This window comes from Lacerta agilis, chromosome 7, assembly GCF_009819535.1.
Source record: "Lacerta agilis isolate rLacAgi1 chromosome 7, rLacAgi1.pri, whole genome shotgun sequence".
Taxonomy (NCBI): Eukaryota; Metazoa; Chordata; class Lepidosauria; order Squamata; family Lacertidae; genus Lacerta; species Lacerta agilis.
The window spans coordinates 70,622,263-70,759,572 of record NC_046318.1 but is presented as its reverse complement, the minus strand read 5'-3'; the positions used below and the strand labels follow the sequence as shown (position 1 = coordinate 70,759,572).

General features: G+C 43.4%; 4 protein-coding genes across 4 annotated transcripts; 2 read left to right on the top strand and 2 right to left on the bottom strand.

Moving 5' to 3' along the window:
- Positions 1-20,106: 20,106 nt before the first annotated feature.
- AARD (alanine and arginine rich domain containing protein) lies at positions 20,107-22,654 on the bottom strand. Its single transcript, XM_033154054.1, has 2 exons — positions 22,303-22,654; positions 20,107-20,288 (listed from the first exon to the last, which is right to left on the bottom strand). Exons 1-2 carry the CDS (start codon positions 22,549-22,551, stop codon positions 20,148-20,150), a joined length of 390 nt encoding a protein of 129 aa, XP_033009945.1. The 5' UTR covers positions 22,552-22,654; the 3' UTR covers positions 20,107-20,147.
- A 10,305-nt stretch (positions 22,655-32,959) lies between these two features.
- Positions 32,960-52,310, top strand: RAD21 (RAD21 cohesin complex component). Its single transcript, XM_033155777.1, has 14 exons — positions 32,960-33,126; positions 37,366-37,533; positions 38,661-38,790; positions 39,483-39,582; positions 40,227-40,333; positions 41,475-41,678; positions 42,629-42,754; positions 43,393-43,515; positions 44,252-44,475; positions 45,138-45,282; positions 47,151-47,302; positions 48,469-48,618; positions 49,546-49,629; positions 50,533-52,310. The coding sequence occupies exons 2-14, from the start codon at positions 37,390-37,392 to the stop codon at positions 50,722-50,724; spliced, it is 1,881 nt and encodes a 626-aa protein (XP_033011668.1). The 5' UTR covers positions 32,960-33,126; positions 37,366-37,389; the 3' UTR covers positions 50,725-52,310.
- Positions 52,311-60,601: 8,291 nt separating this feature from the next.
- Positions 60,602-65,780, bottom strand: UTP23 (UTP23 small subunit processome component). The gene is made up of 3 exons (XM_033155776.1): positions 65,539-65,780; positions 62,980-63,154; positions 60,602-61,123 (listed from the first exon to the last, which is right to left on the bottom strand). The coding sequence occupies exons 1-3, from the start codon at positions 65,724-65,726 to the stop codon at positions 60,731-60,733; spliced, it is 756 nt and encodes a 251-aa protein (XP_033011667.1). The 5' UTR covers positions 65,727-65,780; the 3' UTR covers positions 60,602-60,730.
- An 827-nt stretch (positions 65,781-66,607) lies between these two features.
- Positions 66,608-134,566, top strand: EIF3H (eukaryotic translation initiation factor 3 subunit H). The gene is made up of 8 exons (XM_033155775.1): positions 66,608-66,745; positions 79,469-79,625; positions 118,783-118,950; positions 121,593-121,692; positions 125,485-125,634; positions 128,528-128,648; positions 130,670-130,802; positions 134,364-134,566. Exons 1-8 carry the CDS (start codon positions 66,623-66,625, stop codon positions 134,459-134,461), a joined length of 1,050 nt encoding a protein of 349 aa, XP_033011666.1. The 5' UTR covers positions 66,608-66,622; the 3' UTR covers positions 134,462-134,566.
- The last annotated feature ends 2,744 nt before the right edge of the window (positions 134,567-137,310 follow it).

The following is a 137,310-nucleotide window of genomic DNA, read 5'->3' as shown; positions in this document are numbered from 1 at the left end:
ATGAAGCAGGAGCAAAATCCTCTTGTATATCTTTCTGGTGTTTGGTTTGCTTTACGGAAGGGTTCACTCCATCACACCTTGCTTCCCTGAAATCTACCTTCCTGTAACTTAAGCCCATCAGATCTAGCCCTGCCTCTGAGGCAGCGGAGAACAAGTCTTAGCCCTTCTGATATGCTCGTTCGCTTGTTACACCGAACACAGGTACAAGCAGTCTCCACGCATGTGTGAAAGAGTCATACGGCTCAACAGTTCTGTACACAGGCTCTGCACTTGTTCAGCTCTACATGTGAATAGCTGTTCAGCTCAATTATCTGTGTGCACATGTGAACACCCCTGCTGTGACAGTCCCAAAGACGTAAGAAGGGTGCCCGTAAGTCCTCTCTCGGTTTTCTTCTCCAGCTTAAACAGACCTAGTTCTTTCAACCTTTCCCTATATGGCTTGTTTTCCATGCTGCTGACCATCTTTGCTGCCCTGCTCTCAACCTCTTCCAACTTTCCCAACCTTTCTTAAAGTGTGAAACCCAGAATGAGTCGCAGGACCACTTCAAAGTTGGGTCCTCCTGATAGACTGAAAGGCTGAACACCATAAACAAGGTCTCTCTCTCTCTCTCTTTCTCTCTCTATCTTTCTTTCTTTCTCTCTCTCTCTCTTGGCTCATTGGTTCCTTTGGAACACAAGATGGCAGCACCAGCTTAGGTTTCGGGGATGAAAGCAGAACGCTGTTCAGTGAGTGTGTCCCTGCAGATTGCATTTCCTGTCATTTTATCACAATCGATAGATAGACAACGAATATAAAGGTCACCTTTCATCTTCCCTAATACACACGTTTTGTTTGTAATGGAAAACAATCAATACAGACTATAGTATAGTAATGGATGGGAACATCATTCTCAGGTCTAAAGGTCATTTGAGTCAATTGAAAAGGAATTCTGCAGATGCACAGAGGTACTTTCTTCGTTGCTATTCTGCTCGTTATTATTACTTCCCATGTGCTAAAGTTAAGGCCTTATGGTGAAACAGGTTTTGTTGCTAAGCCCTGGTGAGCTTTGGTGCAAATTACAGAGCCTAGGGCTTGCCAATCAGAAGGTTAGCGGTTCAAATCCCCACGACGGGGTGAGCTCCCGTTGCTTGGTCCCTGCTTCTGCCCACCTAGCAGTTCGAAAGCACGTCAAAGTGCAATTAGATAAATAGGTACCATTCCGGTGGGAAGGTAAACAGCATTTCCGTGCGCTGCTCTGGTTCACCAGAAGCGGCTTAGTCATGCTGGCCACATGACCCGGAAGCTGTCTGCAGACAAATGCTGGCTCCCTCGCCCAGTAAAGCAAGATGAGCGCCGCAACCCCAGAGTCGTTTGCGACTGGACCTAATGGTCAGGGGTCTCTTTGCCTTTACCTTTATCAAGGCAATAACCTCCCCTCTGGGGATTTGCACACAATTCCTTGTTTCATTGTTATCATTTATTTCTGCAGCGTACAGTCTCCCTTAAATTCCCCTCCTCTCTCATAGAGTCATAAAATCATAGGATTGTAGAGACTGAAGGGACACCAAGGGTCATCTAGTCCAATCCCTTCAATGCAGGAATCTCAAGTAATGCATCCATGACAGATGACCATCCAACCTCTGCTTAAAAACCTCCAAGAGAGTTCCCTCTTCCATGTGACAGCCCTTGGGATATTTGAGGATTGCTATCATATCTCATTCTCCTCTCTTTTAGGCTAAACATACCCAGTTCCTCATAAGGCTTGGTATCCAGACCCTTGATCATCTTGGTTGCCCTCCTCTGCACACGTTCCAGCCTGTCAATATCCTTCTTAAATTGTGGCACCCAGAACTGGACACAGTACTCCAGGTGTGGTCTGATCAGGGCAGAATTGAGTGGTACCAGGGGCGTCGTAGGGTGGGGGCGGGGGGCGGGCCGCCCCTCGTGCCGCCCCTAGGCGGGTGTAACATTTTGGCGCGTGGGGTGACTTGCGGCGGCCCCTCCCACCACTCCCACGCGCCGCCGCTCCCTCCGTCACTCCAGGAGCAGCAGCGCTGCACGGACGGGGTGCTCGCTCGGCCGAGCGAGCACCCCATTCCTGCAGCGCTGCTCCTCCCGGGGTGACCGGTGGTGCGTGGGGAGTGGTGGGAGGGGCCGCCGCAAGTCACCCCCACGCACCGCCGCTCGCTCCGTCACCGTGGGAGTAGCAGCGGCGCACAGTGTGTGCGGTGCTGCTGCTCCCGGGGCGACGGAACGAACGGTGGCACGTGGGGTGACTTGCGGCGGCCCCTCCCACCACTCGCCACGCGCCGCCGCGCCGCTCCCTGCCCGCTGGGCTCAGGGAGCGGAGCCCAGGGCGAAAGGACAGGGGCAGGCCAGCGAGGGGAATGACACCCCCCGCTGGCCGAACCCCTCTCCTTTCCCCGGGATGGCTCCGCTCACGGAGCGCAGCGGGAGAGGGGCAGGCCAACTGGCCCGCGTGGAGGCGTTGTTCCGTGCGCATGCGTCATGACGTCATGCGCACGGAGCAACGCCCCACCCCCATGGGTGCCACTGGGCTTGCCGCCCCCAGCAGCCCAGTGGCTAGCGACGCCCCTGAGTGGTACTATTACTTCCCTTGATCTGGATGCTATACTTCTGTTGATAAAGCCTAGAATAGCATTAGCTTTTTTGTTGATGTTGTTCCTGCTGCTGCTGCTGCTGCTGCTGCTGCTGCTGCTGCTGCATCATGCTGTTGACTCATGTTAAGCTGGTGGTCCACTAAGACCCCTAGATCCTTTTCACCTGTACTACTGGTAAGCCTGGTGTCCTCCATCTTATATTTGTACATCTGGTTCTTCCTGCCTAAGTGCAGAACCTGACATTTTTCCCCATTGAAATTCATTTTGTTAGCTGTTCTCCAATCTGTTCAGGTCATCTTGAAGCCCAATTCTGTCTTCTGCAGCATTAGCTACCCCTTCCAGTTTGGTGTCACCTGCAATGCAGTAGTGCAGTTGCAGTGGACCTAATATTCTCACCGGCATCATCTCTTCTGACAGCAATGTGTATTCATTTGTAAAAATGTGGTGCGCTAGCCCCGCTGTGTTTAGGGCCCCTCCTGCTTGTTCTGAGTGGGGCGCTGGACTTCCAACTCAAAGTCCTGCATTGAATTCACCACTACAGCAATGACCCTCATGGTGGAACAAGGGAGAGGGGAATAAACATCTACATTGGGATTTGCTGCCCCTGTAGATCCTTCCGCCTGAGGCAGTTACCTTACCTTGCCTTATGGGTGGGTCACCACCACTGATTTGCACTGTGCCAGTCTCCTTCCAGCAAGCAACAGCAACTCCACCTGCAAAGGATCAGGTTCCCCGAAATCCCCCAAGTTCAATGCTATATCTATATCTATATCTATATCTATATCTATATCTATATCTATAGATGGGGAACCTGTGGTCCTCCAGCTGTTTCTAGATCTCTCATTCTCCAGACCAGTGACGGTGCTGGCTCAGACAGATGTTCGCAGTCCAAAACCATCCGCAGGACTTCATCCCTGCTATAAAGTTGATAGCTTCTAAAAGAGTGGGAAGCCGAATGAAAGATATAGTTCAGATATTTATTGGCATTAGTACATTGGCTTTTATTGTCAGGTCCAAGCAGACATCCTTCATCATAAAGACAGCATAATTGTCTTTGAATGTTATAAAAGGTGAAATTCAGTCTCCTGGAAATTAAAGAGACTGCTGCAAAGCCCCACTTTGAAAGGAAGCAGGGAGGGGCTGGGCTGGTTGATACAGATTATACAAAGCAGGGGCTTTAAATTTCTGCCTTTAAACCCGGAGTAAAGCTACTGAGAATTAGTCGGCAATGAAGACTGTAATAACCTGAAATTAGTTTAGATATCCTTCCAATCTCATTTTTCATGTTGTAACGACTATTCATCATGAAATGTGTTTTCCTCCACTGGCGGTATTTCAGCAGCCTACTCTCTGAATGAAAGCAATAAAGGGACAATGAAGGCACTAAATGAAATATACATTATATCTTCCCAAAGAAGTGGCCCAGCAAAAGACGGAGAGCCGAGAGTTCATCTCAGCATTTGCTTCTAATTATGCAGAGCTCTTAAGAGCAGAGTTGCAGATTCAGCAAAATTATGAGGTAGAGAGAACCATTTGCAGACTATAGGACATAGGTCACCAACACGGTGCCCACAGGTACCCACAGAGGCCTTTCCTGGTGTCCAGAGGGCCCCTTCCCCCATTAGACTTGAAAGAAGCATTCTGTGGTCAACATCAGTAGAAACAAAAGAGGGAACCACTGCTGGCTCAACACATTTTGGAATTCAAACACCTCTCTACTCTGGCTTTTAAACAACATGGTTTCCTCCAGATACTGTTGGACTACAACTCCCATTATCCCTGACCATTGGTCATGTCGGTTGGAGCTGATGGGAGCTGGAATCCAAGAAGATCTGGAGGGAATCACATGGTCTACTCCTGCTGTATAAAACATCTCGCTGTACTATTCAGACATCAGTTATTGTCTTCATCTATTCCATGTCCCACTCCCCACCAATCTCACCCCTTTGTGCCAGCTGAAGCAGGTCACTTCACCAGCCCTCCTTACAGGTGAGATAACATTTATGTCTTGATATCATGATAAGCCATGGTTAGTTGCGATGGGAATGAGCCTAGCTGCCTGGGCTCATGCGCTCCTTCCTTTGGCATAGTCACAAGGCAGAGTTTGGAATAATCACTCTATTGGATTAAGCACAGCTTGCCATGGTGTCCGAACCTGACAAACGGTTATCTTTAGATCCAAGTCCTGAATTGTGATTAATCTTAAATATGGTTTGTTTGAAACCAGTCAAATTCAAGCCCTTATCTATGAAGATGGCCAGTGTCAGCAAACCATTGTTAAGATTAAGTGGTGTTCAAAATGCAAGATGCTTCAAGGCAGTGGCATTTGGCCCAGATGTAAAATTGTTAGGGGTGCAAAATTTCAACAGCCGGTACTACCTCAATACAGTTGCGTGGTTCCATTGCTGGGTTCCATTGAAAACAGCTTCTCCATGTGAACCAGGAAGTGACCTCTCCAGTCAACGGAACAGACTCTTCTTTTCTGATCTCTGTGGCTACAATCTCCTGGATGATGCAGACACCATTAGGCTGTTGAATGTGCATATGTGCTCCATCTGTTTCCCTCCCTTCCACCCCTCCCTCTCCACATGGCCCCAGGCACTGGCAACCCACGCTATGCCACTGTTTCAAGGTTCTCTTTTGAAAATGCAGGAAAAGCAGAAAGCAAACATTTTAAAAATGGAGAGCGTGTGATGTGCTTCATGATTTAGCTTAGGTGGCGTGGTACCATGTCTGCAAAAGTGGAGATGGGTGAAGTCTGTGCCAGCTGAATCACACAATTACCTTGCTTAGAAGTATAAACACACTGCTTCAATATTGCTTAAGTGCTACTACATTTTAAACCCCTCACCTTGGAGTTCCATGGAATCTACAGAAGCATGACGCAAGGAATAAAACAGCAAGGCTATGAATAATGGTGCCGTTTCCTATTAGACCTTCTGTCCCTGTGCCTTTAGTTCCTCCCCCATGTGGTTTCCAGGGCACCCATAATCATTTTGCAAAGCTCAGTTAGCCTTGACGAAAGCTTTATCCTTCACAGCTGACTTGAAAGTTAGACAGATGAAGCTGCTTCTGACACACAACTAAAAGGTTCCTTGATCTGCCACGTTTAACCGGAAATGTATGAAAGCATTCTATCTTTACACTTTTTACAGAGAGACTGTTTGGGAGGGTTTTGTCTGCACAACCACAGTACCAGATAAAACTGTTTAGCAAGCAGGAGTGACCTTGCTTATGGATGTTTCAGTCTGAGACTGCATTTCATATTTAATTTCCCTACCTTCTGTTAGTAGAAGCAGATTAACAAAACAGACTGAATCCAGAAAGCAGAGGGCCTGGCAAACTTTACTGAGGTCACTTCCAGATGAGCTGTTTATTCAGCATTCGCCCTGATTGGTTTGCACAAAGTTTGCAAAGTTATATGACATCCACCATTTATTGAGCATTCGTTACGATTAGTTTGCCCCTTGCAAAGCCTATGGGCTGCATGACATCCCACATAGGAACTACTACCCCACATTTTCCAGTTCATTTTCCTTACCACCCAAAGTTAGGAGGGCTCGGGTGGGGAAAGCAGGTTTGTTGCACAAGAGTGCCCAGTTCACTTTGATTGTGGATTAAAGAGGTGCGGCTAAACCCAGGCTATGGGTTTCAATGTAACAAACCATAAGCAGGTAACAAAGTCTTGGTTTGGACATAACACTAAGTCAAACCATGGCTTGTTTGGTGGCAATACAGCTGCAGCAGCAGAACCAATGAAGGAGTGAGCTGCCCACAATTTCACCAGTGTTGACCAACACTCTACATGTTCACATTAAACCATAGTTTCTTTTAACTATGGTTTAATGTCGCATGCGAATGAGGCTTATGATAGGTCAGGTTAAGATTTTACATGACAGCATCATATTTCTTTGGTGACCTATCTCTGTGTAGTCTATTTTGGAAAGAAAGCGGCTATCGATTTGTAAAATATATTTTGGCAAATGCCATTATACAGAGCTTATGGTAGGAAGAGGATGAAAAGTTCTTAATTTCTATTCCACATTGGCCTGAAAGCAATAAATAACGCTTTCTGCATGCCTTAATATTTGGAAACTTTCCACGAAAATGGGATTGCTCTTAGGACTCTTTTTAAGAAATGAAGGTACATGGAAACCATTTGCAAATCCTGATTCGTTTTTATCAGCCAAAATGAAGCATACCCAAGCAGACAGAGAAGATAAATGCTGTTATTAGTTTGAATCTCTAGCAGAACACCCAAAAATGCTGACAAGCCACTAATCTCAATAAAATATATATAAGTTAATTATAAGTGAGGCGTACAAGAGGCAGCGAACAGATTGTGATCAACAAGATTCAGTGAAGGAACACTTTGTTCTTTGCTGTTACAGAGACAAAGTTGTTCTCTCTTCCGTTCTCTCTCACTTAATTATGGGCGCACGGGCCCAAAAAAGGTAGAACCCAGAAAGAAATGAACCATTTTTCAAAACTCCATGTGTTGACAGAGTGTACTTTATACATTTATACATTCATTACATTCATCACTGCAAGCTTCAGTTGGTAGATGAATGAGCAAAAGTTTTGCAAACCCACTTTCTACCGCGGCGAAAAACTGTGGTTTAGTGCTAAATGCGATACTGGTACGAAAGTGGCATTAACCACTAGCTCCAAAACACTGGTTGAAGAGAGGAGGAGAGCAGGGGAGAAATGTGCAAGGTTTTTGTGTGTGTGTGTGTGGTGGTCTCATGAGAACCTAACCATGTTTAGATCAGACAGCACAAACTATGGCTTAGCGAAGACCATGCAAATGGGCAGGTTGAAGAATTCTGCTGGAAACGAACACTGAAAGGGAAATCGCAGGTGTCTGTGTGTTTGTCAGGAATGGAAATCCATCAAAGCAAATGACATTGTTTATTAAATTGTTTTCTTTACATTGCCACGAATGCTTTCTGCAGGATGGAACACAAGTGCAGCCAACTGAGCAGGATTTAATCCTTCATCCATCAGCTGATGGGTGGTGGGTTAAATCCTGATTTCTTCAAGGCTGAGCTGTGCAAAGGAATTCCATGCAGGGACGTTTCCTCCTCTCCTTCCCATATACATCCCCTAAATCTGTTCTGGGTTCTCCTCCAACCTTCCAGAGCAGAATTAGGAAAGGTGCAGGCAGCAGTGGAGGAAGCCGCACGGGCGCCTGGGGCGGGGTGCCCAGGTGCGGGGCGAGCCGCCCATAGGGGTTGGGGCGCACCACAGGGTCTCTGAAGTCTGCCTGCCTTCTCCCACTCAGTTGCCCTACAACTGGGGGGAGGCGGCTGGCGGACTGTTCGGGGCAGCACGGAGCCTGCAGGCGCCCAAGCCACTGTGTCACTCGCAGGAGAGATGCGTGGCTTGGGCGCACTGCAGGCCCCGCAGGGAGTGCCACCCGGCATTTTGTCACCCCCAGTGGTGACACCTGGGGTGACCCACACCCACCGCACCCCCCTTCCTCCGCCCTTGGGTGCAGGATATGCATGGGAGTGGAAGAGAAGGATGTTCCATTGCAAAGTGTAAATCCTTGTGCTCACAGATTGAGTGTATCTGATACCTCCCTGAGTTCTTTTCCGACTGCCAGTTTGCATTTCTTAGTACAGAAAGTATGGATCTGATGTACGGAGATCTTCCCTATTCTACTTAATTCAAGAGGGTTCAAGAAGCTTCTCTGTGTGAAAGAAACTTCATGATGTTCCGGTTATTCCTTCAGAGAAGCTGAGTACCAGCTGCGTTAAACTGGTTCTGTTATCTCTTCTATCAAGGTTATGCTGATAATAATAGTAGGGCCAGAAGGAGCCTGGACTTTACACTTTCTCTTTCTCTTTCTATTCTTTTCCATCTGGTGTGGTGTTCTGTATGCTTAGTGTTAAGGTTTAGTCTTATCATACGTTATATTAAGTTTTATTGTAAGTGCTGCAACTAGATTTCTTATGGACTGTGCCAATCCTGAATGTATTGGACTTGTGGCCGTTATGCTCATTTGCCTTCAGTAGCAGTCAAGCTCTGCTGGATGAAATATTACCGTAATTGCCTCTGGTCTTTTTTAAGTTTTTACTCTGCTAACTATACATTGAAATCTACTCTGGATCAATATTGAGTGTAGACTTTAAATGACACCGACAGGTGGAAACAGCCCTCCTACCTGGACAGAGGAGCTTAAAAGAGGATGTGTGGACCACTCATTCTCCGCTGTCATGTCTTCATACCAGAATCTTTTCAGCTTTGGGAGATTCCACAGCCAAAGGTCTATTCCCAAAGCTGAGAAGGAGTGCTGCTGGTTCCTTTCATAGGATGTTCAATACATGAAATAACTGCAAAATCTCCCATGCAAGCAATGCCTTTAATTCTGAGAGCTGAGCAAAAGGTGCTGTTATCTATGCAGACACATGTGGCGAGGAGAACAATGGCACACATTCTTCTTCTTTTTTTACAAATGAAAAACAATTCTGTATATCTCTAGAGAACCCCAAATGCTTTTTAAAAAAATCATTTCAATGATTACCTTCCAGCAAATTTTGCAAAAAAGACAAAGGAAAAAAAGGCCTCTTTCTGAAATATGACAGTGTGCCATATTTGGCTAGAGGACAGGAACGGAAGTGAAGCAAATGTGGCAATTAGTATAACACATGCACCCGTTTAATTGAAATTCTTCAGAAAGATAAATATGGCAGGTTGCTAAATATGCAGCTGCGTAAAACATTCAGGCAAGTGCCCGTCATACATATCATAGGCTCTTCTCTCCGGTGACTGCTGTTTCACTTCCAGTTACCAGCTGCACGTTCCAGGCAAGACGTGGCTCTTTAAGGGAATTTCCTAAGAATTTCCTCTCAATGAGAACAGTCTTCATTGAACTGCTGATAGACTAGTTGTCAGTCTGAACCAGACTCCAGGATTGGGGAATTGAGTAGTGAGAGATATAGTGATCCCCACAACATTTTTGAATCAGCCCTTTTTGGTATGCAGGAAGAAACCTATCATCCTTTTTATCAAGTTTATATATATTTATTTAATCATTTTTTACACCACTTAACACCATATGTTCTAGGTTGTGAACAATAAGGTAGGATAATTTATTATTATTATTATTATTATTATTATTATTATTATTATTATTATTTATACCCCACCCATCTGGCAGGGTTTCCCCAACCAATGCCTGTTAAGGGGGTTGTGTCACTGCAATTGGTTCAGGCTTCTTCTGAAACCATGCAAACTGACAGTCAACTGATGGTGGGCTGCAGTTGTCCAAATTGGTGCAGTTTAAGCTACCGTACTGCTGGTAGTCACCCTTACATTGGGGGAATTGGAAAAGTAAAGCAGAGTTGGGAATCTTCCATTTCAACTCCTATCAACCCTAGCCAGCATGGCCAAGAAACAGGGATGATGGGATTTGTAGTCCTGAAAGGCCCCAGCTTCCTCATCCATGATCTAGAGAGTTTAAGCTCTGCAACATCCTGTAACATAAAACAAGAAATTCTGAAGCGAAGACTTGATAAGTTTCAGCTGGGAGTAAAAGTTTATGGCTGATCTCTAAACTTTTTTTAAAAAAAAAATTAAGGGGTGTATAATGGGAAAGCTGACACAATCTGAATTCCTGTACAGAGAGCCATATTGTCAGGCAAGATTTAGAAACAAACAATTAAATGTATTTTTATTGCTTTGTTTTTAATAGCAGCAGTATTTACAATCGTTCACCAACCAAACAACGAAGTAAACATAATCTAGCATCTACACATTTCGCTGATGAAGCAATACGAGAGGAGAGGGAAAACGTTTTTAAAATAATGAGCCAGCCTTGTAAAAAATAATGGTTTTGTACCTTATCATCCAAATATACTAAATTATAGATTTGATTAGCAGAAGTGAAGTGCTTATATCCTTAACTAATAAAGGCATACAATGAAAATACCCTCAGGATCATAAAGTTATGACATTCCTAATTAATAGCTTTGACTGTTTTTTTTATTATTGTTTGCTTATTATATTCCTTATGGCCTGGGCCTAGATATGCAGCTGCTGGAAGCAAAGGACAAGATGGTGGCTCCCTCCATTCCACGTACAGTGGTCTACTGAACTGGACGTTGAATCTTATTGCAACACTGGTGTTGGACAATGAAAACAACAAAGGCAGCCCCCTTCCTTCTTCCATCAATAAATTGGGCAAGAGGGACAATTGGGAGATTTGCTGTCCATGACTGTCAGCCCTTTAATGGGCACCGAGGAGCAGGAAGGTGCCCATGAATGGCTGCCACATTGCCATGGCAATGTGGCCACACACAAGGAGAAGTGCCTCTCAGGGCCTGGCTGGCTCCACGTGAGGCCATGGGACCTGTAGGAGCATGCACAGTTTGTAGCGCCTACTTTGAAAGAAGAAGAAGAGTTTGGATTTGATATCCCGCTTTATCACTACCTGAAGGAGTCTCAAAGCGGCTAACATTCTCCTTTCCCTTCCTCCCCCACAACAAACACTCTGTGACGTGAGTGGGGCTGAGAGACTTCAGAGAAGTGTGACTAGCCCAAGGTCACCCAGCAGCTGCATGTGGAGGAGCAGGGACGCGAACCCGGTTCCCCAGATTACGAGTCTACCGCTCTTAACCACTACACCACACTGGCAAGGGATCAGCTTCGCCTGTTGAATAGCAGCATGAAGGGGAAGAAGGCAGAATGACTCCACCTGCAGCTGATCAGCACACCCAGAGGAGAAGGAACGGATGAGAAGCAGCTGGCCCTGGCCTTCTTAAACAGAGCTCTCAGCAGCAGTCAGGTCCTGGAAACAATGCCTGTGTTTCCTGGCCCCACCTTACTGTTTCCTGCTATCCATCTGGATTCCCAGACCCCTGGGCTGTCTGACTTTGTATGTGGATTCTTCTCTCAGGCAAGAGTTCCTCAGAGACTCCTGGCCCCTACTTGCTCAGCAACAGAACTTGGATGGGACAACGACCCGGTGGTTGGACTGGCGGCTGGCGGCTGGTCTTGTGGCTCTGCCTTTGGTGGTGGTGGCAGAGTATGAGACAGAGGCAGAGAACTGCAATGCTGTCAGCCCCTTAATATCTGAGGCCTGAGGAGAAACAGGACTGATATAGAACGGCACCAAGATCCTGTCAAGGCACAAAGTGTGGGTCTCAGACAGCTAGCCTTTGCACCATACATCCTGTGCCTTCTGCCACCTTCAGCAACCCAGTCAGAGTAGCCTCTGGACTGCAGTTCTGCCTGTGCCTGAAGATGGTTGGCTCACCTGATCCTACAGGTCAATAAAGACACACCAGGGCCTTATAAAAACTTCTGCACCCAAGTAGATTTCTCTCACCATGCAAGTCACCTCATTGAGTAGCCACGCAGACTCCTCTGCTGTATGTCCATGAGTTGGAGCAATTAAAGCTGCAATCCTGCACCTTCTTACTCAGATGCAAGGCCCTCTGAATTCATTTAAGACAGGCATAGGCAAACTTGGCCCTCCAGAAGTTTTGGGACTACAACTCCCATCATCCCTGACCACTGGTCCTATTAGCTAGGGGTGATGGGAGTTGTAGTCCCAAAACATCTGGAGGGCCGAGTTTGCCTATGCCTGATTTGAGACTTACTCTTGAAAATAGACAGGTATAGCATTGAGCTGAAAGGGACCTACTCTGGTTGTGTACAAACGTTGCCTTTGCCTCTCTTCCCACCTGCCTTTAGGGGGCTTCAGGCAACCCTCCTTCGCATTAAAGGCATGAGTGAGGGGAACCAAGGCTGAACAGGCAAGCCCCATCCCCTGATGGAAGCATGTTTAAGGTGCTGGTGTCCATGCATCAAGCTCCTCTGTGCTGTGGAGGATTCTGATTGGCCCATCAGCCCTCCTTGCATGGTACATGAGAAGGTTTGCAGCTTAGTGGTAGAGCATCTGCTTTGCATGCAGAAGGTATTGGGTTCGATCCCTGGCATTTCCACGTAGATCTGGTCTGAATATCAGGAGAGCCACTAGCAGTCAGTGTGGACAGTACTGAGCAATCTGGATCCATGGTCCGGCTTTCCGTAAGGCAGATTCCTAAGCTCCTATGCTAAGAGTTGCTAGGAGACTCCTAGTCCTCTCTCCCAGCTTCAATACCCTGAGTGGTTTAGCAGGCAATCACTCTCCCCAGGGGACTCTAGGGACTGTAAATCTTGGAGGGGAATAGGGCTCTCCAAACAACTCTCTGCACCCGTAACAAACTTCAGCTCCCATAATGATTTGGGAGAAGCCATGACGGTTCAAGGTGGTGTCATAGTGCTTTAAAAGTATGGTGTGAATGTGGCACTGGTAATAGCGCATTGATGGTGGTCTGCTATTGGAGTGTCCACACATCATTCTGTTTCATTAGCTTCCCCAGTGTTGTTGCATTATGGCGTCTGGCGGGGGCCCTCTTGCGCTGAATGTGCAATGAAAGCAGAACGAAGGAAACAAGCGGGAACATTTGTGGTATAAAATGTGACCGGTGCAAACCACATCAAAAGTGGGGCTGTGTTTAAACAGCTCAATATCATCATGAACACAAATCATCATGTCTAAACGATGACTTATCGTGTAAAAATGTCTAGAGGGGCCTTGGGAAGCAAGGTCATTAGAATGACTAAACAAAATAAAAAATAAAAAAATTCCTTCCAGTAGCGCCTTAGAGACCAACTAAGTTTGTTCTTGGTATGAGCTTTCGTGTGCATGCACACTTCTGCACATGAAAGCTCATACCAAGAACAAATTTAGTTGGTCTCTAAGGTGCTACTGGAAGGAATTTTTTTTATTTTTTATTTTGTTTTGACTATGGCAGACCAACACGGCTACCTACCTTTAATTAGAATGACTGTTCTGAATAGTATTTCTTTATTGCAGGAGCTTGAAAAAAAACTTATATATATTTCTGAATGAAGACAATATTATGGGAAATTATAGTTTGCTTCTTTGCAAAGTGGTATGTTGGGTTAATTAGCATTTGTGTGTGAGAGAGAAAGAAAGAGAATGTTAAAATCACATGACTGAGCTGTGCTGCTGTGTTCAAAATCAAGGTGTGCCTGTGTGGAGAATGTGTGCTTCTATAATATTTAAATTCTGTTTCTGGGTGGATATTTTTTTTAAGCAATATATTAAGAAAGAGAAGCATTTCATCTAGCTAGTTGGCTGTCTCAGTTTTGAATTCCCTCCTGTAGTATTTATGCTGAACTTTACCGACATTGCAGTTCATTGATGCAAATAATTTCATCGTGTTTTTAGCCAAATAAATCTCCAGTGAGGAATTGTTTTTAGTTAATAACCTCCACAGCAGCAGACAGAAATATTTCAGTGGTGCCATAAATTCTGGCTTGGTTTTTACAGCTCCGCTGAAGTAGAGAGATCGTTATAGCTTTCTGGTCCCTCTCCTGCCAATGCTGTCCTGCCAATCAAATTGATGGGCAGCATGCCTACTGTTCAGAAGGATGAACCTTGGAAATGTTGGCTACTTCAGAAGATTCTGAGCTGGAGCCAACTAAGTCCTATGCAGCGCAGACCCACTGAAATCAATAAACCTAAGTTAGTTGTGCCTATTAATTTCAGTGGGTCTACTAGACTTATCTGGGTGCAACCTGCTCCCTTCTTTTTCGATTTCCCCAAATCACCATCCTCACAACATTTTATTAATCCATTTCTTTATTTCATTTCTTCCATTTATATGGGGAAAGTCCCTGAGGAACTCGAATGCAACACACATACCCCACCCAAATATTAACAATTTTCCAGGAATTTGGGTGATGTTTTATACTGCAGGTATTAACCGTTGTCTTCTTATCCTGTTTCTGAGTTGATGCATTAAGTGTTCTCTGTATAGGGCGGGATTATAATTGTTAGCTGCATCAGGTTCTCGTTTGGGAGGGCATAATTTTGGGAGGGGGAAAAAATAAGAGTAAATAGAGTAAATAAGTTATGCTGGTGTGGTTCTGCATATAAGTCTGCACATACCTGCTTTGCAAACAAAAAATGCCTGGGGAGGGTGAGCTTGCTCAGGGCCAGTCCAAGACATTTTGGCCCCTGAGGTGAACCCCAAAATAGCAGCTGTAGTAATAATAGTACCGTGCCCAGTGCTTTTTTCTGGGGAGACGCAGGGGTAGCCTACGCATACCCCTAAACATTTTGTGAATCTAATAGGAGAAGAAACTAATTTTTTAATTTTAAAAAATAGTTTCTTCTCTAGCACGGTGAATTGTCAATTCCGTTGCTACCCCCGATGGCAGCCTCATTTCCTGTCACAGTTTTCCTGAGTCTCAGACAGAAGCGAGCGTTTAATGTGTGAAGCAGTGTGGAATGTGGATGTATGGTGTTTTACTAATGAAAGTTTGGCCTCATGGGGGGGGGGGCAAGGCTGCTAATTGCAAAGAATTGGAAGAGTATAACAGTGCCAAATGTGGAAGATTGGCAAGTAAAACTATTATCATACCAAATATGGCAAGAAAGATAGGAGAAATCAGGGGAATAATGAAACAGAAAATAGCGAAAGATTGGAAAGCATTTAAAGATTATATAGGGAATTCAGTGGAATGGGCCAACCTTCTGATAAACGTATGAGTGGGCCCAAGATAAACCAACAAGGAGGAATAACAAACTCAGGTATACAAAGAAACATAGTTATAGAAACCACAATAAAAGACCAGGCTGGAAGTCAGCACCAGGTGATTGGGGGGTGGTGGTGAAAGAATGTATTATGCTTATTTGTTTCATGCTTATATTTAATCTATGTATGTTAATCTATATTGTGTTCTATTTTTTCTTCTTTTCTTTCTTTTCTCTTTATGATGTTTTCTTTGTTAAATGATAAAATGTGTAATATTTTTAAAAATCTAATAAAGTTTATTTTTTAAAAAAAAAACAGGAAGGTAAATGGCGTTTCCGTGCGCTGCTCTGGTTCGCCAGAAGCGGCTTAGTCATGCTGGCAACATGACCCGGAAGCTGTCTGCAGACAAATGCTGGCTCCCTCGCCCGGTAAAGCGAGTTGAGCGCGCAACCCCAGAGTCGTCCGCGACTGGACCTAATGGTCAGGAGTACCTTTACCTTTACCTTTACCTTACAGTAATATCAGTGTACTGGAAGAAGCAAAAATCACCAGTGTTGAAGCAGTGATTCTTCAACATCAACTTCCTTGGACTGGTCATGTTGTGAGGATGCCTGATGATCGTCTTCCAAAGCAACTACTCTATTCCAAACTTAAAAATGGAAAGCGTAATGCTGGTGGTCAACAAAAGAGGTTCAAAGACTCTCTCAAGGCAAATCTTTAAAAATGTAGCATAAACACTGACAACTGGGAAACACTGGCCTGCGAGCGCTCCAGTTGGAGAACAGCCTTTACCAAAGGTGTCATAGGCTTTGAAGACACTTGAACTCAGGACACAAGGGAGAAACGTGCTAAGAGGAAGGTACGCTTGGCAAATCCACACCGTGATCAACTCCCGCCCGGAAACCAATGTCCCCACTGTGGAAGGACGTGTGGATCCAGAATTGGCCTCCACAGTCACTTACGGACTCACTGTTAAAACCTTGTTTATGGAAGACAATCTTACTTGGCTATGAGTGATCGCCATAGAAGGACCTTACAGTCCTATATGCTCCCAGGCAAGTGTCATACAGGATTGCTGCAACAGTCTCCGCCACAATTTAGTGTTGGAAGAGTTCCATGGGTTTTTGCAATTTTCTCTAGCATTTAAAAAATTGTTCTTGGTTTTATTTATTTATTTTTTAAAAGATATAAATAAATCAACATCTGAAGCAGTGTTCTGTTCTCCCATTTCTGCCTAATGTGTCTATGCATGTTAATAAGCGGTATTCCAGTGACTGATGCTACAGTTATTATCCCCTTGGCTCAGTCAGCAGAGCGTGAGACTCACATTGGGTTAAAAGATTCCTTCATTGCAGGCCCTCATGATCCCTTCCAACTCTACGATTCCTATTGAATAGTGTGGGGAACCAATAGTGGCCCTCCTCAGAGTAGACCCATCAAAAGTAATGCTCGCGACTAGCTTACCTCCATTAATTTCAGTGGGCCAACTCTGAGTAGGACTTAGTTGGATCTGACCTTTTGGATCGCCGGCACGTTGCTGAGCTACAACTCTCATCGTCCCTGACCATTGCCCATGCTTGCGGGGGCAGATGGGAGATGTAGTTCTGCAGCATCTGGATGGAGAAAGGTTCGCCCACACCTGCCCTGTGTGGAGCTGGTCCTTTCACTTGCTGGAAGCACCACACAGCTCGGAATACTTTAAATACTGGTATGCAAAGCAGCCTCGTCTCCTGTGAACTTTGCACATTGTACGAAATCTGGAGATAATGGGCTAGCTAGCAAAGCTTATTTCTGGATTACTGCCTGCATTATTTATAAGCAGTATTATTTCAAGCTCCCAGCATGTATAAGTGTATGGGTAACTGCAAGGCTTGCTGGCCTCATAATCACGGCATTTTTGAGCTTGGTGGCAGCATTCTATTTTATTTTTTAAAAGTATCATTTATGTATAATCCCTGTGTAGGTGGACCGTAAGCTCGTTCTTGCCGAGATTTAATGCTGCTTTGTAATCCGTGGCGTTTAGGACCCTAACAGCTTGTTGTTGCAAATGTTGTCATTTGTCACCCTTAGTTCTGCCACCAGCCGTAGGGTGAGAGAACTATTTTAATTAAAAAGTTTGTCTGCGCACATATTTTACCGTTTACGCACAGCAAATGGCACCACTTGCCCTGTGGGTTTTGTGTGCTGCCGTCTCTGAACTAAAAACATTTTCTTCAGGGGTTGGTGCCTTTAAGGTAAAGAGGGCACCAAATCATTGTATATATCCACTTATTGTTTTTAAAAAAAAAGGAAAAGGAAGGAAGATATCTATTTCTACCTGCTGCTTTTCATATTTTCTTCATTAAGGGCTCCATCTGCACTAGTTTTTCAACACACACCAGTCGTGAATTGAGACATATGAATCAGCCTTTCATTTTACTGGTGGCATTTGCAGGATGAGGCTGCCGCCAGGTGTGAATAGGCCTCTATCAAGGTGCCCTCTAGCTCAGTGCCTGGGGAGTGGAGTGACAACAATGAGTGGGTCACAGTGAGAAGAGAAAGGAGACTGGGAGGAGGAGGTGTTGGGAGCTGAAGAGGTAACAGGGTCTGGTGAGCAGGGAGAGTCTGTGGCAGAGAGAAGTTCAGAATCAGAATCAGGAGAGGCTGGTGAAGAAGCTAGGGTGTTTCCTGCTGTGACAATCTCCCCTTCCCCCTGTTTCCCAGAACCAGGAGAGGCATGAAAAGGGCGGAGGAGATATTGGCTGCAAGCAGGCACAGTTTTTGATTACTTGGAAAACGCCCTGGAGAGGATGGGACTTAGATGGCTGTAAAGGAGGCAGGGGCTTTCACAGGGGCGTACCCAGGATCGAAACTGGGTGGGGAGGCAAGCCATGGTCATTCAGGTTCAAAAACAAAAACAGCTTCAAAAAACAGAAACCCCCCCCCCAACAGAAAGCCCCAAATGGCTGAAAAACTCAGTTTCCCAGGATCCTCAGTCCTCACAAAGGAACTACTCACCATGCAAGGGAACTCAGTTTGCCAAGCTCCCTTGCAACGATGAATCCTGGCAACAATGAATTCGCCCCCTGACACTACCCAAGTCTCAGCCTGCATCCCCATTTGACCAAACAGGTTGCAGGCTAGGATCCGGTCTGTCGGCATGAGGGAGGGGGAAACAGCCGGTGCAACACACACACACACACACACACACACACACACACACACACACAGAGGCCAACTGTGCCTCGGCAAGAGCGGAAGAGCTCAATTGTTATTGAGATTTGGGGAGGGGGAGAAAGACCAGTCTTGAGCTTTTCTTTCCTTTTAGGCTGCCGATAACCATTTAAATTTTTTTTGCTTCTGGGGGGGGGCAGCTGCCCCCCTGCCCCCCCGGGCTTTCAGTCTTGGCAACTGATTTTCATGGGATTAGGACCCCTGGGAATGAGCTGCTCTGCTCATTAGGCCTGACACTCAACCAGTTCTGTGGAGATCATAAGCTGCGGTAGCTTAGTTGGCAGAGCATGAGACTCTTCTTAAAGAAATCTCAGGGTCATGGGTTCGAGTCCCATGCTGGGCAAAGGATTCCTGCATTGCAGGGGATTGGACCTGATGACCCTTGGGGGTACCTTCCAACTCTATGGTTATGTGATTTAAACCACTCACATCTCCCCCTGCAATTTTCTAACTGGACCATAAGCATTATACCAACCACGCCCACCTAGCTCAGTACTGTAGACAGAATGGCAGTGGTTCTGCAGGGATTCAGGCAGTCCTACCTGAAGACACTGGGGATTGAACCTGGGACCTTCCTCATCCAGGACAGGTGCTCCACCACTAAGCTACGGCCCTCGCCAGTTCAGCTGCTGTCAGATCTCAGCTGATGGGGACAGTGATGCCAGGAGCAGGCTGTGGGTAGGCCAATGGGAGTAGGAGTTTTAAACAGGCACACCACATGCATGTCCCCCTTTGCTCGTCAAATCAGGACCCCACTTTCATGTGCGCTTTTGCCAGACATGGGGTCAAAGACACACGTTTGTGTTTATTGAGAAGACATCTGAAGGCAGCCCTGTATAGAAACGTGTTTAATGTTTTATTGTGTTTTTAATATTTTGTTGGGAGCCACCCAAAGTAGGAATAGTGTACTGAAATTGAATCAAATTTGTTGAATTGTTTGAAAACTAATAAATAAAAATATGGGGGGGGGGCTTCATTAGTTTCATACTCCCCTGGCTACATTTTGCCTTTTGGAGAAAAAAAGAGACTCAGAAAGTCCTGTTTTCACAATGAGATCATTCCAGATAACCCTTTTTTAAAACTGATTTGCTTGCACAAAGTTTGCAGAGATGTTAGACAATGTCAGCTATTTATTGAACATTTGCTTTTAGGGAGCATTGCATCAAGCCAATGTGACCCCGTGCTTCCCTGAGCATTTTCTCCATCACTTTCCTTATTGCAAGGGGTTCAGTCTTTTGCAGGAGAAGTGGGCTTGTTGCACAAGAGTGCTTAACTGTCTTGGATTTGCGCAACCTGAATTTGTCGGCATGTGCCTGAATCCCACTAAAGTTAGTAGTGGCAATCTGGAACTGCCCTGAATGTTTGGTCTGGAACAGACATCGTTCATTCACTCTTTGTAATGGAGGATCCAGATAACTGCCAAACCACTGAATTTCAGAGGGGTGGGTGTGTTGGTTGCCCTCGCATCTTTTTAGTGACCTGACTGGTGGCGATTGTTCTGAACTAAGCAGATTAAACAGGCAGCAATCATTTGAAAAGTAAACCAGACATTCCATTCTTTAGAGGTGTCCCATTCTTTCCTCTACTCCAAAGGAGGCATTGAATTCTAATATAATAACTAAGGTTCCTTCTCCAGCCAAGTTAACAGGAGTTCTCATTAATATTCAAGCCATGTTCCCCGACCAATTCGGACCTAACTGTGCAACATAATCTTCCAATTTTGCCAGGATTGTATGCTGCGTCTTCTGGCTTTCTCCCTGAAACGCAGCTCCGTTATTCTGAGCTTGCAGCAAAGCTCGGGGTCTTTGATTCTAGAGCAGTTGGCCCATCAGCTTCATTTCTCAGCCTCTGTATTTCCATGCTTAAATCCAGCAAAGTTTTGGCAAGCTTGTGGTTCTGGGACTTCATCTCCAACTGCAAAGAACAAAAAGACAATAATTACTTTTTAGCAGGCAATCACCACCCAGAAGGGCTTAATTAGTGCCAACGCTTAGCCCTGGCATTGTGTCTGTGTCCAAGTCCATTCCTGGACTGCATGTAGTCGGAGTAGGTTAAAGGGGGGGGGGCTCCTGATCAGGGGCAGGGTGGATTTTCCTCATTACTGAGCAACAGAAGCCCCATGCTAACCTTTGCCAAACTGATACCCTTCAAATATTTTGGACTACAACTCCCATCAGCGCCACCCAGCTGTCGTCTGCAGATGTCCGTATGATCATCTATCTGCATGGCTTCTACATAAGGACAATGGCAAGTTCTGCCTGATTTATTTTTTTCTAAAGCAGAGCCTTGGGCGGCTATCTGTCATGGATGCTTCAGCTGAAATTCCTGCATTGCAGGGGGTTGAACTAGATGACTCTCTGGGTCCCTTCCAACTCCACAATTCTAGGATTCTATTCTATGATTGGTAACCCCACCGTTTTCTAGTTCCTGCTCACATGGAGAGAACGGGAACGGGAGCCAGGAGTAGGTCAGCAATAAAAACACCTGTGTCAGTGAAGTTAACTATTTAAAAAAACAACAACTTGCAAGTAGGATTCAAGCAGGAGAGCATTCTCTCCTCTTAACCATTTCCAGCATTAATGTCTCCAGCTGTTAACATACACACTGCCTGATCCTCATCAAGGCAAATCCCCCTACCGGTGAGTTGCAGCTCTAATCCTTCTATGATCTGCAGACTTCGCTCCTCCTCTCCCTAAACTGGTTATCTTTTATTGCATTTATATGATCCCTCCTTTCTCTCCAAAGAGCTCAAAGCGGCATACTGTATGAAAAAATATATATATGCCACAACAGCAGCCAGAGTTTTGATAGCTAAGAACTGGAAGACAGAAGAATTACCAACGATAGAAGAATGGCAGATGAAAATGATGGATTACATGGAGCTTGCAGAAATGACCGGGAGACTCCGTGACCAAGAGACGACGCGGTGGAGAAAGAATGGGGAAATTTTAAATTGTATCTAAAAGACCATTATAGAATTGAAAATTAGATATAATCTGAGGATAAGATAGGTTGTAGAGTTGAAGATAGTCGATTCAATTATAAGATGATAAGGGTTAAGATAAGATATAAAGTAATTAGGTAATGATATAATATAAGTTAAGAGATAGGAGATATTAATGGATTAGGTGTTGTTAGAAAATAGTATAGAAATATAAGATTGTGGAAGATTGTGGAAGTTACAAAAAAGGTATTCTAAAGGGACGCAGGAGGAGGAGACAGGAGGAAGTCCCAACCAAGATGTGAGGAAGTATTATTATTTTTTAAGAAAAGTAATGTTGTTGTTTTTGTTGTGTTTTTATGTTTGTTGTTTATGTAGTTATGTTGTTTTTGTGGTTTTTATGGTAAATTTTTTAAAATAAATATTACTTAAAAAACAAAAACAAAGCGTCATACTGTATGACGTGGTTCTCCTCCTCTTCATTTAATCCCCACCACAACCCTGCGAGGTAGATTAGTCTGAGAGGCAGCGACCTGCCCCTGGCCACTCAGTGAGCTTCATGGCCAAGCGTGGAATTGAACCCTGGTCCCATGGAAGGCGGAGCAAACTTGTTTTCTCCTGCGCCGAACTGATGGCTTCAAGCCACACGGAAGGAGAATCCGACTGAACATCAGGAAGAACTTTCTACAGTGAGAGCTGTTTGACTGCGGAACAGACTCCCACTTAGAGGTGATGGACTCTCCTTCCTTGGAGGTTTTCAAGCAGAGGTTGGGTGGCCATCTGTCAGATATGATCTAGTTGAGATTTCTGCATGGCAGGGGTCTTGGATTAGTTGGAAACGCGCGCCCCCCCCTTCCAAATCTCCAGTTCTATGCTTTTAGCAATTCTTTTTTTCATCTGTAAGCCGCCTGGAGGTGAGGTAAGGCGGGGTATAAGTATCTAATAACATACAGTATCTCTAGAATAACCCCCCCCCCCATCACTCACCAATTCCACCCGGAGCCAGGCAATGGCGCCCTCGACGTGCGCCCTGCGCGCTTCCTCCAGGGCCACCTCGACCCCTCTGCCTTTGCAAGGCGCAGCGGGCCTGGACGGCATCAGCAGCTGCTGGGGCGAGGCGGCTCCCCCCGGTCCCCGGAAGGCGTGCCGCAGCCTCTGCTTGATGTCGTCCAGCAGCGAGCTGCAAAAAGCTTCCTCGCAGGGAGCCTGCTCGGCGCTCGTCCTGGTGGGCTCCATCAGGCGGGCCCGGTCGTCGGGCAAGGATGCGGGGAACTGGAGAGATGGAGCGCAGATCTCCGCTGCCAGCCTTACCCCAACAACAAGCGCTCTCCTCTCCTCCTCCTCCCAGGCCTTTTGTTTCCTAGCCCCTGGCCAGCGCGGCTCCTTTTCTGCAGGAAAAAAAAAACACCATCTCCACCTCCCACCCCCAATGTCATTCCAAAGAAAGTGGGAGCGGAGAAGGAAGAGGAGAGGCGTTTTCTCACGCTTTGGGAACCGACCCCTGGCCCGGTCTGGGTTCTGCTTGAAGGAGATGCCCAGCTTAAGAAACCTAGCCCCTGCGTAGAAATAATACCACTTCGAAACGGTTTTTAGCTGCATTATTAAACAATGCAATAATAGCCTAACTGTTGTGGTGGTTGTCATATATTTATTAATACTCTGCTTTCCGGGACTTAAGGCAGCTTACAGATGAAAGTTAAGAAACGCTCAAAACAGAACTCTTCGGAGTGAAAAAGGTAGAATATAAATGCCCCAAATTAATAAATAAAATCAATTGCGCCCCCCCCCTTACTGTTTAGTCAAAATCTACTGTCCTGCAACTTCCACTCATGGTTTCCCAACCTGTCCTTGGGAGCAACAGATTCCATCAGGGCTGCATTAACCATTAGGCAAAATAAGCACGTGGTTAGGGCATCAAAGGAAGGGTGTCCCCTCACAGAAAATGTCCATTGCCAGATTTTTAACATTAATGGTCTCAAATTGCTCAGCTGAGTGTTCATTTTTTCATTTGAAGCATATTAAAAATCCCAACCAAATAACAATGCAACAAGGCAGGCTGGATGCCTTATCTCTACTACTTACAGAAGCAGATGTCAAAACAAAATATAAAATCAAAAAATCAAAAAATCCTTCCAGTAGCACCTTAGAGACCAACTAAGTTTGTTCTTGGTATGAGCTTTCGTGTGAAAACTTAGACTTAGTTGGTCTCTAAGGTGCTACTGGAAGGGTTTTTTGATTTTATATTTTGTTTTGACTAACTATGGCAGACCAACACGGCTACCTACCTGTAAACAGAAGCAGATGTGCTACGTAAAATTAGTTTGGAGGATCTGATCAAAGTATTTGCAATTAGAAAAAGCAGGATATTTCCCCCCCCCAAATATAAATAAAGTGGAAGAAACATTATTTTCCATCTTCCTGTGTGTTTTGTTTCATTTCAAAAATCGAAATGTTATTTTATTGTTTATTATTGGGGTTATATTTTGAATTAGATATATACGAGGGCACCAAAATATTTTAAGTGCTTAGGGCCTCTGGAGGTCTTAATCTGTCCCTGTGTTCCATCTTCTGTGTGATAAACCCCTTCAGAGAGGACCACAGGCTGCTGTTTGGTCGTGTGACTTGGTCTACGACTCCTCAAAAGGGGGGGGGGAGTGCAAATAACTGTGAGACTTAAGCAAATAAGTCCTCTATTAAGCAGAAATGGAGAACAGAGTAGGGTTCTCCCCTTATTTGCCATCATTTAAGCTAGGTAAACTAGGTCAGCCCCCCCCCTTTTTCTCCCAAGCCTTGCAATCTTGCAAATTGCAAGGCTACAAAAGAAATTAGAGTAACTTGTTGCACATTTGTCCTTTCCATGGGGCACCCCATGTAGTCCGGAGCTAATGGAAAGGCTGACAAGTACACAAATGCAATTATGATGCAAAACACTTACGGACAGCATGAAACAGCCACATATTTGAAGGGAAGAATTAAGCCTTTTTGTTGTGGAAATGAAGTTCCCAGACTATAAACTGAAAGTAAGGAACGGCAACAAGAAAGTTCCAAGACTATAAATTGGGAAGAAAGGAATGGCACAAGCTACAAGAGCCCTTCTCAATTTCTTTAACAATGTCAGCAGATTTTTCACCACAAAAAAAACAAGAATGAAAAACAGTTGGTGTTTTAAATTCAGTGGTTTGCAAATATTCATTATTTAAGTGGTGTTCAAAACACGTCTAAAGCACATTGCTTCCCCCCAAAATCATTCTAGGAACTGAAGTGCAGCACACACAGAGTTTTCATTCCCAGCATCTTTAACAAACTACAGTTCCCAGGATTTTTTTGGGGGGGAGGGTTCATGTATTTTCCTTTATGGTGCATGCACAGCCTTTGAGTCAGGGCTAGCACAAGGTATTTTGGTGCAAAGGATAAGATCATGCCTGAAAAAGCCAACTGGACTGGCAGGCGAGCTGAGGGAGCTGAGGGCAGGTTGTGTAGCACACACAAGTGGAATCCGCAAACATATAAAAACCGTTCTGAAAATGCTTTTTTTTTTTTTTACAAGCGTTTTAAAAAATACATTGAATTTTCCATAAGGCTCACCATCGCCATCTAGTGTCATATTGTATATTGCACTTAAAACAGGCACCCCCAAACCTGGCCCTCCAGGTGTTTTGAGACTACAATTCCCATCATCCCTGACCACTGGTCCTGTTAGCTAGGGATGATGGGAGTTGTAGTCCCAAAACATTTGGAGGGCCGAGTTTGGGGGTGCCTGACTTAAAATGTTTTATTTGCAGCTGTATAGCTGAGTCTACGGTTCTGCCCTCCAACTCTTCAATGCCCATCCTTGTTGGCCTGCTCAAACAAACCCTGCCATGCAGCAGTGGGTGTCCATTGAGCAGAGCAAATTTTGCACATATGCCAAGCCTGCTTATCTCTGCCTGCTTGCTCAGGGGCACTGTCTGTGACACTTCAGAAGGCTACTAGGCAAGACAGCTAGTCAGCTCAGGTCAGCGCTGTGCAAGCACTGCCACAGTAGGGCTGCCAACTTGGGAGGGTGGGAGCTGCCCTTGCTGCTTCCGTCTTAACTTCTGCTGCCTGAGGCGGCCGGCTGCCTCACTTTGCTTAATGATAGGGCTGTCCTTATTGCATAGGCTAGAGGTCAAGAGTACATCTCGCTCCAGCTGTGGTCAACCAAATACCTCTGTGAAGCTGAAAAGCAAAGCAGGATGGTAAACAAAACAAAACAAAACAAAACATGTGTTTGCATCCGCACCATTATTTTAAAGCACTCTTACACCCCACAGAGCTACAATTTTCAGAGTGTTTTAACAATGCATCCCTCTTTGCAAGGAGCTCTGGGGCTTGTCACCCTCTGAGGGGTCTCTCGCCCTGTGAGAGGTCTTCTAACAACTCTCAGCATCCTTAACAACTACAATTCCCAGGATCCTTTGGGGGGAGCCATGACTGCTTAAAGTGCTATATACCGCCTCAAGCTCAGAACAACAGATGCAGCCTAGGAATTGCCACTGGATAGAGAGGGAGCGGTCATGACTGACTGCATTGCACACAGGAATTTCCGTCGACTTCAACAGTTATTTGCAAAAATGCCACACGTGGAGGAGGAAGAGAGAGGAAATTTCTGAATAAACCCAGTTGAACATTTCCCCATGTATTCCCCAGGGCAGATCAATAACGTAAGCAAGTGTCAGAAAGGACACAGTAACAGAACCCTCAGGCGCTGAATGTAAGCACAGCTCCCTTGGACTTAAATGTCTCTCAAATCTGTGCAAAGTACGGCATGTTTGTTTGGCAGATATATCTTTGACCTTGTTTCTGGAAGGGGAGATAATGGATCAACATACATGGACGTCTGTCAGCCATTGAGAATTTCTAGGCAAAATAAGATCAGTCAAAGCTATGGAATAATCTGGCCGTTAACACGCGAATGAAAATATCTGAGGGAAGTTATATCCAGATTGATGAATGACTCTGCCCTGTGAAGTGTACCAGAGGCAGAGCTCTAAAGAGGCTTACGGCACAGTTCTGCTCTCCTCGGAAAGGAAAGAAAGAACCACTGGAGCCTGAAGCAGAGCCATGACTTAAGTTGGTCCAGGTCTCGGTCCTAACATGGAGAATGAACTGGCCACTAGTAGTGGCTGGTAACCGTAAGAATGGTTAGGGCAGCAGTTAGGGAGGCCAACAGTAGGTGGAGCCACAGGCAGAGCCACCTACTGGGCTGGGTGTCATTTAGAAGACAGATACCTGTAAGTGGGTGCTCTCTGAGGGCAGACTTAGTCACCCTAATGAACCAAGTCTTCACTTCAGAGGCCACCCGTACCAGGTTTCCAGGTGCAAGAGAAACAAATACCAATTCAATAATCTGAATCTGCTCGTAGCAGTACTGAAAGCAAGAGCACATATGATTGCCCAATCGTGAGCACAAATGATCATGAATGCCTAACAAAAAAAGGATGGCTGGAGGTGCCTGTATTTCTGAGAGTCTTGATTTTCTGGCTAATTGCCTTCCTTCAGCTGCACTGGATGGAGTTTTTTTTTTGGGGGGGGGGTTATTTCTTAAATAAATAAATAAAACCCCACCCATCTGGCTGGGTTTCCCCAGCCACTCTGGGCAGCTCCCAACAGCACAATAAAAACACGATAAAAGATAAAACATTTAAAAAAAAAAAAACTTCCCTAAACATATACTGTATAATGAATGGAGCAGTATACCTGTTATTTTTTGTATGTAACTTCTACAGAGATGAGTGAAACAGGTTATTTACTTCTTACCTAAATACCCAGGAAAGACTTTTGAGTGGTATTTGGCTGAATTACTGGCTGATACTGTCCTTCCAGTGCTCACTGGAAGGACAGATCCAGAAGCTGAGGCTCCAATACTTTGGCCACCTCATGAGAAGAGAAGACTCCCTGGAAAAGACCCTGATGTTGGGAAAGATGGAGGGCACAAGGAGAAGGGGACGACAGAGGATGAGATGGTTGGACAGTGTTCTCGAAGCGACTAGCATGAGTTTGGCCAAACTGCGGGAGGCAGTGAAAGATAGGCGTGCCTGGCGTGCTCTGGTCCATGGGGTCACAAAGAGTCGGACACGACTGAACGACTGAACAACAACAACCAACAAGCAATAATGGAGGCAGTTGCTAGATTTTTTTATTTTATTTTTTGCTGCAAAGCTTGTGTTAGTTTAAGTGCAGTTCAGGTTGGCTTTCTCTTCCGTGTGTGTCCCATATATTTCAATTTGTTTCTGTTTACAACTTGTATGATGTTGGTGTTTCATCTTGTATTTAAAGGCTGTGTGCAATAAAATTGATTGATTTGTTTTTTCCTGGCATTTGGACAAAACTGATACTGTATTATAAATGGTTGATACACAGCGTTTGACATTTGAGATCTATCTTTTAAGGCCCACCCTATTTTTCTGAATATTCTTCGGATCTGATTTTTCGATGTAGTTTTTTTAAACAGGTTGTAAAGCTATCAAGAATGTTCCCTATTTTCTGGTAACTGTCGTTTTTAAATTAGTCCGTTTTCTTCCTATTTGTTGCCCTTTTAAAAACATTGTTGTCTGTTCTTCATTTCCTTCCCTAATTAGAAATACATAAAAAATTCCTTCCAATAGCACCTTAGAGATCAACTAAGTTTGTTCTTGGTATGAGCTTTCGTGTGCATGCACACTTCTTCAGATACACGAAAGCTCATACCAAGAACAAACTTAGTTGGTCTCTAAGGTGCTACTGGAAGGAATTTTTTTATTTTTTATTTTGTTTCGACTACGGCAGACCAACACGGCTACCTACCTGTAACTAGAAATACATAGAAATATATTTCACTGTTGTGTCTGCTGTTAGGTGCTAGCTGTTGATGGGCAACTTACTGTTATTTTAGAGTAAGGTATCTACTTTTACATACCCTCCAACATTTCTCCAATGAAAATAGAGACATCCTATTCTATTATGATTACTACTACTACTACTACTACTACTACATCCCACCCATCTGACTGGGTTGCCCCAGTCACTCTGAGTGGCTTCCAACATATATTAAAACATAATAAAACATCAAACATTAAAAAAAAACTTCCCTATACAGGGCTGCCTTCAGATGTCTTCTAAAGGTTGTATATGGTAGTTAGTTATCCCCTTGGCTTGGGGGGGGGTGTCACATAACTCCAAACCCTTCAACATTTCTCTGATGAAAATAGGGATGTCATAAGGAAAAGCAGGACATTCTAGGATCAAACCAGAAACTGGGACAACTTCTGTAAATCTGGGACTGTCCCTGGAAAATAAGGACAATTAGAGGGTCTGTCTTTATTTTTATATTCTTTAACTGTAAAATCCATTGACCTTCAGATAGTACAAATGGCTGTCCCCCACACCTCTGTTTTATTCTCACAACAACTCCGTAAATCAGGATGAGAACTGTGGCAGGCCCAAGGTCACCCAGCAAGTTTCATGGTTGAGTGGGGATTTGAACCCTGCTCTCCCAGGGTCCAGCACTCTAACCACTACATCCAGGACCAGTGCTAGGGCTTCTGGTGTCCCATGCGAGTCCAATCTTCTGCCCCCCCACCCCCCTGCCAAAGCCTGCTTTAGCGGGAGGTGGGGGGCTGGAGAGGCAAGCAGCGGTTTCTCCGCTGTAGCGGAGAAGCCGCTGCTCGCCCGCCCCACCCCCCGCCCCCCGCCCAAGCCTGCTTTAGCGGGAGCCGGGGGTGGTGTAGGGGGCAAGCAGCACCTCTCCGCTACAGCGGAGAAGCTGCTGCTAGCCCGTCCCGCACCCCTGCCCAAGCCTGGCCAGCGCCTCCTCCATTTTGGTGCCCTAGGCGATTGCCTAGTTCGCCTAAATGGATGCGCCAGCCCTGACTACATCACACTTGCTCTCAATACTCTTGTGGTTCTTTATCTTTAAACCAACAGAGTGCTTTCCTTTGGCTAGAAGTACACATGGCCGTCTTAACTGTGGTCTCTTAGCTGGCTGCTTGCCATTTTTTTTTTTTTACAGCGGCTTTCACAGTCTATCACACTATCTTTAAATTCAGTCAAAGCTTCAAATTCCAAACAAAGTCCCCAAGGTCTTTTGTAGCCCTGATTAATCTTATCAGCGGCAACTTGGAACACCCAGAGCAAGGTCTCTTCAACAGTTACTGAAAGGCTCTATCTGATGCAGCCTCTGACTCAGGCGGAACAACAGACATTGCTGAAAGAGTAAATTTGTCAGAAAATGCCAAAATCCTGCAAGTCTTTCAGCAAACGAGAACTGTTTGTGTCCATCAGATCATTGGGGTCCTAAGCATTTTTAATAAAACATCCTGATCCATTTCCTACAATCCCCCTTTTTTCTTCTCTGTGGCTCACCCTACAGAACGTGCAAATGCAACTGATGTGCAGCTTTCAAGCGTAAATATCAGGTTTAGGGTTCCCAACAGGCATTTGGGAAACATGAAGCAAAGAGGAGGAGTTTAGCTCTTTCCCGCTGCCATGATGTGCCGCCAGTGCGGTGTAACAGCCATTGCAGCCTTTCTCAGCCTTGAGTCCCTAAATGTTGTTGTGCTACAACTCCCATCATCCTTAGCCAGCATGGCCAGTGCTCAGGAATGATGGGAGTTGGAGTTCAATAATATATGGGGACCCAAGGTTGAGAAAAGCTGGTGATAGTCGGCTCTGGGCCTGGGAGACCCGGGTTCAAATCCCTGCTCAGCCATAAAACTTGCTGGGTGACCTCGGTCCAGTCACAGTCCCTCAGCCTAAGCTATCTCACAGAGGTTTCTGCAAAATAGCATCCTCCATTCAGTCAAGAAAGGTGCACAATTAATTCAAAAGGAGGATTGTGGCTCAGGGTGGGTCCTGGGGGGCCAGATAAAGAGACCTGGAGGGCCATATAGCACTCTGGCTGCCATGTTTTAGTCCAGAGTTCTACAGACAGACAGGAGTGCAGTCACTGAATCAGTAGACATGGGCTTATTTCAGATTAATGTTCACTGCATGCATTACTATGACATATTTCCAACAAAAGACTGTTGCATGCATTACCAGCCTGAAATGCAGGTAAATTCAGGTCAATGTTGGTTGTTGGGGGAAAATGCATTCATAAGAACCGAAAGGATGGATACATTAGAGATACGGATTGTGGTTGCCAAAGTGTGTAGCCCCACTTCCCAAACCAGCAGTGGGAGCGCAATGGATACAGAGTAAACAGGAGTGTGTACTCAGCCATACACCCCACAATGTGTGTTTAGGTCTGCAATCCCATACCCAATTAACTGAGGAGGAAGACCTATTTAATCAATGGGACACCACTTCTGATAATTTAAAGGACTGGAGTGTAAGACAGAATGTTTGTGGCACATTCTTAATAGCATTTCCCCATTTATTAGGGTAGACAGATTAATGGAGCTCTCAACTCCAAGTCCATCCGTTTTAGGGATTTGTGGTCCCTAAGCAATTCATAATGTATGGCAACCAGACTGGGTAGCCTAATGGAGTCTCTGATGGTATTTATAGCTGGTGGTATACCTAAGGATAGACCTGTTTGAGGGCAGAGTTTGGGATGGGACACAGCCTTCAGCAGCCTGAAAATAATGAGCTTTCATATTTTCAAAAGGGAACTTTTAGCTCTTAACACTGTGAAAATAGCCTCAAAATATATGGACAATACCTGGAGCAATCTCAGAAGTCAGATGGGGAAGAGCAAGTTCTCTAACGATCTTGGGTTCTCCATAACTAACAGAAACAGAATACACAATGCAGAATAAGCAAACATATCAAATAAACTCATTTTACATGTCTGTTCAGTTTCTGTGGGCCAGATGTTTTTATTTGAGGGAAGTGGGGGCCTAGGCAAAATGCATGCCTACTCTATATTGGTTGAAGAGTTTTAATCCTGAAACTCTTACTCCATATTCACTGCAGAATTGCTTTGTGACCTGCTTGTAGTGGACTGCTTGGATAACCTCGGTGAATATCACGTACTTCGTTTCTTATTATCTAGCGACCTTGATGTGTTTTGTTTCTCTTTGCTTGTTCTCATAATATGCTATTTGGTTCCTGTGAGTTTGTCTTTTGGTTGCTTATACTGGGAACTCCTTTTGCTGCGTATTTTGAAAGGACAGCATCTTCCCCTGCATCTGAGGGCAAGAGGCTAGCAAGATGCAGTGCCACACACAGTTCTGTTCTTTGACATCTATCTGCTTCACTCTGCGTAAAGGAAAAGCCAGCCCTGGTCATCGAATTGTCCAGATCTCCATCTTTCCATTTTCCTATAGAATGCTCAAATAAAAAACAACAACAGGTGGTTGTTTTAAACAGCAAAAAATTCTTCTGGCACCATTATCACATTTATTTCTTAATTTATTTACTGACAGCTTTGTTTGACATTAGTGTGTCCAGATTTTTGTTTTAAGTATCTGAGCAGCAGCAGCAGCAATTTCAGCAGGTGTGCTGCAGGAGGCCAAGTCCTCTTTGTCCCCTGTCGACCCCTTGTAAAGCTGCCACTGGGTTTTACTTATCCCAGGAGCCCATTTCAACATACTGTATTTGAGGAGTGCCCATCAAGCTGCAGGTAAGGCACGGACAACAAGAGTCAACTTGTGAGCCAGTCGCTTTTTGTAGGGCAGCAAAAAGGCAAGCAAATGAGGCAGCCTACTGGAGAACGCAAGAACTGGCGGATCAGCGTGAAAAGTGAATGTCGGGTCACCGGGACGAAAGGCAGACTAAAAAGCAAGCAGAATTATGACCTGCTGTTGTTCAGGTCCTGGAAGGCTGCATATGCCTTTAAGTCACACAGAAGGTAGAATTCCCCTAGGTATCGCTGCAGCACCACAGCTGGAAAAGGCTTTGCATTTTCCTTTGCAACTTTTACACCCAAAGTCAACAGTGTAATGCAGCAGCAGCGGCAGCAGCAAAAAAAAAAAAGCTAATACTATTTTAGTAAGAGCTGTAGAATGGTCTCCCTCGCGAGGTTGTGGACACTCCTTCTTTGGTGGTTTTTACGCAGAGAGGTTGGATGGCCATCTGTCTTTTATGCTCATCTGGGTTTCCTGCATTGCCCAGGGGGGTTGGACTAGATGACCCTGGGGACCCCTTCTAATTCTACAATTCCCTAATTCCTGTCATTTCTTAATAAGAGATGTGCTTGGAGACTTTCCGAGTAAAATACCAAACAGGACTCCTACACACACACACACACATATCAAATACTCCAATATGCAATAATGTTTTGCAAAGTGCATTTCATTTTCTTTCTTTCTTTTTCGGAGAACAGTAACCAAACCAAAAAATACCATACACTAGTGCACAGTACTAGAAACTCACACAAACTACAGGTCCACCTCCCAAGTAATATGTGCGCATGCGCTACACTCCTTCCCCACTTCCCTCACACGCTGGCCTCTACGACGGCGGCCCCGCCCCACTATCGGTCTCTCTACAAGCTTCCGCACCTTATTAGCTAACGTCAACCCTGCGACTGGCGCCTGCGCAGGGCTTCGGCCTGTTAGCGCCGAGAGGCTCGTGCGCGCAGGCGCGCTGGGGCCCGCTCTCTCTCCTCAGCCCTTCATCTCTCTCTCTCCCTCTCCCCCTCCCTCCATTTTTTTTTTTTAACGGTAAACATCCTGCCGATTTTTAAACGCCTGGTTTGGGCGGCAGGAAGGGGAGCGGCCGCCATCTTGTTTGTTTGAGTGTCTCGCGGAAGGGGGGGTGAGGGGGAGACGCGAGGAAAGGGGCAGCGGCGGCGGCGGCGGGTGGCCACCCTCACCCCAGCGCTCATCCGTGGGGCCCGCTGCCCTCGGCGGCCGCGCAGGAATCGAGGTAAGGGGCTGGAGGTGGGCGGGGGAGAGCCGTCAACCCTGCTGGGAACGGGGAAGAGGCCTAGGCTCGGGCCCAGGTAGAGGTGCCCGTGTGAGGAGAAACCGCTGCCGCTGAGGGAACCGCCTGGCTTAGCCGGGAAAGAGCCGCTGAGAGCCGAGAGGAAGGAGGGAGGGAGGCGGCCTTGGCTGCCTTTCGCCCTCCGCCTGACGGAGGAACAAGTCCGCCTTCGCCTCCGACGTCGCCGCAGCAGCGTGTTCGGAGAGGCTCGGCAGGGAAGGAGGAAGCCTTTCCCCGCCTCTGCCCCTCGAGTCTCTCTCTCTCTCGCCCCGGCTCGGCGCGCGCTTCGTTTCCCCGCTTCCTCGAAGGCGGCGGGCGCCGTTGTTTCGACGAAGAAGCCCCTTGCGCGGCTCAAAGGTTGCAAAAGGAGGTCTCGAGCTGCAGAAAATTGGGTTGTGTGCTTTCTCTCTTTTTTGCTTCCCTGTGGTCTACTTAAAAAGAAAAAAAGACAACGATCCAGTCGCCCGCCCCCTTGAAGATAGGGCAAGATTCGCAACTTATGGACGGATTGCTTGCAGATTTTGCCTGGACAAGTGTAAAAATATTTTGAACGCGTTTATTACACACACACACACACACACTGTATCTATCTATATATCTCAGCTTATAAATAACCATATATGTATTTGGGTAATAACTAAGTAACACTTAGCTCTTAGACTAGCATACTGCATATGCAATTGTTGTTTGCATACATAGTGATATATTGTAATATATCCTTCCCACTTCCTTTTTCCTCTTCATGTGCTTTTTTTGTTGCCTTTTTTGTTCATTTAAGTGAAAAATCGAAAGGCTGCAATCCAGTCCACAGTAAGAGCAAGCCCCATGCAACTCCGTTGAATACGTATGAGTAAATAGGTATAGGGCTGTGCTGGAAACTTTTTGTTCATAATGGCGTTAACTGGTGTATGCTTTTAATTCCCCTCATGCGCTTTGCCCAGCATTGTAATATTATGATTCCTTTCATTGTAAAAAAAGGGGGGGGGAGAGATGGCCTCACATTGTACAGGTCCACGGGTTGAATATACTGTTGGCGCTTAAGGGGGTGAGATATTAATTGATGCCTAGGAAAAGAAGGACCGTGACAGCTGAAGGTTCTGCTATCAGGTGGCTCAGCTTCCTAAAATGTTTGGATTGTGTGGGAGCGATTGGGAGACAGACCAAGGCCATGGGAATCTCATGCGTGTTTCCAGGGTTGAGTGATTTCCTTGGCTGGTATCTCATGGCAAGGCACAGTCATCTGTTAAACTTGTAATTTCAGGATGAGGAGGATTCTTGCATATATGAATTTACTGAAGAGTTAGAATGTCCAGGCAATGTGGTGTATTGGCAAGCCTGTTAGATTGTGACCTGAGAGACCAGGGTTTGGATCCCCATGAAGCTTGCTGGGTAATCTTGGGCCAGTTACCATCTATTAGCCAAACTTACCTCACAGGGTTGCTGTGAGGATGAAGTGGGGAGGAGAACCAACAGTGTAAGAAACTGAGATATGAAAGCTAGGAGCTAAATGGCACTTTAAGCCTAGGTTATGGGCGCAACAACAGAATGTCTAGGTATGCTTTTCTCTAACAAGAATACAAAGCTGAAAATGAATGAACTGCACCTAAAATATTCTGCTCATTTTTCACATGGTGTAGTCCAGGGGTCAGCAACCTTTTTCAGCCATGGGCCGGTCCACCGTCCCTCAGATCATGTGGTGGGCCGGACTATATTTTTTTGGGGGGGGGGGATGAACGAATTCCTATGCTCCACTAATAACCCAGATATGCATTTTAAATAAAAGCACACATTTTACTCATGTAAAAACACCAGACAGGCCCCACAGATAACCCAGAGATGCATTTTAAATAAAAGCACACATTCTACTCATGTAAAAACACGCTGATTCCCGGACCATCCGCAGGCTGGATTGAGAAGGCAATTGGGCTGCCCCTGGGCCTTAGGTTGCCTACCCCTGGTCTAGTCCTTCCTTTGCCCACCTGTTAATACTCTTAAGAGGGTCTCTTTTCCAATCTTCAGAGAGTAGTTGGAAGTGGGGAGGCAGAAAACCTTCCTCCTTTATTTCCACTCTGCAGTTTTAATCTGAAATCTTAGTTCCTTCAGAGCTCAAAAACTGCTCACACTAATGACATTCACTTTTTGCAAAATACGCCTAGAACAATGAGAGTTTCAAACACAGAGCCATGTACACCACCTTGAGCTTCTTGAAAGATTAAGGTGGTATATAAATTAAACTAACACACAAACATTTCCTAATAAAGGAGCAGTGTTGGCAAACGTTCTTGGTCACTGGCAGTGGAGAGAACTTGTATCTGGAAGGACAAGTAATGTCAAAGGTCATTTAAGTCAAATTCCTGTGGTGCCAGAATTTCAGGCTTGTATTATGTCTGTTGGATGCTTTATTATCAGGATTACAGCAGGTATGATAGTTTTCATCCCACTATTGCTGTGCCAGAGATCCTCTTCCCATCTTGAAGACATGAAAGTAGGAGTTTATGGAAACCATTCACTGAAGCAGCAAAGCATGCCCAGCAGTAGATTTAGTAATCTTTTTCTGAAAAGTACCTAACATGATAGTAATTCTTATTGGGTCACAGAGGTGGAATAACTGTAAAGCAGTGGCTAGCAACTATTATATGAATGATTATTTGAATCTTAATTGCATGAAGTTTTTCCTAAGGGGAACATTTGATTTTTCTCAGCCAGAGGATATGTACTAGAGAGAAGATTGTGGTTGCTTTACTCCTAGTTGTTTTATTGCTGTCCTGTACAATGCTGGCGTATGTCACTTGTACCCAAACTTTTGGTTTAGCTCTCTAGTCAAACACAAATTATAACAAAGTGTGAGTTCACAGGATGCGGTTGGTTTCAGAGAGCTAAACCATAAGCCCAAATTGAAATGACACTAAACCAAACCATGGCTTCACTGAGTGCACTAGCAAAATGATAAGGAAAAGCAAAATGGCTTCGATCTATCTTGGAGTTTGTTTGTTTATGCTAAGTCACGGTGTGGCTTAGTGTGATGTGTGAATGAGGCATAATAATTCAGTATTCCTAAAGAGTAGTGTTTGTGTGTAGTTCATATAAACGTATTATTGTTTTCTGGGTATAAAGCCTCTTGTGTTTCATTCACACTTCAATCAGTGTGTGGAGGGAGACAGAATCACACCCACCAATTTCCATCTATGTATGTTTGGTAGATTAGGATGGGCTTCATATATAGGCACAGCTGTACATGCAGTTGGAAACTACTAGTTTTCCTGATCCCAAGTACAAACCATACATAAAACATGTTCTCACCATGTGCTCAATATAGCAAATTGAGAGCAAAGTCAGCTGATGAAGTGAGAGAGGATCAGTTGCTAAAATCTCACTCCCACTCTTTGGTAGAATGTGTACAGAATATGAGAAGAGGACTGCAGTTATTGAGGGGAAAGTACATAGTTTGCAGAAGACTTTTGCAAAAGGGAGAATAATATGGATACATACTGAAGCTTGCAATATATTTCTTCATACTGGGATAGGGAAACAGTTCTGGAGGTTTAAACTAATTAAGATTCTTGCTGTACTTGTTACCTGATTGTTGTTGTGCTACTGGAATGAAAGTAATATAATAATAACTGAAGCAGAAAAATCTCAATTCTGCTTTTTGTCTCTACAACTGAGATGTTCCATGCATCTGGTATTTTAGCATAGTGCCTTGAAGTTTATTTGTGGGGCATTGTGGGGAATCACATGGCTTGTTTCATGAGGAAACAAGCTTAAGGAACTACTTGATGCGATGCAACCTGCTACCTGACAATCCTGTGCACAGTAGTGTTCCAAACTCCTGGTTGGTGTATGGCAGTGTTGGCCAAACTCGGGTCTCCAGCTGTTTTGGGACTATAATTCCCATCATCCCTGACCACTGGTCCTGTTAGCTAGGGATGCTGGGAGTTGTAGACCAAACACAGCTGGAGACCAAAGTTTGGCCAACACTGGTGTATGGTGTTTCTAGAGAGCATGTTCCTAGGTGTCATGTCTGATAACCCCACTGTACAAAGTGGCCTATATATATATATATATATATGACTTCTTTTGCTGCTAAGCAGAAAACATTTATACTTCTACAAAATAACTTGCAAGAATTAATCTGTTTCCTTTTTGTTGCATAATATTTAGTTTACTTGTATTTCTTTACAGGTTGTGGCATAGACAGTTGGCACAATGTTCTACGCTCACTTTGTTCTGAGCAAGCGAGGGCCGCTAGCCAAAATTTGGCTGGCGGCCCATTGGGATAAGAAGCTAACCAAAGCCCATGTGTTTGAATGCAATTTGGAGAGCAGTGTGGAAAGCATCATCTCACCTAAGGTATTACAAAAGTAATAGCATTTTGTTTAGAGATAATAGGATTCTGAGTTTTTCATGTGCTATCAGAAGTGTTGATATAAAAATGTGTATTCATTCAGTTGCTGCTTCATTGAACTTGGCATTAACTGCTTTGCTATATCAGACCAACATACACTTAGTCCAGTGTCTTGTTTCCAGTTGTAACCAGGCAGGTGCTTCTGGGCACTCAGTTTAGGACATGAATGACATGTGTCATTCTCTTTTCATTTGCCCACAGCATCTGTCATTCAGAGGTATATTTGCTTTAACAAAAAGATAACATTTATCTATCATGACTAGGAATTTTTGTAGACTTACTATATGCAGAATGAGAAACTGATCCTACATGCAGGATGAAGTTCAGTTAATATCTGCTTTTGAATCTCATCTGTGCTTATGTTGCTTACTTTACTGTTGATGTTCTGTGTTCACAACCCACATTGCTTTAATTAACTCCCTACTGTCTTCAATAAAATATACCAGGTACCATATTATCCAGGCAAGACGGCATCATGTAAAATGACCTAGAACAGTGGAAACTGGCTATTTTAGCTAATTATTCTCATAATCCATTGTTCAGGTACTGATCCTCTTCTGGATGCTTCTGCAATAAGTTTTTTTAGTCTTTCTGAAATAAATATTTTTCACAATTGCTAAAAATAGTAATAGAACATCTTTGATATTAAAGCCACATAAATTTACAAGCCCAAGCTTGTGGATACCAGCTTAAGTAATTTGTGGTACATCAATAGTTGAATTGGTGAATGGGTAGCATTCATGCCCAGCCAGGTTACAGAAAGTAATCCCTACCTGCATGTTGGAAAATGATCGTTAGTCATCATTGACACTGAGTGTGTGACTATTTGCATGTACAAACAAACAAAAATATTGGTGAAGTTTGTACTGAATTCAAAGAGAAACATCATAACATGGTTTTGGAGATCCAGGAAGGATAGTCTTGCAAAGTACTTCTCAATAAAGTTATCAATATTTTTGACAGTGAAAAGAAGTTCCAACTTGTGTGCTTGAGAAATTATCTTTCCCCCCCAAAATTGTTTCTCCATCAGATATGGTTGACTGCTGCATACTAACTATAAGTAAATTTTCAGGTGAAGATGGCTCTTCGGACTTCAGGACATCTTTTGCTGGGAGTTGTTAGAATTTATCACAGGAAAGCTAAATATCTCCTTGCAGATTGTAATGAAGCATTCATTAAGATCAAGATGGCTTTCCGTCCAGGTATTTGCTGCATAATTGCTATTCACAAAGTTACTGCTCTTACATAAAGAGCAAATTGGTCTGGAATTTAGTACAGGCAATGACCGATTTTATGTGTGTTTCATATGTGCGCAACTGCGCATTGTGGCGACCTTGAAGTGGCCAAAAAAGGGGATGGATCGGGCTTATGTGTGCTCTGCTGTCGTGCGTGATGACCCAGAATGAAACCCCTACGCAAATTGGGGGTTGCATATATTACATCAACATTTACTTGTTTTACACATTTTTCATTTTCTTTGCATAGCATGTTTAAATTTGCCTTCCTGTGCTTGCTTAAGGTAGGAGTAAAGCCTATTGAATATTGGAATATTTTAAGTAGGATTGTTTCCTAAGTTATTACCCACTGAAATTCTCCAGAGGCATATTTGTTTAGGTGCTCTTCTTGTAGCTACAAATACGTTGCCACACAAATAACTCAGTGGGCTCATAGAGTTACAGGAGGTTTCATGTGGAACCTTTAAGGACACAGTAGGCTGTGAGCACATGATGCATCACTGTAACAGAAAACACTACTTAAAGAACAGGTTTTATTTCATTTGATGGAATAGTTCATTGGCTAAAAAGACTCCTGCCACAATAAATGCCATGTGCCAAGATGGTTGTTTCTTTTTTAAAAGTATCACCTTACGAATTTTATAGCACTTCTTTTTCAGGTGTGGTTGATTTGCCGGAGGAAAATAGAGAAGCTGCGTACAATGCTATCACCTTACCTGAAGAATTCCATGATTTTGACCAACCCTTGCCAGATTTAGAGTAAGATGCTTTGTCTTCTTCTGTTTGCTAGAGCTGCTATCCTGGAGAATGTATGGTTGCTGATATTTTCTCATATTCCTCTAATTATTGAAACAAAATAATTTTTTTTTAATTTTGTTTCGACTACGGCAGACCAACATGGCTACCTACCTGTAACTCCTCTAATTGTGTTATGTGTAAGCACTTGAACCCTGTAAGACACACAGATGCCTCAGCTAAGACTGCTTTGGGGAAGGCTGACCACATGCCAAATTCTGAATGTTTGTACTACAGTGCATGTGGTTCATTTGTCTTTAAATTGTATAGTTGGATAGCTACCACTTTTCTAAACCTGCTGTAATGATACAAACTATTGAATGCATAGTGCTTTTTGTACCCAGGCTACTTTCAGAATGTATCCTTGTAGCATTCTTGTATATTTCTTACTTTATGAAGCCAGTATTTTAACTAAATTCTTTCAAACATTTAAATAATTGTGTCTGAAGATACTTGTAACTACTTTTACAAACATAAGTTGATCAGAAAAGTAAGTCTCTTTGTAGTATTAATTTGATAAACTTGTTTTTCTGTAATTAAGCTTTACTACTTATTATTTTGAGATGGTTTCAAACTGAAGATCTTTCTCATTTTTTGTTCTTTCAAAGTGATATTGATGTGGCTCAGCAATTCAGTTTAAATCAAAGCAGAGTGGAAGAAATTACAATGAGAGAAGAAGTGGGAAACATCAGTATCCTTCAGGATAATGACTTCGGTAAAGTATAACTTTTGTTCTTAAATGTATTTGTGGCAATTGCACTACAGTTTTACATAAAGTTACCACAGAAGCAGTTACTATAGTGTTGTGGTAGTTTGCTCGGCTCTGTCTTCCCTTAGTTAGAAAAAAGAAAGAAAACTTGTTGACTATTTTACACCAGTAGAGAAAGCTGACCAGGATTAGGTCTCATTGGAGTAAGTAGACGAAAGTCACCCAGAACAAAATGGCACCAAGAATGCAATGATCTGTCCAACAACTTTAAACACAAATCCAGACTGATTGTGATCATGGTAACTTAAGAAAGGCTTTTTAAAGCACATTTTGCAATGGCTTTAGCAACGAGCTGGAATATGATAATTAAGCCCCTGGAAACAAAAATGATTCAATTTGGAATACACCTTGATGACATGGTTGCCTGTGCCTCGGAGGTGCTTGACATTGGCTTGCAAAAAATGGAAGAACTAGTGTTTCTCAGAAAAGAGAACAAGATTATAAAAGAAAAACTTGAAGAAATGGAAACGCCATATGTGCCCACTTGATTGTTTCGATCAGTGGAATCGTCACTACTAAAAGAGCCACATAATACTCATTCCACATTTGTAAGAATGCGACCATTTACTGTGGCAACAGCTATACTTTGAAACTCCCTGCCTGTTGAGATCAAGCAGGACATCTGCTAAAAGCATCCTTGATTAGACAAGTTCACCCAGATGTTTAGAAAGTTGAGGTGGTTTTATTCTTGATTTTATTGTTTATCTATTTGTAAACTGCTTTGAGGGTTTTTTCTACAATCAAGTGGTATATACATTTTATTAAATAAATAAAACCACTAGCTTAAAAGTAGTATCCTTAAATGCAAAAGCCATGGGAGGCATTATTAAACCTAAAAGAATTACCGTCTATGTTAAGGACATGAGTCTGCAAACTGTAATGTTGCAAAAAATACATAAATATTAAAAGCTAATTTCTGTTGCCATAAAGAATCCACTGACCAATTTCAACACCGTATTAAGAGTATTTATGCCATTCAGTAGCAGTAGGATTAAAATTAGAAGTAGAAGCTTTCATAAATTGTAGCGTAATAATATTGTATTACCAGTTGGGGGTCTTTTTCAATGTCACTTGCATTTTATAACAGGTGATTTTGGAATGGATGATCGTGAAATGATGAGAGAAGATAGTGCATTTGCGGATGACATGTTGGATAGTACTAGTGCTTCCAACCTTCTGCTGGAGCCTGAACAGAGCACCAGTCACCTTAATGAGAAATCTAATCACATCGAATATGAAGATCAGTACAAAGATGACAATTTTGGAGAGGGAAATGATGGTGGCATCCTGGGTATGTTGGTAATTCATATTTCACCCTACATAATTTAAGGGGTCCAACTTTGTGTGGATTTTGTTTTAAAGAGAATATAGTATATAAATCTTAAAGCCTGTTTGAACATCTTGGCAGCATCACTTATTTAGCCAATCCCCGAGGTTCTTATTCACTGTTTTCAAAACATAGAACTCATGTTTATGAGATAGGACTCTACTCCTAGTTGAGGAAATACTACTGTAGAAGACAGGCTAGCTACTGAGTGGGGTTATTGGACAGTGGCACCAGTAAATAATACAAACATGTTTTCTGGGTTCTAGGGGGATCAACTGTCCTGATGTATCCTTCTATGTATTCTTTTTGTCTTAAAGTGCAGGGACATCCTCCTCCCCCTTGCACACATGCCATTCTTTCCCAGGCGATATTAAAAATGGGTGGTTGTGGAGAACAGGGAATTTGGTTTAAAATCATAAAGATAAAGGATTTGGGTTATATATGTCCTCTTGGAATGGAATTCCACAGGGGGATTCTTCAGCCCTTGCAAGTTGCTCTAATTTCGTCTTGCGAGGCAAGCTCATTGACTTTTTCGTCTTGCGGGGCAGCCTTCCGCTAGCGAATGCCTTTCGTCTAGCGAGTTTTTCGTCTAGCGGGGCACCACTGTACTGTAAATTTAAAAAGTCAAAAACAGCTGCAAAAGAAAAAAGGGGAAAAGGAAAAAAAGAAGAAAGGAAGGAAAGGGGAAAACAAGGATGTCTGATTTTCCATCTGCCAGTTACATTTAAAAAGTTATTTTAAGTTCAAGTGTCATTCATTTCCTTTTCCCACGAAAAGCCCAAATTATTTTTATTACTAATATCAGCTGTGTTTTTTCTTTAATGTCAACTTTACCTGTAGTAATTCCCACCACTAAGCCACATTTTGGTACATGGCATGTGCTTTTAATCTTAACTCTTGAGTTGCCATTTCAGATGACAAACTTCTCAGCAACAATGAAGGAGGCATATTTGATGACCCACCTGCTCTTTCAGAAAGTGGAGTGATGATGCCTGAGCAACCTCCGCATGATGATATAGATGATGATGATAATGTCTCAAGTGAGTGTTTAGATTAGTGTTTTAAACAGGAAAAAATGCTGTAAATGATGGGCAGCACTTCATAGATGATTTGTTGAACTCATCTGGTCTGTATATCTTGTATGCTAATAAGCATCTTGGCAGTAACTGAGAAAGTCCTTCCTGCTAATAAGGTTGGAAACTAAAAGGAAGACCTATTTTAAGGGAAAGAATAATCTTTTTCTCGCCCCCAGCAAACTGTGTGCTATTTCAAACCACTTGCTGAGGAACAATAATGCAAGAGGTCTATGGTCTATTGCCTTGTGTTCTGCTTATAAGCTTCCCAGCCTTTGGCCTGATCCAGCATGCCTTATATTTCTTTTTGTTTAGTATTTCACTAATGGAATAAAGGGCAAGGGTAACGATTTGAGTTCAAAAAAGCTGCTAGTCAGCTCCGTTGCTTGGTTTACTTGCCTTTTCCTTAATCTTAGGCCTCCTCCACCCCCACCCCCCATTATCCTATTCTAAGCACGCTGTTGTGAGTGTGTGGGGATGTGTTGAGTGGTGTGTAATTATAAATGGATGGGCAGTGTGTGAAAATTGGAAATGTGTTGAATTGTGTGAACTTCCAAGCATTTAACCATTTAATAGGAAACTCAATTTATCTCTTTGATTCGCAGTGGGTGGACCTGATAGTCCAGACTCAGTTGATCCGGTTGAACCATTGCCAACTATGACTGATCAGACAACACTGGTTCCAAATGAAGAAGAAGCTTTTGCTTTAGAGCCAATTGATATAACTGGTAAATACTGGATTCTGATTTCACCTTTGTACTAGAATAGCCTTGACTGAAGAATTTCCATGTTAGCCTTTTGTGTCAAAACAGGAGCCTTGTGGCATTTAAAAAACTAATTTATTTTTATATAAACATGGTAGATGCCTGGTTGACTTTACAGAGTGAAAAAGAGCTATTTTTATTTATTTATTACAGTGGTACCTCCGGTTGCAAACGGGATCCGTTCTGGAGGTCCAGTCGGATCCTGAGGTTTCCGCAACCTGCTTCTGCGCACACGTGCAGGCTGAAACCCGGTCAAATGCTTCCAGGTTTGCTGCTTTTGCATCCTGAAGTTTACGTAACCAGAGGGTTACATAACCGGAGGTACTACTGTATTTTTAACAAAACATACTGTACAGTGTTTTAATTAAACCTGCATACCCTGTACACACATACAATTCACTCATGCAAACAAACAATATCAGCAGCTTGATAGAAATATGTCCTTTTTAGTCAGTGGTCATAATTAGGCTGATACTCATTCCCTGGTGCATATGGTATTAACTGCGAGTAATACCTTAATACTATTTAGCGCTGACAAGTCTTAAGAGAAATAGTTTTATATTTATATAAAAAATGCTTTATACCTGAGCAGCACAATACTTGTAAAGAATCCTAAAGTTGTTAATGATGTGACCTGATTCTAAAAATGACTATTTTTGCCGATTGAGTGGTGTTAACACATTACTTTTTTCTTGACCAGTTAAAGAAACAAAGGCAAAAAGGAAGAGAAAGCTGATTGTGGATAGCGTAAAAGAACTGGACAGCAAAACTATAAGAGCCCAACTCAGTGACTACTCTGATATTGTCACTACACTGGATTTGGCACCTCCTACTAAGAAGTTAATGATGTGGAAAGAGACTGGGGGTGTTGAAAAACTTTTCTCTCTTCCTGCTCAGCCTCTGTGGAATAACAGACTGTTGAAGGTAAACCAAACTTAGGGAAATTTATTTTAAAACAACAGCTAAAGGTAAAGGGGCCCCTGACATTTAAGTCCAGTTGCGAACAACTCTGGGGTTGTGACGCTCATCTTGCTTTACAGGCTGAGGGAGCTGACGTTTGTCCGCTTTCGCAGACAATTTTTCCAGGTCATGTGGCCAGCATGACTAAGCTGCTTCTGGCGAACCAGAGCAGCGCATGGAAACGCCGTTTACCTTCCCGCCGAAGCAGTACCTATTTACCTACTTGCACTTTGATGTGCTTTCGAACTGCTAGGTGGGCAGGAGCAGGGATCGAACAACAGGAGTTCACCCCGTCGTGGGGCCTCGAACCGCCGACCTTCCAATCAGCAAGCCCAAGTGGCACAGTGGTTTAAACCACAGTGCCATCTGCATCCCTAAAAATAACAGTCATCCTAAGCTAAATAACACCATAGTATATCATACATTGCAAGTGGCAAGTTCATAAGAATTGTTTTTTTATTTAACGGCATATGTGTGTGCTTGCCATTTTGCTTAAAATCATTTTCATAAAATTTTGTATCTTTCTGGTCTTAACACTAAATCACCTGAAGTGGCTTGACTGCAGAGGCTATTCAAAGTGCTGCTGTTCCACATGTAAGACTTACCTTGCTTTGTTTTGCTTGTAGCTTTTCACTCGCTGTCTTACACCTCTTGTACCAGAAGATCTTAGAAAGAGGAGGAAAGGTGGGGAAGCTGATAACTTGGATGAGTTCCTGAAAGACTTTGAGAATCCAGAAGTGCCCAGAGAAGAACCGCAGCGCAGTGTTATTGGTTTGTGCTTCTTTAATGGCATCCTTCTGTAGAGACTTATTTAACTATGTCTGAAAACTTACATAATAATAGAATAGAAGAGAAATACTTTATTGTCACTATCATGTTTACAGTGAGATTAAACAAGCCCCCCTCCCCCCCACAATCTCTCAGTCTTTGTCACACTCTGTGTGCTGTCGTACTACCACCAACCCCAAACGTCAGCTGCAATGTTGCTGTCTTTCATTCAGCAGCTTCACGGGCCATGGGTAGAAACTGTTCTTTAACCTGTTGTTGCGGCTTATCATGTTTTTATATCTCCTGCCCGAGGGCAGGAGATTAAAAAAGTGCTGGCCAGGGTGTGAGTAATCCCTGAGATTGTTTCTCGTTCTTCTGAGGCAATGGTCTCTCGCGAAAACATCTATCGGATTTAGGGGACAGCCCACGATTTCCTGTGCTGTCTTCACCACCCTCCGTAGGGACTCTCTGTCCATGGCTATCAAGCCAGCATACCACACTGTAATGCAGTATGAGAGAACACTTTCTGTCGTGGACCGATAGAAGGAAATCATCAGTTGCTGTTCAACTTTGTTCTTTCGCAAGATCCTTAGGAAATGAAGTCTCTGTTGGGCCTTCCTAACCACCTGGGCTGTATTGACCTTCCAAGTTAGGTCTTCACTAAGATGGACTCCCAGGTATTTAAAGGAAGAGACTCTCCACACAGCCCCCCCCCCTGGATGTACAACGGGGCTAGCTCCCCTCTGTTCCTCCGAAAGTCCCAACACCATCTCCTTTGTCTTGCCAATGTTTAGGTGCAGATTGTTCTCAGAGCACCATGTGGATACCTTTTGAACCTCCTCCCTGTATGCAGATTCGTCACTGTCTACTTAAACCCATTATGGTGGTGTCATCAGCAAACTTAATAATTGCAGTAGATGGGTCAGATGAAATGCAATCATATGTATATAACGAATACAGGAATGGACTTAGCACGCATCCCTGTGGAGTGCCAGTGCTGAGCTTTAGGGAGTTAGATGTAACAGATGCAATCCTCACTCTTTGTATCCGATCTCTCAGAAAGTCTTTAATGCAATCACAGATGTTAGATGAAAGGTCCAGGTCCCTTAACTTTCTGATGAGAATGTCTGGAAGGATGGTATTGAAAGCAGAGCTATAATCAGTAAACAGCATTCTGACATAATTCACTGATCTCTCCAGATGACTCGCTGCAAGGTGAAAAGCAATGGCATCATCTGTTGACCTATTTCTCCTGTAGGCAAACTGGTCGTTATCAAAGTCCGGTGGAAGACATGGTGCTTGGTGCTCAATGCTTGTAGCTGCTTTAGTGTATTGTGATCATCTAAGTCAGGGGTCAGCAACCTTTTTCAGCCGTGGGCCAGTCCACTATCCCTCAGACCATGTGGTGGGCTGCACTATATTTTTGGGGGGGTGGGGTGGGAATGAACAAATTCCTATGCCCCACAAATAACCCAGAGATGCATTTCAAATAAAAGCACACATTCTACTCATGTAAAAACACCAGGCCGGCCCCACAAATAACCCAGAGGTACATTTTAAATAAAAGGACACATTCTACTCATGTAAAAACACGCTGATTCCCGGACCATCTGCAGGCCGCATTGAGGAGGCGATTGATGCGCATCTGGCCCACGGGCCTTAGGTTGCCTACCCCTGATCTAAGTTTAGAGCAAAGCAATGTTCTAGTCATAAAGAGAAAAATGTTGAGTATTAGTATCCCCCCCCCCCCCCGTAGAGTACATTAATCTGCAACACTCTCATGCTTAAAAAGTAAAATAAAAATAGAAAGGGCTACAAACTCCTAAATGACTTGAGTAAGGTAGTCATTTATCATTACTTCTGTGCAATAGATGAACCCATCTTGGAAGAGCCAAGTCGTCTTCAGGAGTCCATCGTGGAAGGCAGCAGGACCAACTTGGATGAATCGGTCATGCCACCACCCCCGCCTCAGACAGGAGTAAAGCGAAAGGTTGCACAAGTGGAACCAGAGCCTGTGCTACCCGTGAGTAACAATGTCCTTTTCTGCTTGCTGTTGACTCCCCAACATTGTGCATAATTATATTGTGAGGCGAGTCTCTCTGTTCACTTTTAGGTTTTACTAGAACATAGGGAAGAAAATGACCTGTAAACTGCAAGGCTCAGTGTGTTGAGGGCATTCAGAAGCAGCACTATGACTCATATGTGGAATGTTATAGGAAATAAGTGTAAATTCAAAGTCTATGCTATGCTTGGCAGTATTTCAAACTATCCTCTCTGAATAATGCAGCAACAGGGGAGTAGCACTATCCTAATTCCTGGGTTTTATCACAGCCCTCTAGAGCAGTTTTTGATGATGAGCAGTGGAGAAAAGAGAGGAGGAAGGAAGTTGTGTTGTAGAAGCAGAAGTCCACTGCGTCAGTGGAACAATAGTGTTGGATACTCCTCTCTCATAACTTGTACTGCATTTGTAAGAACATTTGTTGTGGCAGCACCTACACTTTGGAACTTGCTCCCTATTTAGATCAAGCAGGTGCCTTCACTGTACTCTTTTTGGCACTTGCTGAAAATATGTTCCAGATGTGTAGTAAGTTGATTGTATCTTAGTATTTTAATCTTAGCATTTTAACTTGTGTATGTTTTAAAATATGGTTGTAAATTTGTCTTGATTTTCTTCTTTTACAGTCTTGTAAACCGCTCTGAGGTGGTTTTTTTTAATTTTAGGAATTTTATAATTTTATGAAATAATAAATAAAATGGCTAGCTTAAAAGTAGTAACCTTAAATGTAAAAGACATGAGAGCATTATTAAACTTAAAAGAATCACCACCTATGTTAAGGACATGAGTCCATAAGCTGTAATGTTGCAAGAAATACATAAATATTAGAAGTTTACTTGTTTTGCTATAAAGAAGGAAGCTTTCTCCACCAACTGATTTCAACACCATATTAAGAGTATTTATGTCATTCAGTAGCAGTATGACTACAATTGGAAGTGGAGTATTTCATATGAAATAAGTAAATAAATGATAACAAATTTGGCCGTTGAGGAAAGATGTGAGCGAGAGTCATTGAAGAGATTTTAACAGAATGTGGATGCATACAAAGCTTTTGAAAGTTTTAAATTATAATATTCTGTACTGAAACAGTTATCTAGTTTCAGTTGTTGTAACTTGAATGGTTCTCTCCTTAGTCTCAACCATTGCAACCGATAGAAATGCCCCCAGTGGAACTGCCTCCAGAAGAGCCTCAAAACATCTGCCAGCTAATTCCAGAGCTAGAGCTCTTGCCTGAAAAGGAAAAAGAAAAGGAAAAGGAAAAGGAGGAAGAGGAGGAGGAAGAGGTAGGTACTGAGTTGTTATAAAGGGTGCAACACGGGAGTTTCTATTGGCTGAGTTAATTCAATGGCATTTAGAATTTGAACACATTTGTTTGCTTGGATTTATTCTATTTTGCCCCTGAAAAGGATTACAAACCCTATCATTTTTTTCTGTTAAAGTTACATTTGTTCCTTTGAGCAGTTCTTTGTTTAATTTTAGCAGTGGTTAATAAACCATTCTGAAACAGAAGGTACAAAAAAATCTGGCAAATGAACATTTTGCAGTTATTCAATGAATTCAAAGAAGTCTCTTAATCATTTTCTTTAAGATCTTAGGATGTATAGTTGTGTGTACTTCATCATTCCCTAAAATAAAAAGAACTATGAAGCTCTTGTAATGATTTTCAGAGAGATTTTCAAATGTACTTCAATCAAACTAGTTATGGAGACAGATCTTTTGTACATGGTCTTAGCATGTGATTCCTGTAAAGATGAACTAGGTATCAGAATTGCTTTTAGCATATGTATTGCATAGAACTAGGTTCTACATCTTACAAAAGTTATGCCACAGATTGAAGGAACTAAAATATAAAGATATTCCACCGTGCTTAAATAACTGATGAGTAAAGACTGCTCAGAATTAGGAATGTTGTCCCTTAGCTTTTAAAGGGAGGAAGACACTTGTATGCAATGCAATTAATTTGTAGGTGGGTGCAGCATCATATCATAACTTGCTCATTGTACTCTTGTTTATCCTAAATCTACAGGCATTGAATTTTATTCTGCTGTTGTACGGTTCATGCATGTAACCATAATCCATTATGGTTTCTTCATGTGCCTTTTCTTTTGTGCCCTGAGCTTTAAAGTCAAGACAATCTGGCCTTTTAGAATAGCAGAAAAGCATTATTTTAACAGACTATCTAGCCCTATCTAAAATGTGATTGGTTGTAGGAGGAAGATGGTACAGGTGGTGACCAGGATCAAGAGGAAAGACGATGGAACAAAAGAACTCAACAAATGCTTCATGGTCTTCAGGTATGAAATGGTTTCAGTTGTAAATGAAGAGTTCTTCTGACCATGGCTTTTTTTGCAGACAGTACATACTTGAGTCTCTCCACACAGGCCAGCCAGGAAGCCAACGAGTAGGTCACAAATGCATCAAGCTCTTCCCATAGTTGCTATCTAATAGCTGGTGTTGTAGGAAACTTAGTATGCAGTGGGGATCCCGTGACTTACAGATTTTAGGATCTAGCAATTCAAACTCTCTGTGCTCTTTTCTAAAACCGAAAGATTCCCAAATAAGCAGGGGATTGTTCCACTCCACATGTAGTAGTAAAACCTGTACATAATTTGAAGCTCACGCTAATTATGCTGACATATCTGTGTTAGTATACACTCATGTACATGGTGGAAGTAGCACTTTCACATTCAGATACTTGAAAGTTTCTCTTTTACTATTAAATATTTTATAATCTCCCCTTTGGCTGCTCATGTTTTTACTTGATCAGGTTTTGGTTCTGTACTTATTGGGTGGGGTCCACACATCTTGACTGGCAATGATAGCCAGAGATTGCCTCTCTGCATCAGTCTTCATCTGAGGAAGAGGGGTGGAGTCTTGGCTGTTACATGTGCCCAGTGTTGACTGCTGTGGCATATCTTTGCCCTCATCCCTTCCTTCAAGCTGGAGGTGTTGGTGGTATTGCATTTGCTAAATTGGGAAAGTCTCGGAAAGCAGCAAAATTTCTACTTTTGCTTTCTAAGATTAAGTACATGGTTAGGAAGAGTCTCTAGCATTTTCAGACTTCAGAGAAAGACACATTGTCTTAGAAGAATAAGATATGTGCTTGCCAGTGATGTTCTAGTAGGTTCAATTGTGGTCCAGTAGTAAATGTTTAGATTAAGCTCAGAAGTAATTATAATGCCATTTTCTGTTTTCAGAGAGCTCTTGCCAAGACTGGAGCAGAATCCATCAGTTTGCTTGAGCTGTGTAGGAATACAAACCGCAAACAAGCAGCAGCAAAATTCTACAGTTTCTTGGTACTAAAAAAGCAGCAAGCTATTGAGCTGACGCAGGAAGAACCTTATAGTGACATCATTGCTACTCCTGGTCCCAGATTCCATATTATTTGAATGTTTGTTTGGCTTGCTGTATAGTTAGCATCATTAGTACTTACACATTGCCCAATGTGTAGGGCCTACAAACGAAGAAAACTAGAGTCCATTGTCCTGTACAGTCATTGACTTTTGTGTTTTGTGTTTTTTTCTATTACATTTTACCACTTTTGCATTTCTAGTAACTTCTGCACTGGGTGACTTGAGTTCCAGTTGCAGAGATGAGAGAAACTGACTCAAGGACCTAATAAAGAGTGTTCCTAAAACAAATCAAAACAGATGTGTGCAATATTGGTGCATGTAACTATGACTAATACATTGTTTTACAATTATCTGCTTAGGAAGCTAGAATGCTAATCCAGAAGACCCAAAATGGCCAACCCTATTGTCTCATTACAGGTTTTTGCCAAACATGCTTAAAATGTGCTCTCTTTTCCTCATGGTAGTGAATTCTTCCTGCCCCACATTTCTGTCAGTGTTTTATCATCTTCCTACTTCTGATGGTGTTCTTGGAGCTGCCAATATGAATGTTAGTGCCTGGCAGGAGTATTTGCTGTGCCATGGTATCTTTAGAATAGAGTTTAAGCAGCTCTGGGGCTAAATGTAAATGGGTGTCCTTGAAAAATATTATTTAAGTGCAAGAGACAATACATTTCTGGCATTGGATTTTACATTCCTTCTCAGTGTGGTCCATTTCTGATAGCTAGCTGCAAGGATGGGGTAGTTCTGCTATAAAGCACCAACTGCAATAAAGGGTGTTTTTTTTACTTCTTGATTTTAAAATTACTGAGAATTTTAAAGGCTTTTGAGAAATGCCATAATTCTGAATTACAGGCAATTTTATTTAGGTATGCTGGTAGCTAGAAGGGTCTCAGTTTGAGCATGCTACTTTTTCCCCCTTTTCCTTTTTTGTTTTCTTTCTTTTTACAAATGTGGCACACCACTGACCCTGAGACGACAGCAAGCTACATGTGTATATTTTAGAGGCAGGAGAAACTTGCATTTATTGAACATAATCTTGTTGTGTAATAAGTATTAATAGATCTCCAGTGACCTTTACAGTTTTTGTAACAGTGTATTTCACAATAATGCACACTCCTGGAATACCGAGCGGATTTACAAATAACTTCTGATTTGATTTTACTACTTATTATCAGGACCAGGCCATACCAGAAATCATGTGACTATGTTGATGGCGACATCAACATTTTTTTTAAGGTGGGGCAAAATTACTAAAGTTTCTGACTTTAAATGTTGGCACTTTTGTGAAGTGATTCTCTTCTGGAACTAAGATTTCAGTGTATACCCAAGTGTAAAATTATGTGAATGTTTAAAAATTTGCAACATGTTTTCATAATCCTTGAGAAAGCTAACTATATAAAATAGTTACTGCAGCTTTATTTTTGACATGATGTGCCTGTACAACCATGATTTCCCCCCTTTGTACAAAGAGACATTGTAGATAACTTGAATGTTTAATTATAGAGGTCATTAGTTTCTTGTTAAACTTTGTTAGTCTGTTTTTGTTGCTTTTCAAGGTTAATATTCTTGAAAATAGTTGCTGTTATGTATAACTTTTCTAATAAAAGTTGTGTTATAAGCTATTGCATACTGATGCTCTTTCTCTGTGTGGATTGTATTTCTGGCTTCAGAGATGTCTTCCGATCTGCATGCCAAAACAGCCCTCCAGATCCCTGATTTCCCCATGCTGTTGCAGCCTTTTGTGAGCTATTCCACACTGCTGAAGGTTGAATGTCCATCAGGGTCAGCTTTTTGGGGGTGTTGGAGTTTGAAGCTAGGGTGGTCCCAACCCAATGTGTCTATTGTGTGCTGTGCCCCTATTCTGGGTTCCAGCCAGCCATGGTCATTTCCAATATACTTTATTCCCCTAGTTTTCTGTTTGTCTGCCCACCCCAAAATCAGTCAGCAATGCACACAAAATACCAATAACAAACTCAGTTGGTCTCTTTAAGGTGCTACTGGAAGGAATTTTTTATTTTGTTTCGACTGGCAAACCAACACGGCTACCAACCTGAATCTGAGTTGAGCGAGTCATCGTCCTAAATAAGTTTTATTTCTTTATTGCGCTCATTCTCCCCCCCCCCCTTCGCTAGTTTATTTGTACCTTTGCAACCTGCTGATACCTCCCTGTTGTGTGTGATGTTGTGATGACATTTTGGCTGCATAAGATCAGAAGCTCTGCTGCATCAGACTAACACACACCCCCATGACCAACCAGGTGTCTCTGTGGAGCCCAAAGACAGTGAATGAATGCCTTTGGGTGTGGTACCCAGCCTGCACTAGCAGGGACTCACTGGCTCAGTGGGTCCTCCCCATGTGCTCACCTCCCAAATCTGCTTTGGAGGGTCCCCCCAAACCTCTGGAGCTCATTTTGAGGGCACATGAAGGTCCTGAGGACAGGAGAAGAAGAGGAGGTTTTGCATGCACAAAAAGCACCTTGTGCCATCAGAGTTGCCCCATTGTTTCTGAACCAATGTGCTGCCAACTGCAAGGGGAGCATCACCAGGAAGGGGGCCATAGCCAAACAGCAAAGAAGAAATGCATCCAAACCCAACAGACAAATTGGGATGCGAGTATAATACAAAAAATAGAAAACAGAACTAATATGAGAACTGTATATCATAAATAGAAAGAAATTAATGCTAATATAAGTAAGTCATTTTAAATACTAGAAATCAACATGAGTATAGGGATTCTGTGGTCTGTAATAAGCATGAGTACCAGAACATGGAACATAATGAATGAAATCTTCATTGCTAGCCATCACAATTGGTCACAATGCGTAAAATACAAATAATAAATTTAAAACTGAACAGCAACAACAGCAAAGCAAACATTCAAAAACAATGCAAAAATCACACCTGCATAAGTTAAGCACACTACTTCTCCCCCTTATGATACTTGTCTTGGTGCCTAGCTCTCAACTTACTTGCAGCCAAGGTAAATTTTGCAACCTGTGCAGTAATAAATGCGTTATTACCGGCCAGCATAATAGAGATTTGCTCAAGGGGAGGTCGGTTGGACAGAGCAAAGGATGTAATCAAGGAATTTTTGTCTAGGGCAGGGGTAGGCAACCTAAGGCCCGTGGGCCAGATGCGGCCCAATCGCCTTCTCAATCCGGCCTGCGGACAGTCGGGGAATAAGCGTGATTTTACATAAGTAGAATGTGCCCTTTTATTTAAAATGCATCTCTGGGTTATTTGTGGGGCCTGCCTGGTGTTTTTACATGAGTAGAATGTGTTCTTTTATTTGAAATGCATCTCTGGGTTATTTGTGGGGCATAGGAATTCATTCATTCCCCCCCCCCAAAAAAAAATAGTCCGGTCCCCCCACAAGGTCTGAGGGACAGAGGACCAGCCTACGGCTGCTAGAAGGTTGCTGACTCCTGGTCTAGGGGATGTATAAAGGGCATCGTAACAAATAGTGTTGAATGTCCACATCTCCCGACTCGCAGATGCAGAGTACACAGGGGTGTTATTAAATCTTCCCATCAGATATGCAGAGGGCATATACTGAAGAAGCAAAGCTGTAAATGCTTTTCTAAGTGGTGCCAGCTTGAGATCAATGAAGTACTGCTCCAGCCCAAAAGACGTTTTATATATTGGATACCAGGATGAGTATGCCATCTGAGAAAGTGAATGAAGTGTATCTCAGGCCATGCCTTGGTTTGTTTTTTAGCTCCGCAGTTTGCTTAAGTTTTTATTGTTTTAAATACCTTTTGAACTCCTAATTGTTCTAAATAGTTACTTTTTTTATTTGGTTGCATTACTGTAAGCAACTGTGTTTTTATTATTATTAAGAACATACTAAAAACACATCAATTCAAAATACAATAAACGGGGGGAAATAAAAAAAGTGGCAACACCCTGTGCTTTTTTTTCCTAAAAAAAAAATATGTTTAGGGGTGCTCTCATTTTCCTACTCATATTGAAATACTGCCCCTCAATGAGGCCAAACTTAGATTCACAAAACGTTTAGGGGTATGTGTACCCCCGCCTCCCCCCAGAAAAAAAGCACCGGCAACACCTGTTGAGTCTTGTTCTCTTAATCCTTAGGGATCCATTTCGGAAGAGTTTGTGTGATTACAAACAATGCGCTTGGGAGTCACTGAATTACCTTCCAAATCAGGACCTGTGAGTGAGACAGCTCAGCTGTGATGGTGACAATAACTAGGATGGCCCCAAAAGCCAAAAGAAGCTGAATCATTGCCTCTGAACACTGCCTCTGAAAGACCTAGCTTTCCTGAATATGTATTAGTACCATTCTAGGGAAGCGGGTGGCGCTGTGGGTTAAACCACAGAGCCTAGGGCTTGCCGATCCGAAGGTCGGCGGTTCGAATCCCTGTGACGGGGTGAGCTCCCGTTGCTCGGTCCCTGCTCCTGCCAACCTAGCAGTTTGAAAGCACGTCAAAGTGCAAGTAGATAAATAGGTACCGCTCCGGCGGCAAGGTAAACGGTGTTTCCATGCGCTGCTCTGGTTCTCCAGAAGCGGCTTAGTCATGCTGGCCACATGACCCGGAAGCTGTACGCCAGCTCCCTTGGCCAGTAAAGCGAGATGAGCGCCGCAACCCCAGAGTCGTCCGCAACTGGACCTAATGGTCAGGGTTCCCTTTACCTTTACAGCCGTCTCAAATAGACGCCACCACAACTTTTGACAACCACATAAATGACGTGGTAAGCTATGGCTATACCCTTCCATTGGTTCCTCCTCAATCTTCTGTCAATCATTTTCATTGGGTGACTGGGGATTTTAGTATTATAAGGAAGAAAAAATTACCCACTTTCCTCATGCCGTGGATAATTTTACAAACCTCAATTATATGCGTACCGCCACTCCTCTTAACTGCAGGTTCTTCTAAACTGAAATGCTCAAATGATATAAATTTAAATAATAATAACAACCTTTCCTTACAGGGGAAAATGCTGCAGCCTGATCATTTAGTGCACCCCCTTTTGTACCTTTTATGGATGTTAGATATATTTATGAGCCTTAAAAATATGCATCCTGGGCTCCATATGAGCAAAGCATCTTGAATATCAAACGATTTCTGATGTTCATGCTCTGAGTGCTGATCCTTATGTTGCCATCCCCACAATAGGGGCAGGTTTCAGAAAAAGAGCCCTAGGAGTGTGGGGGGGGGGAACCCCAGGAAAATGACCATAAAATGCTGATTGCTCATTATTTGAACAATTCTCTGTGTGTCCCCTGGCAATCTGGATCAGAGAGCACTCCTTACTGCGACATTTTGCTACAGATCCCACTTAGCCTTGCTGCTGAGATTCCAAAAGTTGAGGAAACTGTTTGCACATGTCCGTTTCTAGGCTTCTACATCTCGTTTTTCTAAATGTCAACCAAATGGCAGAAGGGATTTTGTTAAAAAAAAATAAGTGCTCTGCATCCTCTGTACAACCTGCCCCCCCTTTTTTTAAAAAAAAAAACCCCTTAGATGCTACTCTAAAAGCTATTTAAGAAGGCAGATTATGTTGTCTTGATGGCTTACGGAGCTTGAAACGAGTTGAGGAAATCTTGGGACCTCTTGAGCACTAAATTACAGCATCTCTCAAGAGCAATCCTCTGCTTGCAGAGGCGGTTTGCCCTTTCTGAGCCGAGCTGCAGCGTGATGGTTTAGGGATGCTGCTGTCAGCTGTGGCCCAGTTATATGCAACTACATAGAATGTCCAGGTAGCCTTGCAGAAGTACTGGAAACGACACAGAAAATTTGAAAACGTGCAGCATTTGCTTTTTAAAGGGATCAAGACCTGCAGAAGCTTAAAGCTGCCTTATTTCACTTTGAATAAATACCTGATGCAAAGCAGGAGATGGTGCTCAACGGAGCAGGTTGCAGCAATTCTATTCGGGTTTTGTCCATTTGCTGTTTAGGAAACTGTCAGTAAACATTTGTACTCCTGAAGTTACTCCTGAAGTACTATCTGAAGAAGTGTGCATGCACACGAAAGCTCATACCAAGAACAAACTTTAGTTGGTCTCTAAGGTGCTACTGGAAGGAATTTTTTATTTTATTTTGACTATGGCAGACCAACATGGTGGTACTTTGGCCACCTCATGAGAAGAGAAGACTCTCTGGAAAAGACCCTGATGTTGGGAAAGATGGAGGGCACAAGGAGAAGGGGACGACAGAGGATGAGATGGTTGGACAGTGTTCTCGAAGCTACTAACATGAGTTTGGCCAAACTGCGAGAGGCAGTGAAGGATAGGCGTGCCTGGCGTGCTCTGGTCCATGGGGTCACGAAGAGTCGGACACGACTAAACGACAACAATGGCAGACCAACACGGCTACCTACCTGTAACTGCATTTGTACTCTGTTTGTGTGAAGGTGCATGCAAAAGCGTTACCTTTTGGCACCATTGTGTGTTGTGATCAGTCTGTCTCGAGAGACAATGGAGTGTGCCTCTGAGGGTGAAGATAAATGGCTGCGTTAGCCTGGATTCCATACTGCTCTGGCGGGCCTCCCCAGCGCTCGCTGGAAGATTTTCAGAGGGCAAAAGGACTATAGTGTATGGGTAGGGAGAATCAACAAGAATCAGGTGTCCTACCTTGTGCGAGCAGAGGTGCTGTTCATAGGAGCCACCTCCTAGCCTAGGGGGTCTTCGCCCCCCCAATAAAATATTTGAGGGGGTCGAGCCCACCCCAAGTTGATGGGCACTGCCATTCAAATGGTGTATGTGGACTGTTTCATGTGATCAATTATGTGGGGCAGGGATTACCTAGGCCCCTCCCCAATATTTTATTCAAGTTGGCACCCCTGTCAGTAGCTACATACAAGGAAAATCCAAATAAATTTGTCTGCTCCCAAGTCTCAATGGGATTACTCCTAGGTACATAGGTATAGGATTGCAGCCTTAGAATTCAGTGAATCCTTATCAGTTTTCCACAGGGTAGAGCTCTTAGCCCAAGTTGCTTCGTGCTTGTTAAGATGTAGAAAAAGAAACTAGAAAAAGAATGTATTTCCAAGCTGTTAATTTGGTCCAGAGGAATGGCATATTGATGTGACCACTTGATTTAAGAATATATGAGCCGACTGCTGCTACAAGTACCAAAGGCTGGCGGTTGAAACAATGGGAAACATTGAAGAAGAAGAGTTTGGATTGATATCCCGCTTTATCACTACCCAAAGGAGTCTCAAAGCGGCTAACATTCTCCTTTCCCTTCCTCCCCGACAACAAACACTCTGTGAGGTGAGTGGGGCTGAGAGACTTCAGAGATGTGTGACTAGCCCAAGGTCACCCAGCAGCTGCATGTGGAGGAGCGGATACGCGAACCCGGTTCCCCAGATTACGAGTCTACCGCTCTTAACCACTACACCACACCACATTGATGTTTGTACACGGTGTAAGAAATGGAGGGCATCAACTTTAGTCCTTTGTATTGTGTGGCTGTTCAAAAAGCAGAATCCCCTTTACATAAGCCTTGTGACAATAGCTTCTCCAAGATCACAGCTGGCTTCTGTGACTTAACTGTGCAAAAGCAGGACGTGGATAAAGAACAGGTGCAAGGGCACAGTGCGGCAAATAATGAATGTGGTGTTTCACTTCACCGATGTTGCACGGGCGCAGCAACTTGCGCTCATACAGTTGCTCTGGGCAGTGTTTTGCAAGAGTTAAGATGCAGGCGGCAATGAGCGCTTGCTTCAAACCACAGCACGATTACAAGGCGCTCACAGCCACAGAGCTCTGATCTAGCGCACAGGCTCTTTTGAACCATAGTGAGATGATCCATTTCACCAAGAGGCGATTCTGTGCGGTGAGCATGGTGCCACCTCAGTTTTTGCATCCCATTCATTGTGTGTCACGTTGACCTTAAGGCAGAATTCTTTACAGCAGAGCCCGTTTACTTAGACAGCTGCTAGGCATCAACCGAAAAAACTAAGATCATGGCCACTGGTCCCATCACCTCCTGGCAAACAGAAGGGGAAGAAATGGAGGCAGTGAGAGATGGTGACAGCAGTCACGAAATTAGAAAACGCCTGCTTCTTGGGAGAAAAGCAATGACAAACCTAGACAGCATCTTAAAAAGCAAAGACATCACCTTGCCGACAAAGGTCCGTATAGTTAAAGCTATGGTTTTCCCAGTAGTAATGTACGGAAGTGAGAGCTGGACCATAAAGAAGGCTGATCGCCGAAGAATGGATGCTTTTGAATTATGGTGCTGGAGGAGACTCTTGACAGTCCCATGGACTGCAAGAAGATCAAACCTATCCATTCTTAAAGAAATCAGCCCTGAGTACTCACTAGAAGGACAGATCCTGAAGTTGAGGTTCCAGTACTTTGGCCACCTCATGAGAAGAGAAGACCCCCTGGAAAAGTCCCTGATGCTGGGAAAAGGGAGCAAGGAGAAGGGGACGACAGAGGATGAGATGGTTGGATAGTGTTCACGAAGCTACTAACATGAGTTTGGCCAAACTGCGAGAGGCATTGAAGGATAGGCGTGCCTGGTGTGCTCTGGTCCATGGGGTCACGAAGAGTCGGACACGACTGAACGACTGAACAACAACAAAAATGCCCTTCATCCAAAGGTCCCAGGGAGGTTCACAACAGAACTAGTTCCTCCCTCCCACAAGTGTAATGTTACAAGCAAGGATTGCCTTCACCCATACAAACCGGGGGAAGTATTGAGATCCATTTTGGAGACTGCTGGGGCTACACTTGCCAACAGAGGTATGGAAGGTGGTTATGAAAGATAGGACCCTTTGTGCTTAAAATTTGGAAGAGCCTTCCTCCTTGACAGATCTACCAAGTCTCATCACTTAACTACAGGTAGCATAGGCAGTTTTTAAGCAGCTAAGACTGCAGTTCTGCAATCTATTTACCAGGTCACAAGCCCATTTTAACTCAATGGGACTTCCTTTTAAATACGTGTAAGAGTGTGCTCTAGTTGCTGACCACGATTTAGGATGGCTATTAGTTTTTACTGAAGTGGTCCTGATCCATAATCAGCTCCCCACTCCAACCCAAAATCTACCTGCTCCAAATTTCTCATTCTCTCAGCATTTACTGCACCCTTGTAATCATTTCAGTATTTGCCTTTTTCAACCTTCTGCAGTAATTAATACCATGGATCATGTCCTGACCACGGACAACCCATTAATCACTTCCCCCCACCTTTTCTTTTTTGGCAGAGAGTTCAAGTGATATGCATAGAATTTTCCAAAGATTATCATATGGCTCCAGGATTTGTCATTCCGCACTACAAATAGGTCTTTCGGGGAAATTGCTCAGTCCCCAGTGGGCAGGAACCTGACTGAATTGGAGCCAGTTAATAGGGAAAGATAAAGGATTTCCAGCGAAATGCTTTATCCATTTCAGATCTTGCAATTAAACAAACTGGATATGGGATGGGATTATATTTAACTCCTTGGGGTTACATTTGATAATGCACTGAAAATTAATCTTCAGTGGCAGAAATAAATGGAATGCCTCAAAGGGCTTCTGGTTTAAACAAAGACATTACAGAAGTAGCTATTAGTCAATATAATGAAAATATAAAAAGAATTAAATGTGGGTTTTACTCTCCTAACCACTTTTGAAAACACACTCTTGAATCTGGTTTTGTACTAGAACATTTTTTAATTCACCAACAACTAACTGCAGTTAGCTTCCATGAATCTGGGAATCTGCCCCTTTGATTGCTCTACCAAGAGGTAACTGGCATGTTTCATGTGCTCCCCTGCATGACACAAACAGGCTGTGCTTGGGGCATGATTATCAGTTTGCCATCCTCCCCAGTTAAGGATATCAATAACCAGATAAGCTAGCTATACGGTCTGTTCTTGTGCAGTTTTAAGACACAATTTAACCATTTAAAATGATATCAAAGGTGTGTGTTTCATTTGGACCTGGCACCCAAATACTCCAAGACCTTTAAAACAAGACCTTTAATAAAATAATGATTAAATACAAGGTTTATTACACTGCTTTAGTCACAGACCTTGGCTTTACCCAAAGTTCATGGAACAGGCGAGCCCACCCGTTTTCTGGGATGGTTTCATGCTTCCACATTCTGTGACCCTGACGGCATAGTCTCTCCTCCTGCTTCCAGTTTCCTTTTCTTGCGCTTCCTATTCACCTTTTTCTTAGCTGCTGAAGGCTGCAGAGTCTCTTGTGCCTTTTTCTTTTTCTTCAGGCAGCTGAGAGGATTGGGGCCACTGGGCCTTTTCCGTTTCCTTTTTCTCGGCTCCGAGGTCTTTGCCAGACCCTGCTCCTCTTTGAGAAGTTCGATGCTTAGTTTCTGGTGCTCTGGAATAAGCCGGTTTGTCTGTGCTGCTTGTGCCGAAGCCAAAGATTTCATGGAAGGTTTGTCAAGAACCATTGTGTTCTGAATTATGAAGAGAAGGGGGACTCCAGCCTTTTTCTTTACTTTTGTTGCCAGATCTTGGTCCTGTCAAATGGGGGCGGGGGACACAAACAATAAGTCTATATGCACTCTTTACAAACGAAAGCTCAATGCAGTGAAAATCCAGATTACCCACGCTGGAAAAGAACACTGTCAAAGTGGCAGGAAACACCCAATTTTCTTGTCCCTGTTGCTTGTTTTACCAACTTTTGCTCAAGCTGCTTAAGGCTATAGCGGTAAACTAGTATAAAATTCTATAAAAACGCAAAATCTGCAATGTGGTCAATTACTATCTGGAAAAGTTATTGAAGGGTAGAGGCATAAATGCCAAGTATTCTAAAGGATGCTTTAATATATTTTAAAATAAATAAAATAAAATAGTCAGGTGGTATATAAATTTGTATACATAAAAACGATGCAAATCCCTTTTTTCCTCATTTCATCCAGCAAATAGACTACAATTTCTTGAGCAAGATTATATCCCTTTTGTGCTGTGGACCACAGGAAAGGCTTTCTGCACCAAACAGCTGGTTGAGGCATAAAGTTAGGACCTCTGACGTCTATTGGTAAGTTGTCCGAATACAAACCACCTGCAAATGGAGTTCAGACTGCTGGGTTTCCTGTCATTACCGATCACTTGGTTGGCTCTTAGAGCAAGCCCTCTTTGCCAAGGAATTATCAAGAGCACATGCTGCAGGTTGTTCCTTTGTACCCATTACAATACCTGCCCCACACCTAATGGTTTTGGGGAAATGACCTTGTGTGGTAAATTGAGTCCTATGCCATGGAATGAAGTAAGTGTTACTGAGACAACGTAGGCAAAGTGCTTTTCATGTGACTTTTATTCTGAAGTGCTATGAAAGCTTTTTGGAGCTATAAAATAGAACTCAGACATTATAAATAAATGCTACTAAAGAACACTCGAGCATTTTTGCAGCTTACTTTTCTGAGCATCCTTCTGGGGCAAGACAAAAGTGGCAAGACATCTTGTGAGACAGTCCCTTATTCTTTAAAAGGTAAAGGTAAAGGACCCCTGGACGGTTAAGTCCAGTCAAAGGCGACTATGGGGTTGCGGCGCTCATCTCGCTTTCAGGCTGAGGGAGCCGGCATTTGTCCACAGACAGCTTTCCAGGTCATGAGGCCAGCATAACTAAACCGCTTCTGGCGCAACGGAACACTGTCCAGAGAGCATGGAAACGCAGTTTACCTTCTCGCCACAGCGGTACTTATTTATCTACTTGCACTGGTGTGCTTTCAAACTGCTAGGCTGGGACAGAGCAACGGGAGCTCACTCAAGGGGATTCGAACCGCCGACCTGATTGGCAAGCCCAAGAGGCTCAGTGGTTTAGACCACAGCGCCACCCGCATCCCTGCTACTTATTCTGTAAACAGAGCTGGGCATGGATACTTCTTTGTTCCTGTTCTATGCAGGCTTGCCTTTCTAAGATGCGCTCTAAGCCCTGATGCTTAGACGTGCCTCCTGATCTAGCAACTAAGACATTAATTACAGTGTGCAAACAAGCTGCCAGGTATCTTCATTCCTTTCTTTGTGAAATAAAACAGTTACCTACAAATGCCCTCCCTCTGCAACTCTAATCCTATGCTGGGCTGCTTGCTGCAGGAGAGCTTGCCATCCAAGTCATATGCAAACCCTCTCAAGCTCAACAAAGCTCATTTCCAAGTAAACTTGTTTTAAAACAAGGCTGTAGGCAGCGTTTTGAACACTCTCTTGTACCGCTGGAAACGTGTAGGTGCCGTTCCAATTTGCATAAGCCGAAGTTTTCCCACCGCAGCGCCAAAGGAGAATGTAATTCTCAAAACTCGTTAACAACTGGCCAGATTCCAAAATATGAAGGAAATGATGCATTTTGTTCGCATGAGCTTAAGTGAAAGAACATTACCTGTGTAGCAATGAAGTAATGGTGTGGATTCCCACCCTCGATCATGGACAAGAGGCAGGCTGAGCCGCTCACTGGATTTTTGAAGTGAGAACAATTGCGGACCTGAAATCTCTGTGCAATTAGTTTTGCCCCATATAGCTCCTTCCCTAAGGATTCCAACTCTTTCAGGACACATCTAGGAGAAGAAAAGATAACAGCAGAGATTCTTGTTCAACGGAGACATTTTAAATTCTGAACAAAAGTCCCCATTATGTCTTGTATCCAGTCTACCCCAGGTTCAAAGATTGGGGGAACCCCAGAACAGACTTGATGGCATGTGGGAGGGGGGTGCAATTCCCACTGCCAAGCAGAAATTCTCACGCTGGCAGGATGCTTGCTTACAGGCAAGCATGAATATGGAGTTTGCAAAGCCAGGAACTGCAGGCCTTCATCAAAGGAGCCAAATATATTAATATACATGGCTTACCAAAGGCCCCATTTTACCCTCACACCATCCTGTGAGGTCAAGTAAGCTGAAGGAATGATAGGGATCTGAAGTCAACCAAGGAGGTTTGCAACTCAGTTGGGGATTTAAACAGCTCTTAATGCGGCGACTCTCCCTGCTGGCTGCCTGGCCTCGTCAACTGAGCACAAAGGATATACTGGTCTCTCTATAGGGTGACCTAGCTTTACAGAGGACAGTCCTCTAGTTGAAGGGGCTTTCAGGCACAAGTGTGGTTTAAAACTAAAGAACAATGAGGAAAAGGAGGAGCCCTGAGGTTTTCTGTCTGCCTGTAGCAGCAGCTGTACAGCAGACTTGCCAGCCACAGGCCACGTCGTCATAGCCTTTCCCCCTTTACAGATATTTACTGTATTTTCTATTTAAAAGATACCAGCTGTTTATGAATTCTGCATCTACCTACAAAGTCACCTAGTCTGGTTTTCTATGGCAAGATGCATTCGCATTCAAATTACTTCTCTATTTGCATCTATGCATATGAATTTGCATCTCCAAATGGCAGTCCTTTCACACACACACACACACACACACACTCCAGTGTTGCCCTAAATGCTTCTTTGACCCATCCTGCTCATGCTGGTAGCTCCTCTGCCTTTATGAGGACCAAGCAGCCAACTGTCTCCCACCGCACTGACCATGGAATAACTGACTTTGGGTGGGTACCCAAAGTAGGGCACATGGGAAGCTGCTTTGTACACAGCCCATCTAGCTCAGCACTGCTACACCCACCTTTCTTAAGCTTGAGAGCCAGTGTGGTGTAGTGGTTAAGAGCGGTAGACTCATAATCTGGGGAACCGGGTTCGCGTCTCCGCTCCTCCACATGCAGCTGCTGGGTGACCTTGGGCTAGTCACACTTCTTTGAAGTCTCTCAGCCCCACTCACCTCACAGAGTGTTTGTTGTGGGGCAGGAAGGGAAAGGAGAATGTTAGCCGCTTTGAGACTCCTTCTGGTAGTGATAAAGCGGGATATCAAATCTAAACTCTTCTTCTTGGGACCCCAGGTACTGTTGGTCTTTATTTATTTGGGGCATTCTAATGTCATCCACCCTGCGCATTCGCTTATACACTAATAAATTCCAAAATACAGTAAAGGAAGATAGAACAGCACTTGGCCAGCAGCCACCCTCTGCTTCTCTTGCCACCTGATGCACAATAGGAGTCTTGCTTTATGGCAGGCATGCATGGCTGTCTTAAGCATATCAGGCGCCCTGGCGCGGCCAGCGAACTTGCGCTCCCGTGCTCCGCAGGGCAGCCCGAGGGTGCGGTGCGGCCAGCTGGCTCCCGCTCCCGCGCGCTGCCGGGCAGCCGGAGGGCACTGCCGGCAGGCGCTGCCAGTGGGGCTGCAGGGCGGAGGCGCCCTCCAGGCCACTGTGCCCTGGCACATTGCGCCAGTAGGCTCAATGGTTAAGACGGCCCTGAAGGCATGTCCAACTCCCAAGAGACTGCGATCTACTCCCACTATATATATATATAAATGGCAGTGGTCTACCCTTTGGACTAACCAAAGTTGTTGAGTTTTTTGGGGGTTGGAGCCTTCATTAAAGTTGTTGAACTAAAGCTTTCCTGGCAGGTGTACACTCGAGAGCAGTGGCCATGGTTCAACCACCCGGCAGCCACATCCTTGAATGTGCAGCCACAGGTTTTCTTGGATATCCTGTGTTGCAGGGGGTTGGTGTGTAGATCAGTGGTTCCCAACCTTTTTTTGGCCATACCCCACTTAGGCATCTCTAAAGTCCTGATGCCCCCCCCCCCGACATATAATTTGTATTATTCAAAAAGCGAACTCCTATTCACGTGGAGGAAGCCTAAAACTTGGTCTAACTGCCCCACCTTGGGGAACCACGGGTCTATGACATTTCCCATCATCCCAAGTAGGAGGAATTCCGGTTGGTTTAACATAGCTCTCCGGGATTTCGGACTGGAGGTTGCTGCTGGGGATCGAACCAGCCGGGGCCCCCTTCTTTCTGCTTGCAAGGCAGGCGCCCTACGCGCTGAGCTACGGCTCCCCCCGTTGCGTCACGGGCCTCCCCGTCCCATTCGACACGCGCGTCCGCCTCTCACCGCGTCGTGCAGAGCTGCGTGGCCCCGGCCAGGTATCCCGGCAGCTGCTCTCGGATCTGGATCTTGTTTCGCAGCGCGGCCTGGCAGAAGGTGCCGTCCAGGAGCACCTGGAAGGGCTCGCGGAAGCCGAAGTTGTGCTTGTAGAAGCCCACGTTCTTCTTGGCGTGCTTCTGCCGCTTGATCTTCATAGCGGCGGCCGGAGGACCATAGAGACGGAAAGGTGGGCGCAATACTAGACGGGCCCCACTACTTCTTCCGCCGGAAGTCCATGCCGGATTTTTTTTATTTTTTAAAGCGATAACCGTAACGGAAGTTGACGCACGCGCAGTGGAGCAGCCGTCGGGGCAAACACGTGTCTAGGAATGTATAACGTGTCCAGGAGCCATCGCGCTCTGAGTCTTCGCCCCAGATCCTTTCTTTTTGTTAAGTTACTGGCGTTATTGCTGCAAGCGAGAAAGCAGGATGAAAATGCGGTTATAATAGAACGCACAAGGGACCCCTGAGGGTCATCTAGTCCAACCCCCTGCAGTGCAGGAATAATACACGGATAAAGCAGATCAGGGCTAGATGTAGTCGTTGAGAGGGTCGGGCTGGGGCTCAGGGGGAGGCCGCTCGGCCATGAAGCTCTCGCTTGGGCGCCAGACGATGCCTCTCTCAGGTTAGCCTACCCAACAGGGTTGCTGTAGGGGAGGATTAAATGAGATGGGAGGGGGGAGAGAACCACGTGCGCCACCTCGGACTCATGGGAGGAAGAAAGGGAACAAATGCAGTGCATAAACGATTATACCCACCACTCCATAGATTTACTAGGCGGGTTATATTTCCTGGTGGCAGGTATCCAGGATCGAGCTCCCGTCGGGCGAAACTCTTTATCGGCGCAGAGGAAAGGCAAAATGCAAACATAAAAGAGTGCTATAGGAACTATATGAAAGCGGAACCATGTTTCGGGGCGGGGGTTGTGTTTCGGAAGTCACCTGGTTTCCGCCCGGAAGGTTTTCTGAGATGGATCTGTTTCCGGTTCCCCACGCTCTCTTCCTCTTCCGGCCGGTGTGCGTTCTGCCTCTCTCGTTTTCTTCTTCCAGAGATGGCGTCGCGCAAGGAGACACCCGCCCCCGGCGCCACCGCTTCTTCCTCGGCTGTGGTCAAAGCCAAGGCGAAGTCGGCCCCGGGAGACTCGGCGGTGAAGCAAGTACAGATCGACGGCGTGGTGAGCGAGGGAAGGGGAGCCGGGAGCCGCCGGGCGCGCTGCCGCATGTTCTTTACAGGGTCGGAAGGGACCCCCGAGGGTCATCTAGCCCATCCCAGAGTGGTTTACAAATGTCAATGATAAAACAATCGCAGTCCCCGGGTTTATAATCTGAAATATATGACACAAAAGGAAAATAGGTTGGGGGTGGGGGGAAGACTGGGGGAGACAAGCTCTGGCACCGGCTACAAGAGACACAGATGCTTTGTTCTACAGTATTTCGCATGTATTCTCTGGGAATAGTATAGCAAAAACTCATTTCATCACAATGAGCTCGTGGAACTTTAAGAGTTGGTAAGTGCTGCAGTTTCCACAAATGTAATTACGTTTTAACACCTTTCAATGCAATCCTTATCATGAAGGATGCCCCATTGAACTCTATGGAGCTTTCTTCTGTGTAGATATGTACAGTCGTACATCGGAAGTCAAATGGAATCCGTTCGAAAACCAAAGTGAGGCTTCCGGTTGGTTTCTGATTGCACAGGCATGCCGGAAACAATAGCGGAAGCTGCTCCGGATGTTCAGCTTTCAAAAAGCGTTCGAAAACCGGAACACTCACTTCCAGTTTTTGTTCGTTTGGGAGCAAGAACATTTGACTCCCAAGGCATTTGGGAGCGAAGGTACGACTGTATAGGACTGAACTATTAGTTGATCAGCTCTTAGTTATATTGCTGTTGGTTTTTTGCAGTGTCCCCACCACAAATACAGACATTAGGATCAAGTGCTAAATTTAGCATTTTATTAAGACTACAAAGATGGGTAAGTGTGTGGGCCTGGTGACTTCAGAAGCCACTGTGTGAATGGAGGATTCGGCATGATTGCCAGTGGCCCATGGGCATTTTTAGTTTCCAGCATTGCTCTTGGTCTTCCTGTGTCTAACAGAGGAGGAATTAATTGTGCAGACAAAAATAAGCACACAATTTTAAATGTGCATAAGTATATCAGTCTCAGTCAGCCTTGGGTGTAAAAATGAGCTCAGAGCAACTTACAAGTATAAAACCAGAATAGATTATTCTAATGTGTTGCTTAATTATCCAGATATCAGTAAAGTTTGGGCTGCAGCGCTGTGCCCGTTTACCTGAGAATAAGTCACATTGATCTTTGTGGGATTGCTTCTGAGTAGACATAAGGTTGTGCCGTTAAATGCCTACTGCTATTATAGTGGGGCAGGTCCCTGTCATTGGATGGAAAGATGCACTGACCTGTCATAGCTGCTTCTAAGTGGCTCTTTGTAAATGTGAATCTGTGGTGGTCAATCCTTTTGGCAAGGAGATCCAAAGTTTGATTTATTCTTATTTATTTTTACATTTACATCCCACCTTTTCCTCAAAGGAGCAGTACACAGTTCTCTCCACACCTCATTTTACCCACAAACCAACAACCCTGTGAGGTAGATTAGGCTGAGACATTGTGACTTGCCCAGGAACACCCGGGGAGCTTCATGGATGAATGGAAATTTGAACCCTGATCTCCCAGGGTCTAACATTCTAACCAATACTGGCTGTTTGTTGGGATGCATTGCAGGACACGTGCAGACTTTGGGACATCCTGCTACTGTCTAGGAATTTCACAGGCTCTCTTGCCTTTTGCCACTATTGGCCTTCCCAATCATTACAAGACAAACTTGTGCAGGCTGTAGCTTCTTCCTGGGTTTAGCGACATACTTGGAGGTCAGTATGCCCAATCATTGCTTCTCAAAAGCTGCTTTTTTGTGTATAGGCGTTCAGATGTTGAATTGTTTGATTTTTCATATCCTCCTGGGCTCTACCAATAGTTTTTCCTCAGTGTTAGTAGATAGTGCCAGCATTGTACTTGCTTTTCTTTCAGTTTCCTGAGCCTGAGATGAGTGTGAGGGCAGCGATTCTCAAGCTTAATTCATTTATTTCAGTTTAGACAACAAGAAAGCAGATTCAGTGTAGCAGTTAGAGAGTAACTATGGACCAGGGAGGCCTAAATTAGAATCCCTGTAGCCCTAAAGCCCACTGGGTGAACCTGAACCAGTCACTATCTCATAGCCTCACCTACCTCTCAGGGTTGTTGTGAAGATAAAGTGGGCTGGGGGAAAGACAGTGTATTCCACCCCTGGGTTGCTTAGAGGAAGAGTAAGATAAAAATGTTTGAGAGTCACAAATACTGCTAACACTGCCTTTTGCCTTGGGAAGGTTTTCTTGGACACTTTGAGACATCTTACTCTTCTTTTTCGTAGACATTTTTAGGGAAGGGGCAGGAATGGAATTTTGTTTCTCAGCTTTGTTTCTCAGTCTGTGCTTGTTGAATGCACACCTTTTGCTCCGATTGGTTTTGTTTGAGGAAGGGGTTGTAATACTTCAAAAGCACAGCCTTCTGCAAACCATATAGGGCCTGGTGAGATTTCTACCATAATAACATCATTTTTAACTCTAGGCTGCTGTTGCCACTTCTTTTTATGTTGTTGTTGTTGTTGTTACTTCCTTTTATGTTGTTGTTGTTGTTGTTTCAAATAAAGAATGGCAAATAAAAAATGTAATAAAACAACAACTCCAGAATGTCAGTAAATACGATTGGTAAACAAAAAAGGTGAAGGGTAAATAGCCAAACAACTGAACAAAATGCAAGATACAGTGAAATCCCCTAAAACCTTCTCTCCATCTGGGATCAAATGGTAAAGAAACAATTTTTTTGGGGGGGGGGATACAGATCAGAGCTGTTCTGAAGTGCTCCTAACCTTTTGATGCAAGCACATTGGAGGATATTTGTTGCGCTTGGGATAGACAGTATCCAGGATATTTCAGGCAAGGCAGTCGAACCACTGAAGAAATCTGCCAGGATACGTTGGCTTGTCTCCATTTCAATCTGGAGGTTAAAGTCTCCACATCCTTATTGCTTTATGCCAAAGAGCATAGCGCCTACTCAAAAGGATGATGCCATTGGTAAACATGCAGCAGCAAAGAAGCTTGAAAGAGCAACATCTGGTACCATTTGGCATGATTAAACTAGCGCCCCATTGAAGAGTGAGCTAGCATCAGGCCTACGTGTCGCGCTTCAAGGTTCATGGATGGAATTCTGCCTGACAATAGCGCTTCCTGTTTGGAGGGAAAATTGGCAACTGGTCGTCTTGTCTGTGCCGCTGTGGTTTTAACAGTTGGGCTTCTCATTACTTCTCTCATTGGATGGGTCCCTTGTGTTGCGATTATATATGCATAGCTGAAAAGGCTGATGGAGTTTGGTCTCTTGGTGCCAGTTTGTTGGGCTGTTACTTACAAATGCCGTGAACAATGTGTGTTTCCACTTACATCCGCAAAGCACTGTGGGGTATGCTGGTGATGCACTTTTCTTAAAAGGCACTCTTCTTAGCAGCTAATCCTCTCATTGCCACCACCATATATGTTCTGCTTTTCTCCAGGAGGGGGGAAAAGGCTCTGCTGAGCTAAAGCAACCTTGTGCAAAGCTCACAAGAAGTTGATCCCAATTAAGTCCGAGGCTGGGGCCATTTTAAGGCCAGAGTCTTCTCCTGCTTAGCGCTTGTTTCATGACAAATCAGCCTTGACCCAGCTATGAGATGGCATTCAGTGGTGAGAGTGTTGCAGGGTCTGCAAGGAGGATTGAAGGAAGAGCTTTTGAGACCCTGCAGAGATGAATTGGGGGCTCTTGCACACTTCTCTTACTGGCTATAGTAATAGGAGATGTGGAGGGAGGAAGGCAGTACAACTGAGTTGGGAAGTACCATACAGTTATTGGAACTATAGGCTACTGTGGAAAGGGTAGCATGCATTCTCTTTCACCACTCTGCCCCATCCCCTTTCAAGAGTGGCTTGATATTGGGTAGGGGTGCCATTTTGGGCTTCTTTTTATGTCTACAAAAGCTTTTCTTTTAGTGGCCCTGTGGTCTGCAGGTCTAAAAGTATGGCATGGTGACCTGCAGTGCAATTAGGAGTTGTCATTGAGTGGTTTGTTGTACATTTTTAATGGACTGTGTTTTATGTATTCTTGTCTACTTGCTTTTATTATAAACCGCCCTATGCAAGGGGCAGTATTTATATCATCTAAATAAACAGTGCCAGAATACAAGTCACTCTAGAGTTGGCTTTTTTGACTAGTCAAAACTTCCTTTAGTCATTTGATCCATCAACGATGGTTAAAAGTCAAGCATTTAGGTTGAATGTGGTGTTTGTTCTTGGAGTAGACCCATTGAAATTAATGGACGAGACCTAGAGGGTCTACTCAGAGTAAAAGCTTGGATACAACCCTTAATTAGAACACTAACAGGGAACAGAAAGAATGAGGGGAAACTGCCATCTACCAGAGGTTTCATAGTGTGATGTCAGGTCACATGGAGGTGTCGCCTCTCTACAACTTACGTACTGTACTGAGGAAGGTCAGGGATGCAGAACCTGGAGTCCAGCAACATCTGGAGGGCTACAACTCCTATCATCCCTGATCACTGATTATACTGGGCTGATGGGAGTTGGAATCAGACAAAATTTGGAGGGCAAGAGGATTCCTATCTCTTGGCTAGGTAGAATTGTCGCTTCATTTGGAAAGGGGGGCGGACTCCTGCTTCTAAATTGCAGGTATGAGCAAATGATCCAGACTCCAGAGGCAACCAATAGCTCTTGCCACTTACCCAGGCCAGCTTTAAAAACAAAACAAAAAAACCTTTATGGAATATTTGAAGCTGTAACTTGCCCGAGGAAGTTCCTTTGCTGTATATAGAATCATCTGTAGCACCAGCCACTTGTTTCATGCTCGACAACATCAAACTGTCTAACATGGATAGGGATTTCCGTTGTCTGTATGTAATGTAATGCCAATGGCATCTCTTTCCTGTATCCATACCCACTTCTGGTCTCAAGTTACAGCCTCTTTGTGATGTTGGGCTGGAGTGTGGATAGGGTTTTTCCTCAAAAGGTGGGCAGAGGAGCCAGTTGGCTGAGCACAGAGTAGCTCATTTCACACATGGATTGGTTTAGACCAGGATATAGGGGTCTTTATTTTCAGCAGTTTTCATAAGTGATGAAAAAAGCAGCAGTTCAGCTTCCTTCATTCTGTAATTAGAAGATTACAGGCGTTTGATTTGACGTAAAAATTATTCCCTTCTACTATTCATTTAGTGTCTCTTGGGGATGTGCCTTGATGTGCAGTGTCTCAAAAAGCAATATTCAGGCTTGTAAAATCCTGTGAAGAATTCTTGAACAATAGTTGAAAAGGTAAAAGAACCCAGCCTTTTCTGGGAGTAGGGGACACAGATCCACTTCTTTATTTTCTGTTCTTATTTTGCAGGCCATCCTTCTTACTAAAATGGCCAGAACATTAGGCTAGATAGATATTTTCTTTACTACGTCTTCATTTATGTGACATCTAGTTCAATAGCATTAGTGAACTTTGTACTTGTGGGGTTTCCCCTGAAATTCTTTGCAGTTCAATTTTACAGTTCAGTTGCATATTTCTACTTGGAAGTAAGCACCATTGAAGTCAGTGGGACTTACTTCAGATGCACCCTTCACAAGTTTCTTTTGCAGAGACCAGTTTGCCATTGCATTTCAGCGGGCAAATTATGGTTTGCATGATCCCTCCTAGCCATGGCTTGATCATGGTTTGCAATCCTGATTTGTAGGGTTTGCACAAAAGCCAAAGTAACTGATTGAAGCATGAGAGGAAGGGGGTGGAAGGAGCATGTGAACTCAAGGCCTATTTATGTCATATCAGACCATGAACTTCAGAGGACTTGGTGCATCTAATCATAATGCTTTTACAGCTCTTTCTGAATTCAGACTGAAACCCTGTTTAAGATAGACTGGCATAGCCAATGGCTAACTTGTATTTTCTCTCTGGGTTTGTTTGTTTTTTAAATTGCCGTGTTGCGCATGAGATCCTGAGATTGGCTAAGGCATGCTTAAATTTAGGCTAACCAAAATAGATCGTTCAGACATCAGTCGCAGCACTTGCTTTCTGCCTTCCCTTCCAACCATTTCTGATGGCCAGATTATATGTAGAATGTTTCCCCGCACCCTCCCTGCAGGCTCTTTCCTCTAAATTCAAAATGACAGTAGAAATCCATGTGAAAAATGGCTTGTTGAATGATGATGAGGTTAACTGCTGCTGCACTTGGCTGTCATCTCAAAATATTCACACATGCGACTGCTGGGAGCTGAAGCCTGAAGAGTAGTGCTTTTATGCACAGATGGCAGTAGTAAGCAGCTCATGAGTACAGCAAAAAATAATAATAACTGAAGGCTGGTATTTCAGTAGGGTAGCAGAACGCATCTCAGTGTACAGCTGTCAGCTGAAATTCTGATTCTTAGTTACTCAACAGAAGACTGTTGAAGACGAAATAGCGGTTCTAAAGTTTCCAAAGAGCAAATTATGTGGTATGTTTAAATTTCCATGTATGCTATGAAATAGTGGGGTGTTGGCTTCTCACAGTATGAGACAGGGATGTCACCTTGTCCCTAGCTTAATTCTGATGTGTCTTGAGTGCATCAGGAAACAGAGGCTTGGTTGCCTGATGATACACCTTATTTTTCGCTCCATGGGGCGCACCGGACCATAGGACACACCTCGTTTTTAGAGGAGGAAACCAGAAAAAATATTTTTCTGTTTTTCCTCCTCTAAAAGCCCTGTTGTTTTTTTAAGGATCAGCTCAAATTTGTGCAGCTTTTTTGCAAAGGGAAAAGCCCTGTTTTTTTTTAAGGATCAGCTCAGATTTGTGTAGCTTTTTTGCAAAGGGGGAAAAGCAAAGAGGAAAAGCCCTGTTTTAATGGGGTTCAACTCATATTTCTACAGCTTCTTAAGGAAAGGGAGCCGTTTCTACAGTTTCCAGACAGATAATCTAATCAGCCAGTCACATGTTGCTGGGGAAACAAACAACCTCCCTCTGCAGCACATTCAACAATGGAGGGGGCGGGGCTGAAAGGGAGCCAGGGACTCTTATCTCTCTCCCGATCTCTTGCTGATCAGCTGCTGAGCGGGGTCCTTTCAACACCCCCTTTTCTCTTTGTAAAATAAAAAGCACAATCCTCTTTTGGCCCCTGGGCAATTCGGCTCCAGGGACCACCATTCACTCCATATGATGCACAGATATTTCCCCTTTTTAGGAGGAAAAAAGTGTGTCTTATGGAGCGAAAAATACGGTAACCTGAGTAGGAAATAACTTTCCACTTTCTGCCCTTGGATGATGTAGTATAGCAGCTCAGGGTGTGGACTAGGAAGGTTCCAAATCATGCCTTGACTTAACTGCGAAATCCACTAGGTGACCTACTCTCATATGTAATGAATATGTGGGTGATGAGACTGGGCTGCCAGGTAGGACTAGGACTGGAGTGACAATATATTAGATATTGATTTAGAGGTAAGGGTGGAACCCAATGTAGCACAAGCAGACTGCTGCTCATGTAACAGGACTTCACCTTTCTCCTCCTCCCTGCAGCTTTCCTGCCCCACAATGTGCCTCCAAACTACAGGTATTCTCTGGAGGGTCACAGGGGAAGGAAAGGAATGTGAAGTCGTGTTCTGTGAGCGGAGGCTCATTCCAAGTGTTGGCAACAACTGGAGTACTGTATCTGCAGTAGTGTAAAAAAAAAAAAAGAGCAGTATGTTACTGTGTTTTAAAAGATTTTTGTTTAAGTTGGGCATCCAGTGCTGAAGGAGGACACAGGTTCAACTTTGGAACTCCTAATATTGCAGGAAAAAATTGTGGCATTGTGAGTGTGGAATGACTCCCCATTTGTCATTGTCCGACCTCCTGCAATGCAGGAACCATGACAGATAGCTGTTCAACCTCTGCTTAAAAACTTCCAATGGAGGAGAAGCCACAGCCTCCCAAGGGAGTCCGTTCTACTGTCAGAAATGTTCTTCCTGATATTTATTTGGAATCTCCTTTCTTAGAGTTTGAATCCATTGGTTTGAGGGTGAGACTGTGCAGATGGAAGCCCTCCAGTTGGGAGGAAGTCAGCATATGGGGGCTGTTGTAGGACACTGCTGTTGTGTCCTGGCAAAGGATGCAGCCTGATTCTGTTTTGAAAGAAACATGCTCTGCCTCTGTTTTTTTCAGCTTCTTGTTATGCTTCAGGCAGAATTTGGTAGAAGCTATTCCTGCTAGAATTACATTTCTAGGCACTGCTGGTAACCCAGGAACTCTTAGTTTATGGACACCTGCTTCTTAAGAAACTTTGTGCTTCATTGACCTACTCCTTGGTAGAGCTTAAAGCCCTCTAGGTCAGTCGTCTTCAATGTTTTCAGTCAAGGGATCCACCTTTAACTGAAACATGCATTTGGGGACTCCCCTTTTTAAAATCATATATTTGTACGGTTTCTCCTCTTCCATAGCTGTAGCCGTGCCAGGAGATAGTTTCTGGGTACAGAAATAGGCTATATCCCAATCACTTATACAGTTCCTGTTGTGAATGTGCTTTTCATTGTGACAATAGGTGTTGTTCCTCCTCCTGCTCCAACTCACCCTTTTTCTCTAGCAGCTGGTGGGAAAGTCATGATCCAAACAGGAAAATAAGAAGCAACATGATAAATAATTATTTTTGCGAGGCTCAACCTTCCCTAGCCCTTTAACATTGGCTGTCCTTTATTAAAAAAAAAAAAACTAAAACTTACTGGGTTTCCCATTTGACTCTGTCTGTTTGTCTGTCTGTTTGTCTTCCTTAGCTGTATACTAAGAGTTGGTTTTACTATATGCTCATTTCTTTATTGTGTTTCTAAAATTTAGAGTCTAAGTCTTGGAGAATAAAATAGGACCCCCTCCCCACCAAGTTTAAGGAGCCTCATATTCTCATGTTTGAGGATATGTTATCAGAGAGACTGTATTTTTGTCATCTGTTTTGGACAGCCAGTATGGTGTAGTGGATAATGCAGGGTGAAGAACCTCCAGATGTTGGAGTCAAGCAACATCTGGAGGACCATAGAGTCTCCACCCCTTGGATAGAGTACTGGACTGGGACCAAGGAAAACAGGTGCAATCCCTGTTCTGCCACAAGGCTCATTCTGACTTTTTAGATACCATCCCCTGAAATATTCAGTGATAACACGTGGTGGGATATTCTGGAGTGGATGGAAGCCTTATCTCCCAGCTGAATTGACATCACATGTTTGTTGAAAGGATAAAATATGGAGGGTTGAAAGGGGAGAGCCATGTCTGTCAACGTGAGTTGGAAGAAAGGCGGAATTTAAAAAGTGATACATTGATAAAAGAAAGCCATCATAAGTTTTTTTTTTAACAATGCAAACTCTGAACCTGTTTTGTTTAAGGTTGAAAGGGGGGAAAGAACCAACAACAGCTCAGCTAGGAAATTCTTGATTTTATTTCTGTACCCTGATGGTTGCAGTGTAACGGTATTGAGCTCATGCATTCTCTGGAGCTCGGAGAATTGGAATCTCAGGGCACCTGTTTCAGAAATGTTTCTACAGTGGAATTGTTCGGCAGTTTCCATGGCAATAAACTCGCCTCGTGGAACGGGTACAATGGCACTCCACATTTAGATCAGCCGCTTTCGGCACTGCTTTTCAAAACCTTAAACTTCATTTTGGTCAAACCACCCTAAGGATTGTAAGAGCCTGTGCTTGTCACAGTGCAGACTGACTCATGGTCTCACAGGCCATGGCGGTGCCCTGTTAAGGACACGGATGCCCTTAAAGAAAAAGAAAAAAAATAGAATGCTCCAGGCCTTCCGTCTATGTACCTGGTTTCTTTGACAGATCAATAAGCCTTCAGTGCTGCTTACACAAGATTAATAGCACATGTTGTAAAGGTACAAAGCTCAATAGCTTTATTTCCTGCAGACCTAGGCACTTACAAAGGGAGCGTAAAAGTGATTGATAGCGATGCAGCTTGGAGAATGTAAAAATGTCTTGCCGCTGTCATGTTGCAATGTTAGATAGCTTGCAAGTGGGGACTTGCAAAAAACTTCTGGGCAGGGGCAAGGTAAAGAGGAGATGCTTTCCCCCTTTTAGCTGTTCCTCCCACCACCCATGCGCATTTCGTGCCTCTGTGGGGACCACCACTGCGGCTCATTGGCTGGTGCTGTGATGCATACGGCTCAAGCCAGAGGCCATTTCTGCAGGTTCAGCTGCATGGAGCAGCCTTGGTTGTCTCACTGCACAAGCCGGGAAGCGTCATCCTTGAACAATGGCGCTGTGGTTGGGTCCCTAGGCATGGAGCCAGTTCTGGGACAGCTACACTGCTGCTTGAACATGAGAATATCTCTGCTGGGTCAGCCCAATGGCCCACCTAGTTCAGCATCCTGCTCTCACAGTGGCCAACCCAATGCCCGTGGGAATCCTACAAGCAGGACCTGAGCTCTACATCACTCTCCCCTCCTTGGGTTTCCAGCCACTGGTATTCAGAAGCATGACTGCCTCCAAAAGTGGAGGTCATAGAATCATAGAATAGAATCATAGAATCATAGAATCATAGAGTTGGAAGAGACCACAAGGGCCATCCAGTCCAACCCCCTGCCAAACAGGAAACACCATCAAAGCATTCCTGACAGATGGCTGTCAAGCCTCCGCTTAAAGACCTCCAAAGAAGGAGACTCCACCACACTCCTTGGCAGCAAATTCCACTGCCAAACAGCTCTCACTGTCAGGAAGTTCTTCCTAATGTTTATGTGGAATCTTCTTTCTTGTAGTTTGAATCCATTGCTCCGTGTCCGCTTCTCTGGAGCAGCAGAAAACAACCTTTCTCCCTCCTCTACATGACATCCTTTGATATATTTGAACATGGCTATCATATCACCCTTTAACCTTCTCTTCTCCAGGCTAAACATGGTCAAACTAGTGGAGCTAGTAGCCATTGATAGCCTTACTTCCAGGGATTTATTTAATCCTCTTTTCAAGCCATCCAAGTTGGTGGTTAGCCCTGCCTCTTGTGGGAGCAAATTCCTGTTGAACTATGCACTGTGCTGAGAAGTGCTTTCTTTTGTCCTAAATCTTCCAACATTCATGAGTTACAGCTTTAGGAAGAGAGGGAGAAAAACTTTTCTTCATGGCATGCATACTGTTAACTTCCAGGATCATGTTGCCTCCTGGTTTGATTCAGGTATGTTCACACATAGTGGCTTGTCAGATGATCTTGGACCCCCATGTTCCATCTTTCTCAGCGAGCATAACCAGTGGTGATGATGGACATTGTAGTCAACAACATCTAGAGGGCCGCAGGGTCCCCACTGCTGCTTTATGCAGACATCTACTTGGGTGGGGGAGGTTATTGCCTTTGTTTGTGATAATGGTATGTATTTTTGGAGTTTTTATCTTGTAAATCACCCTGCGATGCTTGGATGAAGGGTGTTGTACAAATTCCATAAACAATAAATAAATAATCTGAGTGAAAATGGTGGGTTGTAGCCTTCTGCTGCCTTCCGTCTCACTAGGCAAGTTCACTATTCCCAGTTATGTCATGAAACAGGACCAATTTGTATTGCCCCTAATGCTTTTTTTTTGGGGGGGGGGGTTAGATGGCTCTGCCAAATTATTTCCAAGCATAAGGCTCCAGTTTAAGTTGAAAGTTGTAATTTAGCTGATTTAAAACGCATGCAATCAGTGCAGGGGCTGGGGCGATTAATAAGAAATTGTATGAACCTCATAGGAGTGTTCTAGGGATTCGAGATTGGGAGAACACTCTGGCAGGCATCCATCACCTCTGACTCTCAGGCTTCAGGGGCTGTTTTCTTCATGTTGAGCTGAACTCTGTTTCCAGTATTCGCTAGCTGTGTGAGCAGTGTTAGTAACTCAGATACATAAGCTAGGCACCAAATGGCTTGTTAAACCAAGATTGCAGTTTCCAAAACAGAATGGCCTAGTTGCCATTTTGGGGCCAGGTGGCTTGAAAGTCGTATTTTTCAATTTTTCAATTTGGTTCCTGAAATTCATTCTGATTGTGCAGATAAAATATAATGGATAGAATTCTACAGGATTTGTTGCTGGTGTGTGAAAACAGTCAGGATCCAAAGATCAGCAGGCATGCACCTCCAGGTGGTGGAGACCTGGCGCCTGGGCATCTTCACTTGGTTGCAAGTGGCCGATAGCCAGGCACAAAATGCTTAACGTTGAGACTGCTTCAGTGTTTGGCGGCCAGGACTGGGAAAGTGACATTGTTTCCATGGGAATGCATAAGCGCGTCCTATGACAGGGTTGCATACCAATTGCCTGTTTCAATTAACAGGGTATTTGAGCAGAAGGTTAATCCTCATAAAAAAAATACTCAATGAAACCTGCTCTTCCGCTTGGCAATTAGTTCAGCTTGAGCAGAATATGTGACTCTTGAGTTGGCTTTCCAGAAAAGAAAGTCTGCTGTCGCTTTGATTACCTTTGCTAGATTCCTCGACCCTCGTGAGGACTGATCTCCACGTAGTTGACATGTTATATTTCTGTGTTGCTTTTCCATTAGAGCATTTCCTAACACTATAGTTAAGGTAAAAATTAAATTTCAAATCCTCTACTTTATTCTTGTTTTGAGCAAGTATGCAGGACAAACTACATGGGGTGTCTTAACGTCGCTTTGATTCTCATCTCCTGGACCTGCTCTTATTCTTCTTAATTTTATTAGTATATTTAGATTGTCTGGACGTGGTGTCAAACTCTGGGCAGTGGAAGGCTTCAGTTATTCATGTTTGGCTCTGTCCCCTGTATTTCTTGGGAAACTATCTGCTATTGAACTGAATGATCTGTTCTAAACAAGGCTCTTTGAATCTGTCTTTTCAGGTAGTGTTGAAGATCATCAAGCATTACCAGGAAGAAGGCCAGGGCAATGAAGTGGTCCAGGGTGTGCTGCTGGGGCTAGTGGTGGAAGACAGGCTCGAAATTACCAACTGCTTTCCGTTCCCCCAACATACAGAGGATGACGCCGACTTTGATGAAGGTAACAATTCACAATAGTCATGTTTAAAGTCTCGTTCTGGGGCTATCATGCCTGCTGAAAACACTGTAAATTGGAGACCACATGGGAGAAGGAACCTACCACTAATATGTTCTTTTAGGTAGGTTCTCCTTGGGGAAATAAGTGTTTTTAGTACAGGAGTAGCCAATGTGGTGGCCGTCAAAAGTGGAGCTGGGACTCCAACTCCCATAAGGCCCAGCCTGCACGACCAGTGGTCTGGAATAATGGGGGCTGTAGTCCTGCAGCATAGGGAGAACACCCCATTGGCTGCCCCTGCTCTGTTTGAGAGGTATATGTAATGTAAGGCAGGGACAGGTAGGAAAGCACACCAAGGTCCTCTGGTGTATTGCTGGCACATTCTGTTGTGCTGTCTGCTGGTTATTGGGCCACTCGAAAAGCATGTTGGATTGGGTGAAGCTTGGTCCAGAAGGAATTGGGGCAGGAAGAGGGAGCAAACATCACAGAAATGGCAACAAGAAGAAGGCAACCTCCATCTCTTCTGTTAATACACTGTTTATTTAGCCCAATGCGTTTTGGAGAAGTCTCCTTCACCAGAAGCTGTATGAACAGTTCAGTTGTTTCTTCTTCATTAAATTGGTATATTACCCTTCATCTGTAGATTTCAGGGCGGTTCACAACATAAAAAACAACAACATAAAATTACTATCTATCTATCTTAGTAAAAATAATAACAAAAACAAACCAATAACACACACATACACAACATACAGTGGTGCCCCGCTAGACGAAAATAATTCGTTCTGCAAAAATTTTCATCTAGCCGTTTTTTCGTCTAGCGAAGCAGCAATGACAGCCGCGCTCCGCTAAACGAAAAAAAAAAGACGAAAATTTTTCGTCTTGCGAGGCAGCCCCATAGACTTTTTCGTCTAGCGGGGCAGCCTTCTGCAAGACGAATGCCTTCGTCTACCGAGTTTTTTGTCTAGCGAGGCATTCGTCTTGTGGGGCACCACTGTATTTAAAAGGGCATCCTATGTCTATCAGCCAAAGCCCTGGTTGAAGAGGAACATTTTTGCCTGGATCCTAAAGGTGTATAACGAAGGCGCCAGCCGAACCTCCCTGGGGAGAGCATTCTACAAATGGGTGCCACTGCAGAAAAGGCCTGCTCTGATGTTGCTTCCATCCAGACCTCTCGTGGCGAAGGCACACAAAGAAGAGCCTCAGAGGATGATCTCAGTTTCTTAGCCCCAACAATGTCTGGATCCATATGGTAGTATTTCCATGAGATCAGAGTTATCTGTGGAAACACAACAATAATATTTGTTAATCGTTGGATGAACAAATCCAACAACTGGAGACCTCCAGATGTTGGATACCCTAGGTCAGGGGTGGCCAACTCCCAAGAGACTGCGATCTACTCACAGAGTTAAAAACTGGCAGTGATCTACCCCCTTTTTGGGGGTAAGTTGTTAAGCTTTTTTTTAGGGAGGAGGAAGGCCCATTTTGGGGGGTTCAGGTCATAGTTGTTAAACTTTTTTTAGGGAGGAGGAAAGCCCCTTTGGGGGGGGGGGTTCAGCAGGGCAATGTTGTTAAGCTCTACCTGTTGGACATGCCTGCCCTAGGGGGACAAGTTGTGGGCAGAGCCAGAAGTGTTCTGCTTCAGTTTCTACCATAACCACCTCAGTTTAGAATAATAATAATAATAATAATAATAATAATAATAATAATAATAATAATTATTATTATTATTATTAATTTATTTATACCCTGCCTATCTGGCTGGGTTTCCCCAGCCACTCTGGGCGGCTTCCAACAGAATGTTAAAATAAAATAATCTATTAAACATTAAAAGCTTCCCTAAACAGGGCTGCTTTCAGATGTCTCCTTAAAGTCTGGTAGTTGACATCTGGTGGGAGGGTGTTCCACAGGGCAGTTGCCACTACCGAGAAGGCCCTCTGCCTGGTTCCCTGTAATTTGGCTTCTTGTAGCGAGGGAACTGCCTGAAGGCCCTCGGCACTGGACCCCAGTGTCTGGGCAGAACGATGGGGGTGGAGACGCTCCTTCATGAATTCACAAGATGGTCTTAGGTAAGTCTCAACCTTAGTTGCTGCCCCAACCTATGGGGCTAATACTGCTCTACTTAACTGCTATAAGGGTCATTGAAATAATGAAGGTATTGTGCTTTGTGCTATAAATTCTATTATTCCTTATAAATTTTGTACATTTTGAGCTTTGAAGTGCCAAACGATAAATGTAGACGGCATTTACAAAGAAAATTCATATTGCTGTCCTAAAGATCTGGTTAACTTTGCTTATACCTGTTGATTTAAAACAAGCTAGCATTTTTTATCTTGTTCCTAAATCAGAAAGCATTTGCGTCTTTCTTATTGCTGTATCTCTATGGACCTTTGTTCTTCTTTGCTGAAAATTATTGTTACTCCAACACAACCAGTTTCTCTACTATGTTGTGTCTTGTATCTAAATTTATCTCCTGGGCTCTGATAAATTCTTAACTCAGGGTTTTCTTGTATAAGCTGAGAAAACCGCATACATAAAAACTGTAAAAATTAGGGGTGGGCAGCTTGTTTGACACTGAGAAATACATTCCAAATGTGCCATTGCCTATTAAAATATGCCTCTGCAGTCAAGAGGATTTGTGACTTCTTAAAAAATGAAAGCTGCATGCTTTCAGATTCTGCCTTGGCCTTGAAGGCCCTAGAAAAGTAGCAGCGGGGTAACCAATCCCATTTCAGCCGGGTAGGCATGCACCGCAGTACTGTAATTTGTGCAGTCTTAGCCCTGGGTTCCTAACGTGCAGCTTTATGCAAAATCTAAGCTTCTCCTATTCAGATTTCAGATCTGTGCAGACACTTTGAATTGCTCTTCCTTCCTATTGGCAAATGATTAAGAGTAAGATAGATGATGGCGATCCCTAAAATCGCTAGGGACGAAATTTGCAAGTCAAATGGCCTGCCCCCAGGCTTGCAGGCTCAAGGTAGAAATGGGGCATGTTTGGGAGGAAAGCAGAGCAAAATGAAGCGGCCAGATGTTTCTCAGGGAGGCACTTCAGTGTAATAATAACACTCAGTGTTAGGTGGAGGAGCATTTGTAATGTAGGAAGGACTCTGCGAGGGAGAAGTGATTTGGGAGAGAGGAGTACAGAGGACAATCTTAGGTGTAAGCAGAAGGTTGTACCTGCCTAGAGAAAATATTGTGAGGAGCAGCAGCATATGGGAGATGGGGAAGGGAGGGTAGATCGGAATAATTGAGTTTGAAAGAAAGGACTAAGGCTGATAGCCAGTGCACATGCTACATTAGCATAAAGATTTCTGCATACTTAACATAACTCCCTCCACCTTTCTACACACACGCGCTGTGCCTTCCCCAAAGCTGCTCTGAAGGGCTTGGAGAAATCTGGGAGGAGACTTGTGGGAAGAGGAAGGAGAGGGGAAGTTCCATTCCACAGCCAAAAGTCCTTGTGCTGATGGAATGATTTCTCTGAACAGGACCCAAGGAGCTTAAACCTCTTGAACTCTCTGCCTATTAATACTAGGCAGTCACCTTGGTTGTACTGTTTACAAGCCTACCTGCCACGTGTATATAACTCTTGGTTTTATCTTTATTTTGTTTTGACTACTTGTTTCCAAAGCCCATTGGTTTTACTGGCACTCTCTTAGGAGTGTTATGTATCATTTTTGTAAACCACTTGGGTTTCGTTTTATTAAGCAGAATCTGAATCTTGGTAGTTAGTGTATTTTATTTATATGTCGAGAAGAGAGGAAGACAGTGAAGAGAACTTGTAGCACCTGGCAATATCAGTGTGCATGCTCACACTCGGAGAAGACAAACTTCCTTGGCAATGGGGAAGAGGGGTATCTGCATGTGAGGCAGAAAATATTCTGCTGTGAGGCAGAAAGCATTAGCAAAGCTCCAGCTGTACACTGGGGGTGGCAAATCTGTGTTCCGTCCTCCCGGTTGATGTTGCTATATTCCAACTTCCATCAGCACCGGCCAGCATGCTCAGTGATCAGGGATGATGGAGCCACAACATTTGTTGACTCTGGGCTCTCAGTTCCTGCTGTATGCACGTATCACTTTCGATCCCTGGCCCTTATGAAAGTAGCCTGAGCATCTTCAGAACGCTTGGAAAAATCAAAGCAAACATTCCATACATTTATAGTCAAATTGTTCACATGGCCAAAGCCTGCATGTTCACATTGAGCCACTGTTTCTTTTTAATTATGGTTTGATGTGAGTGTGCAAACCGTCCCGTTTCAATCTTCACAGTGCAATCTGAATTGTTAAAGTTGCATCAGACGTGTAAGTGGAACATGTTTCTCAGCCATAGAGCCATATGTAGCTTCATCTTGGGGCATGAAATAATACTTCAGGTACAGAACTAAATCAGAAATTTCATACAGAAGCAGATTTATAGGGCTTACCATGTAGGGGTAGAGGTTGGGAAAGAGAAATGGTTACATGAAAAAGAGAGGGGGGTTATGGGGAGGGGGAGAGAGGAGGTCATGTGGAACACCGTGGCTCTACTTCTTGAATCCGGAAATGTCAGTAGGCATGCTCTGCTGCTTTTTAAATTCTCCCCATATCCCGATGGGAAGTGCCTGATGGGAAGTGGGCGGAGATGAATGTGAAGGATGCTGACGTCCTCAGGAGCACAAATGCTTACGAGGTGCTAACTTTGTAATGCAGTTCTGTGTTTGTGCCGTTCACACTGCCTATTAGAGCTCTTGAGCAGCGAATCTTTTATATAAACTGAGTTTAGTCTTTGCAAGAAACACCCTTCTACTCCATTTGATGGTGAACTTAGGAACTGTACTGTCAAAACCATCATCTCTGAGAAATGAATCATCTACTCGGATGAATCATCTCCTCTGACGCTGCTCTCCCAAGACCCCAAACCCACATTGGCCTGATTATTAAGTGAACACTTGTCTTTCCAAAACTGTAGAAAACTCCTACGAGGAACTAGATTTAAACTTCTGTAACCGTAAAAACAGGGGTAGCAGCCAGTGTGCTGCACCCGGATTTGGTTGGGCTGCAACTCCGCCATCCCCGACCCTTGGCCAGTTCTGGCTGGAGTCCAACAGCAGCTTATGGAGAGGAATAGCCCATGTTGTCTGTTCCTATGTTAAAAGCACACTGCACTCAATGGTGTGGTGTTGTCCTCTTTATCCTGCAGTCTTAAATTAACACTGCTGGCAGTCGTGGCTTGTACCTGTAAATGGCTGCTCTCAGATTGGAAAGGTTAAGTGTAGTAGTCTATAGGGAAGGAGGTGGTTTCTCAGGTACGTCTTGGGGCCTGTGTCTGAGTGATGTCTGTCCATTCTTGGTGTGGCTCTGTGGTTTGGGAGAGAGCATGCTGCACATGCATGCCATATACTAGGCTACCCCATGGAAGCTTTCATTGTGACTTTCCAACGAACCCGATGCCGAGCAGGTAATCTGTAGCTTTTCATCTGCTGATAGTGAACCCTTTGGGGGATAAGAAGTCACCTCTCACCGTGAACTTGCCAGAGAGAGCGGGAAGGAGATTGATCTGCTCTGTGAATTTCCTCAGACAGAGCAGACAATAAATCTGGAATAAACAATACAACTCTTCATTTAAACTTTTATCTTTTGTGTTGTTAACGGAAAGGCTTTTCTGCGGGGCTTCAAAAGCATATTACATTGAATTGTTTTCTCCCATGCCTCCGTTGGGATTCCCCCCCCTCCCCAAAAAAGATGAAGGCTCATCTGCTACAATTCCTTTTACTTGACAAGCTACAAAATAAATCTATTTCGGGCAATTAAGCAAGGCTGTTATAAGAACTGAAAGGAAAATTGAGACAAGGTGGGTTGTTTTTTTTTAATGGGATGTTTATTAAAAGCCCCATTAGGGGGCACTGTTACCCAGCTTAAAAGCAGTCAGGTCTCATTTGTGTGTGCTGGCTGTGTTAGGAGTGAGGCTCACAAGTGGGTGCCGACGGAGGGGGGTGACGGGAAAAGGAGAGCTATTTTCATTTGCTAAGGTTCAACTACTGTTTTATACAACCAAGTCCTGTAAGCATGATACACAGCGCATTGATTTAAATACCTGTCCAATAAATTTGCTGGCTGTCGTTTCAGGCAAACTCCGCTAGCTTAGAAAGCGCAGGTGCTTAGGTAATCTCAGCATTTATCTCAGAACTCTGTGTGGAATCAAACACAGTTCTTCCACTCTGCTCTAATAAACCCCTTTAGGGACAGACCGTCGGTCCGTCAGATGCCACCTGTTCCTCTGCAATGAGTAACCACTGTAATTTCCATCTTGCTACAATCTCAAGATCTTACCTTAGCGTTTCCCGTTGTACTGTATCATCACAAGCTGAACGAAACCTAGTGGTGGGGAAGGGTTGTAGGTCTGGTGGCACAATGGGTTAGTGTGCCTGGCTGGTGGCTCAAGCCCACCCAGGGATGGTTGCGGGCAGGATTCTTGCACTTCAGGATGTTGGACTAGATGACCCTTTGGGGTCCCTTCCAACGCCTACGATTCTGTCTGAGGATAGTAGAAACACAGGACTCTGCCTTTTACTGCATGAAATCATTGGCAGTGTTCAAAATCAGCCAGGCGCCAGGCACATTTTGCAACTGGCATTTCCCAATGGTGATCCTGTGGAGATCTCTGGGTGCCAGATTGGCGACTGACATCTCCCATCTGCCTGGCCCCTCCAGCTTTCTCCAGAGCTTATTTATTGCATTTATATCCTACCTTTTTCTCCTGGGAGTCCATGGTTCACCCCACTCCTTAGTTAATCCCAACAACGAGCCTGTGAGGTAGGTTAAGAGGCGCTGAGTGTCCCACGGTCACCCATTGAACTTCCTGAGCGGGGGATTTGAACCCTGATCTCCCAGGTCCTAGTTGGACACTCTAAGCACTGCGCCACACTGGCTTCCTGGAGTACTTCTTCTATGGGACAGGTCTATGAATTAAGTAGGTAAATGAATATGGGTAAAGAAAAATGTCACTTAAAGAAGGATCTGAAATATTTTCCTTGAAGCTTGAATTTTATTTATTCTGGATTGTTTTATTTGATGTTTCAATGTGTCGTAAACCGCTTTGAAATGTTTTCTTTAAAATATAAAGGGGTACAGAAGTGAAATGAATACAGTGGTGCCCCGCTAAACGAAAATAATTCGTTGTATGAGTGTCTTCGTAGAGCGAATTATTCGCCTAGCAAAGCGGCAATGCAGCGCGGAGGTTTTCGCGCCGATTTTCCCCCCCGTCTTGCGGGGCAGCCTTCCGCTAGCGAATGCTGTTCGTCTAGCGAGGCATTCGTCTAGCGGGGCACCACTGTAATAATAATAATAATAATAATAATAATGATAATAATAATATCAATCAATCAATCTCATTGGAGGAATAATAAATAAATAAATAAATAAATCTCATTGTAGGGAAAAAGGCGCCTAGACATTCCGTTTTGGCGACCATAACCTAGGTTAAAGGTGCCATTTGGTGATTAGCTTATATATCTGAGTTTCTAACCCTGAATCCTTCTGGCTCAGAACTGTCTACAGTCTGTACTGACTGGGTGCAGCTCTTGAGGTTTTCAGGCAAGAGTCTCTTTCAGTCTTACCCGGAGATGCCAGGGATTAAAGCTGGGGCCTTTTTTTCATGCACTCTTCCACTGACCTGTGACCATTTCAAACTTGGTGTTGCAAGGTACACATTAACTGCAACTGAGAGCAGCAGCCCAACCTGTTCTTAGTAGCATTTGATTTTTAAAAGCGTGAAGTCATCACTCTCAGCTTTCCCTGTCCCTTACTGGCTGCTGCTTGTGGAGGCTTGGAAATTCTGAGCATGGTGATATCACGGCAGGCATTTGCTTTCATAGGCGTTACTAGGGAGGAGCCAATATCCTTTATAACATCTCATTTGGACCTTAAGTGACGTCCGTATTATTATTATTTTTCCATTGATAAGTAGCCTATTTCAGATGATGCATTACAATGCTGCTTTTGAATTTCATCTGTAACTGGCTGTGTAGCATTCAGAAGCATGTAAGAATAATAGAATCTTAGAATTATGTAGCATTGGAAGGGACACCTTTGAGGATCATCTAGTCCAGCCCCCCCTGCAAAGCAGGAATATGCAGCTATACCAAACGGGGATTGAACCTGCAACCTGGGCGTGATCAGCGCCACGCTCTGACCAGCTGAGCTATCCAGGCTGGTAAGAGCCTTGCTGCATTAGTTCAGAGACCCCGCTAGTCCAGCCAGATGCCATTAGGAGGTCCGCAAGCAATCCAAGTGCAACAGCCTTCATCTTGCCTGTAGTTCCCAGAAGCTGGTGTTCAAAGGCATACTGCCTCCAAAAGTGGTCAAATCCTACTCGCATTATAGAAAAATAGAGGAATGGGCCTTTTTCAGATTACCAGGTGATTCTCTTTCTGGACGTTAACTAGACGTGTGTTAGGTTTTACTGCAGAATCCTAGCACCAGAATAACATTAACGTCATCCTTTAATGTTTAATCTCCACCATTCTTCCTTAGGTTCCATAAACCGCTCGCTAGTATTTTTAGACGGCGCGCGGAACTTGTCTGAGCGAGCATCAGATTTTCCTTTCTCAGCCCGTCCTCATTTTACAAAAATTCAGTCTGTATCGTGCAGGAATATGTGATGGGTGCTTAAAGCTAATGAGCATTGCCATAAGGATGTGAACAGGATTATTGCTAAGACATTTAAAATGAAGACTAAAAAGCATGTAGCCTTTTGCACATGATGCGGAAGAAATGCCGGTTGGCAGCTGGCATATGATTTCGTAACACAGAGACCAGCGAATGCCAACCTTCAGAACGGTGCCCTTCAGACGTTGTTGGGACTCCGATTCCCATCATCCTCGACGAAGTGCTGTCCTGTCTGGGGTAAAACAGACTGTGGGGCCACAGCCCTAGTGTGCAGCTATGCTGGCGGACCCTTGTAGTTGTAGGTGTTTTGAATGGGAGCTCCCGATCCACAGGCTAAATCTTTCGAGATGTAAGCTCAGCAATTTGACACAGCAAAGGCAATTCACTGGGGGGCACATGCAAGTCATTGGGTGCGCTTAAAATAGTTTCCTGTATTGTGGCCGTCATCTCCAATTGAGTCCTCCTTTGTGCAAGAGGGAGAGAGGATGGAAGAACGACGCGAAATGGCCAGGTTGGGAGGGAGCCTGTTTTGAAAGGGGTGCACTGTCCGTAGCATGTTGTGACATTTGTTTTAGGCATAAAGACCTTGCCTTATCTGTTTAAAGGAGAGAAGATGAAAATGGTCACCCCTCTGGAAGAATTATCCACTCACTCTGCCTCGCAGAGTGTTGGTATCTTTCATTTGATTCCATTGCACTATATGCATGTTCTCATCAAATTAACAGCCTGCAGGTCTTGCCTCTGTAGCATGCTTGTCTCAACTAAGTTAAATTCCTTCCCGTTAGTCATAATTATATGACATACAAGCCTGCGGTGTACTCTATGAATTTTTGTTTGCATCTTATAGCTTACAAGACAAACAGCTGTTTAAGAACCTTTTTTTTAAATTAAAAAAAAAGTTTTTCCTGTGGTCTGAAACACTTAACACAAAACTTCATCACCTTTCTGTGGCTGCACTTCTATTAATCTTCTAAATTATTTTTAAAACCCCACATTTTTCCTAAATTGATAGAATGAATCTCTGGAGAAAGAGCATAGGAAATGGTGCAGGAGATAATCAGTATATATGTAATATTAATATTTTTCGGTCCTTTGTGGGCAAATGCTGCGCATGGCAATATTTTGAAAATGTTAACTTATTATGGCTTATTGGCTTACGGTTGAACGTTCCTGGTAAGAAATGTGTTGAATGTTCCATTTGTAGGTTATTCTGATAAGTTGTGGAAAGACCTTGGCACCGTTTAACTGAAATTTTTTATATATATATATATATATATATATATATATATATATATATATATATATATATAATATATACACACACACACACACACACCCTTTTAGTCTCCAGCAGCTGAGATAACTTAAAGTTAAAATATGAGGGTTGAAACTAAAATATGACGTATCAAGAGTAATATTAATGGCTTTGCTCTTGCATCCGTTCATACTTGAGCTGTGAATATGTTAAAAGGAAAGGATTGTACATTTTTATATGGTTGTATTTATTTAAAAGTTAGGAACATTAAAATATCACTTTCATAGTAAAACAAAGTGTAAGTGTATTCTGATATTTAATACATGGCTGCATAAGGTAAGGCTTTTTTATTTTAAAAAATGTACTTGGTTTCTCAAACTTAAAATATTTTACAGGGTTGAGATTTATGAAGTGTCCAGCTGTTAGGTTGATCTAAAATACTTTCAGATTTGGCATTGCTAGCATTCAGTTAAAATTCAAAAATTCTTGTTTTCCCTCAGAAACCATAAGGTGTGGCTGTTAGGATTTGACGATAACCTTTCTAGAGCAAATTTGAGATCAGAGAAACAGCGCGCATACAAGTGAATTTCAGAATTGTCAGTTGAAGGACATATAATTTCAATTTATACTAGTTTTAATATGAAACAATACATTCTGTAAGGATCAGCTGGAATTTGCCTAAATCAAGCTGTTTGTCTTAGTTTTCTCCCCCTTTTTTGTTGTTGAAAAATCTCCCCGCTCCAGCAGTTGCTTTTAATTAAAATATAAATATATATTTTACTCACCTTTATATATTTGGGATGTCTGGCAGTTTTATATATGAAGAAATTAAAGCTCACTTACGAACATGCTTTCCCTTATTCCTTCATGCACCACACTTCGCAGGCTGTCTCTTAAAATATGATTTTTTTCCAGGTTTTTATGAATCTATTTTGTTTGTGGTTTATGTCTCTCCCCCCCCCCCAAACTCTAGCTTCATCACCTTTGTCCCGTCCCCCCACCCCCATTTCGCACCTTTGGAATCCGCTTCCACTTGAGATTTAATTACTCAAATGAATTAACCGGGAACTTCCATTATGTCAATATTGCAAACCCTGACCAAAGAAGAAACGTGTTAATTAAATTCAGGGGGGGGGGGAAGCCAAAGTTCTCCAAGCACACTTAAAAATAATAATAATAATTAAACATGGGCTTTGCTTTATAACAGCTCTTGCAGGTATATATAAATACAAGGGAACGCTTTAAGAGATGTTGATATAAAAGGAAATATAGATAGATAGATAGATAGATAGTTTCAAAGTTTAAATGAATTTATCTTTATTTCAAGAAATGGGGTAGAAGAAGAGGGAGGTCAAGATAAGAAACGAAAGCGCACAAGTCTTGGAATAAAAGGAAAGAAAGAAAAAAAGGGGGGAAGGGATAATCAAATTAAGAGGGGGAAAAAGATGTGGGAAAGGAAATAATGTTAGCTTAATTACCTTTCCGTTTTCAAGTTTTTAGGAAGCTACAAAATCTTGTGCGTTATGACAATCATTAGGTTTTTCGTTGGGATATATATGTAAGTGTACTTTTTTTTCTTTTGTTTGAATGTATGAAATGTTGTAATGTGTGTAAAAAACAATTGGAATGAGTGTTATTTTTGTTACTCTTTTGTACTGTGTGTAGTTTTTGTTGGTTTCTGGAAAATGGAAAATGAACTAAATAAATAAATAAATAAATAAATAAATGCCTATGTCCATTGCCACATCCATCTTCCAAGGCTACTTCTGAAGAGACCAGGGTTCTTACAGACTTTAATAATATCAAGACCTTTGTTATGAGAGGCAATAAGAATGCTTCAATAAGTGTTGGAACCTTTGTGGCAAGTGCACTTGGTCTCTGCAAAAGTAAAGTAAAATAAAAAAGCTGAGGATATATCAGGAGTAAATATTTATGGCATGGTTAACCAATTAGAGGTAGAAGGAAATGTGATTAATATACTTAGAAAGGGGGGAAACAGTGGGATAGAGAGAAAATTAATTTAAGTGCAAATATCGTTAGCTTTGCCTCTGAAGACTTCAGTTTTAGTGCAACTGGCTTTTTTGAACATTTTTTTGGTGGGGGGGGAGAGGGACAAGGGAATTCAGTGATCTTTATCTTTTTTAATAAAATAAAATGGCCAAAGGTAATTTTCTTTCTTGCCAAACCAGATTATACCTTCATTTTAGTATATCCAAGGAGCTGTAATATTGCAGAATATTAGCCCTCGTTGAGCTACAGTTCTGCGCAGCAGATTGAGATTGGGACTTGTTTAGAAAATCTTCCCTCAGCTAGACTCGCTTAATTCGATACGATACAGAGACCCCGTGCCTTTTAATAGTTGTGAAGAATGAGAAGCCTCTGCACAAAACATTGTACTGCTCCGTCTAACGTTCACTGTGATAAGACAGTCATTACTATTTAAAGCGAAAGCAACAAACAAATATATCTGGTGTAAGTGAATGACACAGTAGTTGAGGGTATTCTGAAAATGCACACAATCAGATTATGGAGAACAGGTAAATGCCAGTATTTAATCTGGTTAATACGATGCTGGAGGTGAATCAAACACCAGCAAATGCTATCTGCCTGGATCATGCAAAATTGTTAGCACAACCGTTAACCTGGCAACTTGCCGGCAAAGGTTCAGATGTCCACTAATAGTTTTCAGCACATAATTTTGGATGTTATCAAATTGAATTAAACAAGTCACTCACTTTGCCCAGATACAGTAACATGCACACATGTTGTAATTATATTATTATAGACAAATATGAAAATAGGCTGTGATCCAGTACTTGGGGAATGGTGGTAGGAAGACACAACTATGGAGTACCAGAATCAAATTTCTGGTTACAACTACCTAATGCAGGCCGATTTTTGTTAGCTAAAGACAGGGAATCCCCCCCCCCCGTAGTGTGTGTCACCACCATCCTTTGTTTCTATACATTTAGCATACTTTCCAACTTCTAGGGCTGTAGTACTAACCCCAAATGCCTTCATAGGACATTTAGGAGTAAACAGGAGTGTGCTGTAAACCACTGTAAGAACCATAGGGTACAATTTGCTTCGGCTAAGTCAAGGGGAAATGGCAATGGACACCGTTCCCCATTTTTGGCTACCGTGCATCCTAGGGAGTGAAGTTTAGAGATAATAGAAATAAAAGGTGGATGGTGAAGGCGTGTCTGACAACATCACGATTTTGAAGCTTTAGTTACTACATCTCTTGTACTTAAAGAATAAAAAATTATGACTTAGACTACTACATGATGACCGTACCACCAGTGAAACTACACCCCAAAGTTAGGAGAGCCTCATCTGCTGCCTGTGATTCTATGTAAAAACTTGCACATAGAATCCTAGAATCATAGGGTTGGAAGGGGACCACAAGGATCATCTAATCCACCCCCTGCAATGCAGGAATCTTTTGGCCAACATGGGACTCGAACCCACGACCATGAAATTAAGAGTCTCATGCTCTACCGGCTGAGAAAGTGGAGACTCTTTAGTTGCACGTAGGAATCCTTGAGTATAGGATATTTAGCCCCAGAAGCACTAGTTCAGTCCTTAGTTTCCAAAACGGAATTCAGGACTCTTCCTTTTCAGTTTCTTATCCTGCGAGGGTTTGCTGTTTAGGGTAACTTCACCTTCTCTTTAGTAGGTGCTCTTTAGTAGGTAGGTTAAGAACAAGAAAGCCCCTGGGTCACATGAAAAAGTGAAAGAATTGAAAAATCTGTTTCCGAGTTATATTAAAGGAACATTTAGTTTAATTCCTTAAACTGCAGTAGTACTTGGAACATGACCCAATCTGTGATTTGCAGCTTGAAAATAGTATTTTGACAGAAGTATCAGAAGTGATATATTCAATCCCGCCCACCCACTCCGGTTTTGGGAATTGATAGTGAAACTTCAGAGTCTGTAGAGAAGTTTGAGGTTTTAGTAAGGTTTTTTGTCGTTTTCAAAAGCCTGCCGCGTACAGATGCTTGCACCCCTACAAGAAAGAAAAAGAAAACCCAGTTCTGTTTGCGACTTCATTTGAAATCCTCAGCGTTTAGTTGTAGGATGGATTTAACATTTATTAGTGTTTATGGCCATTCAAGCTGAGACTATTACGTTGTGGAACCCAAACTCGCCACAAAGGGTTTGGGTCTCCTGACTCTGGTGCCAGCTGTTCCCCACACCACTATTATTATTATTATTATTATTATTATTATTATTATTATTATTATTATTTTACAGCAGAAGGTGTCAAAGTATGGAACACAGTGCCTGGGATGTCCAACACGAGCACTTTGGGTGAATTTATGAATGCTTTACAATTCTTAGAATAGCTGTCCTGTTCTCTTAAAACGAAATAAAGCAACAGAAAAAAGCCCTTCTGTGAATAAACTGATTGTAAAGAAAAACTGCATTGATACGGGAGAGGGCAGTGTGTTGCCTCCGAGATGCTTATGTGTAGCTTGAAAAGATGCCTGTGGCTCTCAAGAGGATTCTCTCCCGGAAAGTTAGGCTCAGTGTGACCAGTTTCATTTGCTGTGCTGTGAGGAGTGTTAAAACTACCCCAAACACTTCATCGTTTGTGGAGAATAAGATATTCAGCACATGTTCCCTATCAGGAAAATGGGCATAATAGTGCCTGGAATTGGGGGCTATTGTGTAGAAAGTGCCTTGGACCAAGTCAATGTTATAAATTAGGAAGGACCGATTTTTAGGGTTAAAGCACAGCAATAAGAACAGAATAAAAAATAGCCACCTAAAGTCATGTCTTCTCTGAACTGATTTATTGCCAATTTTGTAGAGTCAAATCTTCTGTATGTTAGCAAGTGTCTTTTGTGGGTCTGGCCAGCGATATGCCTGGCAGAAGTAGTTTCTCATTCAAGGCAGGTAGGTGTCTTAGCCGTACTAGGAAACTATACTGAGGTTTAGCATCAGATCAGTGTGTTGTTTACCTTGCCAGCGTTGTCTTAACTCAAATATGGAAATAAGGTCTGTAATCTTATTTTATGCCTTATTTCTGAATTTAGCACAAACTAGGTGAAATTGCATATCTTATTACGTTAACCAGAATAGCCTGGAGTTCTTTATCTTAAGGAGCTGGGTTGTGGTTGTTGTTTTTTTAAAAAAAGACCCGTACACTACTGATTGAGTATCATGCATGAAAACTAATATTAAAGTGTTTCCGAACACACAGAGCCGTGCAATATTGTTTCCAGTAGGTGGTGAAGTGAGAGATGCTGAAATAGAACAGAACAATTGTTGGGAGCCAAGTAAGGAATCTGGTGTAACTAATCTGTTTGGACACTGGGTGCCACTCCTGAAACGCTTGGAGCCAGTTTAAAGAGCACCTTTATATATATATATATATATATATATATATATATATATATATATATATATATATATATTATTATTATTATTATAAAAACAGTTGTAACAAGAAACAGCCTTGAAAATGAAAGTCTTGTTATTTGGGAGGCTTTGAAAACTGTCCATCCTTGGGTGTAGTGTGTTGCGTGGCTGGGGGGGTTGTTAAAACACAACACCACAAAATCCCAGAAGGGATAAACTGAATCGCTCAACCTGGCACTCCTTGGCAGTCTTTTCTTTGGCTTTTCGCTTTGTCTCTGCACTTTATCTTACTGCATATATATTGCCAGCACTGTGTGTGGAGCTGTTCAGACTTATAAAGAGGTTCCCCCGCCCCCCTTTTTGTTTCAAAGCAACATTGCCTGGAGAATTAGGAAGCTCTGCTAAGATGGTGAAGAAGGTAAGTTCTGCACGGGCAGGGGAAAAAAAAACCACCTTCAGGAGAAAAGCTTACAGGGGGTGTTGGCAGTTATGGTAGTGCCCCCAAAGCCTTGGATCCCAGTAGCCTCTCACCAGAAATACTGTATCAAGGTTTATTTGCGCAGAACAGAAATAAATGATTAACTCTAGGTTTCTGCTTGCTGCAGAACTCTTTCCCTTGTTGGAAGAAGCACCAAGGGGCCATTTTGATATGCTCTGATCGTAAGGAGCTTGCACAGTCAGCAGTAACAGGATCGCAATGCTAGTTTGCTCCAAAGCTCATCGTTTTCATCACTGCAAATTATAGAGCCCAGAACCTGGACTATGTGTGCTACTGGGCTTTAGACATGCAGATCTTATGCCAATCCACATGGCTTAATATGGGCTGGTGTTATTATTTGCTGATATTTTGAGAGTTAATTTTATTGTGTACTATTATATTCTAATAGATTGTTGATTGTTACTTTATTTGATGTAAGTTGTTTCATTTTAAAGTTACATTTTATTATGACTTTCTGTGTGGGATCAGATCATTATAAGGTGTGTGTAATTTGTTGTATATTTTGTTGGTGTAAATGGCATTGTGTGTAGAGTCATACCTTGGGAAGCTGAATGCCTTGGCATTTGTATGTTTTGGCTCCCGAACGCCGCAAACCCGGAAGTGATTGTTCCGGTTTACAAACATTCTTTTGGAACCCGAATGTCCGGTGTGGCTTTTGATTGGTTGCAGGAGCTTCCTGCAGCCAATCAGAAGCCGCGCCTTGGTTTCCGAAGGTTTTGGAAGTCGAACGGACTTCTGGAGCGGCTTTCGTTCGGCTTCCAAGGTATGACTATATTAATATAGAAAAGGCTGTATACAAATTAAAAGTGAAATGAAATTTCCATCAAAACTAGGGATTTTTGTAATGTTGAAACACTATGTGTCTGCGAGCTATCCAGGTAATTTTTTTGTCATTTAAATGAACCGTATGTGCCGTTTCTAAAGATTGCCAACAACAGGCAAGGTCTTTCAGTGCTTATCTCTCAAATGCAGTGTTAGAAACTGGGATAGGAAAGCTAGGAGCCAAATGGCTTCTGGGACCTGGGTTGTGGGCACCAAAGCAAAATGTCTAGTCCCCACTGGGGGGCGGGAGGTAGTTGGCAACACTTATTATTATTTTATTTTGATAAGCATAAATTAATAAGCAATTCACATAAGTGACACATTGTTAATATCACATTTTTAGCAGAAATCGATAATGCATGTTTAATTTGGTTGTTTACAATAAAAATATTGGTACCATAGCTCAGTTTTCAAAACACTCTACACTTTATTGTTAAACTTCTTAACATATTGTCTGTCTTTATAACATACACTTCGAGGTTTCAAAGCACATGCATTTCAGTTATCCTTGAGTGTCAGCCAGGATGCAAAGCATGGCACCCAGATTTTTGGAGGTGCTTGCAAATGGAGACTCTTTAGGTGCAAAATGTGCCTGGCGCCCTGCTGATTTCGAACCCAGCTCAAATGGCAAACCCAATGAAATGACAGGTTTGAAAATAACAGGCCACCTTTATCTGGAATTTATAGAACATTTCCTGCAACAAAGTTAGCATTTTTATGTGGGTTGGTGGGGTGGGGGAGAAAAACGCATCAAACCCACACGGAACTCTGGCAGATTTGAGTCATCTGGAACCTCCCAAGAACCTCGTTTAGCCTTGTGTTAATAGTGAATAAAGCAAATTCGCAGTGGTTTCTGTGGTTTTGCCAGCAGTGGCAAAAGGTCTGAACTTCTAAAATAGATCCCCCCCCCTTTAAGTTTTTCCTGGACAAAGCTGATTTATCAGAGAGCTCCAGAAAACACATGTAGGATTATAACTGGAGGAATTAATACCAGAAACCTCCTTCTGCTGACACCAGGCAATCTATTAAACAGAGCAATTGGAGTAATGAGTACCATGTATGATAAGCCTGAGCCACCTGGGTTTTATTAGGCTGCCTTCTACTTTGATCACAATATTATTTCAAGGCTTGTCTGTGTTAAACGGCTACAATTCCTTTTGTGATTTAGACCTCAGGTTGATATAACTCAACTGAGGCTTGTGAAAGGGAAGGTAAGCCCAGTGTACATTCCGAGGAGATGCAAGTTCAGACATGGGTGCTGACCCCAGAACAAAGGGGAAACTTGTTAGCACATGAAAACTTTTTGCAACGCCTTTGGCTGTGGAGCTGAGGTTGGAAAGGTGTGGCGTTTCTAGGCCGAAGCTCCACTCAGTAGAGGCTGCTTGTGTGTGGCACACATCCATCTTTGCAAGGTCGAGGGTCCGCTTCTTGCAGGCCCCGGGCTGTTTGTCTTCTGGCCCATTGCTGCTTTGATTTAGAATGACTTTTATTGCACAGAAGCCGATTCTAGGGAATGGGTGGCATCTAACCAGAATAATAATAATATTTTTTTTTTAATAATAAATTTTTATTTATACCCTGCCCTTCCCGGTTTAAAAACCAGGCTCAGGGCGGCTAACAGCAAATATAAAACATTGATTAAAATGTGGCTTAAAAACAGCATAAAATACAACATAAATGCAGCATCAATGTCAATAAAATTCAGGGGTCATGGGGGGGGGGGAACCCCCAATCAGTAAACATCAAATGATAGGAGTAACTGGCCAAGTTGGTCCTACTAGGGCCCAGCAAGGAGACCAGGGAAGAATTTAAATGTGGGGTCCCAGAAGGGTTTCTTTATAGAAAAGGAAAGGAAAAAGGGAATAGAGGATCAAGCTAATTCAAATTGAAGGCCAGGCGGAATAGCTCTGTCTTACAGGCCCTGCGGAAGGAGATCAAGTCCTGCAGAAGAATCCCAGAAGCTTCTACATGATTGTGTGTGTGTGTGTGTCCAAAGGGGTATTTAGTAGGATAGGACCTCATAGGGCTACTCATTAGAACACCCCTCCAGGCCTATAGTCAATGCATAGGAACATAGGGAACTGCCTTTCATTGAATCAAGACGATCGGTCAATCTAGCTCGGTATTATTAACACTGACAGGCAGCAGCTGTCCCAAGATTTCAGTACCTTACCCGGAGGTACCAGGGATTGAATCTGGGACCCTCTGCATGTAAAGCAGATTCCCTACCACTTAGCTACGGTCTTTCCCCAACGCGTGGTAAGTGAAGCAAGGTAGCACTTCCTAGTTCCATGCTGCTCCCAAAAGCTGCGCATTGGGCAGAACATCAGAAGCTGGAGATACATGGATATTGGAGGCGAAGCTGTCGGGTGCAGTCCCCCTTTCCCATGCGTGCATGGAAGGAGCTCTTAGAAATAGCCCTAGGGCCCACCATGGCTCCTTGCCCTTCCACATGACTAGCAGGGGGAAAAGAGATTATGCAAAATGAGTAGATTTCACTTGGTTTAAATAAACTCACAGTTTCTCTTGGTACAGGATTGTGATGCCCTTAGAGCGTTCTGTTTAGGAATTCTGTTTAGGAATTATTTATGTTGATTTTTTGACCACTGTACATGAGACAAAACGTGGCTGGTTTTATGATGTTTGTAAAAAATGCAGGGGGGAAAGTAATTTCCTAATTCTGTGAAAAAGATTTGCCCATCATATGTGTTTGGGCATTCCATTTTTGTGGACCTGTGTTCCTGATAATGGCTCTGCTATGTTCAGCGGGGGTGATGGAATGTGTGTAGGGGGAGGGGGCGGCATTTGTACTGGAGAAAGCATGACGAATATATGTTAATCACAATGCAGTTAAGATATTGGAACAGTTCAATCTGAATATCAACTACCTCTCTAAAATCCCCAAGTCTTTTTAAAAATGTGTTGCCTTCGGTATACATGCCAGCCTTTCCCTTTGGGTTTATCCTTATAGGAAGAGATGAGCGGAAGAGAGAATCTGCAAATAATAGATGGAGCCTGCCAAAATCCGGTGTTGACCTTCAGCTTGCTAAACTGTAGGAGTTGGAGAGGAGGGAAATGAACGGAACTTTCCCTCTAGATCCTGCAGACTTGACAAGACTGATAATTGGTGTTAATCGTTCCATTTGGCCATTGCTGCATCCTCCCAGGAGAATGTTCTCCTTGTTTCTTAATAAGCAGTGATGCAGATCAGGCCGCCGAGCAACAACCATCAGGTTGCATATTCAAGCGGCTCTAATTTTGCACACACTTTCAGTGTGAGGCTGCCCTACCCTACTCTCATTATCTCCTCATCCACCTTCTCTCTGAATAAGGATGCAAGATGTGTTTTAAATGCAACTGCTTCTTAAAGGAAGGACTTCTTAAAGGAGATGCAAAGCTCACCTTTCATTAATGGAGCCTTAACCCTCAAATAAGTGGTTCAGGCATTGGGTCAGGAAGCAAGAATAGCAAGCCAAAGGTGAACTGATCCTTAGATGTCTAAAAGGTCGTGCCGCTTTTCAGGGAGATAACCAAGGAATACAAAACTACATACATTGTCCTCTCCAAACCTCATTTCTTACATCTGTTTTGCTTATAGCAGTTACTCATAAAAATTCTGTGAGTGTATTCCCAGTTTTCACTAATGTGTTGTAGAGCAGGTGCCCCATTGTGGTGGGGGCTGATGGGAGTTGGAGTCCAGCAAAATCTGCAGGACACAATGTTGGCAACCACTGATGTATAACAGTGCAGTGTACAAGCTATGATTTAAAAAAAAAATCACAAAAGTAGAGCAATCCATTATGCAATTGTGCTGGGCTTTTGAGGCCCTTGGAAATGTGCTGCAACGTTGGAGGCAAATTCCCACCTCCCTCAAAGCACAGGGGTGGGAGGGAAGGCAGGGGGTTGTTCCTGACCCCACAGCCCATTTTAGATGCGTGAGGTCAAGAAGAAGGCCCCTATGCTTGCTGTAGGGACAAGGTCTTGGTGATTATCCATTTTCAGTTGTCCATCACGGCCAGCCAGAATTTGTTGACCCTTATTTTCACGATAATGGACAAATCCTCTTATGCGAGGATTTCCATTTGGAAAGTGGCACCCAGGTCCTTTTTGGGCTGTGTTTGATTTGCATTCATTTTTCATTATTAAAATGGTACTGATGCATCTCATTTTGAGTGCTGAGTTAATTTGTCACAGAAGATAACTGACTCGGCTAGCCATAAAATTTGTTTTATTGCCGATACATTTAAACACTTCTGATTAACTTTTATTGGGGTCATTTTTATTAAATTTAATGCCTCAAAATACCATTCTGAATAGAGAATTAGCTGTTTTTGATTTCCACAAGCATATTAAATGCCTATCTAGGGGCATGATCCTGGTGATCTGTGTGTTTGAAATCACATGTAGGAGTTGCAAGAGGGGGAGACTGTAGTTTGCTACTTAAAGAAAAGTACTGTGTTGGAAGGAAACTTGGGTAAAGGGATAATGAGGACCTTTTGGACTGTGTGATGGGATATACTCGTAAAAATAGAAAATTGAGACGTTATTACTGCAAATTGCAGCCAGTGGTAGCTGGGGTTATGTGCTGGTGTAAGTGCATCAGAGAAGCTCAAATTCTACCCAGAGAGAGAAGTGTAGCAGCATTGGTAAGCTATTTAGCTTAGAGGACAATGATGCACTTAAGAAATCAGGAAACGCTTCTTAACTAAGAACATAAGAAGAGTTTGCTGGATTAGGCCAGTGGCCCATCTAGTCCAGCATCCTGTTCTCACAGTGGTTATCCAGTTGCTCATGAGAAACCTTGCAAGCAGAACCTGAGTGCAAGAGCTCTCTCTGTAACATGTATTCAGTGGAATTTGCTGCCAAGGAGTGTGGTGGAGTCTCCTTCTTTGGAGGTCTTTAAGCAGAGGCTTGACAGCCATCTGTCAGGAATGCTTTGATGGTGTTTCCTTCTTGGCAGGGGGTTGGACTGGATGACCCTTGTGGTCTCTTCCAATTCTATGATTCTATGATTCTATTCAGAGGCATTCAACCTACAACAGTGGTGTCAGAACTTAGCCATTGATAGCCTAGCTCAGGGTGGCCCAACGTTTCATACCAAGAGAGCTGCAAGCCACACACTGTCTTGTCCAGCAGGGCAGCAGGGAGGCCAGAATTTGATGCCCCCCACCCCAGCCCACACACTGCCTTCCCAAAGCCAGCTAAGTGAGTTTCCGGGCTTTGTGTGAAGCCCTGGCAGGGTCCTAAAGCCCTCCCTCCACTTTCCCAAAGCCCAGTGCCTTGCTTACCCAACTTTGGGAAGGCAGCGTGAAAGATGAGGGGGCGTAAATTGTTGCCAAAGGCCGCTAAAAAAAAGGCCTCAAGGGCCACATGTTGGACCACCACTGATACCATTATCCTCCATGAATTTGTCTGAACCTCTTGCCTGACTACTTAAGAGGGTTATTTATCATTGGTTTTGCTGTATTAATCCTGGGTTTTGTTTTGTAAAAACAAACCAACAAAGCTGCAAGGACACCGAATCTCAGTGGGAAAGGAGGGCTTGCACAGTTGTGTCCTATTTTAAGTTAAGATTGGTTTCCCCCTGTATATTATCCTGGATCTTCCTTTTTTCTATCATTCTACACACCCACCCACCCGCTCTGTTCCACACTTTTGAGCTGTCTGGCCCCAGAATGGCAGCTAGGCATTCCGTTTTGGCGCCCGGTTTAAGGAGCCATTTGACGCCTAGCCTTATATATATGAGTTTCTAACACCGTTCACATGTGTGTAGAGAGAAGTAATGCAGCTTAGGCATGTTTAGCTGGAGCATTCCTGCTCTTTCTTCTAAGTGAAATGTGTAGCTACCCTTTCCCGATACCCTTCCACAGTTTTCAGTCCCCCATCTCCTCCTGAAAACCGGTAAGTTTGAAAATGAGTTGGGGAACGGAGAGGAGGCATTTTACAACCCCCCTCCCACCTCATTTTCCATGGAATGACTTGTTGGATGCTCAGTCTCTGGTCCTCATTGTTGAGTGTTGTGAGAAATAAACCTCTAGGGATATTGGCAAGACTTCTTTTCACCTGAGTCCGTAAGCATGTTCCCACTGCTTCTGGAACACTGTTTGCATGGCATGATCCAGAGCTTCTGCCTTGCTGTAGGAAACGATGATGATTTTTTTGGCCGTTCTCAAACAGACATACAGTGGTACCTCGGTTTTCAAATGTCTCCGTTGACATTTTGGTTTTTGAACGCCGTAAACCCAGAAGTAAATGCTTCGGTTTTCGAACACGCCTTGGAAGTTGAAAACCGAGGTACCACTGTATGTGGTCTTGCACTTGGGAGGCCCCTGCTATTCTCCTACACCCCCTTCCTCACAAAAAGCTTCTTCTGAAAACTCAGGCACCTTCCAGAGCATTATTTTACACCGCACAAATAACCATAGACAGCTTGTCCAACTCCCCACGCGTGCTTCAGACATAAGCCTCCTTTGGATCCCAGCCACATGCCTGATGTAAAATGAAATACGATTATATTTACCTCCAATGTATTATGCCTGCAAAATTCAGAAGTAATTCTAAACTTTTGGGCACACAGGGAATGGGCGTTGAATTGGGATAAGTAATGAGCAGCGGAGGAAGATGTATAGTGGCTGGAGAGGACACAAGGAGCAAAATGGGATACCTGAAGCCCTGCCGTGCCCGTTCTGGTTTGAGCCTTCACCAGTCATTGCCTTGCTAGAAAATCAAGGTGCAGAAAGTTCTGCAAGAAACCGTATGTTGCTTTTTCTTGCAAACCATGATTGTCTCGGGGTAACAGCTATTGTTAAGTTTTGTGCATTTAAAGAAGTGTGTGCTCACATGCACACACACAAAGTTCAGAACGCTTGTCAGTAGCTCAGAAAGTTTGGAATAATAATTTTGAAGGTCAAGCTTTACCTTGCTCCTGTTTTGAGAAGGCTGACGAGCTCAGGAGCATCCAAAACACTGTTCTCTCCCCATAGAAGGCTTTCAACTACAAAGAGAAATCTCTAAAAAGGGGGGTGTATGCACTTTGTACTGGACTAGAGATGAACTCTTCTTTAGTCCCAAATAATTCAATATGCATAGATTTTAATGACTGCATTTTTATGCTCTTGTCTAGGAATTTATTAACTTAGAATAACTCTTTCTGCACAGTTGCTAATGTCAATTAGCATTCCTGCTTCACCCATAACGATTCCTTGAAATGAATAATTGAAATATCTCCCCCCCCCTTGGGGGGAAATAGGGTTCTTCATGCTAATGTTTCAGTAGTTTGGGGGCAGTCTGCAGCAATAATTTAGGAATGTTCGTCAGCATTAGCATCTAGTAAATCTCTTTATTTTAGGGTGGGTCAGAAGGGCTTGTTGTTTGAGGGTGTTCATGTCTGTGGGAATGAGGCCTGAGTTTGAGGTAATGGTCCCGCAATTTGGATTCTATCCCCAGGTGGTTAGTGTGTGGCTTTTGTAGGAATGTGTGCAGAAGCTCAGCTGTGTGGTTGATACAGGAGACCTACAGGTGGAAACGAAGGTAACTAGTAATAAATCAGGAGAACCAGATGGCATTGATCCAAGTTAATAAGGAACAAAAGAAATAAAAGTAGCTGAATTGCTAACAATGTGTAATTTATTACTGAGAGCGCCACTGTGCCAGAGCCTTGAAAAATGGTAGATTGTATTGTAATCTCTTGAGAAGAAATGTGCTAAGAAAAATAGGCTGGTAGCCCTTAATTTGACTTGAGGGAAAACACAGATAATTTTACAAAACCGAAATATGTTCCCTATATATGCGAGTGTGAGAAATATTTTTTTAAAGACCCCATTTGAGGTTTTAAGAGATTTGCAAACTACAGGGCATTCTGGAACGAGACCGGATCCAACGAAACAGGTTTACAGTTTGGTTGGATTACCAACAAGTGGATTAGGGAACCATTGAGGGTACTTTCTTGCAACTTAGAATTTATGTCTTTCTTGGCGTACTGCTAAAGAAGCAGAATGGATTGGTAACGTTAAAAAGCAAAGCAAGTCTTTGAAACAGACGTCTTGTAAATCCAATATACCCATCACCCCTCTAGGAACAATACAAACCAAGAAACGGCACTTGTACAGTGTTCTTCATGTCTTGCTGAAAGGAATTTAACCCCCATGCACCTTTCCTCTTGGTTACCGTTATTCATGGCATTTCTAAACTACCAACATTCCATTTACCCAGGCAGTCCTATTGATCGCTAACTGGGGACTCCCAGCACTTTTGCTAAACTACTAATCCGAGAATTATCTGGGAGGAAAGCCACAAGAAAGGTTATATATAATTAATTATTTTTATTATTAAACTTATCACCCACCATTCACCAGCATGTCCCAAGGTGGGTTGCAACTATTTACAATTTGATATTAAAAACAATTAAAACAAATTATCACAGGGGGTGGGCGGGCAAAGAATTTCCAAAGGGAGAATGAGATCCAATGCAGCATGAGTGGGCATTTGTGCAAGGGAGCTTCTCCCTCCTTTCTCCCCCCCCCCAGCCCCCTGGACACCCTCTATACCTGCTCTGGTGAGTTGGAGGCAGTGTTACAAACTCGTATATAAGCTAGGTGCCAAATGGCACCTTAAACCAAGGTACTATTGCCGCAGCAGAATGTCTGTTCGCCAGGGGGTTGGACTAGTTGACCCTCAGGGTCCCTTCCAGCTCTGCAGCTCTACGATTCTATAATCTCAGCTGCATTGCTTGACTGTAACTTGCTCTTACAACAATTCAATTGTCCCAGTATGCGAGAAGGAGAAACACACACACAGTGGAAGTGGAAATGGAGTGAACTACGGACTAAGGCAGAGGTTTTTAAACTGGTCTGTGAGTTCCATTTGGGAGTCCTGTGGAAAGGCTGCAGCAGTGTCAAATACAGTGGTACCTTGGGTTACAAACGCTTCGGGTTACAAACTCCGCTAACCCGGAAGTAGTATCTCGGGTTACGAACTTTGCCCCAGGATGAGAATGGAAGTTGCCCGCTGGCGGCAGCGGGAGGCCCCATTAGCGAAAGCGTGCCTCAGGTTAAGATCGGTTTTGGGTTAAAAACGGACCTCTGGAATGAATTAAGTTCGTAACCTTGGGTACCACTGTATATCCAATCTCAGCCCTGCACTTGCTTTCTTTGATGTGATGGTGGAGCGCTAAGATGCCCAGCAAGGGGTCTATGCGGTAGCGCAGAAGCACAAGACGTGCGTTCCTTTCCTGTGTGTGAGTCACTTGGCTCAGTGGAGAGGTGTCAGTCGCCAACCTGGCACCCAGACATCTCCACGTAGTTGCAATTGAACCTGCGTCACTAGCAAAATGTGCCTGGCGCCTGGGGAATTTCAAACACTGGTTGGGGGACCTTCTGGAGTTGATTTTGTAGGTATGTTGGGGCCCAGAGGGTGGGGGGGGGGAGAAGAGAAACCGGAAATCCTGTTCAGTTGGGTTCCCACTGGGCAAACAGGCAATGTTGCATGTTGCTTTATAATTTAGTTTGTGCCTTTAGGTGGAATGCGTCACATGTGCATCGTCGAGTAAACTGTAGCATCACAGATCACTGTGGGACTGTTTGCATGCTTCCCAACATGCAATGGGGTGGTGGGCTTGTGACTTTTCCACCCACACATAATATAGTTAGGGCTGAGCTGAGCAATGCTCATGCTGCCCAGCCCCTTTGAATCTGCTCTTTCCTTTTGGGTAGCAAGAGGTTGGTTGGAATCGTGCACCTCAGTCGCCCAGGTCATACGTGGTGTGTGTTTGTGTGGAGGCAGCATGCAATCCTAAGGAGCAAGGGAGACTTGGCAGAGCCATTTCGGAACTGAAACCTAGTGGTAAAGCTTTGTACTTACATTTTAGAAGAGTTTACTCGAAGGACCACTTTCTCAATAGGCACCTATTTAAGCATTAAGATGTTCCGTGCAGGGACAACTGGGGGTGCTTCTACCATCTGAGCCGAGCTTGTCTTCCAAAGAGAGGGCCTTCTCTTTGGTGGCCCCCAACTTGCGGAAGACTGTTCCCAGAAAGGTTTGCTTGGAGACTTTGTCTTGCAGCACTTGGAAAAGACCACCCCTCCCATGCTAGTGTCTTTATTTTCTTAGATACAGTCTTAGTCCTGTTCCTTTTGCCAACTTGTTGCCCTTTATTTTGAGTACGTTTTGTTTGTATTCTGCATTTTCACTGTAATTGAATTTAATCGCAGCCCCCCTGGGAACATGTTTGCAAGGTGGAATGATAATACCTGGTGCCAACGTGCGTGCATGGGAGCTCCCTCTGTTTCCATCTGCTATTTTGCATTGGCGGTAAAACTGATGCTTCCCGGTGTGCCGCTGTTAGCAGTTGTCGCTGCCAAAGAGATACAAATACAGATGCTCAGTGGGTAGAGGAAGTGGGTAGACGAGCTGCGTTGCCAGATCGGCATATCAAAGCTAAGGAAGGCTGTACCACTCAGCTCATTGGACCGTTGGTGTTTAATGGACTGGTGTATTAGTCATGTTGAGTAACAGTGCAGACATTTTTAAAACCCATACATGCTTTCTGAAATAAGAACTGCTTGCAAGAAAATTAGGGGCAGGCCCCACAGCAAAGTGTAGCGGTTCCTAGGTTAAGCCTGTAACCCTATACACATTTACCTAGGAGTAAGGCCCATTGAACTCGGTGGGGCTTGCTTCTGAGTATTACTTCATTTGTGAATCGCGTCCCATGAGGCATTTGTACACAATTTACACTACAATGAAAGCACACAACTCCTTTAAAACAATTGCACCTATACGCAGTTCTTAAATACCGGTAAATGATGTATAAATACAGTTTAATATGATAGCACATGTGTAGCATCAATTCAACTCCAGAACAGCAGGGCTAGGGAACCTGTGACCTCTCTGGATGTTGCTGAACCACTGCTCCCATCGTCCCCAATGGTTGGCTTGGCTGGCTGAGGCTGATGGTAGTTGTAGTCCAACAACATCTGGAAGACCAAAGGTCCCCCAGCCTGCAATGCAGATAACAACTGGGATTAATATCTCGCATTTAGTAATCACACAATTGGTTTTAAACACTGATTTTTAACAGTCGTAAAACAATAAACTCACAGCTGCAATAACTCCACTAACATTTATTTCTTGCTTTCAATAGGCTAATTTACTACTCATTTTCCAATTAGCCTGTATTCTTACAAAGATACTCTCCTTCCACCCCCATGCTCAATAATGTCCAAGTGGCTGAGCATGTGAGAAGATGGAATATTTTATATCCTATATATGTTTTTGAACTTCCTATTGATTTCCACCCCATCAGAGAAGTGATCTTTCACAGCTGTTTGAAAATGCAAGTGTGCGTTCCCTTCCTCTGCAAATCTTTGCTTGCTTTTTAAAATATATACCACATTTTCCCGTGTATTGGACGCCCCCATGTATACAATGCCCCCTATTTTTGGGGACTCCAGATTAAGGGCCTTTTTCCAGATTCATAGCAGTTTGTTGCCCGTAACTGCTTTCTTCAGTTTATGGCAAGGAATATTAAAAACTTAGCAATGCATTGTTAATACTTAAGCATTCTCTCAAAAGACCTTATAAAACTTCCTTGAGGAATAGCTTGGCTTATTTTGTATTGGGTTGGCAATGCTGTCAAGTTCAAAACATTAAGTGGTGGGTGGTTTGTTTTTGGGTTCCCTTCGTTTAGTTTATGAAAGTTGGTGCCTTAGACCTAACAATCTAAATTTAAAAATGTGGCTCTTAACTATATTCAAAAGAGCATATTAAGAAACATTTGTTAAATTGCTTGTCGATGTTACACAAAGCACCTTCCTCCTCTTTTAGTTAGTTTGAATGTCTAAAAAACAAAAAACCTAAGATGAAGGGCCCTGTTAATATATTTCATCTGAAGGGGAAAATGGTTGCCTGTTTCAATGATGGGAGGGCACTTTAAATCTGGGGGTCGTCTTTTTATTCTTCTTGTTCTTCAGAATTATGAACAAATCTTACAGCTGTAGAGCATAGAAATTAAACATAGTAGCAGCTGGGAACCCCGAGCTTATGACATGTTTCGCCAGATGTTCGTTTTTCTTTAGGTAGCATCCTAGTGTTAAATTGTGTCTACATGTGTGTGCTAGGGGTAATGGCTGTTGTTTCTTAAACCCATTGAAAATGCTGTTCACAGGCATGGCAGCGCGAGGAAATTTGGTTGTACCCTGCTAGAAACAAAACCTCCCTACTGTGCTAAAATTAGGTGCTGCTCATAAAGAACATTGAAAATAAAATTAGATACTAAGTTATAAAACTTCTTTTGCTCTTGAGCAGTGATAATATTATGAATACCAGTTGCTCTTTTTTTAAAAGTCTTTACTTAGATGTCTCCAATCTCCTCCTTGTGATGTTGCAAAAGCTGCACAGTTTAAAACCCTGCTGTGCAAATATAGATCCTGTAAAAGTTTTCTCTCTCTTTGTGTACTGTCATGGTCAAATTAAACACGATGCCTTTATTTTTCAGCAGTTTCCCAGCCTCTTGAAAACCTCCCTTGCAGTGCTTTTTGAGATTTGCAGAAAGGAAGGCATTTTCTCTCCCCACCACCTGTTTTTACATCTCAAAAGGGGTCGGGTCTGGCTTCCTGCCACAAACTGGGATGCTATCACCCCTGATCATTGGCCATGGTGGCTGGGCCTGATTGGAATTGGGATCTAAGATCTGGAGTCTCCATTCCAGTTTTATTCCTGTATAGTACATGCCATGGGGCTGGGGGGTTCTGGAAAGTAGGAAAAGAAAAAAGAAACATTTCTTAATCTGTATCTCGAACCATAATGCCAGTTTTCCAATAGAGTTGCTTGATTTGTTGTATACCAAGGGTGGGGAGTCCTTTCAACGCTGTGGACCAGATCCTTATTTAGGATCAGTTTCACAGACCAAAGTTGGCAGGCCCACTCGCCTGTCAATCACATGGCACCACATGATTGAAGGGTTTGTTTTCCAGCCCACCTGTGCAAATCCATTGTCTGAAGTTCTAACTAGGGGACCATACCGCAAGGGACATTGTCAGCCCCATGTTCTGCGCTTCAGAAAGCTGTATGATGCCAGGTATAGGGCAGCTGGGCGTGGCTTGCCCAAAGTTGCTGGCATGCAGGCCAGAGGTTCCTCACCCCTAATTTATACTAAAATTGGAATAAAACAGAGACCCTGTGCAAGCATGACCTACAAATCTGTGAAGCACGTTAGGGAAAGGGCTTTAGTTCAGTGGTAGAATATGTGCTTTGAATACACAGGATTCTGCATTATACTGACTCAGACCATTGGTCCATCTAGCTCAGTATTGTCTATACTGACTGGCAGCAGCTCTCCAAGGTGAGATGTTCCTAGCCCTAACTGAAGATTCCAGAGATTAAGCCAGGGGCTTCCTGCATGCAAAGCAGATGCTGACCCACAGAGCTATGGCGCAGATCCAAGTTCAATGCCTGCCATCTCCAGGAAAGAACCTCTTCAGAGACACTGCAGAACTGCTACCTGTTACGTTAGACAACACTAGGCTTGATGGACTAGTGACCTGACTAGGTATAAGGCAGCTTTCACTATTCTTGTGACTTTGTACTTCTAAGATGTGTTAAGACTTCGTTCTTCCCAATTGTTGTATTAGTAAAGATGACACCATTTTGGTGGTGAGCCATCTCCTAAGCATGGACGAGTTTCCTTCCTGTCGTGCTTCGCCATCTGTAGAATAAAATAGCATTTGAACAAAAGCTATATTTGTATTAGACAAGTGCAGTTCAATTTTTCTCCCTGTGAACAGCCATTACTTTACACAGAATTTTAAGTGTCTGCATTTCCTGCTATTGTAATGGCACATTTATAAATTCTAGATGCTTTCTGACAAATCATCTCTGAGACTGCCTATATGCAGAGAAAGAAATGAGTTATCCCATAGATCAAGCTAAGCCTTTCAATTCATTATTGTGACACTTAATCCTAGGTTTCTCTCCTTAGTCAGCTGAAGTCACATATGTGAGTTATTAGTGTCAGGTTCTACATTTAACGGATGAGCAAGGTCACCAATTTCTCCTGTTGCATGTCATTTTAGGCTTGATTAAGATGTTCTCTCATCACCTTCTTTCCTGTCTTTGGCATACAGCAATCAACCCTAGAAGTTTTCAGGAGCCATAGTTTCCCAGTTTGGGTGTAGAGGAAACTATGGTTATGTTTCTTTTTTAAAAAAACAAGCCAGGATTTTAAGCCATGATGCAAAGTTGACTTGTTCAACCACATAAGCACAGTTTTCTGGTTTGTCTGTACAGTAAACTATGGTTAGCAGAAACTTATTGGATTGCTTTCTGTCTAGCAAGTAGAGAGGGAGCGAGAGACATCACAAGGCCAGCATGGTCACTAGTGTTGTGTATTTCTCATCTTAAGCTGAGATAGCATGTTGGAATGCCCCCCCCCCACGTTTAAATCCCACCCTCCTCCAAGGAGGACAGCATATTTTGAATAAGGTTTATCCCCTGCTACTCTCACAGTAACCCTTAAACATGACTAAGGAGAGCCTCATGATTGAACAGGCATTTGAACCCAGTTCTCCCAAGGTCCAGTGCTGCAGGCTATGTACATTACACCGTAATGACTTTTGTGTGGGTAATGCATCACCTTGCCAACAAAGGTCCGTATAGTTAAAGCTATGGTTTTCCCAGTAGTAATGTATGGAAGTGAGAGCTGGACCATAAAGAAGATAGATAGATAGATAGATAGATAGATAGATAGATAGATAGATAGATAGATTTATTGTTACGGTTCTCAACCAGCACAGTAAAGAAGACTGATCACCAAAGAATTGATGCTTTTGAATTATGGTGCTGGAGGACTCTTGAGAGTCCCATGGACTGCAAGAAGATCAAACCCATCCATTCTGAAGGAAATCAGCCCTGAGTGCTCTCTGGAAGGACAGATCCTGAAGCTGAGGCTCCAATACTTTGGCATCCTCATGAGAAGAGAAGACTCCCTGGAAAAGACCCTGATGTTGGGAAAGATTGAGGGCACTAGGAGAAGGGGGCGACAGAGGACAAGCATGGACACCTATGCTTGAACAGGAAAAAGACAACATATTGCTATTTTGCACCCTTGCAACTTTTGTGTTGACATCTTCATTGGTCTTCAATCTTATTTTTAACTGTTCAGTGTGTTTTAGTAAAGTACCGATTTACTAAATTTATCTGTTTGATCATTAGAAAAGCAGAAACAAAGGCTTAAACTTAGAGAATGGGCATTATTGTGAGTAGGCATTAGTAAGTATGTTGTACAGTATTAAGGATCAAAGGTGAGTTGGCAGTATGTGACAAAGCATGCAATTTTGTCAATATTTGGCGAATTAGATCAAGGCAGATAAATCTTGCCATGGGTGGACATGCATTGAAATTGTATGTTTTTGCTGGATAGAAGTCTGGATGGCTTTTGGAATCTATCCAGTGGAATATGTGCAATCAGCACTTCAGGTACTCAGAGTCAGTTGCCATTCCTTAACTACTACTGAACTGCAGCTTAGGATCTGGAAGACAATTTCTATATACTTTCAGGACAGTATACTATTTAACTCCCTGTCCTTAAAAAAATAAGCCGTCTTTTACACATTTTGGATTTTTGTTTCTAGGAAGAGAGTAGCAGAAATGATAGCAACCCTCTTAATAGATCTGAGTATGGTTATTCCCCACCTTGTGGAAATTTTGCATGCCTTGCCATGATGCTGCATTTACCTCCCCCCCCCCTTTTTTTGGTAAAAAGGTGATGTCTGTAATCTGGAAAGAATTTACATCCCCCTGGAGACGAGTACAGAGTTGGCGAGCCAATCCTAGCTTTCTTTTAAAATTAAATAAAGAAAATATTTTTCATTTGAATAAAATCTTGCTCAGTTCCTCGATTGCTTCCTCATTGGGGGTTCTGTGTAATTAACTACTTTAAAAATTTCTTTCAAGGGCACGATGAAATGTCTAGCCAAAGTGGGGCAACCACCATTTTCAGTGTGCGCTTAACACTGTCCCATTGAAATCAATAGGCCACCAAGTACTTAACTTGACTTGGATTGCAGTTTAGCACATTATTTAACTTACAAAGCAGAAGAGATATTCTTTTGAGAAATTTACCATACAGGTTATTTTTACACATACTGACATTCTCTGTACTCTTAAGAACCGAAGCTCACAGATTAACAACAGCAAATTCATCTTTTATCACCAAATGTACACCCGGGAAGCTGCAACCAATCTCAGTTCACTGACAACTGTGTAATACATAGGTTTACCCATACTGTTGACACATTCATCCTTTTATATTACAAAATATATTACGGGGCTTGCTTGATATCTGTTTCCTCATTGCTTTATGACCTCCTTCGTTTTCAGAAAAGCTCAAAGCAAAGAATAATAAGCACCAAAGTTGTGGCACACTCTTCTAGTTAACATTTGCGTGGCATCTTCCGTCCTGGGATTCAAGAAACTTTTTAAAAACTTACCCTTTTTACAGAGCGTTGAGGGCTGCAGTTCTTTGACTTGTTGGGACAGCACTCCAGGGGCCGTAGGATGCATCAGTTCCCCCCCTCTGACGTCACATACGCTGATGGCCTAAAATAAAAAGCCAAGGAAACCAGCTCTGTAAAACTTGGTTTGGTTGCTTAGACACACTCCCTCCCATAGGTGACTGTGTACAAGTCTGTTGCCACACACAGGTCTAGACAGGCGGATTATTACTAGCAAAGTCTAGAAATAGGATATTTCCTCATCTTTCACCTAAAAGGAGGCAAATGAAACACACACTGAAATCAATTGTACCTGATCCTTCAGACTTCCAGTTATCTTGAAGCCTCTTATAAGGCCTTTTCTTCGAACTCTTGATCCCAAATGGCCCTGATTCATTACTTTCTGAATAACCTCCTGCATACACCCACCCTAATCCTAAATGCATTTATTTGGAAGTAAATCCTATTCATTTTTACTGAAACATGTCTCTAGGAATCTACTTAGGACTGAATGCATCTGTAGAGAAGCTACATCTGTGCATTTTACTTCTCTGGTGTAGTCTGAACATAACGGGGACTAGAATTTAGGGGCTAGATAAAAGCTAGTAGGTTGATTGCATGCATCTTCTCGTGTGATTTCTCCTTCCCATCTTCCAGTGTTACATGTGACTATTAAAAACTAGCCTAGCTATGATCATATACACTGATTGAGAACTTTATTCTTAATCCAGGTAAACGGGGACATCAGGAATTTTGATGTGGGTTGAGGGACGGTGTGCATGATTTGGTGATCCCAAACCTTGGCTTCTTTGCTATATCCGGACTGGACATCCCTATGTTTTCTCAAATTAGTAAACTGTGAAAATCAAAAGGATTAAATTGTGGGTGGAAAGCATCTTTCTCGCCTAGGCTTCGGCTGTATTCAGACATAATGTTAAGCCATTGTTTAGAAAATTGAGAATGAGCCTAGTCGTCTCCCCCCCCCCCCGGCACATGCACGTTTCCCCATTTTAGGTAAACCACAGTTTAGCATGTTGTTTGAGCTCAAGTTGTGGTGAATATTAGCTATGTTGTTCTTCAGTCGTTCAGTCGTGTCCGACTCTTCTTGACCCCATGGACCAGAGCACGCCAGGCACGCCTATTCTTCACTGCCTCTCGCAGTTTGGCCAAACTCATGTTAGTAGCTTCGTGAACACTGTCCAACCATCTCATCCTCTGTCGTCCCCTTCTCCTTGTGCCCTCCATCTTTCCCAACATCAGGGTCTTTTCCAGGGAGTCTTCCCTTCTCATGAGGTGGCCAAAGTCCTGGAGCCTCAACTTCAGGATCTGCCCTTCCAGTGAGCACTCAGGGCTGATTTCTTTGAGAATGGATAGGTTTGATCTTCTTGCAGTCCATGGGACTCTCAAGAGTCTCCTCCAGCACCATAATTCAAAAGCATCAATTCTTCGGCGATCAGCCTTCTTTATGGTCCAGCTCTCACTTCCATACATTACTACTGGGAAAACCATAGCTTTAACTATACGGACCTTGAATATTAGCTATAGTTAGTGGAAACAAGCCAGTTTTATAAACTGGCATTAAGTTAGTTTAACACTAGAGTTATGATGAACCCCAGTTTATATGGGCTCAGGCTATTGTTTTGATTAACCAGAACTGTCCAAACTCTTCTCTGATGCCACAGCAGAAAAGTAAGGGGGGATATGCAAGCCATGGAGCGGCAAGACTTGTTTACTAAAGTGAATGTTTCATCCAAACCAACGTTTGGAAACAGTGGGAAATATTTGCACGCTAGTTTCAAAATTAAAGGGCTAACAATTGAAAACACACACAGTCTCCACCATTCTTTACTTAAAAATGAAAATTTGAAATAAAAGCAGAATTAAGGATGAACAAGCTCTGATCTCGGTATACTGCAGATTTTTAATTTAAAAAACATTTTCTCAATTACAGGTCTACATTTAACATAGGTTAAAATTTTACATATTTAACAAAGGGGAAAAAATGATACTGCTAGCGCACACATACTTTTCCTTCATTTTCCTCTGCAAATAGTTAAAAAAATTAATTTATCCTTTTGGAAATGTGTGTGTGTGTGTATGTGTGTGAATATTACATGAAAGTATATTAATTGTCTCCATTCTCCAACTGGATCCTGTTTGTGTGAGGAGGAAGCTGAAGGCCTTTACCACACATTTTAGTTTCTGTTGTTAACATAATTATTAAAACAAAGCAAAGTAAATTCCAGTTTGAGGAAAGACTTGGCCACTGAGAGAACTGATTTTATTGTCACCGCCCTGAAACAATGAAATTAGCACCATTTCTTCACAGACATGTTGTTGCACTTAAAACCCAGTAAACATGCCATAAATAAGAGGACGGCATGCCCCACCCCAATCTTTTAGAAAGCATGCCACTGATCAGTGGGTTGAGTGCTGGGACTGAAGGCCAGAAAGTTCCAAATTGTTGCTTAGACATGCCAGTTTTAGAAACTATAGCTTTGTGAGGGAAGTAGGGGTCATCTAACAATTCTCAGCACCCTTAACAAACCACGGTTCCCAGAGTTATTGGGCGGGTGGGAGAGAAAGAAAGTGGTATAATACTGCTTTCAATATATGATACAGATGGGGCTACTCTTTGTATCTTGACCTTTCCTGAGTGTGTATGTGTGTCCGTATGTCTCTCACCTCTTTCATTTTCCCACAAAATATTAACTGCCCTGTTTTTGAACTTTGATTTCTTTTAATGTATTTTTAATTTCTGTTGGGAGCCGCCCAGAGTGGCCGAGGAAACCCAGCCAGATGGGCGGGGTACAAATAATAATAATAATAATAATAATAATAATAATAATAATAATAATAATGTTTGTTTGTTTGTTTGTTTGTTCTTTCCAAGTTCCTTGTAGCGGTTAGGCCTCCTAAGTTTTACAGAACAGGTTTGTATAGAGTTCAGGCTTGTGGGAGTTATTTTGAAGTGTGCCACTCCCCCCAATCCCATGACCTTCCAACCAGAGTGAGGTGCAAAAGACCTATGTCACACCGACAGCATATTCAATGGGCATTTAATTTTAAAGCACGTGACTTTACCTCTCACAAAGCTACAGTTCATTGGATTTTTTTTTTTGGGGGGGGGGGGAATCATGTACTTTAAACGTACAGTGGTGCCCCGCTAGACGAAAAACTCACTAGACGAACGGCATTCGTCTAGCGGAAGCTGCCCCGCAAGACGAAAAAGTCAATGGGGCTGCTTCGCAAGACGAAAAATTTTCGTCTTTTTTTCTGTTTAGCGGAGCGTGGCTATCATTGCCGCTTCACTAGACGAAAAAACCGCTAGACGAAAAAATCCGTAGAAAGAATTATTTTCGTCTAGCGGGGCACCACTGTATTGTGTGGATCTGCCCATAGTACACAGAACCAAATAGCAGGATGCCTCTGAGCATGTTCTGACACACATAATTCCCCACCACCACCACCACCACCACACTCACCATCCTTTCTTTCAGAAGTATGCACCGGGTTGGTTTTCTTCATGCCGGCAGGCTAATTGAGGTGGAAAAGGTCGTCTCATTGCCAACCTTAAACAGTGGGGTGTTGGAAGGGGCCCCTTGCTGATTTACTACAACTCAACCAGGGGTCTACCTACCACCCACCCACCCCTGTTGTAGAGGGCTTGATTTCATTATTTATTTTCATTATTTGCTTTCATTATATATTTTATGTTGTAAACACAGCTAAGGGTCAGCTTCGGAATCTGCCAGTGAGAAAAGCACCACCAAATGTTTCTAAGCATGTAAACAGTCCCAGATTGTATGCCCATACTCCCAGTTCCCATCAGACCCAGCCAGCACAGCCAATGTGTTAGTTCCCCCACACTTTCTCTAACTCTATAGTTTAATAAAGATTTCCCTGCTGAATATCTGTGTCCAGTACTAATTTGCACGAGGGCCCTCTGAAGTTTTAAGTATTTTTTAGTAGACACATGCTACTCAATGAAAACCTCTGTCCTGCACTTTCAACACACGGCCAGTAGTGTCACTGCTTTCCCAGCGTCTTCCACAAGTTCCACCCACCTGGCCATGAGAACATTGGTTTTCTGTTGATGTGACTGCCCACCCATTCCTATGCTTCTGCAGTGGAACTTGGGTTCTCAAGCGGCTTAGTCGATGAACAAATCGGCTCCTGAATGCCAAAAACCCGGAAGTAATTGTTATGTTTTTTGGAAGCCGAACATCCGATGCAGCTTCCGCTTGAGTGCAGGAAGCTCCTGCAGCCAGTCGGAAGCTGCGCCTTGGTTTTCGAACGTTTCGGGAGTCGAACGGGCTTCTGGGACGGATTAAGTTCGAGAACCAAGGTACCACTGTACCTGGGTTAGATTTGATTAGCACAAACGTATGCACCCTGCACATATACTTTACAGGTGCATTTTTAACAAGTATCCACTGTGAATAAAACAAAATTGGCTTTATAGGGTTTCTTTGAGGGGAGGCAAAGAATCTTATCTTTGGGCAGTAGGAAACAGCTTATGGCGGAATTGAAATGGGAATCATAACCAGGGTTTGGATTAGAATTGGATGGAGCACAAGGGCGGATCGTAGCAAGGTCAATTCAGATCCAAGCTGGGCTGGAATGAGAATAGAGACAGAGGAAGCTGCTGAACGAGAGAGAGAGAGAGAGATGGGTTGGGTGGGCAGATATAACAGGGGCAAGGACACCAAGCTACACACGCGGGTGTAGAGTCAGGGTGTTGCTGTGGTGAAAACACAGGCCTGACCTGGGAGCATATATAATAACTATGTTAGATCAGGAGGCAGCACTGGACTGTCTAGGATGCTGGCTGGAAGGAGAAAACTAAAGCAGCAAGAGCGACTAAGAAGCTGCCAAAAATTGCAGCGGTTAAAAACAGCAGCAGCCATGTAGGAAAAGGCAATATCCTATATTTCTGACATGTTTGGGAATGCATACTTGAGGGAAGCTGTCATTTTTAACAGATGGGGGAGGCTGTTTGGTCGGCAAACTCACAAGAGGAACTTGTTTAAAGCAGAGATGGGGAATCTTTGGTTTTCTAATGCCGTTTGGCTAAAACTCCCACCAGCTTCAGCTGGTGAGGCCAATAGTCAGGGATGATGGGAGCTTTAGTCCAACGACGTTGGGAGGCGCCACAGGTTCTCCAGCCCTGATTTAAAAGTGTTTTTAACCAGCTTTTTGGGTGGGAGAGGTTCCCAGAGCAGCTTAACATGACATAAATAACAATTGAGGCGAGACATTCCCTGCCTTCGGGCTTATAAACTAAGAGATATGGCGCAAAAAAAAAAAAAAAAAGGATGAGAGGGAAAGAGGAAAGCAACACACTCTGGCAGGGTTTTGGTAATGACCTCCTTAAATGGAAGCCATCCTGGTCCAAACAGTGCTTGTGTCACAGTCGAGCAAGCCTCCCAGTGCTGCAGCCAGATGAGACTGTTTCTGCTAGGTGGCAGTTGAAGGAGCCTGAGGGGTTTGGCCCTTCAGGGTTTGGCCCTTCTGCAGAGCCTAGGGAGTGGGCCTGCTTCCCATCGCTGCTGCACCAGGTGGAAATGCCTACTTTATACCACTCACCCATCATCACCCAGTCTTGTCTGCAGCCTGACGGACAGCATCTCACAAGACTCTTTGCAAAGGTCCGTCCCTCCACTTACCGGTACTTCTTGAACCTTTTAACAGGCTAGGCCTTTGACAGGAGATGACAGGGACAGAAGCCGAGATCTCCTGCGAGCAAAACGTGTCCTCTACCACGGAGTTGCAGTTCATCCCTCAATATTGAGAGCAAACACCCCCCCACACACTTCTTTTGCTAGATCTCTCATGTCAAGGCAGCAGACCTGCCCAAGCCAATTTCAAAAAAAGAGAGAGGGACGTGTTTGTCTTAAAAACACGCCAGGAATGAATAGAACGACTCTCTTCCTTGCTTGTGCAGCCTCGAGATGCTCCTAGTTCGAGTTCCTGCCCATTCTACCACCAGTAGCAAATCGCCTTTGTTCGGCGCATTGTTCAGAAACGTTGGGTAATGCAAATCTGAGTTTCTCCTTTAAAGTGCTTGGTTTTCTCTCCCTCCAGTTCAATATCAGATGGAGATGATGAGGAGCCTCCGCCACGTCAACATTGACCATCTTCACGTCGGCTGGTACCAGTCCACCTACTATGGTTCCTTTGTCACCCGTGCCCTCCTGGACTCCCAGTTCAGCTACCAGCACGCCATTGAGGAATCTGTCGTTCTCATTTACGGTCAGTGTGCCGCTTCCTGTATTATTTTACGCGCGCGCACACCAATATTATTGCGGCTATTTTTGCCTTCCCCCCCCCCCCTCCTCGCCTGCAAGAGCGGCCCTGGCAGGCTTTCTCCAAGTAAATACCAACCCTGTGTCTGCAACAGCCTCAGCAGCAGCGAAGTCTAGACAGGGTTTCCTTCTCTCTGTTTATTTTTCTTGCTATCAGAGCCCTGATGTGTACGTTTTGGAATGCTGGGGTAGCTGCTTCATTTTTATCCCTCCGCCTCTCCCCTCCGCCGTGGAAGCGGCTGGTGGAACTCGACCAGATGTCTTAACAAACCCTGCTTGCTAGAGCGTCTGGCTCAGTACGTGACTGACCAATCATCCTGCAGCTTGCCAAGTATTCCCCCCCTCCTTTCTTTCCCTCCTTTTTATGCATCTGACAGAAGCGTACAAAACCCGGCCTGTTCCGTAGCACAAAGATTTTTTTCTTTTCTGCCGGGTTTTTTTTTTTTAATGGCGTTTCCTCAAGCTCTCCAGACCAGATGTTCTGCGCTGTATCAGAACCGTAGGCAATTTAACAGCTTTATAGCCTTCCCCTCCCCAAACACTCACAGTTTTTGCCATATCTGGCAGGCTCGCATATAGTTTCCAGCTGAGAAGCGAATGTAACGTCCTGAGTATCTGTCAGAAAAAATACTAATGAATACGATCAATCTTATGAGCTGCCCCAAAATTGTTTCAGTATGTTAACAATTGGATTACAGTAAAGAACAAGTTGTTAAAGCATACTTATACTGGCTGGAAACTTTGCATCATCAGATCTTGATGAATTTTCCACTTGTTTCAGTCTATTTTGGTTTTCGTTTTATCACTGATTGCTAAAGGTTTTACTATGTTCCGTTTCAGACAACACAAATGTTAACTTTTTTTTTTCAAAAAAAGTGAGTTTACTATTTGGCAAGCCTACCTCGGCTGCTATCTTGCTACAGATGTTAAGCTCCTTGTCCAAAGATTAAATAGGTTTTTTTTTAAATTCATACAGTTTTTCCACTCTTTGCGATAGCATGTCAGCATGAAAACTATGTCCACGTAAAATTAAAAAAAAATGAATGCAACTGGAAACAGTTACCTAAATAAATATTTTCCTAATAGAATACCAGGAGCTTGCCAGACCAGGTGCAGGTCTGAGGCCAGGACCCAGGAGGTCTATTCCATTGTCACTGTAAAGTAAGTCTAGTTTTTACAGAGGCAGTAAACTGGTATCTGGCTTGCACCACTTCAAACTGCAGTAGGAGACTCCCACAGTTCCTCCCATGCAATTTCCCCCAGCTCGCATGCCGGAAACTAGATGTCAGGGATAAATGTTCTGGCCCAGGTTTCTCCCTGACAGTGCTAAGTTTCTACATGCAGGGACTAGTTTATGACAGAAGAGCATTTGGTCACAAAGCACACTTACAACACACACCTTGTCTGAACTGGCCCAGGTTAAGACACAGCTTTATCACCTGGTAGGCCGTACATTCAGTAATCTTGGGCTCAATACCACGTAGGAGCCATTCCAAGGAAGAAGTCTCTTAAGTAGAGAAAGAGCATAAATTGGGGGGGGGGGGAACATAAATATAGATGGATTGATACGGTGCTCTTGGCATTAGTTATTTTTAAAAAACCTCAAACTGTTGTGGCATTTTAGTAGCAGCATGTGAGGCATATGGAAGAGGCAGAAGTTTTGCAAACCACAGAAGTCTTTGCTTTCTGGCCACTGGGGAAGAAAAGATCCTATTCTGCTACCACCAAGAAACCATAAGAAGCTGCCTTACACAGTGATTGGCTATTTGTGCATCTAGCCCAGTCTAATCAACCTCTCTCCATACACACCTGTCTTTCCCATCCTCTGCTACCTGTTCTTTTTAGCTGGAGATAACTTGGGCCAAAGCTGGGCCCATCTGGGTGCAAAACAGATGCATTGCCACCAAGCAATGACCATGCAGTTGACAGGCCTGTCTTTGCAACTCTAAAGACTGGAATGCCCGCAATACAGTCTCTGTGCACCTAGTAACAGCATTGCAGTGTAGTCTTAGCTACAGCTGCATGGAGGTGCAGAACGTGGTACTGAGTGCACAACTCAGCATTCTGAGCCCAGGACACTGAGCCCAGTAACATTTCCCAGCAACAGATTCCTCCTGTCCAGCCACCATGTGAGGTTAAGGCTTACAGCTGTTCTTATTTTTCCCACCAATTGTGCACCAATTCCACTATTAAGATTCTTCCCTGAAGGAAGTCTACAGGAAATCTTCTTTTTTCATCGTCCTCTTAATCTGGATTTTTATTTCAGTTTATTTTGCTGCTTACCTTATTAAAGAGTTGCAGATTTTGCAACTGTTCATTTGGAGGAATCTGTTTCCCCTGTTAAATGTTTTTATTGATTGGTCTGCTGCTTTGAGTCTTTGGAAAAGACTTTGCATGGTATGCTTGTATGCAGTTTGCATTACTGTGTTCTTCAAAGTTGACTTTTTTAAAATAAAAAAATCCTATTTAGCAAAACTTTAGAAACTTGTCTAAAAATGAAATGAAACCTGCCCAGGGGAAAGTGCTCAGATAAAAGTGCTGTTGATGAATATTCGGTATCTTTTGTGCTTTCCTCTTGTTCTTTCTCAGATCCTATAAAAACTGCCCACGGATACCTTTCCTTAAAAGCGTACAGGCTGACACCTAAATTGATGGAGGTTTGCAAAGAGAAAGATTTCTCTCCAGAAGCGTAAGTGCGAGGGGATGTTTTGGAATGTGGGTGGCAGAAAAAGGCAGAAAAAGAGATAAAATCCCTCGCAGCAATGCCCCGTAGCAGCCTCGGATGATGCATGTACTCTCTCAGTAGCTGCAAGTAGTCGAGGCCTCCACAGGTGAACAGGGTTAAAGAAAGCAGCATTTACTTCACCGCAGAAAGATGTGCTGCACTCTGTCATCCCAAACAGAAGATGAGTGCTAAAGGCAAATGAAATTGAGCAGGGAAGAGAGGAAATGAAATGCTCAGAGTTCTGAGCCTGAGTGCTGAGTTATGAAATCTTTGTGGCACCAGTGTCTTCTCTTGTAACTATTCTAACTTAGAAGATCGTGAACTGGTCTACGTAGGTCGTTCTCCAGACAATTAGTCTTGAGCGTTCTCTCTGTATCTCCAGTTCTGGAAATACTGAGTATATGCTCCCTTTATCTCATATACTGATACCTTATTTATCCAGTCCTTAGGATGAGGTGGCAGTTTTCCATTTTGGACCAGAATGGTTCCATGACTACAAATAGCCCAAAGCATGTATCTTTTAAATAGCAGCAATTTACCAAGGATTTCCAGGTGTGAAGCCTCATTTGCCCTTCTAAACACAAAGCATTTTAGTGCTGTGATTAGGAACTTAATGACGATTAGGACTAGGGAATCAGGCTCATTTTAGAGCTCCAGTTCAGTAAATCTGTTTGATTAGAAATGGGTCCTTCTATTGTATTTCCTGTATGTGTGGTTGGTGCGTGTGTTTGAGATAGTGATTATTAGATGCTTTTGGATTATTAATAAATCTGAATTGAATACTAGCCCAGTGCCAGTAATGGATGCGGAGCTTTTGCTGAATGGCTCGAACCCCAAAGAATCGCCCCACCTCGTAGTCCTTCAGCCGAATCTCTGCAGAAAGCCAAGGGCAGTGTGGTTTTGATGGTTGCCTTTTGTTATTCAAGTAGAAAAAGGGGCCCGATGTTGGGGTCTATAACATGGGTGCAGAATCAGTGACCTCCAGATGTTGGGTTCCAGCTCCCATCTGGAGGATCTTGAGCCTCAAGACGGAGCGGGAGAAGGTTTAAGTTGGGGCAGTCTGCCAGATCTCAACCACTCGAAAGCTATTGAGAACCACTGTGGTGCAGTGTTGGATCAGGACCAGACGTCAAATCCTCACTCAGCTATGAGGCTCACTGGGCGACCTTAGGCTAGTCACTCTCTCACACCCTGGCCTATTAAGCAGTGTTGTTGTGAGGTAAAAATGGAGAGGGGGAGAACAATGGACATGGCCTTCTTGGGGGAAAGGTGGGATATAAATGCAATAAATAAATAAAAATAATATAATATAAATGTAAATATATATTGGACAGAAAGGGTAAAAGATTGCCTTGTTCTCAGGAGAGAGATTTTATTCTATCTCAGCATTCTATCTCACAACCTCCCGCACAAACAGCTTTCCTCTATGCTGCACGTCAATCCATTTTGAGAACTTGAAACAGATTTCCTCACTTTAAAGAAAAAAGTTGAAAAATAAACTATTAGAATATATTTGTAAATATGCTTTCCAAAACATTGAGAGATGGTGTTTTAATGGGCATTACAGAACATGTTCTTCTTATGATATTGCTTTCTATTATGTGTTAGATTAAGAAGAAAGCTGCATTTTCTTCGTTGTTTTTAAGTTGTTCAAAAGGTCCAAAGGGATCTCTTTTTTTTCCTCAAAAGGAAACCCGGTTACTATTCTGCCACATTTTTTAAAAAAATCTTCAAATACACACTGATGGTTTTTGCAGTCTCTAAAAGGATGGAACCAACACTTCATTCTCCAATTTGTGAAACAAATATTTACACAGCACTCTGCCCACCTCCAAACCCAACAGATTGTCCTTTTCTTTCCTAGTCTCAAGAACTGTTTGAGTTAAAAAATAAATAGAAAAGTTGGGAAGATAATATAAGCAAAATGGCAAAGAATGGGGGAAATAATCATTTTACTCTTTACCTTAAAATTTTGCAAAAGAAACCACCACCATCCCAGAAAACATTTTCAGATATTGGCTAATCTTACTTTAGTTCATTCCATTTGTGAGCCATTTCCTGTGAAGCATCGCGAGCGATTTAACAATAAGAACGTATGTAAAACCAATTCATATATAAAAACAAATATACAGGTGCAGACTAGGATAAAAAAATCTCCACTTTGAAGGTCTTATGGAAAAAGAAAGGTGTTCAATAGGCTGAAAAAAGACAACAGAGATGGTGCCTCTCTGATTTGTAATTGGGTAGACTTCCAAGTAGATTACACCACCCATAGGTGCCAACTCCTTGGGGCCCTGGGTACATGAGCACACACAAGGGGCTGGGCACCCACAAATTTCAATATCAGAGCCATGCACGCTGCATGGCACCCACGGACCCATGCACCCATGGTCCTAGGGCCAAACTGGCACTCCTGCCACCACCTGTTCCTTGGCTATAATACCTTGACCACAGCAGTCAAGATTGTTAGTCCATTGCACTCTAGGTGGGGCTCCCCTTGTGGTTGGTCCAGAAACTGCAGCTATTGCAGAAAGCTGCAGCTTAGTTAGTGACAGGGTTAGATCCTGGCAGCACCTCACACCCCATGCTCTGAGATGTGCACTCACTGTTAATTTGCCAGCTGAACAAATTCATAAATTGCCATGTAAAGCCAGATTTGGATCGGTTTACCTGAAGGATAAGGGTGCTGTGGGTTAAACCACAGAGTCTGGGGCTTGCCGATCAGAAGGTCGGCAGTTCGAATCCCTGCGATGGGGTGAGCTCCCGTTGCTCGGTCCCTGCTCCTGCCAACCTAGCAGTTCAAAAGCACGTCAAAGTGCAAGTCACTTTGATCTTTTATAAGTGCCACATAATGTTCATTCACTAACTACAAGCTGTTGGTTTTTTGGTGTGGCAGCACCCGTGTTTTAGAACTCGCCACCTAATAATATTAGACAGGCACCCTTGCTATATAATTTTTTAGGCACCTGCTAGAAACCTTTTCCAATCTAGCACCTTTACCGAGATTTTATTGGATTTTATTACAGTGTCTTGACTTTAAGCATATAAAACTTCAACATCAGGTTGTTGTGCAGCTTAAGAAATACAATAAATGAAAATGAACAAGAGCAGACCTGCCCAGATAAAATCTGAATTCAAATTGGAGGTATAAGTAGCCTGGAGAAGGTAGTGTTTTCTTCTTGAACCATAAAAAGCAACAAACTTGAAACCTCTCTGGGAAAGTGTTCCAAAGCTGTGGTGCCACCACTGAGAAGGTCCTGTTGCAGAGGATTTTGGGGCATATGCTCTTTAGTTTGTACAGAATACTGACCAGGTCTGCTAAAGACTATGGCCCTAGAACACTCTCAATGCACTCAGGCAACTGCATACAGTTGGAAATGATCAGTATTGGGACAGAGCCATTTATTCCACCAGTACTGATTTCCTCATTAAGGGACCTCTAGTGAGCTTAAAGGGTACTCTTGCTTTGAAAGCTACTGCTGTACTGTACAGTATTTAGACTCCAAGCCAATTTGCTTCTCTCTGTTTCCCGCAAGTATTTCACAAGCTCCCAGAATAATTTTTAAAAAAGGGTTTTCCACACTCTTTCCCAAGTTTGCTATAAACGTTTGACTGTTCGCTGAATTGGAAGGGTAAAAAGAAAAAAAGCTGGGACTCTCCCTAGTCACCTGTGGAGTATTTTCCCTTTGATCCAGGTGAATCCGTCAAAAATGCACAAGCATGCCAAGTTTGTTATGGGGACCTCTCTCTCTGCAGGTTGAAAAAAGCAAGCATCGCCTTTGAAAACATGTTTGAAGAGGTGCCGATCATTATCAAGAATTCCTACCTCATCAACGTTCTTCTTTGGGAGCTGGAAAAGAAGTCGGGAATGGCAGATAGACACGAGCTGCTCAGTCTCGCAAGCAAGTAAGTGCTCCTTTGAAAGGAAAATGCAGTGTGCGCCATTTCCAACCCTCTTTGCTCTTTTCGTTGAACAGCATCTTGTACACTTCAGGATCAATGCGCATCGTCACTTAACTGGGAGGTGTGGGGAGGAGAGGTTGGGGAAAGGTGGGAAAGGAAAGCCTAACCCATTAATTTTTTTGTGTGTACAGTGGTGCCTCGCAAGATGAAATTAATTTGTTCAGCGAGTGCTATCATATAGCGGAAATTTCGTCTTGCGAAGCACGGTCGGAGGAAGCGCGGCTTTACAGAAAAAAACCCCGCAAAACGTTTTCGTTTTGCAAGTCGCAGCCATAGGAAACTTCGTCTTGCGAAGCACCCTTTCGCTAGCAAATGCCTTTTGTCTAGCGAGTTTTTCGTCTAGCGGGGCATTCGTCTAGTGAGGTACCACTGTACAGTCGTACCTTGGAAGTCAAATGGAATCCATTATGGAAGTCCGTTCAACTTCCAAATCATTCGGAAGCCTCGCCGGACGTTCAGGTTCCAAAGAACGTTTGCAAACCGGAACAATCACTTCCAGGTTTGTGGCGTTCGGGAGCAAAAACATACGAGTGCCAAGGCGTTTGGCTTCTAAGGTTATTGTTTTGGAAGAAAAGTACAAAACAAAGACAGTGCAGTTGTAATTTGAGAAAGCAAACGGGAAACCAAAATTCCCATCCCAATACACACACCCTGACCAGCTTACGTACTTAATATTATTTAATAGTTGGTTAGGCACCACACTTTGCATTTCCTGGTGCAGAATAGCCTTGTTTGTAGTTTTTTGGCACAGGGTTCATAGCAGAACCACCCACCCCTCTCCCTAAGCACTCTCTTCCAAAAAATTTTTATCCCATGTATCTCTTTCCTTCTCAACATATCTCCCTCTTCAGGCCGATATTAATTATTTCAGTGTCTCTATCCCACCCACTCCAGTAACACAGGCTGACCAAAATGCTTTTATTTATCCCTGGCATCTGTGGGGAGCCGTTCCTTAGTTTTCCATGCCCCGCTAGTTGAGTTAGCAGCATGCACTATTGATGCATAGCCAGGGTTTAGTTGTGCAACCCCTTCCTTCCTTCCTTCAGTGGAGAAGAAAGTTTCCCTTTATGCTAGAAATAACTTCCTAATTCAGGAGGACCTTTCAATGAGCCCCCTTGGTTTTTTGTGCTTTTATTAGGAATGGGATTCAGGAATATTTTACAGTGAGGCCTTTACAAAACTGGGTGGGGCACACAAGGCTTAGCTTGACATACATGCACACCCAATAATGCTTAAGTACCAAGATGTCCTCCTCCTTCTGCCCCCCCCATCTACTGTGGAGCAGAATTGGGGGGTGGGCATGGCAGGTGCAAGAGGAAGGAAAAGTTGTGTTGTGCAAATGGAAGTCTGTTCTACTTGTGGACAGACGCTTGTTGTCATTGTGCCTCTGCCTTAGTTGAATCAGGTTAAAACCCTGCCCACAAGCTTACTTTCTTTTCCTTTTTAAAAAGACAGTTTGGGATGGGGAAGAAAATAACACGAAATGTGGAATACTGCTACATATTCTTGAGTCCTGGGAATGTTTTGCTGTTTGTTTGAGGCCCTCTCTTAGGGAGATGAACTGTTACTAGAAAATCAGTTGTTGGCTTAAGCAAGCAATGTCACAGATTCTCAGGTGGTTGAGCAGGAAATTGGTTTTTAAAGGGAAATATCCTGTGAATAGGAGACAATGTGGAGCAGCCTTAGCTTCCTTCTCGAGGCATACCTGGTTCTGTTTTGAATCCCAGTTAATTTAGTTTAATTTTAGCTTTTCACTAAGTGGCTGGAGCCCCCTTATTGGATCACAATATTCATGAAATATGATTTAATTAAATCCCTTAAAGTCAAACAATAAAAAGCATGAAGTAAATAAACCCGTGTGCAGTGGGTGGGGGAAGAGAACAGTTAGAAAACCAAGCATTTAAAATATGGTACAGCAGCAACAAAAACCCATACTTTCTCAGCATGGGACAGCTGATCTTATAAGGCTGCTGTGATTGGGGACAGGTTGTGAGTTCAGCCAATTTAGGAGCAAGAATCTGGTGATGTCACTTTCTTTGTTCTCTCTCTCTCTGTGTGTGTAAGTCAGACTAAACTCTAATGTGGGAACTTGATCCTACCTTGGGCTACGTGAAATAATGTATTTGAGCATAATAAGTGTGTAATTGGAGAGCAGACACAGGAGAGATAGGATATCGGTGAGCTGTGTAACAAAGCCAGGGCATTTGTCTTATAACAAACCAGCTCATGCCCCCCCCCCAGCTCAATATTGTCTACACTGACTGGTAGCAGCTCTCCCAAGATTTCAGATGGAATCTCTCCATCCTACCGGAAGATGCCAGGGATCGAATCTGTGACCTTCTGCATACAAAGCAGGAGCTTTATCATTTAGCTGTGGTTTTGAAGTAGCCACTGACCACTTAGGGCAGTGTTGGCAAAACTTGGGTCTCCAGCTGTTTTTGGACTACAACTCCCATCATCCCTAGCTAACAGGACCAGTAGTCAGGGATGGTGGCAATTGTAGTCCCTAAACAGCTGGAGACCCAAGTTTGGCCAACACTGCCTTAGGGTTTCTGATGACCTCTGGGCCTGACAGAGGTGGCATATGGTGTTAACTTGATGGTGCTCAGGGTGCATTAAGAAAAATGCATCAAGCCCAGTTGATCATACTCAGCTATTTCTTATTTAGAGCATGAGCTAAATTACCAGAGATGTTCTCCTAAATGATCTTTAAGTGGGCTTAAACTTGCTGTGAGTCCGCAGAGAAGAATCAATTAATATTCCTGCAGAAGCCAAATACTGTGTCCAGCCGTCACTGCTGCAAACCTTCACCATGCCATCTCTCTGTGCATTTCAGTAATCACCTTGGAAAGAGCCTGCAGCTGTTGATGGACAGAGTGGATGAGATGAGCCAGGATATTGTCAAATACAACACCTATCTAAGGAACACCAGCAAGCAGCAGCAGCAGAAACACCAGGTAGGTTTTTTTTTTGGGGGGGGCAGGCTGAATCATATCTGTTTGGGGTGAAATGACACATTATGTGGCTGCTATATAATAAATGCAAATGGAAGGATCTTTGTATTGCATCTCCTAAATACACAAGCCTGTTCGGAAATCTAATCTCTGCATCCTAGACGCTCATTACATGCAGAGCATAGGCTGAGCTATGGCTTCTTCCAGCTCATTCGCTTGCCAGTATAAATCCGCAGGGGCAAATTTATGAGAAGATTTTGGAGATGGAAAAACTGATTTGAAGGAGGGTTGGTGGTAGAAATCCAGGACTGTTACCCCACCAGTTCTTGCTTAACTTATACAGTAATTGCTGTAAATGTGGCTCATTGCACCATGCTCAAGTCTGTTCATTATTGAGATACAGAACAGTTCTGTGCAAGAGCAAGCAATTTTGGTACACAATGCATCTATTCAGTGCAAAGTATAAAAAAATAAATGTATCTGATATCCATCTTCTTCTTCCTCTCCTCTCCCCGATTTCTTTCTGCTTTCGTGCTGTCTGAGATACAGATCTTTAAGCTCTTATTTGCTAACATTTTCTAAATCTGGATGTATTTTGGTTCTGCTGTCAAGCAATAAAATGTCACCACACGTTTCTTTGCTCAACAGTCAGAAGCTTTAAGAAGCCCAGCTATAAAATATAAATAAATAAAAATGCCATTTGAGTAGCAAAAACCAGCAAATTATGAATGCTTCACAAACCATTTAGAAGTTTTTGTACCTTTTGCTGTCCTAGGTAACTGATAATAATACACCATTGTTCCTTTAAAGATTAGTGACAATTGAGAATAAATGTTTTGCTAACTGCCTTGCTGCCAGTTGCTCCATTTTTGCATCTAAATATGCAGGTTAAGGTGTATTGAAAATGCTGCTCTGGAAGTGCTACTAGATTCATGCTTTACATAACTAAAGCCAGCACAGTTGTTCAGTCCCTCTCAAACAGAAGCCAAACTGTAGCACTTTCCCCTCTTTCCTCCAACCTTATTGAGTTGTTACATGCGCTGAGATGCAAAGGATTTTGCAGAGTTTTATGTGTGACTTCTTGGCTCTATTCCCACCCAAAATCTACCCCCTCTGCTGCTAATCGTAATGTTCCGCCTCTTGATCCCATGGTGAAAGTTACCGACTTGCAAAATTGGCAGTAGAAAACCCAGTTCAGAAAAAAATGGATGGACTTAAGATTTTCGCATGAATGTCTACTTCTTGGGCCCATTCTGAGTTCTGCTTTTGAACTTCTCGGAATCCAGAGAGTTGGGCATAAGTTTGGGAGGCTTCCGAGTCGCAGTACAGTGGTACCTTGGTTTACGAACTTAATCCGTTCCAGAAGTCCATTCTTAAACCAAAGCGTTCTTAAACCAAGGCGTACTTTCCCATAGCAGCGGGGGACTCAATTTACAAATGGAACACACTCAACAGGAAGCGGAACATGTTCTGCTTCCAAGGCAGAGTTCACAAACCAAAACACCTACTTCTGGGTTTGCAGCGTTCTTAATCCAAGTTGTTCATAAACCAAGGTGCCACTTTTTGTAGCATACACAGTGAAGCCTGTTCTGCTTTAGAAGCTTCTGGGGCCAGGCCAAATGGCGATTAGGCCCCCAGTCCAGCAGCATCTCCAGTGATGCAAATTTAGGCAATGGCCTCCCCCCCCACCCCACAACACAAACCCAATCCAATTTCTTTTGTAGACCCCATTGCTGATTTAGGTGGAGTAGGTGGATCACCCAGTGAGAGAGGGGTTGAAGCTGCCATGTTCCTTAGCCTGGGGGGAAACAAGAGGGGAACCACTTCATTTTAAAGCTCAACAACAATTAACAGCATTTTTGTGCCAGCAAAATGGAACGTTTTGAAGCCGGCTTAAGCTTAAGCTGCGTTGAAGTAAGCTCAATATGTGGAAAGGCAGCTCCTCTGCATTCTTCAGAGAGATCCTAGGGGTTCCCTTTGGATGAGAGAGTCTTACCACCATGTTTCCTCTTTTCCCTTTCCAGTACCAGCAGAGACGCCAGCAAGAGAACTTGCAGCGTCAAAGTAGGGGAGAGCCACCCCTTCCGGAGGAGGACATGAACAAATTGTTCAAGCCGCCACAGCCACCTCCCAGGATGGACTCGCTGTTGATTGCAGGTAACACTTACAGCCTTCTTCTTTCTTTGTGACTCTTCAACGGCCCTGCACACTACGCTTCTTTGAGTAATACTTTCATGAGAATCAACAAAATGCTGCAAAGTAGATGCAGCATTGGCAATGACTCCTGATTTTGTATCCAAATGGGAACCATAATAACCTGTGTGTGTGTCTTTCCGTTTCATTATATCCCCGCCTTTCCATGGAGCTCCAGTTATCACGCTCCCCATCTAGCAAGGTGGCTTTATCCTGTGCCTTCATACCATGTCCTGGAACTACACAACTGAGCTTTAATGTCAGGCTGGTGATCCCAGCGAGATTTTCGGATCTAGTTCCCCCCATGCCAACCTTCTTTCCAGAAGGATGCAAAGTAGTTTTAATAGTAGTTCCTTGGGCTGCCCTTCCTCGTTTAACTGAGCCTGCACCCAGATTTTTATCCACTTTGGTACTTCAGTCAGTAGAGCACAAGACTCTTAAATCTCAGGGTTGTGGGTTTCAGCCCCACATTGGGGGTCGGACTTCCACAATTCCTTCCAACTCTACATTTCTATGATACTATGTTTTCAGTTCTATCCCCTATCCCAGGTTGGTTCAAGAGCAAGGGCTAATGATGGCACATTGATAACAAAATTTGGAGTGAAATTTAATGCGCACAAAAAATGCTGCAGCTCCACTTTTTTTCACAAATAGCACACAGTGAACAATTTTATAGTGCAACCATGTAGTGCAACCCCCCGCCCTTTTTGGGTTGTTTGCAAATGGATACGGTTTAAATTCTGGTAATGAATTCTCCCAGCAACCCGGTGCTTGTTAAAGGAAAAGCACACTCCAGCTCTTACTTTTTAAAAAATTATGCTTCAATTTATGTCTGTTTTCTGGTGGGTTATACCTCGACCATCTTCTACAGCAGTGTTTTTCAACCTTTTTTGGGCAAAGGCACACTTGTTTCATGAAAAAAATCACGAGGCACACCACCATTAGAAAATGTTAAAAAATTTAACTCTGTGCCTATATTGACTATATATAAAGTAATTCTCTTGAATAGGAATCAAATAAACTCAATTTTTCCCACGGCACACCAGGCAACATCTCGCGGCACACTAGTGTGCCGCGGAACAGTGGTTGAAAAACACTGTTCTACAGTTAGGGCAAGGAGCAGCCAATTGATGCTCTAACAGCCTTCAGCCAAAATGCTTTTCTTTTTTAGCAGAGTCAGGAAAAGACATGAAAACGTTCACTATTTTAATGCAGACGGAATTAAGTTGGGGATCAAAGCTGAGACTCGGGTGGTTTTGTCTCTGAGGCGTTTAGAAACTTTTTAAAGTAGAGCATTAAATTGGAAGTGTGTTAGTCTGCTAAGCAGTTCTAATTTTGATAATCCGGCGTTTTCTTTCTCTCTCTTTTGCTCTTCCCGACCAGCTAGAGAAATGAACTGTAGAGGCAGAGTGTGTACAAAAAATAAAATAAAATGGGGTGGTGGAGAAACTTTTTTTGTTGATTTGTACAGCACTTCAGACAAAGCCTTCACAGCCTGCTGGCTCGAGAAATTACTAATAATGTGAGGGAGCTAACAAAAACATGACCCACAAAATGTCAGGTGGGTGAGGCAAGCATAGTTTCCAGGCCCACAGTCGAAGAGAGACAGTCTGAATTTTTCTCTTCATAGCCTTCCCAGAAATCCATGTAGTGTATCAAATAATGTGGGATCCTGCATAGTCCTGGGAGCATGTTACAATTGTTACATACAGTATTGCTGCCTCGATAGGATTCTAACAAACACAACCTTGCATTTTTAATGGCAAACCTCCAATTCATGTTGAGCAATTAACAAAACAAATGTGAGCCACACAGTCCAGCAGAAAGCATCACACGTCACACAATCACCCACACCAGGGGCCCTTTTTCAACCCAAGGGACAGGTTACCTCATGGCTAGCCTTCCACAAGTTGCTTGGCAGTGGTGGGTGGGTCCACACACACAAATGCAAGACACACAATTATACACACCCACCGATTCATGCCCACCCACCTGCGCATAACTCTCACGTGCATGCATTGTCACACACAGCACACACTCATAGCAATAATTTGACTGGGGGGGGGGGAGATTGGTATTTTCTCAAACCTTGTAGCTAGAAGAAGCGGACGCTCTTCAAAGAGATTAAGGGGCACAGGAGGGGAAAGGGTACAGCCCTTTCTCCCCAAACTACAATCTCCACAAAGGTTTCCTTCCACCCCATGCATACAGAAGTTGGGCTTGGAAAGAGCTTCCCATGGGAGTCAAAGGATACTCTGTCCTCAATCCAGAGGCTCAACATGGAAGTTCTGCAGACCACATCCAGCCCTCAGGCCACCCCAGACCCACGCCCATAACTAGTCCTTTTAAAGAGAGAAAAAGAAGCTGCAGAATGCACACATTTCTTGGTGCGAAAATGGGATTCCATCAACTTTATGCCGATGTAAATGCGCACGGGCTTGTGTTTTAAGTGTCGTTTTTACATTTGAATCCCCCCCCCCCCAAGCAGGGAAAGAATTGTGTTGTGCTCAACTGCGAAGTGATGCACGGTTCTTACTGATACTTGCAGCAGTCCTCTGAGTTAGGGGCTTATTTTACAGGTTTATCAAGCGAGTCTGTGGCTAGCCAATTTGGCCTCAAGAAATCTACACTAAATCCAGTAGACTTGCTATGTAGTTGTCACTTCTCTTGTCTCTCTTCTCCTTTGATGTATGTCTAGCCAGTACTTGTCAAGCTGGATGGGCAGGAGAAGTATCCTCTATATCCTCTCCTTTTCCTCGCCCTCCCATCCATCCCTGTTGGTAGAGCAGAAGTAGGGTAGGTTTTTCCTTTCCAAATTTGGTCCTGCCTGTGTTCCCTCTAACCAAAGAGTCTCGACCGGAAGGACGGACGGACAGTGCAATGATTTAGATGTGTGCAACAGTTCTTGCCCCTCATCGCCCCATACCCCGCTAAATCTTTTCTAAGGTTCCCTCAAACCCTTTGGGGGAGAGCACAGGGTGCACACGGGAGAAGAGGGGACGAGATTTTCCATTGTGCAAATGTAAATTATTGAGTTGGATACCACCTCCATTCCCCCCCTCCAGCTAGAAGTGGGGGGTGGGGTGAGGAGGGCAGATCTAGCTCCTAGGTTATTCCGGTATCTTGAGCGAGAAGCAGATTTTGCAAAGAATCCAGATTGCAACCTCTTTTTATTTCACCCTCCCAAACTCAGTGGTGCTCCTGTCTATATGCTGGCATTCTGTTTCTTGGTGTGTGGCAAAATGTTTGTGGAGATGGGGTGACTGGATGTTTGGAAGGAGATGGAGAAAATTTTGGGGATCTCCCAGCCTCTTAACTTCTGCCTCCCATCCAACTTGACAGGTCTTTGACATATATTAGCTCCTGTCTGCAAATGTGTTTCTCGAGTTCTGTCTCTTGGTCATGCTGTAAAGTGCAAGAGAATGTTTGTGGGATGGGATGGAATATTAGGACATTCTCTAGGGCCATGAATTCACAGTTTTTTAAACTTCTCTTTCTCTCGCTCTCTCTTCTGTTCATTTGCAGGTCAAATTAATACTTATAGCCAGAACATCAAGGAGTTCACTGCACAGAACCTGGGCAAACTCTTCATGGCTCAGGCACTTCAAGAGCACAACAACTAGGGAGGAAGATGAAGTGTTTAACAGTCTCTTGCCCAAGGAGGAGATGCTCTGAATCTCAGCTCGTTTTTGCTTAAGACATTTTCCATTGATCGTTGCAAAATGAACTAGACTCCCTCGTGTGTTTTGAGTAGAGATATCCCTCTTCTAAAACAAATAAATAAATAAATGACCAATTTTAAACTTTTTAGCATGTGCTCTTATTGACTGTTGGGCAACTATCTCCAGGATTTTTACATGCCACGTACTGTAGCTCCCATGTGAGTGTTTGATCTAACAGATCACTTAACCTTGCTGTTGCAGCAGGGAAAAAATCCTTCCTCTGCGCAATGACAAAGGTGACTGGACAGAAGAAATACCCTTTCTCAACAGTTAGCTGAGGCTACTTTGAACTGTTGAAAAGTTAAGAAAACTGCTAGAAAACGACTGAAACGCAAAGTTCAGGGGCTAACTTGGATGTGATGTTGGGAGAGATCTGTGAACTGGATCTCCTGTGAGGTTATTTTTATTTTTATTTAAATAGTACCTGCTGCCAGTGCTTTTTTTCCTGGGGGTATGCAGGGGTATGCATATCCCTAAACATTTTGCGAATCTTTGTACTTTTGTCCATTTACTGTATTTATTTTTCCCGATTTGAACTACAACATGGTGATTTTATTGAGTCAAAATGAGAGTACCCCTAAAAAAAATTTTTTTAAAAGAAAAAAAGCATTGCTTGCAGCCACGAGTGAGGCCCCCAGTTCAGATTAGGACCACAGCATTGAAGGAGGGGAGTTTTCTCTTTGCCCCCGTGAAAAGAAATATACAGATATCAGATATCTGAAATATTATCTGAAAGTTTTCTTCCGTGGGACAAATAGCAGCCAGGAAAATGGTGCTGGAACAAAATGCTAATGACACAGCCCCAATCTAAATTTGTCGTCTTGCCCTGCGGCACTGCCCAGCTACATTTACTGTTTGCAAAAAAATCATGGGATAGCAGATCATATGGTCCAAAATGTGGGACTCACAAGAGGCGCTTCTGGTAGATACAGTGAGTCACACCGTTGGATGTTTCGTAGCTGTTGCCATGACCATGTTTTTTTAAAATGTGAATAGACTAAATGTCATAAGTGGCTTTTAACACTGGAGAATTCTCACTTAAGCAAACACCTTTCTTCCCAGTGGTTAAGGCAAAATAAATAAATAAATAAATAACCGGAAGAAAATAGCAAGATTGCAAAGGCTATATTTTTCTCCTCCAAAAGCCTGTGTATTCAAAAGGAGAGGGGGATAATTGGGGAGAAGCAGAATTACTCGGTATGTTTCAGTGTGAATTCATTATCGGGTTATTTTGGACGGGGATATATTTATTTTGCATGGGGGAAATTAAGGGAGCTTTTGCTCTCAGCCAAAAATGTCAAAAGGGGATTAATTCAAATTAACTCTGAAAGGGGACAAGCACATGGAATAAAGGGAGGCAGGGAGTGGTTTGAGAGAGATAAAGCTGTGAGAGTGTTAAATCCAGTTGTCAGAATGGAAACTTGGTCGTCGTCCCCCCACCCCCGCCCTCAGCAACTCCCAAGCCTTTAACTTTATAGAGATTGTTTGCATTATGTAAATGTATATGCAAATTGTTTGCAAACCTCAGGCGCTTGGCAAAGTGTCAAAGCGGGCCATGGTAATTTCAAAGTTCAGAGTGCTCTTGCGTGGACTGTTTCTACAGTCTTGCTTATCTAAACTGTTGAATCTGATTAAATATCCTGTTACGCTGCACAGTGCCCCGCTCTTGAGTGCCGCCATTCTACAGAAATCACGTCCAGGAACCTTGAGCTAAATTCTTATATATATATTTGGCAAGGAATTAAAGCTTTTTTATAATAGAAAACCAAGACTTCGTAGACAAGAGGGGGTAGTCTTCGGGGTTTCTGAAAATAGTATAGGAGGCCACATCGACATTTGAACCAAATACCATATTTTTCGCTCCATAGGGCACATCGGGCCATAGGGCGCACCTCATTTTTAGAGGAGGAAACAAACAAAAAATATTTTTCTGGTTTTCCTCCTCTAAAAGCCGTTTTTTTGAGGATCAGCTAAAAGTTTTGCAGCTTTTTTTGCAAAGGGAAAAGCCCTGGTTTTTTTGAGGATCATTTTTGAGGATCAACTAAAAGTTTTGCAGCTTTTTTGCAAAGGAAAAAGCCCTGTTTTTTGGAGGATCAGCTAAAAGTTTTGCAGGTTTTTTTGCAAAGGGAGAAAAGCAAAGCTTTTGCAAAGGGGGAAAAGCAAAGAGGAAAAGCTCTGTTTTTATGGGGTTCAACTCACATTTCTGCAGCTTCTAAAGGAAAGGGAGCCTTTTCTACAGTTTCCAGACAGATAATCTAATCAGCCAGTCATATGTAGCTGGGGAAACAAACAACCTCCCTCTGCAGCACATTCAACAAAGGAGGGCGGGGCTGAAAGGGAGCCGGGGACTCTTATCTCTCTCCCGATCTCTTGCTGATCAGCTGCTGAGTGGGGTCCTTTCAACACCCCCTTTTCTCTTTGTAAAATAAAAGGCATTATCCTCTTTTGGCCCCTGGGCAATTCAGCTCCAGGGACCACCACTCGCTCCATAAGACGCACAGATATTTCCCCTTACTTTTTAGGAGGAAAAAAGCGTGTCTTATGGAGCGAAAAATACGGTACCTCTTGCACACCAAAGAACGTGTGCTGCTCCATGAGGATACAGTTCTGAGAAGTACCTTCCACTTCCTGGTCTATAAGGTTGGGTCTGTAGGCTCGGCCTATGGGAGATTGTGAAGGCCAAATCGTGTGTGTGTGTGTGTGTGTGTGTGTGTGTGTGTGTGTGTGTCTTGCACCTGTTTGCTCCTGCG

Excerpts from the sequence above, each read along its gene's own strand:
- UTP23 (XM_033155776.1), bottom strand. The coding sequence starts at position 65,726 with ATGAAGATCAAGCGGCAGAAGCACGCCAAGAAGAACGTGGGCTTCTAC. Across the intron at positions 63,155-65,538 it reads ACGCAGCTCTGCACGACGCG|ATGTGTCCTGAAAGAGTTGG; the intron begins GTGAGAGGCGGA and ends TTCTTCTCCTAG. Across the intron at positions 61,124-62,979 it reads ATTACTTCATTGCTACACAG|GACCAAGATCTGGCAACAAA; the intron begins GTAATGTTCTTT and ends CCCATTTGACAG.
- RAD21 (XM_033155777.1), top strand. The coding sequence starts at position 37,390 with ATGTTCTACGCTCACTTTGTTCTGAGCAAGCGAGGGCCGCTAGCCAAA. Across the intron at positions 38,791-39,482 it reads CAAGATGGCTTTCCGTCCAG|GTGTGGTTGATTTGCCGGAG; the intron begins GTATTTGCTGCA and ends CTTCTTTTTCAG. Across the intron at positions 49,630-50,532 it reads AAATGCTTCATGGTCTTCAG|AGAGCTCTTGCCAAGACTGG; the intron begins GTATGAAATGGT and ends TTCTGTTTTCAG.
- AARD (XM_033154054.1), bottom strand. The coding sequence starts at position 22,551 with ATGGAGCCCACCAGGACGAGCGCCGAGCAGGCTCCCTGCGAGGAAGCT. Across the intron at positions 20,289-22,302 it reads CCTGGCTCCGGGTGGAATTG|TTGGAGATGAAGTCCCAGAA; the intron begins GTGAGTGATGGG and ends TGTTCTTTGCAG.
- EIF3H (XM_033155775.1), top strand. The coding sequence starts at position 66,623 with ATGGCGTCGCGCAAGGAGACACCCGCCCCCGGCGCCACCGCTTCTTCC. Across the intron at positions 118,951-121,592 it reads ATCTGTCGTTCTCATTTACG|ATCCTATAAAAACTGCCCAC; the intron begins GTCAGTGTGCCG and ends GTTCTTTCTCAG. Across the intron at positions 130,803-134,363 it reads GGACTCGCTGTTGATTGCAG|GTCAAATTAATACTTATAGC; the intron begins GTAACACTTACA and ends GTTCATTTGCAG.